The sequence below is a fragment of the Marmota marmota genome, unplaced genomic scaffold (genome assembly GCF_001458135.2).
Source record: "Marmota marmota marmota unplaced genomic scaffold, marMar, whole genome shotgun sequence".
Classification (NCBI taxonomy): domain Eukaryota; kingdom Metazoa; phylum Chordata; class Mammalia; order Rodentia; family Sciuridae; genus Marmota; species Marmota marmota.
The window spans coordinates 59943-164351 of record NW_026006604.1 but is presented as its reverse complement, the minus strand read 5'-3'; the positions used below and the strand labels follow the sequence as shown (position 1 = coordinate 164351).

The 104409-nt window shown below is 36.4% G+C and overlaps 1 protein-coding gene and 1 long non-coding RNA gene across 7 annotated transcripts; both read right to left on the bottom strand.

The window, feature by feature from the left end:
• Positions 1 to 8056: 8056 nt before the first annotated feature.
• Positions 8057 to 22628, bottom strand: LOC107133555 (testis-expressed protein 38-like). The gene is given in 5 exon segments (XM_048797653.1): positions 8057 to 8983; positions 9067 to 9136; positions 9174 to 9516; positions 20290 to 20466; positions 22568 to 22628. Coding segments are annotated over 5 exon segments (795 nt in total). The 3' UTR covers positions 8057 to 8839.
• Positions 22629 to 48087: 25459 nt separating this feature from the next.
• On the bottom strand, positions 48088 to 88149 carry LOC107133558. 6 transcript variants are annotated; one of them, XR_007345315.1, is made up of 8 exons: positions 87881 to 88149; positions 76257 to 76321; positions 63894 to 64028; positions 63400 to 63433; positions 59194 to 62430; positions 56200 to 56228; positions 51701 to 51819; positions 48088 to 48657 (listed from the first exon to the last, which is right to left on the bottom strand). It is a non-coding gene; the product is annotated as an uncharacterized LOC107133558 (long non-coding RNA). The 6 variants fall into 6 exon arrangements; XR_007345313.1 differs by lacking the exon at positions 56200 to 56228; XR_007345314.1 differs by lacking the exon at positions 48088 to 48657 and having other exon boundaries at positions 51601 to 51819.
• Between the last annotated feature and the right edge of the window lie 16260 nt (positions 88150 to 104409).

The window sequence follows — 104409 nt, the reverse complement described above, 5'->3', positions numbered from 1 at the left end:
ATATGTAAATCAATGGATGTGTAACTGATGTGATTCTGCAATCTGTATATGGGGTAAAAATGGGAGCTCATAACCCACTTGAATCAAAGTGTGAAATATGATATATCAAGAACTATGTAATGTTTTGAACAGCCAACAATAAAAAAGTAAAAAAAAATAAATAAGGGTCATTGATAAACTATGAAAAGAACCCAGCTCTATGTCTGCACAGAGTAGCTGATCAATAAATTACATCTTAGAGAGGCTTGGGGAAATAAATAAGTACATTTATGGGGTAAAACAGCATAATTTATACTGATATTACTAATATGGCAGTACTGGGTTCCTTTTGATGCTAAAATTTGTGTCAGGTTTGGGTCTCAGAAAACTCTGTAATAATTCTAATAGTGAGTGTATCAGGATAAAGTCTCTGAAAGGAAGGGGAGCTTCATATTCCTACAGATAGATTTTTGGCTTTACACTTTCCACTAGCCCTTTCTTTTTGTTCTGCCCAGGCCAAAGCAACTTATTTAACTTGAGTTTAATGTTTGTTCCAAATAGTGAACTTACTAGGTCACTGAAAACTTTTCAATCAACAGAGTGTAAACCCTTAGGAAAGTTTTACTTCAAATGTATCGTCTACTTTACAGTTCTTTGAAACAGATGATGACATATGTACATGAACTATGTCCTCAGTGATTTATGGTGATTGGTATGATCATGAATTTTTGGTGCCTCATTTCATCAGCCCCTGGTTCATTTTAGAAAATGTGATTGGTAATGTGCAAACTGGGAAGCAGATGGGCCACCTGACCAAATAGCAAATGCCCAACTGCAAGTGCCACTGTCAGCAAGATACTAGGCTCAGCTGAGTACTTGTGATGTGTTGCCTTTGTGTCTTCCATTTTACCTCAGTTAGCAGCCATCATCACAACCCACTGAGGTCATGTTAGCATCCTTTCTTTCCCTTTTGTCTAATCCAATGAACTTCTGTTCTTCCCACTCCCCATTATTGAGTGCTAGCATCAACATATCAGAGCAAACATTCAACATGTGGCTTTTAGGGACTGTCTTACTTTACTTAGAATAACAGTTTGCATATCCATCCATTTAATGACAAAAGTCATAAAATAATTCTTTTTATAACTGAGTACTATTCCCTTGTGTATCAGTACGACATTTTCTTTATCCATTCATCTGTTGAAGGGCATCTAGGTTAGCTCCATAGCGTGGCTATTGTAAATTGATCTGCTATAGACATTGATATAGCTACATCACTGTAGTATACTGATTTTAAGTCCTTTGAGTATATGCTGAGGAATGAGATAACTGGGTCAAATAGTGGTTCCATTCTAGGTTTTCTGAGGACTTTCCATACTGCTTTCCAGAGAGGTTGCACCAATTTTCAGTCCCACCAGTAATGTATGAATGTGCCTTTCCCCCCACATCCTTGCCAATTTTTAACATTGCTTCTACTCTTTATAATTGCCATTCATCTGGAGACAGACGGAATCCATTGTAATTTTAATTTGTATTTCTCTAATTGCTAGAGATGATGAATAATTTTTCATATTGTTTTTGATCATTTTTATCGCTTCTGTGAAGTGCCTGTTAAGTTCCTTTGCCCATTTAATGATTGAGGTTTTGTTGTTGTTGTTGTTGTTTATTTTTGTTTTTGGTTTTTAGTGTTTTTTACATATCTTTGAGATTAATGCTCTATCTGAGCTGCAGGTGGCAAAGTTTTCCTGTAGACTTTCTCTTGAAATTCTTGATTGTTTCCTTTGCTGTGAAGAAGTTTTGTGAATGATACCATCCCATTTATTGATTCTTGATTTTAATTCTTGTGCTTCAAAAATTTTGTTAAGTTCGTTAGTTTCTAAGCTAAAATGATGAAGGATTGGGCCTGCACTTTCTTCTGTTAGGCACATAATCTCTGGTCTAACGACTAGTTTGTGTTGAGTTGGTTTTGAAGCACACACACTTTAGGTAACTCTTAAATACTGTGTGTAAAACACCATGGTGAAATATATAAGCATGTTATATTAGTCAATATTAAAATTCTCTTTACATACTAATCACAAATTGACATTTTTCCTTTTAATCGTATAAGGGAGAAAACTCAAAATAAGTTGGCTTCATCTCTCAGATACTTTGTAGATATAAACAACTCTTCTTGAAGAGATTATGAAATTAAAGGTGGAATAAAAACATTTTTAAAATCTCCAAAAAACAACAAAAGCTATATGGGGAAAATACCAAGAAATGTGATGAAATTAAGAAGTGTTCCAGAAATAAAAAGATGAAAGTTTTAAATGTGAGAATGCTCATATTTGATGACCTTAGAAGAAATCAGCTAGTTTGGTTATGAACCCCCTGTATTCTTTTGGACCAAGGACATCAACCTCAGTTCTCCAGAACTCTTTGCTCTGCTGTAGAACTGCAGTCAGCCCTACTGTCTAACCCTCATCATTTTTCTCTTTTTCTAGGCATACTTTCCACAGAATGTTGTCCTCCAGTATCTTGGACGTCATGCCAGTGCCTGGCAGCCTTCACATCTAGACCAGCTCAACACGCAAAGAGCCTCCAGCTTCTGATGGGGATGATAAAAGCAGTCATGAAATCTCTCAGGAGAGGTAAATATGATGAAAGAACTTGGTCTGACCTTAATTTAAAGTCAAATATTTGTAGCCTTCTAAGATTATCTACTCAGGGACAGGAAATTGATAAAGATATAAAATTTGATGGGCTGGGAAAGTAGCTCAGTGGTAGAGCCATTGCCTAGCCTGTGCCAGGGCCTAGGTTCAATTCCTGCTATGGAAGGATGAGAGGGGTGGTCTCAGATTGGCTAAGATCTGACATCTTACACAAAGGAAGATCCAGACACACTGCCAGTCATTGATGTAATGAGGCATAAGAGTAAGGAAGACCACTGGCCTGGACATAGAATATATTCTTCAATTTTTCATTAACTAAAAATATGATCATAAGTTGACAGATCAACTTCTCCAGATTTTAGGATTGTTTAAATAATTTCTTCTATTTTTTGTAGTTCTGAGATTCTGTAATTCTAAACCACAATACCTTTAATAGTAAATTAATTGCTTCCGATGAACCAATATACCTTCTAAAAATAAATAAGGGAAGATATTAGGCATTCTTTTATTTCCTAAAGCAAAATGTGTACCTAACTAGAGTCAGTATCTAACATTTTGGGGAGGAGAATTAAGAGATTATTTTAAAATAAAAGGAGAGAGAGCACAACAAAATGAATATACACTAGTTTACATTTATTTTTCCCTGTTACTTTTTTTCTAAGTTTTTGTAACAAGTATGTTGGAAAAACGAGAGAATGGATTGGAAATAGTGCTGTGAAGGTTAGAGTAGCTCTATGGCCCCAACCAGATGGCTTCATTTTGTGGAACATTATTTATTTATTTTTCCCTTTTGTGGTCCTGGGATGGAACCCAAGGTCTTGCTCATGCTAGGCACATGCTCAAACCCCCTGGCTTGGAAACATTCAATTTTGAGGAATGAGCTGTTGGGAATATATGACCCAAAGCATGTACTATTTGTTGTCTTTGAGTGTCAATGGAGTCACCAACTGGAAACCCATATTGAGGGCATACAGAAGGCAGCTAATAATTATCTGACCTTAATTAGGTTATGTCTAGCAGAAATCTGTTTTGGACTCAAAAATTATACATTTTGAATTTTTCTTTGTTTTAATGTATTTTTTATGAGTTTTAATCAGTTATACTGTCAGTATTAAGCTTTTGGATTCATGGTATTCAAATGGAGCAAAACTTTTAATTTTTCTGGTTTTACATGATGTGAGTTGCACCACATGTGCAGTCATACATGTACCTAGGGCAATGATGTTCATCTCATCCCACCATCTTTCCTACCCTCATGTAACTCTCCTTCCCCTTGGCTCAAATTTCCTCCATTCTCCCCATACCACCTCATTATGGTTCACCATCCACTTATCAGTGAGAACATTCTGCCTTTGGTTTTTTGGGATTGGCTTACTTCATGTAGAATGATATTCTCCAATTCCATCCATTTATCTGTCAATGCCATAATTTTTTTTCTTCTAATGCTGAGTAATATTCCATTGTGTATATATACCATAGTGTCTTTATCCATTTATCTATTGAAGGGTATCTAGGTTGGATCCACAATTTAAGTCTTGTGAATTGAGCTGCTATAACCATTGATGTGGTTGCATTCCTATAGTATATTCATTTTAAGTCCTTTGGGATGAGATAGCTGGGTCAAATGGTGGTTCTATTCCAATTTTTCTAAGTAATCTCCATATGGCTTTCAAGATTTGTTGTACCAATTTTCTGTCCTACCAGCAATGTATGACTGTGTCTTTCCACCCACATCCTTCCCAACACTTATTGTTCTTTCTATTCTTGAGAACTGCTATTCTGACTGGTATGAGATGAAATCTTAGAGTAGTTTTGATTTGCATTTCTCTAATTACTGGAGAGGTTGGACATTTTTTTCATATATTTGTTGATGGAATGTATAGAACAATGATACAGAATAGAAGACACAGAAACAAACCCACATAGATAAAGTTATCCCGTACTAGAAAAAGTCACCAAAAACATACAGTGGAGAAAAGATAGCCTCTTAAACAAATGGTGCTTAGAGAACTGGAAATCCATATGCAGCAAAAGGAAAATCAATCCCTGTCTCTCACTGTGCACAAAACTCAACTCAAAGTGGATCAAGGACCTAGGAATTTGTCCAGAGACCCTGTGCAAAATGGAGGAAAAAGTAAGCCCAAATCTTGATCATGTTGTATTAGGTTCCACTCTCCATAACAAGACTCCCAAAGTACAAGAAATAAAAATCAAGAATTAATAAATTGGATAAACTCAAGCTGGAAAAGATTGTTTCTCAGCCAAAGAAACAATCAGTGAAGTGGAGAGAGAGGTTTCATTTTGGGAGCAAACTTTTGCCACACACACATCAGATACAGCACTAATCTCCAAGATACATAAATAACTCAAAAAACTGAACACCAAAGAAATAAACAACCTGATCAAAAAATGGGCTAGAAAGATTTTTAAGGAAACATATTCTAAGTTCGCCTTCCTCAGTGTTGGTGATTAATTCATCTATTCGATTGAGGACAAAATTAAGTCCTTTTAAGTGTTTGACTTTTGATAGAACTTTTCCAATCTTTTTGGCTGAAATAGTTCCTTAAGAATAATAAAGATACAGATCTTCTGCTGGCATTTCTCTGTTTCTTAATTACCAGAAAGAATATCAGAGTGGGTGGGGTGTGGGGTAGCGCAGAAAGAGATAGGGAAAGAGAATGCTTTGAAAAGATAGTCTTTGGGGCTGGGGCAGTAGCTCAGTGGAAGAGCATTGGACTAGCATTTGTGAGCCCCTGGGTTTGATCCTCAACATAAATATGAAACAAATAAAGGAATGCTGTTCATCTACAACCTCAAAAAATTAAAAAGATTCAATCTTTGAAGACTATAGTTTTCTGATTCTCTTTAAAATTGGAATAAAGTTCACATTATTATAACAGAAGCTATGTTAAAATGTAAAGTTGAGTGCTTTTTGGTATATTCACAGATAATGCAACCATTACAACTCTTTATTCCACAAAATTCCTATTTCCTCGGAAGGAAACTCTGTACCCATTGAACAATCATTCATTCCCCGGCTTCTTTATCTGGTTTGGAATGTTTCATATGAATGGAATCATAATATGTGGCATTGTGTATGCTTCTTTTAGTGTATTATTGTCCTGGTCTGTTCATGTTGTAGCATATAGCAGTAATTCACATCTTGTTTGGCTGAGTAATATTCCATTGTATAGCACATTTTATTTATCCATTCATGAGTTGATTAGTGTTAGAATTGTTTCCACATTGGTACTATTAGGAATAATACTGCTATGAATATTAGCATGCATAGTTTTGTAGATGTGTTTTCATCCCCCAGAATATATGCTGAGGAATGAAATGGCTGAGTCATTGCCAGAGGTACCCATTCTGCACTCAGGATAGTGATCCCTTGTCATCATCCTGCCTGAGAAACTACCATGTCTCACAGACAGAGGTCAGTATCTCAACTTTCTATGTTCCAGTCCAGAAAACTCACCAGCTTACAAACCCCACCAACCTATCACTTAGTGCTAATTTGGAATTTATATCAGTATGGTGTCCTCACTTACCTAGCCTGTGCCTTGTGTTGAGCTAAAGTCAAGTCTCACCTGTGACATCCTCAGCTCTGTGACAAAGATTCGGCCATGATCTGAGTTTGGCTTTCATTTGCAATCCTTTTACCTATTCAGTCCGACAGCTCCTACTGCTACTCTCATTAGGTTCGCAAAACAATACATCTTGATACGTTTATTCATATATATATATATATATATATATATATATATATATATATGGCATAATGTTTACTTAAAGAGTCAGACAGGCAACACTTTTAGAAAGAGAAGACCCGAAGTAATAGAGTGCCTGGCTTCAAGATGACTGCAGCATACCTGGCACTGAGGAATGGGTCTAAGGCAACAAAGCTGAGGAGTGGACACACTTCCCTTGCTGCTGGATGTTTTGCATTCTCCTGCAGTTTCCTTTCTTTGCATTGCTGGACATGACCCCTCCAGCCCACCCTGGCTGGCCCTACTGGTCAAATTTGAGGATTTTGTCTCCTTGTGGGCTCATAACCCTAATGTTTATTTTTATTGACAGATTTTGTTTTATGCACACCTCATTGGTTGTTTACCAATAACATGTAGATGCGGGTTCTTTCATATCCAAACCAGAACACATTTGTGTATCCGGATAGTTTATACTGTGTGTATTGTTTGCTATATGAACCTGACCTTCATGTTTTTCCTCATATTTTTCTCAAAGAAGTACCAACCTATTTTGTTCTAGGGGAGCTCTTTTGGTAAAATGTAAGCAGTTTGGGTTCTTTTTAGGTAGTGAATTCAAGGGTTTGATGACTCAGTTTTAGCTTTATTTCACATCAGTAATAGAGCCATTATCATTTATCTGAATAAAATATTTCCTTTTCCTCTCACTGTATCTTTAGCCACCCCCCACTCCTTGTTGCTGAAGAGAAAAAAGAGATCTCCTTTGATCTTTTTTTATGGATTTTTTTTTCCTTTGAAAGCAATGGTGAACCAAAAATGGGTGCAAAGCAGTGTTCCAGAATCTACCTTCAGAATCAGTGTATGGGGCCTGAAGAAAGTAAGACTGTAGGTCTTGGGCTTTAGGCATCTTCAGGGTTGAAGGGGAAAAAATCAAGAGGGAGCAAGATGAGGGAAGAGTGAACCTCTGCACCTGTACTAATGAGGAAGGTCCACTTAGCCCAGAATTATATTTTGACATACAATATAAGATCTTGTTTACAAATTATAAAAAAATTTTAAAGAAAATGAAAGAAAAAGGCTTAAACTCCAGTGCTAGTTCTTTCTTTGTAGTTGCTAGATGGACTCCTTTCAAGCCATACACATGAATAAAAAGAAAAAAATTTACTAAGTTCTGAGAATCACACCAAACAGACGCATGCAAACACACACACACACACACACACACACACACACCACACTCCACAAAATAGGCAAAAACTGCCCTACCCCTGTGGGCAATCTGCATTTAAAGTCGAGATCAAATATGATGACTGGATTTGCTGATTTCCAAATAAATGGAGAAAATTTCTGTGACATAATCAGACTTTCTTATCTTTAAACTGGGGCCAAATAGCTTATAACTAACTTAGGACCTTTTCCATATAGTACACATGTTATTAATATTCCCACATAGTAGAGTGACAGGGGACTCAACTTTAGGGCAGCCATGGATATCTTAAAAGCACTCTATGGATGTATTTCTTTGTATAATTTTAAGATGTACTCACAAGCCCTTCCTCTAAACAAATCTATAGTCCAAGCTGATGACACTCTACACACACTAAAGCAGTCACCAAGTATGTTTTAACAAGACATGATTAGGGAAGGGGTCCCAAGAGGTATGGTGGAAAGACCCGGAACTTTAATGCCAGGCAGATATAAATGGGAGAAGTGGCTCAGCAGCAATAATACCAACAAAGGAGATAATGACATATGCCCTTGGAACCTGTCTATTTTATCAATAAAAGAAAAATTAGAATAGCCATTTTCCATTGTGCTTATAATAGAAACAATGTTCAGACACTACCACTTAGCACTACCACCTAAGATTAATATATCAGGCAGAGGATATACCTCAGTAGTTGAGCGCTTGCATGGCCTATGTGAGGCACTGGGTTTGATCCTCCACACCACATTAAAAAAATAAAGATATTGTATCCATCTTATAAAAAAATCTTTTAAATCCATATATAATAGATACCAGCCATTCAGCCCATAGTGTGATGTGGTTCATTGACTTCATACTGACTTGTTTGGCCAGTGGCATAGGCACTGTGGGACTGTCATAGCCATGTGCCCTCTGCAACTGTCACTCTTGTGGCAATTGTACTTCCCATCCTATAGAACAGCAGTGCCTTTGGGGACCTAGCCAAGGGTCTTGCACACATTTAACACTTGATGGAGGGAATTGAGCTCATCCACAAGTACTGGTTCAATGTGTTTCTTCTAAGTTAGCCTCCAGTTCTCATTGTATTTTTGAGACTTGTTCCCCATCAAACAGGGGAAGGACATTGCCCTCCTACCGGCAAATGAGGCACAAAAGACTCTCACTTTTCAAAAATCTTTAATAATGTAACAAATCTATGGGCTCTGACCTCTATGTTATTATCTTATGCTCTAGGTTAGTTCCCTTTACTACCACCTCTGGTAACTGAAGCGCCCTCCTTCAGTGAGCGGTGGTTACAACTGAGAAGCCAGAGGAGATACATTGAAATAGTTCACCCCATGGGACAGTGTCTGAAGGGATTAGAAGTGGATATGCCTTTCAGGACACTTGAGAAAGAGGTAGGTGGCAGAGTAGTCCAGCATGTGAGGTTGGTTTGACTTGCAGAGGGGTGGGGCAGAGGGTATCTCCAGAAAGACAATTGGAATGGGGATGTGGTCTGGTGATTTAGCATTGGGTTAACTAAGGGATGCTGTGATGCCACCAAAGCAAGTTGCAGGAGAAAAGGGTCCTCTGCTTTGGGGCTGCTAACTCTGAAGGCATAACATCTGTCTTTATGGGAGTTCCTGCTCCCACATAATATCTGAAATGTGGACTTTAATCTCAGCATTGGCAACAGCCCTGGGAGGGCTTGTCTTGATGGCTGCGGTCATGCCATATCTGCGTTGTTTGTTGACCCAGTACAAGAATGGGCTGTAAGTGAATGTTGCAGATTTCATCACCTCCACCCACTGCTGGGCATGCTCCTCCCACTGCAGCTTCTTCCTCCAGTGTAGAAACATCATGCATCCACCAATTATCAGAGCACACATCCCCAGCCATACAAAGTACCATGGGACCCACACTGAGGCAGTAAAAAAAAAAGAAAAGAGAAAAGTTGGCTGACAGCTGTAGCTTGAGACCTGAACTGTTTCTCATTCCTCTCCTTGATTTGGCTCAGTCATCCATTCATTCCTTCCCTTCCTCTTGCAAGACTTGCCACATAGTCTTCTGATAGAGTCCAAGCTATTTTGGCAGGAAGTTTGAGAGGTCACTTTGGCCTTTGACAGATGAGGAACACTAGGTCTACAGGGGCCATTACTTACCCGGACTCTGTCAGAACTTCTGGCTCCCAGTCCAGGACCCATGCCATTCTTCAGACTGAGAAGCCTCACTAAGGGCAAGGTCCTTGAGGAAGTCAAAGCTCCCCACTTGACAAGGACTCCCATGTATCTTTTCTGTTTGGGCAGAACATTGTCTGTGTCTTCAAGGAGTCCTCCCTTTTCTGGTGGAGTCTATCTCTTAACTGCTTATCACTTTATGGAGACAGCCACCACCCCATGCCTACAAAGGGTATTCCCCTACTCTCTAAGGATGAGAGGGGCACTTACAACCAGGAAGGCCCAGGTCCTCCTTTGAGGAATCCATCATTTTGAGGCTTGAGGAATCCATCTGTACGAGGCTTGTTACCAGGCCTGTGGCTCTGGAAAGAATGAACTCACCCACTCCTCGCTCCACCAATGGGAGTCCTCAGAAGGCCCCAGCCCCATTATTTCCTCAAGATGAGGTCACCGGGTTCTGAGCACTGGGAATTCCAGGAGTGGCAGTTGTGGAGTGGGTGACAGTGGATGGAAGGAAGGGACTCCATCTTGTGACATGACATGAGCATAGTTTTCTTCCCTCAAAGAATGGTCCCAACACAGAAACGTCTGTTTCCAGCTTCATAAGGGGAACTCACAGAACAGCCCCCATTCAAGGGCCCTTACACCCTCAGGAGCTTATAGTTATATTGTGAAGCATGAACACAGAAAACTAATGGATAATCCTAATGAATAGATATATAAAAGACTCTTTTAGGTGAGGAATCTATGTCTCTGAGCATACAGATTTCCTTTTAAATTATTTAATTAATTATTAATTTATTTTTTAATTTATTTTACTTACACATGACAGTACAATGATCTTGATATATCATACATTTTTATCTGATGGGACATATTTTCACATTTTTCTGAGTATACAGGTTGCAGAATCACATTGATCATGCATGGGCTGGAGATATAGCTCAATTGGTAGAGTACTTGCCTCCCTTGTACAAGGCCCTGGGTTCAGTCCCCTGCACCACCAAAAAAAATCTTAATTATTAATTTATACTTGGTGCTGATCATCAAACCCAGGGCCTCACACATGCCAGCCATCATTCTACCACTGAGCCACAACTCCAGTTCCCCATATAGCATTTCTTATACTGTTCCTCTGCTTATTGAAGATCTGTTTCAATGTGCAAAAAAAAAAATATATTGTTTCCTACAAGGATTAGAGGCACAATAAAGCTGTGGGGATGGGGTTTGTTTTTTTTTATTGTAGGTGTTAATTGCTTTTTATTTTCTATTTAAGACTCTCAGTTCAATCTTTCAACATTGAGATGATGTAAGACCCAACTGCAGGTGAAGTAAAACAAGTAATGAATGAAAATGAATTGGCATATTCCATGAAAACATGTTCTGCTCTGGAAAGAGCAAACATTTTCTGGAAATATGAGGAAAACGTGATAAATTATATGAACATGAGCAAACTTTTCTTTCTTGGTCTTACTCTTAGGCTGTGTATAGAATCAACTTTTTTTGTGCTGGAGGAATATATGGGCTCCAAGCTTCCATATATGGGAAAGGAAATGGCATGTTTCTTTTGCTAATCACTTGATGGGAAGGGAGAATATGAATTGTGTATTGCATATAGATGTTTTTAACAGGATTTTAACAAAGCAGTGACTAGATTACAAATCAAGAACATAGTTTCTTTTCCTCAGTCAATGGCTGGGTAAGCTTTGGAATAACATTCAATCCCTCTTTAATTCAATACCTCCTGATTATTTTAATGAAAATAATATGTATATATCCTTTTTTACACACATATACATGTACACATATGTGTGTGTGTGTGTGTGTGTGTGTATGTGTATATATATATAGAGAGAGAGAGAGATAAAATGAAAGTGAGAGAGAGAGGGATCATTCTTCCTTCTTTGTCATTTATTGTTGAAGACATGAAGTTAAAATAAGTAGATGACATGAAAAGCAAGCACATTATGATTTGTAGCCAGACTGGAATTGTTCACAGGAGACAGAAAGAAAAATCTCCTGACATAAGATTTTAAATTAATATTGATGTTCTTGAATGAGCAGGATGAGTTCCTTCCCATTTTCTTTCAAACTTGAAATACCATCAGTATTGTGGTTCAAAAAATCTGTTTGATTTGACATGCTTATACTTTATAAACAATTTCTCTTTGGTAGTTGTTTTCAAGTTATTCTGAAGCTATTTATGGTCAAAGGAATAAATTCTGGAACTCAAATTTGCACTGTTTGATATTGAAACTAGCATACAATTTTAAAATCATAACACAAGCTTATAGATTTTTTTAAAAAAAAATAGTGGCAACAGTTTCAATACACTTGTTTTGTTGTCTTTTTTATTTTATTAAATTTTCATTCATATCTAGGATACATAGAACTGATACACATTAACAAAAAGTCATTTTCCAGGGCTGGTGCTGTAGCTCAGGGGCAGAGTTCTTGCCTAGCATGCATGAGGCACTGGGTTCAATCCTGAACACCACATTAATATAATCAAATAAAGCAAAGGCATCTGTCCATCTACAAGTACAAAAAAAGTCATTTTCCAGAAGAATAAATACTTTATTTTGATTTCATGAGTTTTCTTTTAATTTTTTTTTTATTTTTAAACATTTATTTTTTAGTTTTAGATCGATAAAATATCTTTATTTTACATTTATGTGGTACTGAGGATCGAACCCAGTGCCTCTTGCATGTTAGGTGAGCACTATACTACTGAGCCACAACCACAGCCCTCTTTTAAATTTTCTAAATGATTTTGTCATGAACTTTAATAAAAACAGATTAGGTGCAGTGATGCATGCCTATAATCCCAGCAGCTCAGGAGGCTGAGGCAAGAGGATTGAGAGTTCAAAGCCAGCCTCAGCAAAAGCAAGGCACTAAGCACTTCAGTGAGATCTTGTCTTTAAATACAATACAAAGTAGGGCTGGGGATGTGGCTCAATGGTTCAGTGCTCCTGAGTTAAATCCCAGGTACCCAAACAAAACAACAAACAAACAAAGATTAACCCTCTTGAGGAGAGTTTAAAATAAATAAAATAAATGCAAATACAAAAATGGAAAACAATAGCAGGAAAAGTATTTGGACATTGTTACAAAAAATCATGTTTCTTGAACTGTAAATCCCATGAGCTTTCTAAAACTTTAAGCTAAAAAGAAGCATATGATTCCAATGTTAGGGTGAAGGAAGCATATGTTCACGATCTAAATTCTTTGCACTGCTTTATTTAAAGTTTGCCTTTTGGAAACTGCATTTAAACTTTATTGAATAATAAATACAGTAGAGAATAAGTTCCAATAGAAACTTCTGAAGATGAACATATACTCAGGATTACCACACAGCTGTATGGGGACCCAAAAAATTTCTTTTTCTTTTCTTTTTAAATGTTTAATTGTAGATGGATAGAATATCTTTTTTTTTTAAATTTATTTATGTTGTTCTGAGGATGGAACCCAGTCCCCCATGCATGCCAGGCAAGTGCTCTACCACTGAGCTTCAACCCCAAGACTCTTGTTTTTTTGTTTGTTTGTTTGTTTTTGTTTTGTTTTGTTTTGTTTCAGCAGGGCATTTATCTATATAATTCCCCTACTTACCATGTGAGTTCCATTCTGGGTGTTGAGTTTCAAATAGTCTTACAAAAAAACCATAGTAACAAGAGATACAGTGGCATTAAATAGAAGCTATCTTCTTGACAGCTGCCTACTAGGATTCAGAGTCTAGTTTTGTAGCCCTGGAATGACCCTCTAAATGCAATAGCTGGAGTTGAACCCATAGGTTGAGTAGAAGGTCATGAGGTGAGCCCAAAGGGTTAGAATGACAATGAGGCCTAAAGCTCCAAATCAGATCAGAATGTCCTTCTCAGATTAGAGCTGCCTGCAATGGCCATAAGCACAAGAAGGGTCTTAGGAAATTTTGAGGAAGGTGCTGCAAAGTACAGGAGTCTCTGAAGTTATTGCTCAAAACCTCTGCTGATAGGATTCTGCAGTAGGACTAATTATGAGACATAAAACCCATTAACATGTGTTTAGAGTAAGATAATTTCACATAGTTCTTGTGCACTTGCTTCTTTTTATTTAGTTTAATATAAGTATGGAGTTTTAAAATCCAATAAAAATGTAAGGATAACATTGCTCTAAACTGTTTCAAAAATTTTAATTATCTCACCTCTGCTTATGATCAATGGTATACATCACAATGAATTTCCTGGAAAATACCTGTACAGAAGATGCTCACTGTTTTTAATTAAATCAGAGACATAGACTTTAGTTGCAAGAACTAGAGAGTATAAAGCCAACATTTTGTTAACAAATTAATGACACTTTCATTTCCCAATTAACTTAAAATGTAAAAAGATCTCTGAGGTTAACTATGAAAGTTCTTATTTGGTATTTTGGAATTCCACCATTGTAACTGATTGTGTAGTGTGGAGATTATTTGGTTCACTTAGAAGTCAAGTTAACATTTGTAAATTGTGTTAAAAGAAGTAGGTCTAGGGCTGGGGATGTGGCTCAAGCAGTAGCCTGCTCACCTGGCATGCATGTGGCCCGGGTTTGATCCTCAGCACCATATACAAACAAAGATGTTGTGTCCGCCAAAAACTAAAAAATAAATATTAAAAAAGGAGTAGGTCTAACATCTAACCTATTTTTACCCTTATAGAGTATTATTCTCCAGGTACATGGTTTTACATTGGTATTGTGCAATAAAAACCCCTTTTTCTCCAGCAAGATATATTTCTAATTTAAATGAAATGTCAGTCACCAAGATCTCCTTTCCTTTCCATAAGGAACCTAATGTTTAATTAACTCTGTGTAGATGTGCCTATATTTTGGAATAAAATTATGATATTATGGAGGCCAATTTAACATATTTAATATATGTGTGCCCACCACAATGGTCTACTGACTACTATCATTGAGCCTCCAATTTAACTTTATTTTTCTTTTTAGAAAGAGAGCATAGTTCCTACTAATGGAGACTTCATTCGTTTAGAGAAAATTGACGTCCATGTATCAAAATCTGAAAGAATGTTCCTATGTATAAAATTATAACAGAGCAAAAACTCACCTAAATGCCTATCAGCTGATGAATGAATAAAGAAATTTTGGTATACATGCACATGGAGGTCTTACTCAGTCATGAAGAATGAAATGAAGAAATTATATTATTTGCTAGTAATTGGATAGAACTAGAGAACATCATTTTAAGTGACATAAACAGACTAATAAGGTCAAGGGTCAAATGTTTTCTTTCATATATGGATGTGTCCATGCATGCGAGAGAGAGAAAAAGAAAGAGGGAGAGAAAGAGAAGTGGAATAAAAAGGGAATCTCACAAAAATACAAGGGAGACTGATAGAGGAGGGTAACTAAATGGAAAGATGGTGGGTGATCATGAAAAATTACTTGAAACAATACGTTCCAAATTATTCTCTGTCCATGTATGATCAGACCACAATTAATTTTACTTCTCTATATTAATTATGATACACTAATTAAAATAATAATAATAGAAGGGAGATTAGTAGAGTAAAGCAAATGGGACAAGAGGAGGGGGGAAGAGAGGAGAGAAAAGGAAAATAAATGGGAATGTTATTATTACATTATATATATGTATAAATATGGCATAATGAATCCCACTATTATGTATAATATAATGCAACAACAAAAATAAAAAATGAATTAATAAGTAAAATATCCGTTGATAATAGAGAAACTGGGATAAAGATAGGGGACATTCATAGAAAGGAGAAGGGCACAGTGAATTTGAGTAGGAAGTCATGGAAGAAATTTGATATTAGATTTGAAGATCTGAGACATGACAGAAAATGAAAAATGTCAACTTCTATTCACCATGACATGGAAAGGATGGGGGAAATTGGAGGAATACCATAGAGGCAAAATCTTCTGAAATTGGTGGATAATTGCATGGAGAGTATAAAAGAGAAGTAAAATGTGACAGATATCTGACTTCTTTTTTATTAGTATCATGTAAAGATTTGGGATAATATGAAAAAAAAACAGTGTTAGACATTGTATTTCTTCATTACATGAAAGTAACCAGGTGAAGTGTATTACAGATACTTGAATTAATTAACCTAGAACTCACTAAAGTGTATTTTGTGTACATATGGGAAAAAAATCACACAAGCATGTAATATAGTCTAGGAAAAATGACAGAGGAAAGAGAATAATGAATTTTGATTTTAAGCAGATGAAGGTTTTGATCTCATCAAAAGGAGTGAAAAGACAGGGATTAAATAGTACCATGGAAGACAAAACAAGAAAAAAGTTTTAGGAATAAGAAATGACCAAAACAAAACAAAAAAAACTATTGAACATCACAGGTCAAGCAAAATAGTTACTGAAATATTTTCTTTTATCTGGTGATTAGTGAACCAGAGGTGACCATTTTCCAAATGATTTTGTAATTTTCTCAAAGGTTCAAGAGAGGCCAGGTAAAATAAGAGGTGCTCTAAGGAACCCCCTGTGTTCTTCCTACTCTTTCTTCTATTGCAGAGTAATAATTCAGACTGATCATCCCAGCTGGCACAGTAATTTTCTTCTTTACATTTTGTTTGAAATACCGGAAGATCCCCTAAATGGCTGGGGGTAGTGTTAATTGTGGTTCAATGTAATCGCTGTTTTTCCCTAGGGCAGGCATTCTTCTCTTTGAAATAAAGATCTTTAGGCCAGCAGAACAGGAGGTTATTGGGACAGGAATCAACAGTTTTTCCAGTGGATCACAGGTGTTGCATAATAATGAGAATATCATGCTAAGTGACATAAACAGACTAATATAAATTCAAGGAATAAATGTTTTCTTTCATATATGGATGTGTCCATGCATTCTAGAGAGAAAAAAAGAAAGGGGGAGAGAGCGAGCAAAGTGGATTAAAAGGGAATCTCATAAAAATACAAGGGAGACTGATAGAGAGGGTAAGTACCTGTAATTCAAAACAAGTGAACCCTGGCTGAATACTGAATCCTGACTGGGGGAATAGTAGTGCCTTGTATTTAAGTGGGCACAGAGCACATACAGCCTTCTGGAGACTTTGACCAGACCATACAAATTATTGCTATCTGGTTGGAATGATAATCAGCTGTATCAGGCTGATGAAGAACATAAGAAATCAGTGAATTTCATGAGTTTGTGCCTAATTCTAAACTTTATTTGCTATGAAACGATTTACATGGTCAAAATCAATGCAATAAGGAAAACCTTTTTGGTGAGTAAGGTATTATATAAGTCTGCAGATAGTAGATTTGGCAGAAACATTAATGCTGGGAATTAAAACAATCTATATATTCTCTAAGTGCCTATTCCAGTAAGAATAAAGTGTCAACACTCCCAAGATGTTAGTGGTCAAGTGTAATCAACCTGCCACAGGATTGGGCCTTCAACAAGTGGTTATATCCAGTTCAAACTTGCTGAGTAAAAATCCATATTGTTGATTTCATGCATGGCCTCCATCAAGTTTGTAATCACATCCTTCTCAGTACCTGACCACTGGCTACAGTCTGCAAATCTATGAATTATTTCTTGTCTGGCATATTCTAATTCCAAGCAAAATTAAATACCAGGTGCATTGAATTAAGTCTGATTGCTGGAAGGATTGAACTTTACCACTCTCCTTTAGTGATGCCCCAGAAAGGCTGTAATGTTATAGGAGTTCAGTTTCAGGTGAAACCTGTATATCATGGAGAATCATCTATAAACCAGGCCCAAGTCTTTACTTCTTCTGCCAACTGAACACAGGAAACACCCCATGAGGTCATGGGCACAGTCTGGGAAAACAATGATAATTTACCAAGAGTGGAGCCCCTGAGCATTTCAGCCACTTCTTCATGTAACTTATTTGTGTCTTTAGGGCCTGCTTAGGCCGGATCTGTACATGCCACTTTCATTTGATTATAGAGAAGTGCTATACATAACAATTGAATGGCTTTCTGCATCAAGTAGTGCAATGTTCAAAACTGCACAGGGCACATGATAACTTAGTGTCCCATGCTTATGAATTTAGCCTTATTAAGGCTCAGTAGAAAGCTATTATTTTTTTCTTAACAAGAGAGTAGGTATCCAGAGAGAGGTAGAATATTTTTCCAAATTAATAAGCTTCTGTGGTGCAATTCACCAACAGAGAGTTGCCAAATAGCATCCCAATCTGCCACTAACAGTTCTACCACCATTGCATCTGCTGAATCATGTAGCTTGGATGGCAGAATAAATTATATGGTAGACTGGACACATTGCAGAGCCTTCGTTTGTTCTGGGTTTCACCCTAAACAAGCAGGTTTTGGGGTCACTGAGTGGTAAATAGACCAAAATAGCCAAGGACTGTGTTGCCTCCAAAATCCAATCAGGCCCAGTAGGAATTGTGCCTCTTTTGGGTTATAGGAGAGACCATGAGACCACACATGAGAATTTATCTTTCACATTAACAGGAATGTCTCAACATGCCTTACATGATTTGGCAACTGGAAACTTCACTGCAGTGAAAGCTGTTGATATGCATCTATCTATATCTAAATATAACATATGTGTGTATGTATATATTATATATAATGCATTCCCTTGTTAAATAAGTATTTCATCAATAAATCTAAAGCAGTTTCTACTTCTATCTCACTAGATATAAACAACAAAATTTTATCAGCATAAGGGACCAGTGTTACATGTAATGAAGGAAAAGGGAGTCAAGTTTCTTGAGCACATAATTATGACCGAAAAATAGGGATTGTTATATCCTGAAGGACAACAGAGAATTTGTATTGCTGGCCTTGAAAACCAGAAGCAAACTTCTAATGGAGTTATTTACTTGGTAGATAGAGGAGGAAATTAATTTGCTATATAAGTAACTTCATAGCAGGTACCAGGGGATGCACCAATTTGTTCAAGCAATGAAACCACATCTGGTGCAGCAGCTACAATTGGAGTCAACACCTGTTTATATTCTATAAGACCCATATGTCTTCTTTATAGGCAAGAAGACACATGTATCAAGTCCTTGGTGGTGCTGCTATTCTCTGCATTCCTTCTAGGAATTTAGTATTGTTTTTGGCTTCACAATTTTTTCTAGGTAGAAGCTATTTTATTGGCTTTCTCTGGCCATTCCCACCAGAATAGCTTTTACTCTGCAGTTCAGAGAATCCATTTGAGAATTTACCAGATACTGAATCAATCTATTTTCTGTTATATATTCTGCAACTGGGTAAATAACCACAAGGTGATTTGGGGATCCACTGAAACAACTGTGAAATAGACTTGAGTAAAAATTCATTGTTTTTCTTAAAATTATAAGCTCCTATGGTAATGAGTGACATTAGTGACAAGATAGTTCAGTTCAGAGCCAGAAGACAGAAATCACCAAAAGGTTTCATTATTTCCTTCTCCCCAATGTAGAGTCAATCTGTTGAAAGAGTGTGGGTCCCTTTAGAGAAAGATGGGAGAAAGATTAACAGGATGAACTTTTTGGAAGTGTGTGACCCTTCCTCAAGGGATCCTGCCATCTCTTTATTCAAGAGGTTCTGAATCTCTAAACTTGCTCTAGTCAGGGAATCGAGAAAGGGGCAATGACTGCTTTGGGATTTGGGCTCGGTTTTTATTCACTTGACCTAGAACTTTTCTGATTATAGAGATAAGAAGCCTACTAAGTTATTACTTGATCTATTTCATTTATAGGAACAGGATGATTTTCTTGCCAATGTCTACAAATGACATGATTCATAATAATCGGGTCTCTCTTTTGCCTCCTGCCTTATGGTATCCAGGTACACTTTGCTTTTTGGCCATTGAGTGGCCCAATCATTCAAAGATCTGATTATTCTCCTTGCCTTCAGCTTTCCTAGTTTAGTGCCATCAGTTCTCATGACTCCAAGTTCCATCCTACAGAAAAGATTGATCACTGAGATGCTGGGACTACCTTCACAAACTTATTTCTTACAATGATAGCAAAAGGTTTGTCCTCTGGACCTCCCAGGGTGAGTGAGTAGGTCTTAAAAAAATTCCTCTAATATTCCAAATTCCCTAAACCTTTGTGTCCTATTACAGTAAACCAAGGCATTTGAAATTCATTTACTATGGGGAATCTTTTACTTCATGTTTCCATCAACAAAGAAACAAAGTAAAAGTCTTTTTTACCCCCTAACTACATCATTAAATTCAGAATTTCTGCTTAGTGAGCCTTTATCTATAAATTCATCTTAATCGAACTTTATGCTCTTTCTGTATCTTCCCACAGTCATACTATCTATTTCCACATTTATTCCCCAAATGTCTGTCTGTATGAATTAGAAAAAATAAGTAGTTCCTTTGCTTTTAGCTCTCTGAGATCTCATGGTCCCACTCTATACTATATTTTTAGGAAATTTTCAGGCCTTGAGTCTAGTTACAGAACCAGAAAAGTAAAAAGTGATAGTGAAAGTGAGTTCTGAGGACTCTCAGTGGTCTCTCAAGGCAAGCTCCTCAGGGAAGGTCATCATAATTTCCTTGGGAAATGAAGTTTAATTTCCTCAGTTGAGGTGGAGAGGTTGGTTGTACTGGCAAAGATAACTCATCAGTAGAGAGTTACTGTCCCCAGGTACATCAGGGTCTTCCCGCACATTTCCAGTCCAACATACTATACCCCACTCCTTCACAATCATTGCATCGACTTTAATGGTCAATACTCTGAGGTTGGGAATTCTATTTGCATTGTAATCCAACCACTCAAAATGGAAGTCCAGTTTGTTTTTCAGTAAACTCAGTTCTGTGGATACAGGAAATAAGGGTGTTTCACAGACAGTGGAAGACACTCTCACATCATATCAGAGTGGCGCTTGAGTTCTGGATTAAATCTTTGAGCATACCCTTTTCTTTCCTTGCTTTGTTCAGTGACAACTTTAGTAATAAAAATTAATGTAATAAAAATGTTGAAAGTATTATACATATAGTGACCTAGATCTTTACTCCTTATATGGGTTTGATTAGAAGTATCAAAAAATGACATTATCACAACATACAATGGACTGTCATTGCAATATTTACTATACAACACAAAATCAATGTTTTCTTTAAATAAAAAATATCAGAAGGGCTGGGGTTATGGCTCAGCGGTAGAGTGCTCACCTAGCATGTGCGAGACCCTGGGTTCAATTCTCAGCCCCACATAAAAATAAATAAATAAAATAAAGTATTGTGTCCAACTACAGCTAAAATAAATACTAAAAAAATAAATTATTTCTTTAAAAAATGATTAGAAAGCTTATTCCAGGAACTCCAGAACCAGTTCAGAATGTTAGACTTAAAAGTATGTTTCTTTTAGAACCACTGCTGGTAACAAAATCTACATTATTCAGGGTACTACAGATTAACAGAGTGACCAGAAAGTTGTGTGTGTGTGTGTGTGCGTGTGTGTGTGTGTGTGTGTGTGTAACTGCAGAAACAGAACCAAACAAATTCTCTGGCAGAATACTTTCTTGATTGACAGAGATCATCTGTTTAATAAAAAACTTTCAGGGGCTAAGGTGTGGCTCAGTGGTAGAGCACTTGCCTAGCACGGATGAGGCACTGGTTCAATGCTCAGCACCACATAAAAGACTAATAAGTAAAATAAAATTATAAAAAATGTTAAGAAAATTTTCACCTGGTTCAATAAGGTCCACCAACATTAATTAGGAAGGATATTTTACTCAAAGTCTATAAATTTAAATCTCAACAGTGAAACACTATCACAAAACAACTGGAATAATATTTGAGGAAATATTTGGGCACCTTAAATAAACAGAATTGACACAAAAATTAACCATTACAGTAATAATAGATTCAATGAAATGCAAATGAATATATAATTGAGTGATCTGATAGAAGAAAAAAAAAGTGCTGCTTTATGCAGAAACTTAAAGGAAGTAACTTTGGTTACAATCAGCAGTGTATGATTGTTCTCCAGCAAGAAGCCCAATAAAAAGTGGGGAAGGAACAGATTATTAGATTGATTCATTATTGTGGATTGCTATGGATTGCTAGGGCTTGTGTGATTTAAAAAAAGGTTAATATTAATAACGGAGATGGCGAAGAGGAAATGAGGATATACAAAAAGCAAATATTCCAAAGAATGCTTCTTAAAAATAAGTCTTTGTACATATGCAAATTCCAGGTAGTGATAGAATTTCACTTAGGATGTAATAATATGTGTAATTTGGCTTTGCATTATTTAAAAAAAATAAGGAAAAACAGAAATACAGTAGTTTACTATAATAGAAATTATTGCACTGCAAAAATAATTTATTCATGTGGAATTTCTTCCAATTTAACACTTAATCTTAGAATGGACTCATGTGTAGAAACTTTGGATTAAACAGAATGAAAATTATATCAGAAATTATGCTAACATATTTAAAATACAGTTTTCATAGCTCAGTAATTAGCTTACCATCTATCTTTGTCATATTGCTTGAGTCATGTAGCTTTTTGAGAATTCCATAATATAGCCTTCTTAATGCAATTTACTACTAAAGTATGAGCTTTTAAAAAATATTTTTAGTTGTAGATGGACACAGTACCTTTATTTATTTAATTTTATGTGGTGCTGAGAATCAAACTCAGTGTCTCACATGTGCTAGATAAGTGCTCTAATACTGAGGTACAACCACAGCCCATGTGTGAACTTATAATCAGAATTAATCCTAATAATTTATGTTTCAGGGCTCAGAACACCAACTCAATCATCAAACTCTATCTATTGTTTTATACCTTTGCCACTCAGGTAATAGAGCCTCCTGAATTTAGGGTAATGGAAATGTTGGATGCTCTTTTTGAAATGCAGTGAAAGGAATCTTCTGCATTGCTTGTTTTTTCCCTGCCTTACTTACCTGTCTGAGAACTTTGCTGTGCATTCAAGTGTCCTAAATCAAAATTTTGTTTCAAATACATTTTTCTGCCAAATAGGTTGACATTGCTGCTCATCAAATCATATTTACCTACCAGTTATTTCTTCATCAAAATAGCAGAAGTAACAATTTTATCTTTTTTGTTAAAAGCATTTTTAGATAAGCTTGAAACCAAAGGATACAATTTGATTCTTAAGTACATTTTTTATTTGAATAATCTCTCCCAATTTGAAGCAAATTTGAAATAATTAAATTTAAATATGAACGGATAATAATACATTTAAGAGGAAAATTGTTTGAAATTATATTTGAGCAAAATAATATCAATACAGAGTATACTAAAGTTCTCAAATTGTTAATACCCATTTTATGCTAATTCTTTTGTCTTTTACAACTTGTGTCTTGCTTCTGGCATTGTAGTTGTTTCCTAACAGCTATACCACAAATAGTCAGTGAATTTTCTTTAACTGAATTGGCAGGAGTTTGAATAAAACTTGCCTATATTTAAATCAGTATATGAATCACTAAAACCACCATTTCAAAATAACAAGGAAAACATTAAGATTTGAGCCCTGTTTTTTCTTTTTTCTCCTTTTTCTTCTTTCTTCTCCTCTCTTCCTGCTATTCTTTCATCCTACATTTAATTATCTTTCAATCTTGTCTTTCCTTTCAGTCATTTATCTATATTATAAATGTCTTCCTGTTTATAGTTACTTAAAAGTTGAGATAAATTTGATTCTAATTATAGTCCTATAATAAATAGCTGCATAAAAGCACTTAAGCACAAGTGTGTCTACCATATGACTAAGTGGTACACATTCACAAATTATATTGGCATAAAATATCATAAGTGTCACAACATTCACAGTAATATTTTTTATTTGTGTTTGTGCCCATGTGGTATATTTGTGTGCATGTTCAGAAATAATTTCTGTAAAATGTTAGTTGAATTCTTTTAAAAACAGTACTCTTTGGGGGGCTAACATTAATGAAACTATGTGTATTATACCATGTGAGAAGAGACATGACACAACGGAATGCTTTGATTAAAATCCTAGGAAAGGTGAAAAGTCTGAAACGTTAATGAAAAATATGAAGTTCTTGAGTTAGCTGAACCCTCATTAAGAGAATTATAATGGACCCTGTAAGAACACTATAAAACTTTAGGCCTTTTTGCTTGTGGACAAATCAAATTCCCCTCTTCATCCTGCCTCTGTCTTAAACTAGTTTTAAAGGGCAGGGCTAATTGTCAGAATAGGTCTCCTGAGGAAGTGATGGCAGATGCAGTGAACAAATTGCAGGCCCTTGTGTAGTTTTGATTAACCTTACTACTCCAAAATCCTCATCTGTAAACCAGGCTGATATTGAAAGAAAACTGTAATTTATTGTGGAGATTACTTCATCCACACGTGGAAAAAAGATGTAGGTTCCCAGTCAAGTCTCACCACTCTTACTACACTAACTGCACATTTCTTTTGGGCCAGAAATTATAATATTTCTAGATGGCATGTGAAGATTTGGGCTTCACGGAAAGATGTCTGGATTCATTAGAAAGTATAATTCATTCACTGGAATGAAAGAATAATAAATAAGGAATCTGTCACATTCTATCAAATAAGAGAGTTTTACTACTAATTTTAGTTGATCAATAATCTTCCAGCACTGCAAGCATGCCTATGTTCCAGACTCTCCTGTCTTATCAAAATATATCCACTTAATTGAAGCAATATAATATATTATCAAACATATAATAAGTGGGAAATTTATTACCAGAACTCATTAAGCTGACTTTGCAGAGAGTACAATGATTTCTGACAAAAGCAGAGGTGAAATAGTGTTTTCTGAATTCACAATGTATTGGAGAGGTCAGGTGTAAACCAATGACATTCACTTAAACAATTATTACAAATAAAATCAGGAGTACGGATATCTATAGCACAATAATAATAAAATAAAAGTTAATATTCATAGTGAAAATGAAATAGTTATTTTACAAAACTTCTGGTTTTGGTTGATTGTTGATAACATTAATTTACTTTTCTGGTGAAGGCACTCCTCCTCTCCCTGTCTTGACAAGGTCACAGTGAAGATAAGTGCTGGCAAAGCCACTCTCTCACTGTCTTGACAAGGTAACAGTGAGGATGAATGCTGGCAAAGCCGCGCTGGTTGGAGGGAAACCAAAACCATGAGGCCCGTTTTTATGTAATTGGGACTTTTCATTTTCATGCGCATGTTCCTGACAGGAGGCATGAGTATGTTAAATGCCAAACCAAATTAAATTTCAGATGGCTAGAACATAACAGGTAGTTCATGCATTGAAGGGTGTTCTACTAACCCTCAGCATATTGAGGACAATAGAAGGCTGCTCCTCTATCTCAATACATTAAGGATAAAACTGATAATGGACAACAATCATTCTCTGAAAAGTCATGAGAATTTTAGGCACCACATTGATTATATCCACTAAGATCCCAGGCCCATAACTCCAGCCTCTTAAAAAGCTTATTGTACAAAAACCACCATATGTAGTTATTTTTGATTAAGGAAAGTTATGTTATATACTTAGGAAAGTTAAGACATATAAATACACATTGTCCTCTTTTCTATAAGCCCTCCTTTACTTCACATAGGGATTTATGATGAGCATAGTTAATATTGGCAGTAAGCGAACTCTTATTTAGAACTTGCTTTTTACTGAGAGAGATTACAAAGATATAAGAGATAGTGTGCCTTGACTAAGAAACAAAATCTTTGAGAAAGCCGTTCAACCAGTTTTATGAAAATAAATGTAGGAATTAATTAAAGTAGCTTTATAAGACATATTTTTAGAATAATCTTAGAAATATTATTTTATTTAGATTCTTGGGTTTATAATTCTTAAGTTTTTAGTTGTATGAGTTTCTGATATGCTTTAAGAATGGTTTATAGACTTTAAGAATTATTTATAAACTTTAGAATATTTTAAGTATACGATTTAAGGGGACTTTTTTAGATGGGAATTTTAGATTAGAAATAAAGTTCAGGTGTACTTTAAACTTAAAGGTTAATGATAGGTTAGGAGACTTCGAGTCTGGTTACATAGTTTGTCATTAGTTAAAAAGAAAATAGCATATCTTGGGAAAAATAGTACATACTGGGAAAATCTGAAAAATGTAAATTAGTGACTCATTTTATCAATGATTGCATACCCTTAATAATTAATAACTAAAGGTCACATACTGGAAAAATGTAAACTGATGTTACACTTTTCTATACCCCTAATGATGGTTAAGAAAATGTCACATCTTGGCAAAGTTTTGAACTTCTATAATCAATGACATATTCTGAACCTATAATGATGAGAAAAATTGCAATAAAAGATGACCCAGAAAAAGCTGCATTAGAGCTCTCTCTCTTTCTCTCTGGAGATTGCTCCAATGGAATGACTCCTGTCTCATCCTTTTCGCAGATCCCACTCATTCTTCAGGACTCCCTGGACCCTGTTAGGGCAGGACCCCTTCACTTTTCATAACATCTTTCATATTTATTATAAAAATTGATGCATAAATAAATTTTGCAACAATATTCCAATTTCAAAATATTATATATTATGAAAAATCTCAATATTTCAGAAAACCAATGTTTAAATTTAAAAATTAGAAGTATCTACACTTGTCACTCACTTTTTACTCATATATACAAATATGCACTTATTATTCTGTCAAGTGTTTTTTTTAGTTTTGGTCCCCACAGATTATATCATTCAGTAACATAATATTTAATTAATACCAGACTTTAGTTTTTATATGAGGCATTGAAGGTATTTAAGAGATATCTATTTTATGATTTGATTTTTTTAAAGTGTAATCATTTTCATATTTTAAAAGTGATGCTTTTACTTATTACTAAATTTTAAACTAAATTATTTGATTAATGAATTTATTAGTGAATGGATAGTACTAAGTGAAAGTTTTGGGATCAAATAATGATCAATAACAGTTACTAAGTTAAGAATTAGATAATTGAGTAGGGGAATACTTCAATCTAATTAAGAAAGATAATTACCGGGAAATATTACATACACCTCAATACACTAAACTGCCTGTGGGAAAGTTCAGAAGAAAAAAAAAAGATTTAGATAAATGGAAAAAAGCAGGAACTGAGAATTTTAGGAAAAAGATAAAATAAAATCTTAGGAGAATAGATTTTAATACTGTCAGGAATGAGATTATAGGGTTCAATATGTTCTTGTTAAGTCTTATATTTAAGGAGTAAAGATCTACAAAACCGGGTCACTATTACTTTCTATTTTGAGATCGTTAGAAAAGAAGTCCCTGTGACCAATTGAGCATAACATCTGGTCTTCTCCAAGGTGATTTGCACCTGTCATGAATACGTGTTCCTGGCAGCTGCCTCAGCAAGGTATGAGACACTGACTGCAAAAAGCCTTCATCATCCAAGAATTACCTGGTTCTGCTACCCATCCAAGGCCACAATTGTTTCCCAAGATGCAAAAGAAGAGGTGCTGTCTGCTCAGCAATAATTCAGTGGGGTATGGGGTCACACTCTTTGTGGCAGGGTAAAATTATAAATAGTACCTGTTTTACTTTCAAAGTGTTCCTATAATATGACATATTGCATTGCCCCTACAGTGTGTACATCATTCAGAAAACTGCCAGTGACTCAAAGGCTCAGAAGACATTATGAGAAAACTATTAAATCACATGCAGACATGTAGTTATTTTGCCCAGGTTATATCTGTACAAACAAGTGGAAATCTAAGCATAAAAATCACCATTCTCCTATAATGTAGTCTTGGTCTAAACAGGATTTTCTGTTCATTAAGATTCCTTTTTTTCCCAGGATCCCTGTTATCCATTGATCATTTGACTTCTATCAAAGACTACATAATTGAGGCATACTTGGTTGTGTAATAATCTCCATATTACTTCCAGAAAAATTATTCTTCTCATTGGTAAACTTTCAGATAAATACATACATAAAAGGAAATATCAATCTGATTTTAGCAATTATGATAAGCTAAAACATGGGCAGATCTTTGCCATAATGTCCTGTTACAAATTTTTTCCCCTCCCATCCATGTGAAGGCTCTTCAAACTGCATCCTCATAGCTAAATAACAATTTCTATTACTTCTTTACAAAAAAATGAAAAAGTTTGACCCAAAGGTAAACCAGTTTTGACAGTTACTACAAAATATAGTGTAACAATAGAAGTGTCTTATGAAAATACAAGACCATATATTTTCAGTTTGATAATGAAAAGAGGGAAGAAAAAAAACAGGTTGGCTTTATTGGAAGAATGGAGAGGAAATAGACTGGGGATTTGATGTAGTTCTGTTTTCATTGATTAAAAAAATACATTGAGTTGGTATCAAAAAATTTGAGTATGTTTCAGCCTCATACATTTTATTCCTTCTTAGTCAAATATTAAAAATATTTCTTGGAGAAACATTCCATCTAAGCAACACAAAACCTTGAGAGCTTCTCTCCATTTAATTTTATGTTGTAGTATGTTTTGCCTTATATCACTACATAAAAATTACCCACTTTTCAAGCCAATCAATGCAGTACTGGAATTATTCAATGGAATTATTATTTCCAATATTATTGAGAAAAACTGTCCACCATCAGTGTAATTGAGTCCCTTTCAACATTTAATTCCTGTTATTGATATTCATTCTGAACTTGTCATCTTGGTTTTCCCCATTCATTGTATAAACCTATGATGTGATAAAATTGTTAAAGCCTAGATTACTGGACCTACAAGCATGGTCTTTGAGCATTAATGAGTGTAATGTTTGACATTTTAATATGGTTTAACTTGTTTTGACTATGGGAACATAAAAATCGATAGTGAGGACTAACTGGATTAACTTGTTGTAGTTAAATGAACTTCAAATTTTCTCCCCATCTCACATAAATACTTGGAGAAAATACGTTGATGGTATCCTTTTTATACATGTGTAATATACATACATCATACAGAAAATTATGTATACACCTACATATATATATATATATATATATATATATATATATATATAATTTGAGGAAAGATTATTCATAAACTTATATAAGCAAATTACTTGTTCTTAAAGTAATATTCCCTTAACACCCACATATAGTTCCTGCACAGATAACATTTTTTAAAATGTACTTTTTTAGTCATATATATGCTAAATCAAAAATTTATTGTTGTTTAAACATTTGTCCTCAACTACATTATATCATTTTGGGAAGCAATTGATAATGCTCAGAAAAAGACCAGACACTTGTGAGTTGTGAATGTGCTCTGAATGTTTTCTTCCAATGCTCAATAAGAAAATTCTTATGTTTGTACCCATTTTGAATCAATCTTCAGAGAATCATAGCGTCATCAGGAAATCTGAGCATATGAATATATTTGGTATATTATTTTTTATCCATGTTGTCCTGCACACTGAATCTTAGCAGCCTAGTTAAATACTTTATTTCATAAAGTGTTTCCAGGATAGTGGAGATATGTGACATGTTATGACCCAATATCATATAATATTCTAGAGTAAAAGAATTGCCCACATGTCCCAAATATTCACTGTCTTTACATTTTCATGGATAATAACATTCTACTCAAACATACTACTTTCAGATTCTCAGACAACTTAAAACTACATAGTTTGTAATTTGTTTAATTTTGATTACATTTTAGTAGGATTATGGAGAAGAAATCCAATGAGAAATTGATTATTTAAGAAAATTATTTCAAATTTTAATTATGCTAGAGGCTGATGGCAAGGGATGGGTGATACTTAGCAAATCAGTTCTTTGTGGTATATTGTTTAATTGATTCTGTGTGGTACATTCCTGAAGTCTCAGATGTGATTGTTGAGGGCTGGTGACTCATAGCAAAATGGATTCAGTTAGAGCCCTGTTAATCTTGATAATTCCATTTTTTTCCATTATATTTTATTTACTTACCAAACTTGATCCCAGATATGATGCAACATATGCCACAAAAACAAAACATCCCCCACAGAGGTCATAGACAACATACATAAAATTCTGTTATATCCCATATATTACCCCTTCATGTCCTAAAGAAGACGTTTTCTCTTAGAACTTTTCATTTTAGTACATCTTTAAAAAATGTTTGTGTTAACTTGCCTTCATCTTTTTCTTGGTTAAAGACAACCCATGAATTGACCCTTCTGTGTCTATGAAGTTGCTATTCACAGCTTTTCTTGATAGGTCTCATACAGTCTTGGAAACAGGGTTGCTCTATGCTGATGGTCTGACAGTAGCTCTTAGCCTTGCCTAGCTTAGGTAGTTATGCTGTGCATTTTTTATTGGTTTACCATGTTTGATTTGATTCTAATACCTTAAATTTGGAGTTTTCTGAGAAATGGAGCAGTAATGCAGCATCAATTTATTGAAATACATTTTAAGCCTTTAAAAAAAAGAAAAAAGAGAAACATCATGTGTCAATTCTTGCTCCATTCTAAAGAGCACTGTAATCAGGCCTAGTGCTACCCAGGACACAGCCCACTGACAATGCGTACTGTAATATGTAAGATTCTTTAAATAAGGAGGGGAAATGGAAATTGGGTGAGCCCCCAAAATATCTCATTTTCAAGTTTGCAATCAGATCCTATAGGACTATGCTATTGTTAAAGGGACTGCCCAAAATAGAAGTTCACCATGCAATAGAATGTAGCATACCTCACTATCTTTTATGATTTCATGAACGGGAGACATATTTTACTTAAAGCTGTAAGAATTAATGGTGGAAAACAGTGTGGAATTAAATCTGCATTTTTATTCCTCATCTTCTAAATATGTTAGATTGAGCATGTAATTTAGCATCTTCTTGGTGTTTAAATTCTAATTTATAAAATTGGAGAAATTATAGAATAAGAATATCCATTTCCATTGAGTAGATGCAAATGATCAGATGACTTCAATTTTTTCTGAAAATACATAAAATCAATTATATTTGCAATTAGTAAGTAAAATATTGGATAAAGGAAAAACTGAGGAGCAATAAAATTTTCTTGATTTCTTATTTATTCTAATGATTAAGTAAACAAAACCTAAGTAAAAATTCCTCTGATTTTCAGAACTGGGGTAGGCTTTATTTTAATCTGAGTAGACATTCAAGGTAGTGTAACTACTCTTTTGTAGCTGAATAGAATCACAAGATGAATGGCATTTGTTCATTTTTAGGCCATCATTTATAGGTTGAATGTAATAATAAATTATACACAGAGAGAGATGAAAGTCCTACCAGTTGATGAATATTTTCAGCCAGTAAAAACTCATACGCTCATTTATAACTGAAGCCTGAATCAGCAATCATTATTTCATTTTATACCAGTAAACCATTTGGTTATAGGATGATTCTGGGTGGCTATAGCAAGAATCAAGCATTGTAGTCTAGCCCTTGCTTTTCTATCTAGGTTAATCACATAGAATGCCCAAACAGCATAATGTTTCTGATCTCTATGAGACTTACACATACCCATTGATCTAATTTCTTTTGCAGATATCAAGATATAATTTTTCTCAATATTCTCCATATTCCATAAGTCACTTTCATATTAGACATAGACACTGATTCAGATCATCAAATATGGCAAGAAATGAAGAGGAGAAAATTAAACAAAATTAAAAAAAAAACAGATGGCAGAAGATAAAGCATGGCTGGACCTCAGTAAAAGTAGCAAAAGAGGAGATGATCTCCAACTGAAATTGGGGAGAAGAAAGTAGGCACAATTACAGGGAAACTGTGGCTAACATCTGGTGCTTACTATTTGCATGGTAGAAAACCTTTAACTTTTGTTATATGTTTTAGTACTCACATTTGTCACAGTTATTCTGATTTTTATACACAAGACATTTACTGTTTTTTCCAAGGTCACAGTGAAAAACCTAAGCAGTTTTGTTCCAAAGTCTGTGCATTTAAATTATAATCTATTTGTCATTTCTATGTACATTTAAAGCTACATAGAAATGACAAATAGATTAAAATATTATGCCTTCATTTACTGATGAGATTACTTCTTTGAGAAACACCTTGATAAATTGACCTCTGCATATTTCTGAGAATTCCATAGCTCTTGAGCTATGGACTAGATCAGCAGTTCCAAAGAAATATGTCTTTAACTGTCCACAATATCTTTGTTTTGTTTATTTATTTTTATGTGGTGCTGAGGATCGAACCCAGGGTCTCTCAAGTGCCAGGCGGGCACTCTACCGCTGAGCCACAACCTCAGCCCAGAAGCCAGCTTTTTACAAATCTTTTTACAAATTGCTCCTCAATCTCATCAGAAGAGACTGACATTTATTCACCACTTATTAACTTGTTTTTATGATGAAAAATAAAATATTTCTAATGATAAACACAACAGAGTGAGGAAATGCAGTGCCAAGGAGCAGCTCTATTGGTCATCACCTCTGGGCTTTCCAGCTCACATTGAAGTTGTCTTCTATCCTTGCCCAAGTGTACCAGGCCACTTAATTTCATACAACCAGGGTGCCTGCTCCAGAAGACTACTAATTCCCAAAGACTAGTGCAGGTGTGCCTTTGTATTTCATGATGCTAATACCTTGTGAACATCCTTTCTTCTTAAAAAACAGGTTGATGAACCCCTTGAATTAGCTCTTGCACGTGAATGGTGATACCTATCATTTAGGGATAGCTATCCCATTCCCAGAGTAGCCCACCATAAAAAAGTCAAGATCACTGGGAAAGCACTGAGGACTTCATCTTCCTGCTTAAAAAACTTAATTGTAATTGTGCTTCTATTTCTAAGCCTGCTACTTCCCCAGCCACAAAAATTCTATTGCTGTGATTCTACAAAGAGGAGGAAATAATTAAAAGTACTGATGAGCTAAAATACCCAATGAGATTAATATGGCAGGTGACTGGGATCTTTTCCAGTGATTTCTTTGGGCAGTTTTAAAAGAAAAACATCCTTAGACAAAAGAAATCATTTGCTAACAAACGTTGTAGTTGCATGACTGAAAGCACTCCTGTCAAAAGCTTAATTTTATTTATGCACACCTAGGTGCCATTGTAGAAAGTTTTAGCCCAGTCTCAGTAAGCAAGAAAAGGGTTATGACTGAACTCTGACCAAGAAAACACTCAGTGATCCATGGTGGCATGGGACAGGAGGAGAGGCGGGTACAACTTGAATAAATTAAATGCTTGGGTCATTATTATTTGAGAAGACTGTTGGGTTAATTCAAACCACAGTCCCCAGCCATTTTCAATAACAAACAAAAAAAAAATCTATTTATGGCCCACTTTTCTCCACCTGGCCATTCCCTAAGAAAAATACTAACCCATAGATTCCTGACTAAAATAAAAGACCAAACTACCATGAGTATAATCCCATCAGCTGGGGAGGTTGTGTCAGAAGAATGGAAGGCTCAAAGGCAGCCTCAGCACCTTAGCAAGGCCCAAAGCAACTTAGCCAGACCCTGTCTCTAAATAAAAACATAAAAAAGGACTCAGGATGTGGCTCAGGACTTATGCACACCTGGGTTCAATATGTGGTACTGACAAAGAGAAAAGAAAGAAAAGTCTAGAGCCATTCATCCAGATAGTTCTGTGATTTCAGAAAATCCCCATCAGAACCATGACACTGAGTTTAGCTTCTAGAAAGTCACTCCCATTGACCATCCCAACATTCCCTCCTGCTCAAACACCTCCTACCTTGGTTTTGATTCTTCTCAATGAAATGCTTAACTGTTCCTGGAATTCTCATGTGAAATGATGGCAAACACTTGAAAACTAGGACATTCAAAGTGAAAAGGCTGATGTCCAGCAAATTTGGATTGAAAGGCCTGGCAATTCCAGGCCCTGGTAGGAGACTACACTTGCATCTTCTCCCTTGTGGTTCTTTCTGGACCTTGGATGTCAAGTGTCCCACTTAGGGGCTGCTATGACATCAGCTGCTTTCCTGGTAACTCCTGATTTCACAGACAGCCTGACCAATAGCACTGTGACTTCAATCCACCCAGTCAAGCAGAGGAGATTCTCATCCTGGCCACTCCAGAGGAAAGTTTGAGAAGTGCCAGCTCAGCTGTGCTGACACACAGGAACAACTCAACACTGAGCCCCAGGAGACTGTTCTTGAGAACTGGACTCCAATTTTTTCACCTACAGAAAATAGAGCATGGGTCTGTGGCAGCCTGTGGTTCTTCTGGGACATGGCATGATCCTGTTCCATCCAGGGCCCTGGTACCCATTGCAGCCTGTGGGCTAGCATCACCCTCACCCCCAAGGGTCCAGAAATGCATGGTCTGGGGATAACTGCACCAGGCCCACTGAGTGCTGTGACATCCTACCCCACAGCAGGATGACAATCAGCCTGGAAAGTCCAATGGACCTGGGAGTGCCAGTGGGCAAAAGAGGGCATGAGAAGCAGCCATCTTGAACACTGGCCCCAGTCGAGGCACCCTCCTGGGCTTCTATAGGCCTGGGCTCACTGATACTTTACCCAGTCTTGAAACTGGCCCAGCACACCACCAGTAAGCAGGAGTGGCAGCTCTTGACAGCAGAGGATACTGGAGTATGCAAGACATCTTGATGGGTTATGGGAAGCTTGAGCTGGAAAAATCACACAATCTCTGGCAGGATGCCCTTCTGTCTAGAGAAAGACATTACCAGTGACAACTTGAACCTCCCAAAAGTGAACAATAAGGGGATGTCTAGGTCTCTAAGTTTCTGTGTTGTATTCAATCAGTCAAAATTGAACACTTATTACACTGTGGAATGAATAGGAGACCTACCATTGTTCCCAGAACAGCTAAGCAATGAAGACTCAAAAAATTAGAGAATCTAGATACCAAAATTCAAAAAAGCAGCCCCAAAATGAATAACATCACGTTTGTGAGCATACGGGCTTGTTTTTTTCTAGTTTCCATACCATTCTGGATACCAGATCTTCCCAGCCTGCATTGCTAAACCCCTCAGCCAGAGGGCTGTGGTGCCCCTGCTGGGTTCTCAGCAGCTGTTCCCTGCCCTAGAGTTCCCAGAGGAGGTACAGAAAGACACACAGGCCCTGATCCAAACTGCCACCCCTGCAGATGCACCTCAGTCAGGAACCTTGCTCCCCAGCAATTCCCTTCTATGGAACAAGGCCCAACCAGGGCAGCAGACACCTGTCTGACAGCTCTGGGTCCAGGATATGGGCAGCAGGATTCCTGCCATTGCAAGAGCTCCTAAATATCAAACCCAACACCTCCTGCCCTCAACAGAGCAAAACCAGACACAAACAGTAGCTCAGACTTTCACTGGAATGGAGAAGGACAGAGTGCCTGTCCCAGGAACAGCAAGTGAGATCCTTGTGAGGCCATCCCACTTGCTCACTGGCTGCACACCTGCAGAATCAGTCCTGTGCTGATGTACTACCTTCCCTCGGTCCTTCCTTCCCCGTTCAGAGGCCCCAGGAGTGGCTCCCCTCCGCTGCCTGCACCATCCTTGGGGTGCTCAGGTCCACCTTGCCCAAGATAGAGCACCCAGAGGAAGCACTGGCAGCATGACCCTATACTGGAGGTGCAGGTACCTTCAGTCCAACACCTACGAGTATCATCCTAGTCCCCACCTGCTCAGCGCCTAGCGCTTGTACATGGACCTTGCATGCCCGCGTTCCTCCCTGGCTGGACCTTGTCACGTACCCGGGTAGATGGTTTTCTGCATGTGCCTGTGAGTTCTCTATTCATACTGGCCAAAGCTGGGCCCTGGCTACATGTCTGACATTGCCATTTAGCCTGAAGCCGCTTTTGCAGCAGAAGAATGAACTTTTGTGCCTTTCTCTGGAATTCTTGAATCCCACCTTCTCTAAAAGCTTCCATAGGTAGTTTCCAGGGCAAGCTTTGTCCCTCATTCCTGTCCCCAGCCTGGCAGGCAGAGACCTGCCAGAAGGGTCCCAAATGAGGCCTGCTGCTCACAGCTCTTGCCAACTTGGACTTCCCTCCACTGTTGATCCTCTGGGTTGCCGGAGCCTGGGATCTCTCAGAAGTCATCTTGCAGGCATCCTGCAAGTGCTCATCAGCTGTTGAAAAAGGTGCTTCCTGGTGCTTGTCCCGGGTCCTACAGACACTTTCATCCTTTCTGGGAGATCTGGACATGACCTGCATCTTCCACATGCTTGGTCTCCTGAAGAAGATGTTGCTGTCTGCTGCATCTTTGAATGTTTCTTTCAGTTCACCCCTCTGATTCAGCAACCTGATGCCTTCTATAGCACAGGAGCAGGAAATTGCTCCTTGCTAGCTTGCAGAACCATGGTGTACCCAAGGCCCCTGCCCAGGGAAGACTGTGAGCAGAGTCCCTGAAGACAGTGGCCAAGAGGTGGCTGAGCAAGTGGAAGACCCCACAGATAGAGAACGTCATAGGGGGAGTCCCCATGTTATTGCAGGAGCACAATCTGCTTTTAGGCCTTTTGTAACACGCAGCTGCCTGCTTTCCTTTGTGCTCAGGTCTGAGGATCTGCATGGAAACCTCCACACCCAGAGATACCAAGACAGAGCTGAGATCTCCCAGGCCTCATGTATGAGCTCCTGCCCTAAGAGAAATGTCATCAGCAGCTCCTACAACTCCGCTCAAGGTCTTCTAGTCCTGAAGAGGAGGGTTTCAGGCTCATCCAAACTCAAGCTGCCCCTGGGATCCTCTTTAGCTGCAGAGATTCCCCTGAAGAAGACCCAGTGTGAGAAGGTGGCAGAAGACAGTCAGGGACAGCCATTGCTGAGGAATAAGTCCTCATCCAAGGGGACATCAGTAAGCCACAGAAATGAAAATTTCCTTTGCTACCAGAGGGACGCTCTGAGGCTGCCACCACCTCCAGACATGGCCTTTCCAGTGACTGCTGAGAAGAAGAAAGCTCTGCAGCCCATCAACTGTTGCTGATGGGTGAGACACAGGCCATCAGGGACCGCTGTACCATGTACCCTTCAAGCCCATGTGCATGAGGAAGAGCCAGTCCTCTGGCATCAATTGGGACTCAGCCAGACATTTCCCTAATGCCCCAGAACCTCCACCAGGGAAGCCTCCACCCCCATGAGGGTAGGCTCTACTGTTTCCTCCCAGAGACACCCTCCACTCCCAACCTCAGTGTCCCCCTCTTCCCCAGCCTGCCAATTGCTGCTTTGGCCCTTCCTCCAAGCCTTCCTTCAGCACATTGGCAAGTTTAGCTCCAGAGCCACTGGCTCCCTTTGGGGCCACCCTCATGAACACCATTTTGCCTTCATGCTGTGTTCTAGCAGGGGGTAATATTTTGGGGGGGGGGCTCACAGCTTCAGAGCTACAGGCAGAACAGTCAGTGAAAATTCTCCCCAGGGAGCTTCCTGATAGTGTGGGATCAGCCTTGACCACAGTTAGTAAGGAAAACAGACACTCCCCCAAAGCCTGCTTCCTCTGTGTACCTTCCATTCCTCTCACTCTGTGGTACCCGAAATCTGCCAAAATTCACTTTCCCTCATCAAGCAAATGGCCAAAGGCCAAAGGCTACAAAGGGCTTAGAGCCACAAGGAAACCAGAGAGAGCCAAGCCAAGGGCCTGTGTCTGTACTAGTGAGGACCCCAATCAATGAGCCCAAATAAGACCCCAGCCTCCTCCTAGTCAGCTTTAAGGGCAAAGCTGCCTAGGAAGTGGGTGGGGATTGGAGGCTGTGTCTCTGTGCCTCCTGTTTTCTCCAGGATCACAGAGGTCAGGGCAAGCCCTGTGGTATGTGTCTAACAGGGCTAACACCAGGTCCTGCAAGGGAGAAAGGTGGATGCTAAGAGCCAAGTATATGATGCATGGCATTTTTGGTCGAAAGGTGACGCCAGCTAGCCATTGAGATGATATGATTATGTTAAGATTTGCATTCATATGGATATTGGACTCCTGCTGTTCACCTAGGCCGGCTATGGGACTCCTGGAGAGTTCCCATTGGTTGGGGAAGTACAGTAGGAGGGAGTTCCGGGGGAGGAGCTCTCTCTGCGGGTCCGGGAGGAGGCCGCGTGGGTGGATCGAAAATCTTCCCGGGCGCGTACCGGACATTGGCGGCAGTTTTAAAAAATAAAGTTTGTTCCTGCTTGAGTGGCTCGTGATTTTGTGCCCAGCCAGACTGCGACAGGTGGATGTTGGCTTAGGGCAGCATTTTCCTCCTGGACCCCACAGGAATGAGTCCTGACCTTGAGGAAGAGGATCTGGTGGCTGCCCCAGTGCTCCTGGTTCCGAGAGTGGCCTGGCTAGATGAGGTTGGCATCCTAAAGGCTAGGTACCTCTTCCCTGTGCACCCATGGCATGCAGAGCTGCCAGGGTGAGAGACCAGGACAGATGTGTGAACCTAGATGCAGATTTGCTCCTGGTGGTGTTGGTGCTCCCAGGTGGACTTGGGGGCTTCTGCTAGGGGAGGGCACCTTTTGACACTTAACATAGTGGCCGCAGTGTCTCCAGGAACAGAGTTGTTCTTTCTCCTGTGTGAGGTGTTCACTATGGGGATGGTCTGGTTAGTGTGGCTGAAGGTGTTAAAGCCCATGTTTGCTGTTAGCGCTTTCTCATGCTTCTTGTTCCATCAGCTTTGGGAGATGAACATGGCCCCAAAGCTAGATCTTGGAGCCAGATCTTGGTCCCCAGGTCCCTTTGACGGAATATGGACAGACTTCAAAGAAGAGGTGGCCTTTTTAGGGGTAGTGCTTATTCCCTGAGGTGAGATTAAGAGATTCTGCATATGCAGGCTTTAAGGATTAGCAATAATTTTAGGAACACCAGTGTTTGCTTGCCCTGGTTTGTGCTTTGTCTTATGTCCCTTGGTACCCATTGTGGTGCTCTGCCTAGGGGTACTATGGTTGTTCTGTCCCAAGCTTGCACCATGGTGCTGTCTGTTTCTTTGTGTCCCTCCTCTTGGGGAGGAGATGCACATGGCCCTATAGGCAGATATGGGATCTAAGAACAAGTCTGGGCTCTCATATCTCATTGAGGCACACAAGAGCAACTAGAGAAAGCCTTGCTGGGGGTGGTGTTGGTTCCCTGAGTTGAGCTTAGGCGTTGGGGCAGGCTTTGGGGGATGGCATTCAGGGTAGGAACACCAGTGGTTTTTTTTGCCCTGTTTGCTCTTTGTCTTGTGTTTCTTCATCCCCATGGTGGGTCTCTGGTTAGGGGCTTCTATTGGTGTTTCTGTCCCAAGCTTGCCCCAAGGTGCTGACTGGTTTTGGGTGTTCCTTTACTTTTTGTGCAGATGCTCATTACTGCCATGAAAGATGTCACAACTGGGAAAAAGTCTGTCCTCCCAGTTGCCTTTAAGGTCACTGACACTGCAAGGCTTGAGGGAGATGAACCTTGGTTGTCCCATGTTGACTGGGGCTGCTTGTTCTTCAGACAAAAACTGACCACAGACTCTGGCCTCTGGCTAGCATCTATGGAGGCTGAGTCAAATGTATTAGATGCACCAGATGACCTTGCTCCCAGCAGAATGTGTCTTGATGCTGGCATAGGTACCCACCTGTGGGATTTCTGAGCATAAGCCCCAGGGCTGAGGGGGTTGGGCTGCCAAGGCTGGGGGGCCTGCCATCAAGGGTAAAATTGGGGATGCACCTGGACCTGAAGCTCCCAGGTGCCCAAACTGCTGACAGCTAGCAAAGGTGTGGGCTCTGAGCTTCTTCCCATCAGGAACCCTAAGGTTTGGTGCAATGGTGGCTAAACCATAGGTATGTGTTAAACCAGTAGGCATGGGTCAATGAATGACTATTTTGTAGCACAAATTTTGGTCAACATTCAGGAAAATGGGATGAAATGCCATGTTTCTATTTTTCCCACTTTTGCACAATCAAGACACTTCTCATGGTGCAAAAGCATCAGGTACCAAGAGATGTCCAAGGGAAAGACAGGATGATGTTAACTGCTTTAAAGCCTGAAGTTTCCTAGATCCCAACTGTCCTCCACTCCCCTCAGCTGGGCCTCAGCCAGGCCTGCCTCTACTTCACAGGGCTACTGGGCATCCTATCTCTTCCAACACAGGATGATGGTGAATCTGGCATGGTTATGCCCTTCAAGGTTTCTCAGGGGACTCAATTTGGCCAGAGTACCCACCTCAGTGGGGCAGGCTCATTCCCACTAAGACAACAGCTCATGAGAGCAATCTCAAGATCAGCCACTGGCTCTCTGTCAACCTATATCCCACTCTATTTTCTGGCATACTAAACACAGAGAATCTTAATTTTCCTGACCATGACTGTGAAGGGTGATGACAGAGAATGGGAGAGCAGTGTCTGAGATTGGGGTCTCTGATGACCTCAGCTGTGGCAAGCCTGGTGCCTGGGAATGTTCCTGTGCAAGGATGCAGAATGCCTAGCTGCTGTGATAATGCCCTGCATGAGGAGGCTCTTCAGAAGAATTTTTTCTGCCTTGACCTTGATCTCAGGTACATAGCTCCTGGGAATAGAGGAACTCTCCTGCTAGACAACCACAATGTTTCACCAGCTCTGTTATTTCTGAAGCTGCCTGCTTAACAGTAACATTAAACAATGGACTTTCTTGAGAGCTACTAACATTGAGAGCTCTTCACATTGCACATTGCAATTGTAAATTGCAACTGCAGAAAAGCTGCATAAGTGTGGCTAGCCCTGTAACTTTTTGAGTACAAAGAATAATGCTTGTATAGTCTTTAATCTGATAATGAGACATTATCTAAATAAAGATTTCTGGTGTTACTCTTTAAATCTTCTTCTCCATCAGAGAGCAGTACTCCAACCCATCTCAGCTATTCATCTTCAAAATATGTGTCTGTGAGTCTTTATTTTCTAATCCCCCATTGCTCTTTACTGGAACCCTCAAGTTTGGTAGTGCTGGTTGTGGAACATGATGACCCTGAGAAATAATGGGAAACCTTTTTAAGCAATTTTGTTTCCTACCTTCCCATTTATCTTGCAAACTGCTTACCAGTGTCATCTCCTCTTCAATAAGCCCAACGGAGACTCTCAGATTCTTCACCACACTGACTCCCCAAACACACACAAGTTCAGCAGGAGCTTCCCTCAAGACACAAGTCTAATTGGACTCTGCCTATTACAAGAGTAGCAGGAAAGCCTTAGGAGCAGGCTTTCCTGCAGCCCCCAAATGCCCTTAGGAGACCTACACTGCACTCATTGCTGTCTCCATCCACTACAACACCTAGTTTCACCTCACATTGCACATATCTAAAGAAAGACATATTTTTATTCATTCTTACATTTCTATACCCTAAAATAATAGATCCCCAATTTTTGGAAGTCAAAATTATTCTTTGCCTTAAAATGGCACATGACAAAGACAAATATGATGATAAAACATATGAGAGTACTCCATCTGCAAGTAAACAGAAGACTAATGGCACATCCTAATTTGTCCTATAGTGGTCCTGACAGAAATTCTACCAGTAAATTACTTATGTCTTTAAAGATGAACTTTAAACAATAAACAATACAGTAAGGTTATGGCCAATATCTTTGGAAATAGATCTTTCAGACCACAGAATCATTACAAAATCAGCAATGTGGTGATCCAGCACTGTTAGCGGCTTCTGACTGACTTCAGGATACATGTCCATCTTAATAGGTGTAACACCAGAAGGAAAGTGGGGCCCAATTTGTTGCTGGGGGAAATTGTTCTTAATTTGGGGTGAACTACCTACATCCTAGGATGGTCTAAGTCTAGGCCCACTTTTCCACAGTGTTGAATCTACTCAGTCCTGGGGCCAGTCCAGACTCAGCCTTGAGCCCCCATATAAAAACTGTGTCAATTCCCCTGTACAGCAATCACATCTAATTGCTCTGGTCATAGGAGTCTCTTTAATAAATATCCTTAGAATTTTTAAAAAAGAATAGTTAGTAGAGGCCATAATTGTTGTCCTGCCAATCCAAGGGTAGAAGTTTATCCTGATCAACACTGTACATAACTTGATAACACAGTTTTACATTCTACACAAGAAACTGCTTTGTGGAGGTGTTGGGCTGCACAGTCCAGGATTTGCCTTTCCTTTCTCTTTTTCTCCAGGCTCAGGACAATGGACAGAGAAGCTGCTGGAGAATGTCCTGGCTGCCTGCTCAATGTTCCCATGCATGCTCCTGGCCCTTCCAGCTAGCCAGATGCTCTCTGCTGGTGTCTGGTGCCCCACCAGGCTTGCCTCAGGCCCTGTAGCACTCAAGCACAGTGGCCACAGCAGGTGCCTGTCCTGAGCACCAGGATCTCAGCCTCACAGCAGACCCTGGAGGGAAGCAAGCAAAGCCTAGGGGAGGCTGGGCCAGGCTGATTCTACAGAGATCCTTGTCAATCTGCAGATCCAGAGGTGCAAAGTCCAAGATCCAGAGGTCCAAGAAGATGCACAGCAAGAAAGTCATACAGTGTGGCTATGTTCCCAAGACCTTGCAAAATGCCCCTGAAGAGAAAACTTGGGTGCTATGAACACCTTCTTATTTCCTTCTTTCTTTTTTCCTTCTTCCCTTTCTTCTTTCCTTCCTTCTTTTCCTCCCTCCCTCCTTCCTCCCCTCCCCCTCCTTCCTTTCCTCCCTCCCTCCTTCCTTTCCTCCCTCCCTCCTTCCTTCCTTCTCCCCCTTTATCTCCCCCTCCCTTCCTTCTCCCTCTCCCTCCCTACCCCCCCTCCCTCTCCCCTCTCTCTTTCCTGGCTGTGACTCTGCAATTCTCTGGATTATTTAGAGCATCAGGAAGGACATATGAAGTCACTCACCTTAAGGAGTTTTCATTCTGTGAGTTTTAACTAGAACTCATTCCTGATGTTCTATACTCTGGTTAAAAACAATTCACTGAGGCATCCTGCCTCAGAATGACTTTCCTAGCATCCTTCATGTGAAATAGCAAGGTTTATTCACAAGTCATTCCCAGGTTTTGTAATTCATACCACAGTGCCTTGCAAAAAGCACATAAATGAAGCAACAAAATTCAATTGTTGTGCTTAGATAGTGGACCCTACTTAATAAAAAAAAGTTTTTAATGTGGTTATTGAAACAATATGCAGTATAAATAATTAGATTACATCTGTATAGACAGGGCCTAGATTTTGTTAATTCTAATAAATAAATGTAGTTAGCTTAATTTAAAATTTAGAATTTTAAGCTTTTTATTTAGCTAGGCACTTTATTACTCTCTTTTGAATTGAAAGCACACTGCAATATAGGGTCATGTAATTGTCTGTAATAAAGTACTTATAAATGGAATATGGCCTAGTTTTACCATAACCCTTAGCACCTTTAAATTTTGAAAAACTTCTGAATGAATAATATGAGCAGAGATGCTTATATATAAATCACATCTATTTTAAGGATATTATTTCTAATTCACTTCTTTGTATTTTGCATAAATGAGCATAAACTAAAGGTCCATTCTTAGGGAAAAAAAGAAAAAAAAAACTTGGTTGAGCATTTTGTCACTTAATCAGCCACTGAGGTTTCACTAAAAGCTACCATAGTGAAATGAAGTCAGGGAGGGTTTATATCACATTGATTTCACTAGGATTATTTTAATATATCAAAGGGGTTTGCTATGCTAGACAAAATTTTAGGGAAAAAATACTACTAGAAATGCATGCATCATCAGGACATACCATCATATCTTGAGTCCAGTATGCCATAAGACATTTTAGCACACACATAACACTTTTTAATACCAAAAAAAGAGACACTTCAACTAAAAATTTACACTTAATTTGTTTTTTTCTAGTTTTATAATTAAAATGCCCTTAGGATAGGTACGGGATTTATCAGTTTAGTACTGTATTTATCATTTAATTTGAAATTAAATGGATTTACTCATAAGGATCATTCTTTAGTCCTCCCTTGTATTTTTCTTTTTTTAAAATATTTTGTTTTAGTTGCAGTTGGACACAATACCTTTATTTTATTTTTATGAGGTGCTGAGAATTGAACCCAGTGCCCTACATGTGCTAGGCTAGCACTCTACCACTGAGCCACAACCCCAGTTTCCCCTTGTATGTTTTTACAGGTTAGAATTGATCAGATTTTCTTCTTACTAGGTTGAGGGCGGTAAAGCAGATTTTGAGTTTTCTGGTACTGTTGAAAATTGCAAGTCTTAAATACACTTACCCATAATTGGTGCAAAAAAGACTGAGCACTGTGTTTGTATTAATGATTTGGTAAAATCTGCTTATGTTTGCTTTGTGAATTGCCTCAGGATACCTCTTTTAAAATAAGTTGTTTTAACAGGAACAGAAGGGAAATCTGCTACCTAACACATACACAGTGCAAACCTCATAGGGGACTTCTAACATATCCTCATGTAAGGAGGAGAGTAAAGAGAGGAGTGGTTAAGGGCATCTAAGAACTCAACTGATACAAAAGGAAAGGAATTGGCCAACCTTGGACCAGCAGATTCAAGCTGAACTGTTTGTTACCCACCTTTCTCATCCAGTAAATAAATCAATCTCTGCACCTGTTTTCCTCTAAAACAAGTTTTGGTTTCCTACTTTATTGTAACTTTAAAAATGAAAGTTATTGCTCTAAATTCATGCCAAATGCCTTACCCTTTGCTTGAATCTAATCATTCCATATCAGTCTTGCCCTTGGTTTATCTTAGCTTTAAGGTGTTTTTTGTTTTGTTTTGTTTTGTTTTGTTTTGGGGGGTTTAATGTACAATATTTTAAACTTGACTGTTAAATTGCTACAGCTGACAATCATTTCACATACATATAATGCCTTCCCTTTGTATTTCATATGTAATTTGCCAATTGATTGCATTTTATATTCAGATTGGGTTATGGATGTTTAGGTATATAAGAGCTGTGCTCATTTGATTTATTGTTTGAAAATAATGTTCCCTGAATATTAAAAATAGAAGCAATGTTTCTCATAAAATTATAAATATATACTTGATGTAGACATGAAACAGAGAGGAATTCTCCACATCTTTTAACTGACCATGATGGGAATTTTAAAGTAAACCCAGATCCATTTTATCTATTTTTCTAGAATATCAGGTGTCTTCTTTCTCCTGCCACTTCACTAATTTTTATCACATTATTAAATAAACTTAATCTCTACTTTGCCTATTTTAGCTACACAGACTTTGAAAGCCTTTCTAAATGTAGTCATTGAATCTTTCAAAATGCCATTCAAAGTAAAATTGAAAAATATGTCTAATTACAATTTCTGTGGTTCACAGTTCACATCCTCAGATATTGTGGACTGTAGATATCATCCAATCCCCCAGAAATTTCTGAAGTGATTTATCATAATTGGCTTATATTTCACAATTATACATAATTATTTAATGTTTTGCTTATTTAAGAAAATGTTCCATTTACCTTAATGTTCCACATTGAAAAAGAGGTTATTGCCTATAAATCAGTTTTTGGCCCTCAAATGAGAATCTCATCAAAGAATTATGCTATTTACATCTATTATGACAGGCTATAATCTGTGTTAGCTCTATCTAATATTATCAAGTCTCCTCCTTCTTCCAATTTCTAATTCATGCTCCTCTTCCACTAACCCCTCACTGAAAGCCTATGCAATGTATAAGATTCTACACAAAGTCTAAGCAAGGCCAGTTAGATTTTTACTGTTGTTCTTAATTCCAAGTTTTTCTAGCTACTGCCCACTGTCCATTTCCAAACTTACTCCCATATTTTAATATTTTTATGATCACATCCTAATTCTGGTACCCAAAACATAAATCATTGCCCAACACTGCTTAAGGAATTCCCCCAAAACCTAGTGGTTTAAAACAAATTTTTGTATTAGGGATTGAAACCAGGAGTGGTCTATTAGTGATCTAGCAACACCCCCAGCCCCACGCCCAGCCTCTTTTTTTAAATTTTGAAGCATTATGTCTCTAAGGTACTGAGACTTGGCTTCAACTCACCATCCTTCTGCTTCCGCCTCCTGAGGCCCTGGGATTATAGGTGTTCACCACCACTCCTGACAACAACAGGTATTTATTATCTCAAGCATGAAAAGATCTGTAGTCTCCAGCTAACAGATATGTAAGCAAACATTTGTGGAAGCAGATCCTCTGTTCCGAGCTAAATGTTGGATGACATCAACCTAACTGACACTGTGAATGCATAATGGAAGAGATGCTAAACTAAAACCACTCACCTAGCCACAATTGGGCTTGTGATCCTGATCCTTAGAACCAGTGTGAGATAATGTTTGTGGTTTTGCAATTTGTTTGTTATACAGTAATAGGTAACTAATATAGAAGGTAAAGACCAGTTTGTTCTGATTATTGAGGAGGGCAAGTTTTATTCATGGAATTTGAGAATTAAAAGATCTCAGTCTCATTTCTTCTTTCAGGGATCAAACTTTTCTCCATCTTTGCCTTGTACCTAGAATAGGTAAGATGAGATTTGACATTTAATTAATCCTGTGATATTTAAAAGGTAAGGGCTAGATCCCATTTGAGCTTGGTCTTTGGTGATATTTGCCAGGTAACATTTGAAGAGGAATGGGGCTGTAGCTCAGTGGCAGAGCGCTTGCCTAGCACAGGTGAGGCACTGAGCTTGATCCTTAGCACTGCATAAAAATAAAAATAAAAGCATGCTGACCTTCTGCAACTACAAATTTTTAAAAAAATTGAAGATAGAAACTCTATTCATAGGTGAATATTAAAAGATAACCCCATATATTCTGATGCAAACATTCAAAATTCTTTTTTTCATTGTATGCTTTCTAGAGCCATAACCTGCAATAAAAAATACAAAAACTTTTAGTTACTATGATAATTGTAACTAAGTGAAACAATCTTTCAAAACTAGCTTTGCCACTGTACTTCGTCCCATGCCAACCTGGTGATAACTTAATATTAATTATCCATCATGTGTCATGGATATTATAATACCATTTTTCCTAGGAAAGTGCATCTGCTATGCAAGCATCAAGGTGAGACGCCAAGTTTATCACATACAAATTAGGAATCTAATATAGATATAAGCTGAAGAAATTTAGAATACATTCCATTTGACAAGGTATTTATAACAGAACTCCATTAACACCTTTCGTCTAAGGGCAGGCACAGACAAGTTGAAGAGATGTTATTAAAGAAGGATGTGAGATAGTTCATAAAATTTTGACAGAAAGACAACAAAAATGGGGAAAGAAAAATGAGAGATAATCACCTTGACTTCACTTTGACCCTTTCCTCTCATTTCTTGACTAAATAGAAATTAGAGGACTAATGAGTTTTTATGCACACACTATCTGCCTCCTAGAGCACAGCAGAATTGAGATGGTGGAAAGTGAATGTTAAGACCAAATGGAAAGAAACCAACAAATGTGGCTCTCTTTCACTCTGGTCAAGTTGATACATAAATAACCCTACAGTAATTTTTCATGGAAACACTTTATTTCAAATCTGGTAATTATTTTTCCGTTAAACCTTTTCAATTTTTTTAATTTCAAACTTTGCATGTTCATAAATTCATTTTTTCTATAGATTGTATACCTGCTTTGCATGTGGGTCTGAATGTGCTACATGTACATGTTCATTTTTTAATTTCACTCAGTTTTGGAGACTCACATTGAGCTCATCAAGTGTCCTTTAATTTCTCTTTCTTATTCATTCAGTGTTAAATTTTAAGTATTATCGAACTATAGAGGATAATCTATGTGGCTAATCTAAATTGGGTAATTTCTGTGTGTTTATAGGCACACACACGCAAACACACACACACACAGGAAAGAGTATAAGGACATGAAGTCCAAATTCTTGAGTGAACTAACCAGTGGATTGTCTAGTCTAGGTGACAAAATATCTTTTAATCAAAATTTTAGATGTATAGCAACACAGAGTAAGATGATTAAAATTTATATCACTTAAACTTTACTGTATAACCAAGCCAACATTAATGTATCTTGCACATTGGAAATATAAGGTTAATAAAATCAAAATTCATATAAACAGATGTTTTGATTCCAATGCAAAATATAGAAAATAAATATGGTATTATTGATACCATTACTTTGTGTAATCAAATTTTTTATGAGATTGCCATAGGAAATAGCTTGTACACTTTGTTATTCTGCTCTTTTACTTAATAGATTAATTAATTAAAAAATTTTAGTCTACATAGAACCCATAGTATTTTACTATTTGATGTATTTTGGTATTTTTTCATTCATAAAAAGCAGTTGTATGTTACAAGGAAATACACATTTTGAATCTAATTAAAATGTTGAACATTATCATAAGAGCTCAAAAAATAACACAACTATTTAAATAATAAAAGCTCTATTATATTGCTGCATGTGTATGTTATTACATATTTTGGATGCAGGCTATATTGTTAATTATAGTTAAAAATTACTTGAAAAAAATAATGTAAACTTCTGTTTTATTCCTATTACATCCATTCTATTTTCAAAAGTCTTAATTTTAAAACGTCCCTTGGAATTAATCTTTAAAATCTAAACTCTGTGTCCTCTGCAGTAGTTTAAAAGAAAGTTTAGGCTCCTTGACTAGATATGTATGAATGAATACCAGCAATGTACCTAAACACTTGGAACTCTGAAGTAGGGGCTTTTTGAGGAACTCAATATTTTTTGATCATTACAAGAGCATTATGAAGCAGTCATAAACCAGTGTGTTGAATATAATATAATCCACACATTTCTTCTTAAATGAACATTTCTTTACTTTATAAAATTTATTTTCTTCATATAATATTTTTATTGGTTCTCATTAGTTATATAAGACATCATGCATAAATGAAGTATAACTTCTCCTTTTTCTGGTTGTATATGATGTAGATTAACATCAGTCATATAGTTCTATAAAAAACATAAGGTAATAATGTCCTATTCATTCTACTGCCTTCCAAACCTCATGTCCCCTCACCTCCATTCATTCCTCTCTGCCTAATCTAAAGTACCTTTATTCTTCCCTACCTGCCATCCACCCATTGTAAATTGGTATCCTCGTATCAGAGAAAATACTTAGCCTTTGGTTTTTGTGGGACTGGCTTTTTTCACTTAGCATGATATTCTCCAGCTCCATCCATTTATCAGCAAATGTCATCCTTTCATTTTTCTTTAAGGCTGAGTATTATGATCTGTTAATAAATATTCTGCAGCATTCTATGTATTTCAAAGATGCATACTGCATAAAGGAAAACAGGATTTTAGCGTGTACATATGCAATTATGATATTTCATACATAGCACAGTGTTAATGGTTTAGATATGAGGCATCCTTCAACAATGAAAAAAGGGAGAGAAAATAAAGATTTCCAGTCACACACATAATGCTTTGAATACATTAACTGTTTTATTAGCTTTGTGTTCAGATCAGTTTTTCACTGCTACATTTTTTTTTGTACTAGATACCAACCTAAGGTTTGATGAAAAAAAAAGTGACATTGGAAGAATAAAAAATAGCTTTTAATAACCCTTGAGCACAGTTATGTACTGCTTTCAGATACTTATTTAGGAAATCTGAAACCTCTTGTGTTTGGAATGCAATGTAAACATGTATCTTGACTGTAATGAAAACCCATCATTTCTCCTTTTTTTATTTCTCACCCAGTTAACTCCTTTGGCAGAAAATGCATGTAGATCCTGAGAGAATTCAAAGTCTTATCTTTGAAGGTTTCAGATAAATTGAACTGAAAAACTGGGAATGACATCAATTTCACTTGAAACTAAGTATTTTTCAAAATTAAAAATTCTCACAGGTGTCTAGAGAATCTTCATTTAAAATCTAAAAGAATTTATCTGACCAATTTTGCTTTCTACTTTGAATTAAAAGGTACATAATCAGAAAATAATTTTGTGATAGATCAATTTGTCATAATCAAATTAGATAATTTGAAATGAGGTTGTAATGAACTGCATCCTGCATTATATTAGTACAATAATGAAAATATTAAATTAACTAAATAAGAAGACCACAGTTTTCACATGAGATACTTGGATCTGCTTCATTGAACTTGCAATAGGCAACATGAAATACAGATTACCACCTTTTTATTTTCTATTTGTTCTCTTTACATATACATGAGAGTAAAGTGTATTTTGACATATATACATGAAATATAACTTCCCATTCTTGTGGTTGTACATGTTGTGGAATTATACTGGTTGTGTATTCATATGTGAATATAGGAAAGTTATGTCCAATTCATTTACTGTCATTCCTATTCCTATCTCTCCTCCCTTTCCTTCAATCCCCTTTGTCTAATCCAATAAACTTCTATTGCCCCACCATTGCCCTTGTTGTGTGTTAGCAGCTGCATATCAGAACAATCAACCTTTTGTTTTTGGGGATTTGCTTATTTCAATTATTTCTGTGAAATGAAAAGTATTGGCCAGGTCTTCTGTAGAATAGGCAATGCTAAATGAAGACTCTAAACTATTTCTTTAAGTTTGGGACATGAAGGTGTTCCAGTTTTCTTTTTGCTTCCATCTATCTATCTATCTATCTATTTTGGTTCCTAGTTATTTCATGTTCCTGTGTTTAAAATGTTTATAAAATGCTTGTTCATAAAACAATAAAATTTTAATACAATTTATCTTTAAAAGTGAACACACCTAGCAATTATTGATTTAATTACAGAAGATTATTGTTGGTATTTTACAATTAACATTTCTAAAACATCTGACATCTCTCAAAATCTGCAAAAACCTCTTTTATACCTCAATAAAATCAGTGAATTATAACTTTACAAGGATACCTATATTGTTTCAACTCTTCAAATCTAAGTGACCTTCTAAGTTAGTGGCCACATAATATGTGGCATGTTTTGACCTATATTAATATTTGATTTATACTAACAGTTTTCACATGAATAAGCACCTAAGAGCTAACTGTTATCATGACCAAAACAAAAATATGAATCTAAGCTCCTTAATGCCTTTGCATCAAAAATCCTCTCTACCTTGTTAAAGGACACCCTCTTTATCCAGGTGCTCAAGACAAAAATGTGGGGTTTATATTTATTTATCTCCATGTTGATTAATTTTAGTAATGGTTTTGCAAATTTAAATTAACATTCTATTCTCATCCGTCCATTTTTCCTTAGTACCACTGTAAACTTGTACTTGCATTACTGCAACAATTTTAAATTTTGTCTTGTACAAATTCTTGCCTTGTATCACCCAGAAGACCAAATCTTTAAAAACTTTAAAATAAAAATTACATGAATAAAAATTACATGATGTATTTTCTCTGCTTCAAGTCCACTCATGGCCTTTACACAATTTCAAATGAAATTTAATCCTGCCCTGACTAAATTCCTGATTTACCAATCTTGGAATTTGAAGGCCCACTTATCTCTTGAGGACCTTATGCCTTTTCCAGTTTACTAGAGCCATACAAGTGCATTTCTCCCTTAGAGACTATAAAGTGTACTATTTTTTTTGGTCAAATTAGATATTCTTTGCCTAAGATTAGCATGCTTGTTTTCTTTTTGTCTTTAACATCCTAGATCCATCCCATATCCTCAGAAAGTCCATCTCTCATTATCCATTGAGTTTTTAACCTAGTAATTCTCCACTCTGTTGTTCTAATCTTATTTTATGCATTGCACTAGCACTATAAAGTGTTTTCTTATTAAATATGCACTTGTGCTTTCTAAGAACAGCGATATTAATTTTCATGTTCAATCCTTCATCCTGATTAGAGTAAAACTTGCCGTATAGTAGATGTCCAACACACACTGATAGAGTAAAATAATCAATGACAAATTATTTTTAAAAACTTGATTTTTAAATCTTATCAAATTAAAATAAGCACATTAAATTTAGTTTACATCAATAAAAGAAAGTGTATTTATTTTAAATATTTCCAGTGTACTCTATATCTACCATAAATTAGGTATAGTAATGACAAGGAGTCTAATGTTCTATCTCCTACATAGGACAGTTTTGTAAGAATGTATAATATTTAGTAATTCTCAGATACTTATATGAACAGTAGACATTTCTGTATATGAGATGATAATAGCACCATATTTTTTGAGGTATTACAGAAATGATATATCCATAAAAAACATACAATTCAAATTCTTTCTCCAGAAATAAGTCATTCTTTTTTTGTGTAATTCTCATGGCTGTCTAGTAGGTCATCATTGTTATCCTCACATCAGGTAAAATAATCTAGATCTTGTTGTGATGATAAATATTCCTGAATGCTTAGTAGCTTACCAATGCAAAGCCTGATCTCCCACTTCTTTCTACCACATGTCAGTCAAGGGCTGCACTCATAATCCTCTTCTACGGGGTCAGACTGTTCAAGTAGCCATGATTTCTACCATCGCCAATTTCTTTGGGCAGAAAGAAAAGAGTTTTCCTTTTTTCTTTACCATCCAACATCAACAGAGTTTACATACTTAATATAGCTATTCTGAAAACTGTATTTGTGAAAACAATGGGTAAAATCATTTATAAATGCTACACTTTTTGAATATTACAAATTTTAAATGGATGTTTCATACTGAGCAGTTCTTTTAGCTTTCAGATTATGGTTTTCCAAATCTGTTTTTCCTGCTATGTTTTATACCCTTCATAATTTTGTATAGAAATTATTTCTGGGTAATGCATTTAATATATATATATGCATTTATATATATATATATATTTATAACGCATTTAAGTTTTCTAAAATGTGAAACTACTCTATTTTTAACTTTTGGTTAATATTTTGCTTATATAATTATATCTCATTCAAAATAATAAATGTCTTTCATGTTTTGTTTAACAACAAATTAAATATAAAATATTTGTGGATTAATTAAAACTTGAATAACAAATTTGTATAAATTATAGAAATTAAAATGCAACATTACCCAGAAATAATTTCTATACAAAATTATGAAGGGTATAAAACATAGCAGGAAAAACAGATTTGGAAAACCATAATCTGAAAGCTAAAAGAATTGCTCAGTATGAAACATCTAAACATCCTAAATTCCTATGAAACATCTAAACATCCTAAATTCTCCTACTCACAATTCTTTTGATTTCTTAGGAAAATAAATTTCTTTTTTAATTTTAACCACTAGGATTCAGAAGTTTCTTTAACTTTCCAGCTCAATGTGCTATTTAAAAGAAACATGGTTTCCATAAAAATGTTATTTCATATATCAAAGTAAAATATGACTTAAATTCCATTAACATAAAATGTGTTTCTTTTAATTCAGTCCTTTAATGTCAATCAATATGACTGAGTAGCTATCTATGAAAGAAATATCCTTTGTGAAGCACATCTGGGGCTGCTATAAAACACTATTGTGTGGGTGGCTTAAGTAGCAGAGTTTCTCAGATTTCTGAAGGAAGGGATGCACAAGATCAGGTTGCCACCAGATTCAGTCTGTTGAGGGCTCTCCACTTGGCTTGCATACAATTGCCTTTTCACTGTGTGGTCATTCCTAGGTTGCTGCAAAATCCCTCTCTCCCTTTCATTCTTTCTCTCTCCCTCCCTCCCTTCCTCCATCAATGACTCTTCCTTTTCTTATGAAGACACTTATTTCATCAAGAGGGACACATCCTCATGATTTAATCTAAACTTCCTGAGGACCCCCTGCAAATACCACCATACTGAGAGACAGGACTTCAAATTATCAATTGGTGGGGAACATTCACATTTAGACCATCAAAGAGGGTAAATATTCTTCACTCAAGAAGAATGAGGGTGTAGAAGAAAATAGAGTTTAAGAAGTTAGCAAGTGTAAAGATATGGAGTCTGAGCCCACTTTGAGGAACTGCAAGATTAACACATGGTTGCATTGCCCCAGAGAAAAATCCTAGCCAATACTGTATCCTTCTCCACTCAGCCTCCTGCTTAAAAGTGCCATCTTGACACTATCCATCCTAGGTCTTAGAGGTCGCCAGGCAGGTGCCTCTAACAGCTCAGTCAACCTAGACTTATGAACTAGCCAGGGAGCCCTGCCCAACCTCCCATGCCCTCAAGATATAACAAGGAAGCCCTCCTAAGTAGCTCAGCCTGCACACATCCCCAGAAAACAAATAGATGCCATCCTCTTGATAACCTGGAAGAGGACAGTGGTCTCAGCCAACCTCTCACTGCTAAAAGCTGGGAGGATCTGCCTCTCCACCCTCAGCTCAGGGAAATAGCCAGGCAGTCAGGTCTGAGTGGCTGAGCCTTCCAAAGCTCTTACAAAACAGATGGATTTATCCAAGAACCCACAACCACAGGAAGTGTCTGAGCAGCCTACCTGAGTGACCTGTTCTGCTCATGTCCCTGGAAATTAACCATACAGCCATATCTATCTTCCTGTAGCCCCATGACCATTTTCAACCCCATTCTCAGAAGTTTTAAATGGTGAGAGCCTAAGAAAAAGATGGGAATCCCTCACCACTTAACACCAGATCATGAAGGGGACAGGCAGTTACTGTGATCAGTCTCTGGAGGTCCCATGAAGTCATCTGTGTACTCCTGTGCCCTGTCTGGGTACAGTAGTAAAGCCTACTGTGTAGCTCTCAGACATGAATAGACACTATATTATTCTGTTGGGAACTCTGAACTGTCCCTACCCTGGCCTAACAAGAAAATGTCACCATCAAGCAACTCATAATAACTGACATGTACTCCACACCCAGAGCTGAGTGCACTATGCCCACAGCTGCCAGGTAATGTGTCATGTCAATCAAGAGTAACATCCAAACTGGAGGTGCAATTTCATAATTCCTGCAACCTAGGACACTTGGATATCCACAATTATTGATGACATTGATTACAACTGAATAAACTACACAGATACTACACTAAATTACCCACCTGGAACCCTAACCAATGTATCACATTCAAGTGACAGCCTGGGGCACATTGCCAGGAACAAGGTCTTATTTTAAAAGCTACCCTACATAAGTAGCAGAGACAACTGAGATATCAGATGCACAAATACCAACATAGGGACATAGGAAGCATGAGAAAACAAGGTAACGTTATACCTTAAAAGGAGCATAGCAACAGATCACAAAGAAAGGAAAAATGATAAACTCATGGAAATATGATTTAGGAGGATTTTAAGAAAACAGTCAGATGTAAGATAATATAGACAGACAATTCAATGTAATTCCTGATGTGAATAAGAAATCCAGGAAAGGGATTGAAATCATAAAAAAGAACCAAATATTGGAACTAAAAAGGAAACTCAATAAATAAAATAATAGACAAAATTGAGAGCTTCTACCACAGAATAGTTATAAGGCATTTGTAAGCTGAAAGACACTCTTCTGAAATAATCTTGTCAGAAAAACAATAATAATAATAATAATAATAATAATAATAATAACAAAAGAATAAAGAAAGCCTTCAAGAACTATGGGCCATCAATAAGTGAGCAAATATTTGCATTACATATGTTCCAGAAGAAGAAGAGAAGGAAAAAAAATCATTCAAAATGAAACTATGTACAAAAAAATGCAAATTATGGAAAGAAGATGACTCATAGGTCTAGAAAGTTCAGAGAACCTATAGTAGATTCACCCCCCAAAAAAATCCTCTCAGAGGCATAATATTGTCAAACTGTCAAAAGTACAAGATGAAAAGAATTATTTAAAAACATCAAGCAAAACCTAGGAAATCTTCATGAGACTAGTAGCTCACATTTTAGCAGAAATTTTTATAGGCCAGAAGACAATGGGGTGATGCATTCAAAGTCCTAAATGAAGCACAAAATCAAAAACAAAAAACAGATACCCAAGATTACCATTTCTAGCAAAGCTTTCCTCCAGAAATGAAAAAGATATAATGGGTTTTCAAGACAAGCAAAAACAAAGGGAATTCCTTACCATAAAAGCTCAAGGGAGTACTACATTAGAAGGGAAAGATGATAACTGCAGTTAAGGATATGCATAAAAATACCAACCTCACTGCTAGAGCAGAAACACAAAAGAAAAAAAGAAGAGAATCAATCATCAATGTTGAAAACCATCCAACCACAAACATGAACAAGACGACAGGAAGACAGGGGAAAAGGAAACATTGAACAATAAGAAAATAATCCCTCCAAAGGACAGGACTATGTCTGTAGGTATTGGTAGTAATCTTGAACTGAAAAATATTAAGTTCCCAATTTAAGTCAAAAACTTGCTGAATGGATAAAAAACAATATCCAATGATATTCAGGTTTCAAGAAAGTTACTTCATTAGAAAATATAAATACACACTGAAAGTGAAGATATAAAAAGTTACAAGACAAACAGAAACCAAAAGTATATAGATGTACCAATACTTATATCAGGTGTAATGGATATTAAATCAAAACAAAATATGAAGGAATAACTTTAATCAAGGGAGAGAATAATATCTACACAGGAAACTACAAAACACTGAGGAAAGAAACAAGAGGTCAAAAATAGGATGAAAGTAAATATTTCATACATTAGATTCAAGTGGGTTATTAAATATGATATGTCAAGAGCTTTGTAATGTTTTGAAAAACCAATAAAAAAATTAAAAAAAATACAATAAAAATCTTTAAAAAAAGTAAATATATGCCAGTTTATGGATAAGAAGAATTCATGTTTGTTAAAATGCATACCACCCAATGTGTCTATAGATTTAATGCATTTTTATCAAAATACCAATGACCTTCTTCACATAACTAGGGGAAAAAGACAATCCTTAAATATTTACAGAGTCAGGGGCTTGGGTTTTGGCTCAGCAGTAGAGTGCTTACCTCGAAAGTGCAAGGTCCTGGGTTCGATCCTCAGCACCACATGAAAACAAACAAACAAAACAAACAAACAAATAAATAAAGTAAAGGTATTGTATGAAACTACAACTACAAAAAATAAAAAAAAATATTTAGAGGATCAAAAAATAATACCCTGAAATGTCAAACCAATCTTGAGCAAAACATACAAAACTGGAGGTATTTATGACACCTGACTTCAAAATATACTACAAAGCTATAGTAATCAAAGAGCATGGAATTAGCATAAAATAAACACAGACCTATATGACATATTAGAAAACCAAAAAATAAATCCATGTTCTTAATCAGTCCACTTATTTTAACAAATGCATCAAGAATATACATTAGAGAAAGGAAAGTTTCTTCAATAAATGATGCTGGGAAAACTGGACATCTACATGTATCAGAAAGAAACTAGACTCTATCTTTGGTCATATATAAAAATCAACTAAAAAAATGAGTCACAGACTTAAATGGAATTACATCAAACCAAAAGCTTCAGTATATCAAAATAAAAGGATCAGCAGAGCGAACAGATGGCACAGAGAAAAGAAGAAAATATTCTCCAAATATGTATCTTAAAATGGATTAATTTCCAAATACTTAAAGAGCACAAATAGCTCAAGAAAACAAAAATATATAAACTATCTGATTGAAAATGACCTGAACTGACATTTTTAAGACATTCATGCAAATGGCCAAAGAGTATATAAAAACTACTCTATATCACAAGCACCAGGAAAAGAAAATAAAGGCCACAATAATCTCACTCTATTTAGAATAGTGATTATCAAAAAGAAAGAAAAAAAAAACAACAGAAAGTGACAATGAGGATGCAAAGAAAGGTAACTATCACATACTCCTGGTGGGAATGCTTTCAATTTTGGAAACAGAATTTCTTTTCTCCAAAGTCTAGAAATGGAACAGCCATAGGGTCCAGCATATGCACTACTAGGTATATTACCAAAGGAACTAAAATCAGTATTTTGAAGAGAGATCTGCACTTAGAATTTACTGCAGGGCTTTTCATATTGCCAAGATAGAGAATTAGTCCAGGTTACCATCAATGAATGAATGAATGGATAAAGAAACTGTAAGATAAAAATACAATGAAATATGATTCATTCATAAAAGGACTGAAATTCTGAATTTTTCAGCAACATGGATGGAACTAAACAACATTATTGGAAGTAAAATAATTGGGGCACAAAAGACCAAATACTACTCTCACATTCAGAGGCTAAAAGTTAGACTTTAAAGAAGTAGAGAATAGAAACAGAGTTACCAGATCCTGGGCAGGGGTGGGAGGAGAGAGGAAGGAGAATGCTTGGTTACTAAGTACAAGGAGTACAATTGAATAGAATGGATAATGTCTGATGTACAGTAGGGTAATTATGCCAACAACAACTAACTGATTATTTTAAGACAGCTAGTAGATGTATTTGGAATGTTCCCAACACAAACAAATGATAAATGTATGAAATAATAGAAAGGCCAAGAAACCAGAGGACATCATTACACATTGTACACATATAAGGAAACATCACCCTATAAACCATAATTATGTGAAATTATTATGCATCTATTGCAAGTAAAATACATTTTGGAAAAGACAAAAAATAATTTTTTCTCCAGGTATTAGAAATTGATGTTATGCTTTCATATTAATATACAAGGTGGTCTTCTAAATATTTTCATATTTTTTTATTAGTTTACAGTCATATTTCAATAACACACTATATACTCAAAATTAATATATATTAAATGTGAGGCACAAAATTGTTTCTATTTTAGCTCTTTTTATTTCCATTTTAATTAATAATGCTTCCTGTTCATTTCAATTTAATATAAAAACCCTATGAGAAAAAAAATTTCTTTTTTTCTTACTTATTAAAACTTGCTGTCTTTCATGAACCTTGAATAAGTATATTCACTTAATGGCACTATAAAATTATTGGTGTGGTTATAATTAGATCATTAACTTATTGCTATAATCATTATACACGGTTAAACTATTCTCTCAGCAACACAATTAGTGTCCAGTTGGTACAGGTGGTCTCTAAGAATTTTCTGAGTGTAACGTACACCCTTGTAAGTGAAAAATTAATTATATACAATTCATATTTATTTTAATCTAGTAAAATGATAGCATACCATATTAGGTCATACAAGATATTTTCTGATTTACCAAATATTCATTTGCTTGCTTTCTTATATTTATATAATAAAATTTACATATATATTTAAATCACTATTTTCAGTCAATTTATTCTCATTTACATGAACAAAATATGATTTCAACAATGTATCAGAAATTTTATACAATCACTTGAAATTATTATATTTCAACATTAAAAAGTTATCTTTCTTTACTCAAATAGCAAATAAAGAGCTCAATATTACATCAGCCAACCTACTCAATTATTGTGAAACAAAATAGAATAAAATAAGTATAAATACTAAGGAGCCTTTAATGCAGTTGGTTCATACTTTTTGAGACTCATACAACTGTAAATACTTATAGAAATAGTAAATTACTTTGCTGTAAAATAGCAATACAGAGGGTAGAACAGTTAAATCCAGGAATTGACACACACAGTGAAAGCCACAGAAGTGGTCTGTGAGGTCTGGGATTGTGGCTCAGTGGTAGAGCACTTGCCTAGCACACATGAGGCACTGGGTTGGATCCTCAGCACCACATAAAAATGAATATATATGTGTATGTGTGTGTGTGTCACACACACACACTATCTATCTATCTATCTATCTATCTATCTATCTATCTATCTATCATCTATCTATCTATATTCAATGGAAGTGGGCTTTCTGCACAAAGCCTGAGGGAAGAAGAGAATTTCCATCTCTTAATCCAGAAGTAGAGATACCCTTTGTCCTAGGAATGTGTCATGGACACAGGACCCCTACTTGGGCTGTGAGTAGAGAAAACAGTAACTGAAGAAATACCAGACTACTTACTACTGCAAAAATCTGAATTTCAGGAAACAGCTCTGTGAAAATTGAACCAGAGCAAATATAATGCACCATCCCCTTGACAAACTGAAAAACAAAATCCAAACATAGGAATGTTTCTAAATTCACATGTACAAATCTCTTAAAGATGACAAAAATTTGTAACAACAAATCCCACCATTAGATACAACTACAATAAGCCAGTGTAATTGGAGCAGTAAATAAGAAGACAACATACACTAAACATAAACACTCAAAATACAAAAAAGAACATGAAAAGACCTACTGATAGGATATCCACCAAAGTGGAAAAAACAACTCATTCTATGTAAATAGAATTAATTTAGTTAACTGGAAAGTTAAGGTAGAGTTTTAAAAATCATTGGTAAAATCCATGATTAAAAATTTTTGTCATGAAAAATGTCAAGAGAACAACATATCATCAAATAAAGAAACAATATAAAGAAGAAAACAACTGTGATTCCATTAAATGGACAGGTAAGGTTCATAAATGTATAATTAACAAAAAGATAATGTATAATTATGAATTAGTTATCAAAAAATATTCAAACTAAAAGTAATAAAATAAACATGAGCTAAAATAATGACTAATACTTTTCACACAAATCTAATTAAAATATGTTAACTGATGCTGGCAACTATGAATGTTAACTGAATATTTTTCTAATTGTGTGTGTGTGTATGTAAAATTATACAATGAATCTGAATAATATTCTGATAATGTTCATACAGAACACTAAAGAGTCTGTAATCAACTTAACTTTTTTTTAAGCCTAAATATTGAAAGGCAAAATGTAAAATGTATGGTAAATTCAAACACTTCACTGTGCATACACATCATATAATACAGAGCTAAGGTATATAAACAACCTGCATGCACATATTATTGTCTAGATTTTTAAAAAGTATATGAGGAAAATATAAAATACCATAATAGCCAAATTCTAGTGAGCAGTTGTTCATTTGTTGAATACATAAACAAATGAAGGAGTTACTAAATCAATTAAAAGAATAAAGATACAAAAGTAGTTGGGAATGTAAGAAGGTATAAATAAAATATTCAGAATATTTGGATAAAATTGTTCCAAAGCAAAGTGTTCCAGATTATAAACCATTAAATTGAACTATTTACTGTTAAGTTAATACATTAATTTATTGAATGTATAAGGTGTTATGTATTGCTTTCACTGTAGGTTTAAAAAGTAGGTAATATTTTATAATAAAGGGAATTTAAAAAACTATTTAGAATTCATTCTGTTTCATTCTTACAGTACTTACATACAGATGACAACAGAAACCATTTCCTTCCAAAAATTTGAAATTAAAAAACTTAATTTAAAAAATGTCTCTCTAGCTCTAAGACTCTGAAATCTTTTGGATTTCTAAATTCAGTACTGATTTATATTCAGATTACCTATTATATATATTTTCTAAATAACTGGTGGAACTTCATATATTATTCATATATGCTAGAAAACTATTATCTCTACTGCATCAGATTATACTTTGTATGAAGTGAAAAGCAAACAAATGTTTGTCAACTAAAAACTAAATATTTCCTTTGCCAGTTTGCTAAGGCTAATATGACAAATTACCACAGTCATCTTAAGCAACAGAAATGTATTGTCTAACAATTCAGGATGCTAAAAGTCTAAAATAAAGGTACTGAGTGCTGTGGAGAAATGTACTCTAGTCTCCTTGACTCACAGAGGGCAGTCTTTTCTCTGCTTTCAATCATCTTCTCTGTATTCATTAATGCATATAAATTGCCTCTTTTTATAAGTACATATAAGTACACAATGCATTTGTACCTACCCCAAAGAACTCACTGAACTTGATTATTTCAGTAGATGAAGATTCTACTCCCAGTAAGGTCACATTCTAAAGTACTAGCAATGAAAGACCTCAGTATAGGAGTTTGGGTGGTAGAGTATACTTTAACCTATAAAGGGTCAAGAAGAAATATTTTTCCAGTACTATCTATATTTAATTTCATTAATTTTTATTAGGTAAATATTCACAGTTTTTTTCCCTAAAGTTTATTCCTTCTATTCTCATAAAAGAATCATGTTTCAAAGCTGAATTTGGAATCAAGGACCACATACTTTCATGCACTGGAGGCAAAGAAATCCTCCCTATGCAATCTCACAGAGAAATTTCTCATTTATTTCTGCCAGAAATTCAGAATCTGGATAATTCTACAAAGTGATTCCATCTTTGTCTTTTTCCCATTTGATATCAATTAGTGATTCTGTGTATCTTTATTTTTTTTCCTTTTGGGGAAAAAGCAGGAACCCTTAAGACAGGAGAATGAAAACTGCTGGGTTAAGCCAGCCACAGGTGGAAAGATCAAAGAGAGCTAGCATCTACCAGTATTGGAATCTCTTCTCCTGGTGAATAATGGATGAACAATGGAGAAACAATCTGTTTCTAAGAATTCTGACTGGATAAAATGTGGCATAATGAATCTCAAGTTGCAATAGGATTCTTATTTTTTAAGCAAACACCTTGAAGATTGGAGTATTTGATTCTGAAGTTTTTATCACATGGAACTGAAGTGAATCATGAAGGCAGATTATGGGAAGCTATCGTCTTTTTAATTTGTTTGTGCTCCTACTATAGGATTTTACATTTTTTTCATTTTATCTTCTTTAACTTTTTCAATTTTATAAGTGATAGTTTAAAAGCCTTTCATTTTAAGATAGGTAATGATCATATCATTTGATAGATATGAAGCCATAGTATTTCCATATTTGATAGGCATAGTGTTTTTTCAGTCTTCAGCTCCCTGCTTCTTTTTCCCCCTAGCCTTTACTTTATTCAACAATATACACATTCTCCCAACAAAAAATTCCCAAGCTCCTCTCTGGTATACACGTATAAATTTGCCTGACAAATTTACAATTAAAACCCAAGAATTTTTCCTGCTCTTTTGTAATTTCAATATGTCTCTGCCCCTGTGCGTGGGATCCTATAGTCTCTTCCCTTCTTAAGCTCTCTTACAATAGTGTTGCACATGCCTTACCATTATTTCACTTATGCTACTGAATCACAAGTATAAAAATTTTCTTCAATACTTTATTTTGTCATAAATCAAACAAAATATTCCTTTAATTTCATGTGCTTCTCCACATACAAGGGTATCTGCTCCAACTTTAGATAAATCTCCCTTAGTGAAGAAATTCTCTTTCTTCAGTCTCCAATTCATCTGGATAATTTTCTCTGAATCAAATTCAAAACAATATTTTATACCCAATAAGTTCAGGGTCTGTTCAAAGTTACAAATGACTTTAGATGGTCACTAGTCCTTAATGATGATCTTGCCCCAACAGTAGCATAATGACACAAATCAATCACTCCTTATTTTCTGCAATGTTTACTTTGTTTAGATTACAAGATTTAATTCTCCCAAAACTTACTTTCTATATTTTTTTCAACTTTATGGATTGCTTCATATTGAGTTGCAGAATCATTAAAGATAAAAATAATGTGGAACTTTTGAAAAGGTTTAAGATTTGTTCAAGACAATAAGAGTAGATCATGCCAAATCCCTAATTCAGCAAACATATCTGGGAATCATTAATTAAGGAGCAGACTGGGGGTGTCACTTGATGGAAAATCCCTAAGAGGAAAGATCAAGAGTTGGAATATTCTTGCTACATTAACTCAACAAAGTTCTTTGGGAAAACAGATCAAAGGCTTACACATCAAATATAATATACAAGGAGATTTAGTAACTTGTTCAGATATAAAAGGAATTCAGATGTCAAGGGTGGGGGGATACTTGTTGAAATGGCTTGGGATGATTTTTGTGAAAACTGACCAAGAGAGGCCAAACATTGGACAAGGAGAGCAAGGTCAAGGCAAATTCAAAAAGAAAGCCCCAAGGAGCCTGAATAATGTTGGATCAAGGTAAGAGTCTTCATCAGATATCCCATACTTTTATCAAACTCTGAATTTTGGAATTCTCCAGAATTTAATCTTTGGGATCTTCCTCTTCTGTCTATAGTTAACTCCCTAGGTGATCTAATCTAATAGGATGGCTGTCAACACCCTGTATAGTCTTCTAATTCCATTTTAAAATTTCTATCCTAAATGTTTTCCAAAATTCAGATGTGGATATACAACTAGTTGCAGGGCACATATATTCAAATTACTTATAATAATTTGTCAGAAATCCTAAAATCTTACCTCTGATTGTTGCCTCTGCCTTTAGTGTTGTAATCTCAAAATAAAAACACATTACATTCCAGGGTTATCTTTATGTTATCCCCCTGGTATTACATCAAGCCCATGTAACCTTCTCTCGAAAATTGACACAAAGTTTTATAAAACCCTGTGGTTTGATATAAGTTCATATTACCTTTAACTCTTCATGGATTATTACATTAGTTACCAACAAATCCTGTTTCCTCTTTTGTCTTCATAACATGTATACTTCATTTGGCAACCAGACCAATTCATTTAAAATGCAAGTCATGTAATATTAATCCCTTGTACAATGTTCTCAAATACTTTTCCAGTTTATAAAGATCTGTGGAATAAAAACTTCTTACTATGACAGTTGAAGTTTTACCCTATCTGTTCTTGACATTCTCCTCTATCCTAACCATGTCAGTCAGCATTTGTTACTACAATAAAATATCTGAGGTAGAAAAAAAGGAGAGGAAATTTATTTAACTCACAGTTTTGGAGGATTAAAGTCCAAGATCAGGAAGTCTTATTGATTTGCACTTGGTGAGGATGGTGGATAGTGGCGCATTTTGCCAGGCATATTTTGACAGGACTTCATATGTGGGGAAAATTGTACATTTCCCTTGCTATACAGGAAGAGAGAGAGAGAGAGAGAGAGAGAGAGAGAGAGAGAGAGAAAGAGAATGGCACACTCATGTGCTATGCACTGGGAACCTATAATCCCTTTCAATAACATAGCCACAATAGTACCTGTAATGGGGTCCTTCCTCCCAAAGGTAGCATCAAATCCCAACAGTGCCAACCTGGTGCCACAAATTTAATCACAATAGACCCTTGGTGAACACATCCACCAGACCACACATAAACCAAAGTACTCAGCTAATTTGGATTCTTCTCCCTTTCTTTACATGTGACTAGTGAGCTTTGAACAATTAATGCATACTCCTTCATCTGTGCTTTTGCACTGGTTAATATTTAAAAATTTGTCCCTCAATTTTTAGTATGACTCAGTTTCTAATTTATATTACATCTTGCCTCAAATATCAATTTTTTCAAGAAGGAGTCTCCAAATTCCTTGAATAAATAGCTCTATAAAGTGCTGCATAAGTACATTGGTACTTACTCTGACTTACATTATTCATAGCCCTTATTTCCCTACTAGAATATACAGTAAGTTATACAATGAATTTTGACTTCATTGTATTTCAACAATGTTAAACTTTCATGATAAGTATTTAATATATGGTTATTGAATTAATACATGTTACATGCTTCATATGCTTAAAATATACTTTCCAATGAAGGAATAAAAAATTATAAGTCATATAAAAGTAATGTTTTTGAAATTGGAAAAGAAGCCAGGGTATAATTAGTTCTAATTTTACTGACTACAAAATTTTGCATAAATTTCTCAAATTTTGGAGGTGTATCTTCAGTTTTAAAAAGGAATTAATGTATTTTGTATAATGATGACGATGTGAATTTGGTGTCAACATACCTTATATACAAACAGAGATATGATAAATTGTGATATAAAAGTGTATTAAAATTGTAATGCAAAAAATAATAATAATAAGAGAGCTCATGTATAATGGCTTAATTTGGCATGAACATACTTTATATACAGAGTTACGAAAAATTGTGCTGTGAATAGATATTTATTATTGTAATGAATTCCACTATTGTCATGTATGTAAGAAATTTAAAAAGAAAAAAGAAATAGAAAATAATAAAATAGCACACACACAAAAAAAGAAACTAAGGTTTTTATTCATACCCAGATTGAACCTAGGGGCACTTAAACACTGAGTCATGTCTCCAGGCCTTTTTTTATATTTTATTGAAGACAGGATCTCACTGAGCTGCTTATGGCCTCCAAGATTTATTAGTGGTAAGTATGGCAGAAAGTAAATTAATGTAACCATACTATAAACTGGAAAATTGACTGACAATTTTCTGTCTGTGCATCTCCTTCTAAATTGCATGCCCTTAAAAAAGTCAGATTGGAGTTCAGTCCTAACATAGGTTAAAGTTTATAGGTTTGAAGAAAAGAAAATAAATGATATGAAATACAGAGAATTTTAACAATTTTCCCAATGTGACACAACAATTAAATAAAGTTAAAAAAGTATTAGAAATCATCTTAACTTATGTATTAAAAGTATTTAATTGATTATGTACTTAAAGTATTATAATTGATCTTAGTTTAAGTATTATTAATCATCTTAATTTATTATGAAATAATGAAGTTATGCTCCAAAGCTCATCTCCGTATATTACACAGATTATTAACTCATAGTTGTGCCAGTTAATCAAAGACTTAGTAAGAAAGAATCCCAAGTTATGGCAGATATTGCAGAGAATTATTTAATTTCTTTTGTGAACATTTCCTTAGAAATAGAGTAAATGCTCGTAATGATCAGCTGGCTGGAGGATGGAGTGGTTACAGTTTGGCAAGAAATTAAGGAAATATAACTGCAGCAAGGTGCCAAGGGAAAAGCTGAGAGGTATTTTTGAAATGTCTTTGTCACATACCTGGACACAAGGACTGGTGGAGAAAGACACATGACACCACAAAGTCCAAACAAGGAAAACTGAGGAAATTAGATGGACATGGATGATTCTTATCACGGTGTGATGATACAGAATAAAAAGGTAAACCCAGTTGAGTTTTGAAGAAGATCCACAGCTTAGTGGTCACATAAAAATAGGTGATTATAGAAAATTGCCCATGAGAATTGCCACAGGTGATTGCAGACATTTCAACACACTGATAGTAAATAAAAATGTTAGGAAAGGGATTAATTTGATAGAGTTTTGATGGTGAACAATGGTTATTTCCTTTGTGATGCTTTCAACAAGTGCATACATATGACCACATTAACTGAAAACTTTGCATGATAAAATTAAGATGATTTGTAATACATCAGGCTATTAATGCTACACATAGATCAGTCTGTGGATACCCATCATCACAGAGAAAGTGTTACCAATTGTTTTTGTTATATGTATTCACTCTCATAGACACTCTGACATAAACAGGGCTCAGGCAAGACTACCAACTAATAATCATATGGCTGATGTGACAAAAGGGAAGCTGGTGGATCAGGCTCACAAATTATTCAATATAATCTATTTTCCAACCTGGGCCAATAAACCAATAAAACAGCCTACAAGTCCAACATTTGACTGAGAGAGCCCTACCTCCAAACAATAAAGAAGACCAGGACATGGGCTCTGGATAGATTGGCAGGAGGATATTTAGACATCTAATAGATACTTCATCACGAACACTGAAATTGTCACTAATTCCTTCTTGAGAAAAAGTAAAACAAGAGATGATTCTGGGCATGGACAGATACCCTCCTATATAAATCTACAAGTCAACCTCTCCAAATGTTGCCTTTAAATTTTTATTGCATTTTCACTTGTACAATATGGTCTATAATGAAGCTAACTTTCCAACACTATTTTATATTGTAGGATTTTCTTTGAGAAAATACATTAACTCTCTTGTACAAATGAAAACACATGTAGTCTTATTTTATCATCCAATGAAGGAAAAATAATTCACCTATTAATAGGAAACAATTTAATATATTCTCTGTGGAATTATAATTTAATTTTAGGTTTATATGTTTAAGTATAAATGAAAGTGTTTAAAAGAATGAATAGAGATGAAAATATTGACCACCATTAATAAAAAGCATATTTCCCAGTAGAAGTGATGTATAATGATACTACACTAAATATCAAAGATAGAGTTTATATTTCATAATAGATTCACTATAATTCATATTGAAATGTGGGTCAGGTGAAACTTATTTTATGCATTAAAAAAGATAACTATAATAAAACATCAATAGAATTCTTTTTTAAAGCTTTTGAATTTAGCTTTCCATAAATCCTATTATTCCAAAACTAACAAATTGCACTTTAATCTTTAAAAACATGTATGAGAGTTGAAAATCTATCCAGACACTGTAATATTTGCCAAGAATCAAAATATTCTAAATGTAACTTCCAAATCACTTTTAACTACTAGAAGTTATATCAGCTGTAATTTACCTGGTTTTCCAAAAAGATTTCATAATCATTCAAAGGTTTTTAGCAAATATATTTTCTTCTGAGCCATCAAGATATTAATAAAAAAGTAATGCAAAAATGACTTGCATCTAAACATAAAATCCTTAGCTAGAATATTTTCTGGAAAAAAATTTAAGCATTGACCTATATAACTGCTTTTCAAATTATGCCTCCCCTCACATAACTATTTTATTTACCCTCATAGAAATTTGGACTAAAATGAGGTTGACGTTATGTATTTAGCAGTGTGACTATTCGCTATCTACTTAACCTGTTTGGAAATTCTAATTATTTTTCATTAACTATGATATTAATATTCATGTGATTTTAATACTTATTCAAATTGATTAGTAATATGTGCCTATCAGAGATTGAAAAAGTGTAGTCTTATGCAAATAACTTGCTTTTAATGTCTTTAAGGTTAAAACCAAGTAAGATGGTTTACTATTTATTCAGTGGTACACATTATACTTACTAAATGGTACAGTTACATTGATTTTGAGAAAATATTAATATAAATTCAATATGAAATCCACATTTTAAGAAACTTATAGGCTTCATCATTTTATAAAATAATCATTTAGGGTGCTTCTCTTCTTCCCCAAAAATATATCAGTAACAATGTTAATTTTAGTATTATCTGAGAAATATATCTCCGCTACTGCTGGAGATATATTTGCTAACACACTCAATTATCCAAGTGACACAATATTGAAATTAAATTGGCAATAAATATTAGCCATTATAAGTATAATCAAGATATTTAGTTAAACACAGTACCACACAAAAGTGAAAATATATTAATATATTAAAATACTGACAAAACCTTTTTAAATTTAAATTTGAAGATCTAGCTTCTAATATCTGTATCAAAATTATGTGTAATATTTACTTAATACTGCCCACAGTAGGCATCTAAATACTGGGTAATTAGTATTTTAGAGTGCATCATGGATAAACAATATACTGATTTCTAGTAGTCCCCAAACAAATTATTTTTAATAAAATATTTACCAATTTAGGACTGGAGAACGTGGTAGTTACATTAATGAAGTCATACTATTTAGATATTTTTATCAAAAATCAGCCCCAAGGCCTTTTTCTTTGTACCTGGAGAATTGTTAGACTTTATCTAGACCCTCATGCTTGAAAAGAAAGGGATGGGAATAGGATACCAAGGGAAAATAAAAATTACATTGGTATTTGTGGTTTTATTACTTAGGTTCAGAAATAATTTCCCATCAGTTGATTTTTGAAATTAAATAGGCTAAAAGCATCCAGGAAACAATCATTATCTGTTAAATACCTTAACAATCACTGAAAGATAAACATGTTTAAATAGAGCAGTAGAAATTTAGCTCCTTCTGTCAAAGTATTCAAATAAATAATATTAAGGGCAAACATATTATACTGATACATTAACTGACTTATTTCTTCTAAAGACTTGCTGTGTCTTTTATCTACTAACTAGACAGATTGAATTGATGGGAAGGAGAAAGTCCAAGTTTGTTGTCACAAAGTGAGTGGAATCACAAAGTGAGTCATTTACTAACATAATGAAATCCTACATATCATAAATCCTGATGTGGTTTTTGTTTACCTTTCCCTTTTCCTAAAAATGATAATGTTCAGATATCATTTAAATAATTTTGAAAGTTTTTTTTTCTATTTTCAATTGAACAATGAAAAATGTAAGAAAAGGCTTTTGATCATTCCTTATCTCAAGAGAATGAAACTTCAAATCCATTTAAATGTATTAATATTTCAAAGTATTCTAGCATATTTATGTTTTAGGTTCTTCTTATCTATCATGTGATTTAGAGACCATTATCTGTATAAATGAAAAAGAAAACTCACATACACAATAGATTCATATTCCAGTCATCAGGAACTACAGAATGATTTGTGCCCCACTACTATAAGTAGAGCTTTTATAGTCAACATTTTCTTATTTCAAATAAGAGTTCTAAAGATAATATAATTAATTTTAAACATAATCTTCACAATTGGCCTTATGATTTGTTTTTCCTTATTGTTTAAGTGACTGGTCATATTTCTCCACCAACTTTGCCAATTTTAGCACAAAAATTGTGGTAATTATTTAACATTCTTCAAAAATGTAAGGTTCTTTTCTCCTCACTCTTGAAATTTATTTACTTATATATTGTTTCCCTTCATAAAATAAAAATAAATCTTGTTCCTTTAATCTTGGTATTCTCAGTTGCAACTCTTAGCATATTATAAAAAATAATTGTCCAACATGTTCTTTTTTCATATATATTATATATATAATATATTATATATTTTTATTATATATTATATTTATTTGCATTACAATTTTTATACACATATATACCACAATTTTTCATCTCTCTGTTTGTATACTCATTAGGTACTAAGTGCAAGTTACTATGCTGATTACTTCACATAAAATAGTACTATGGTCTCTGAACAGACAGAGCTAATAATTCAGAGGAAAAAGCAGGAATTAAGATAGCCATGGCTTCTCTGAGGAAAGAACATTTGTTTATCTTGGAATCTGCAGGATGGGAGTATTTGCCATTTCTTGCCTTAAACTGATACCCAGAGCAGAGGCTTCTTGGAGTTGCCTAAAACTTTACTGGGTTAATTGTAACCATGTAATACAGCATCTAAGTAGTTATTTGTTGAAAATGAATGATGTAAGCCTCCTTTAAGAATTCAAAAGTTATATTTCAATAAAAATTAAAATGTTTCCTTATAATATGTGAATCATTGATATTTGAAATGAGTGCACAATTGTTTGTATATGCTTTTTCATTTTTGTATTTTGTGTTTTCTTCTCTCTTTGTAATTAATAAGGGATGAAAATGCATTTGTTATGAAAAATCAAAACCAACCAAACAGACTAGTAAACACTTAATCCACCATGATTTATCTTAAATATTTTCAGAAAGATTACTAAGTTTTCTATGACCTTATTTTTCAAGTAACAGAAAATCAAAATTCCAGGTTTCTCTAAAAAGTGAGTTAACAGTTTGATTGTATCAGTACAGGAAATTTTAGTATAAGTTCAGACTGAAACACTAGCAAATTTTTTATCAAGTTAATTTTTTGATATTTTTGTTTAGACTGCTATATTTTGTACATAAATTAATGCAAGCAAAAAATCTATGCTTTGGAATTATTTTGCTGTTATTTACCTTGCTAAATAACTTTAATGACAATTTTTATGAAAAAAGGTTTTTCTTTTTACCAGACTTATCCAGGAGTACTAGGTAAATTTAAAATAAAATTTTTAATTCAATTTTTTTGACTATTCTCCAAAGGGTATAACTGTAACAAAGGTGCATAAGTAGAGGATGGAGTTGTGGCTCAGTGGTAATGTATTCATCTGGCACAGGGGAGGCAGTGCCTTCTATCCTCAGCATCACACTAAAAATAGTAGATAAATAAAATAAAGGTATTGTGTATCCATCTACAATTTAAAAATACTTTAAAAAGTGTATAAGCATTTCATATAAAACACTTTTCAAAGGTACTGCTAATCATTAGGTTGAGTATTCCATTGCCAGTGCCCATGTGTCACCATAGAGTGACTGAAATATGAGCCCTGGAAATTATAGTACAGATTTTAGAACATTTTTAGTTTTTTGTCATAATTTCAACTTAGGTTATCAGTATGCAAAAATGGTTGCAAATTCTTCTGAAATGGCATGTAATACTAAAAAAAATGCAAACATATTCCAATTAGAAATCACTAATAGAATATTAACTTCTTTATATTTTTGAGCAGTAATGTAAGTGTAAAACCCACACTGGATTTGGGGATTTTTTTATTTGTACTTCTAACTTGTTTTTATCTACCATGATAAAGTTTGATATTTAGTATTTATTAGTATTTTATTATACCAAAATGAAATCCATATTATTATGACTTTTCTGCTAGTATTTTCTGCTATTATGTTCATGTTTGGTCATTGTTTTCAGTCTGTTGAAATTCACTTATTATCAAAAGTAAAATGCATATCAAAACCCCAGTAAGAGTTTACCTCATGCCCATTAGGGTTTCACTGCACTGCAAATGAAAAAAGAAGTTAACAAATGTTGGAAGGAAGAGGACAAACAGAAATACTTTTTGGTAAGTGTTGGTAAGAATGAAAAATGGCAGATACACTATGGAAAACAGTATGGATTTTTCTCAAAAAATGAAAACTGAAACTACCATAAGAACTAGTAATCTCCCTTATGGGTTATGTAGAACATCCCAAATAATCAAAATCAGGGTATGGAGAGATATGTGCACTCCCATGTTGACTGAGGCATTATACATAAAAACTGATGAATGGATTCAAAAAGCATAACACACACACACACACACACACACACACACACACACCTTTTACATGCATTCAGTAATATCATTCAGTCTATGAAAATGGAAATTTAATCACTTGCAACCACATGGATAAACTTGCAGAATACTATACAAGGCGAAATAAGCCACTTACAGAAGTGCAAATTGAATTTACATGAAGTACCTAAAATTGTTGAACTTATAAATGCAGAAATGAGGAAGATGGTGGCCAAGGCCTGATAAAGGGGAATAATGAATTGTCTTCAGTGTATACAAAGTGTGTGCTAGATGAGTAACTTCTAAAGATCTGTTGCATGGCATACTACTATTCATACTAAAGAACTTTGTTATGAGGATGTATTTCATGTTGAGTGTTTGCCACAAACAAAGGGCATGAGGACACTTTCAGAGTGATGGACATGCATAAAAATGTGCATTTTATATGTCAATTATGCATCAATAAAACTGTATTATAAATAAATATGGATCATGTGTCAAAAAATGATAAAGACAATCAATGAAGCCTATGCAAGTTTCATAAGAAATGATTACCTATAAAACCTTGATTTCTATTTCTATTTAGAAAAGAACTTACAAACACTAAAGTTAGAGAAATACTGAAAATATTAACATTAGATCTCATTTACTAGGTTTTCCTATTTCAGATGAGAAAATCAAGTTCAGAAAGTACCAGGAACATTGATTCATACACAAGAAGACCAAGAAGACTTCTTCATGGATTCTTGGTCATTTTTCTCTCCACAGAATTTGTAAAGTACCTTACAACATGCTGGATATGCTAGCTGGTTGTTTGCTGCTCTGGATCTACCTTGTCTAAATATATTATCAAAAAAATCTCTGGTCTCTTTATAGAATACTGATTTTAGGGTATTTTTTATTTGTTCTAATTAGTTATACATGATAGTAGGACATATTTTGATATATCATACATAGATGGAGTATAACTTATCTTTCTTCTGGTTGTACATTATATAGTGTTATTTTGAGGTAACTGAGGAATTATTTAAACTTAAGTCTAGATGTATTCAAGTCTGAAATATCTCACACAAGAACACTTCCTTAGGTTTTGATATGTTTGAGACACAGAAGGGTAGCAAAAGCAAAATTACTGTGTGTATAATAAACACCGAATATGGAAGGATAGATGTTAAAAATGAACTTGGACTAATATGCACTTTCTTATTTAAAACCTGAGAAAGCATTCAAAGAGTAAAAGTTAACTTGGTATTTTTTTTGTTTTTGTTTTTCATAGTATATAGACTTAATCACAAGGAAATGCCAGGGCATCCAAGGTACAGAAGATATAGAAATATAAATGTGTTATCATCTAGGTACACCTAGAACACATGCGTTTCACAAGAATTATTACAAATTCCAGCAATTGTTCATATTTCATTAATTTATTCATTTAAATTAAGTCTGAGTATGTTCCTCATTTTCACTTTACATGAAAATATAGTATTGAAAATTCATTAAAAGTCTTTGAATACATATATTTAAAAATATGAAGGATACTAGGGGAAACAAAATTTGCCTGTCTCACTATTTTAGAAAATGTACAGTTTACATTTTCATAAAGAAGTTATGAAAATATTCAGGCAAATATTTCATTCTGACATGGTTTGTTACATGAGCTTTTGAGCACAGGTTTTAGTATTGGCATAAAATCCTGGATACTAAATTTTAACTTTTAACAAAATTGTATGTTTTCTAAGAATCATAAATCCATCATATTTATTTCATATATGAGGCATATTTGATAGTATAAATGTCAATTGGCTTCTATAACTTATTTTGATACAACTTCCAGGACAGTAAATTATTAAGGGCAAAATCAAATTTATAGAATGTATTCTGGAATTGTGAATGGTGTAACTCAGAGGAAAGTTATTTGAAACAATGAAACACACAACTGTAATATTTGAATCTAACATGATTTGAAACACCTGGTACAGAAAAGTTCAGAAAGTGACAGCTAAGCAAATTTTTAAAACAAAAGCTGACAATTTTATTTGTCTGCTTTTCCTTTGTTGTTTTAAATTATGCATTAAAAATAATTTAAATACTAAATAGATGTATTTTTATGGCTAATGTAGTATAAAATTTAAAACATATGTAATCCATGGGATGCAATTTACCTTAGCACTATTAATTTGTTTTATTTTTTCAGTGTGGTGACAGTGTGTGTGTATGTGTGTGCGTGTGTGAGTGTGTGTGTATGTATATACATATACATATAAATATGTATTTGTATGAATTTAGTGTTATAATTTTTACCAAAAAAAAAAGCCAAATGAGGGCTGGGGTTGTGGCTCAGTGGTAGCTTGCCTAGCATTTATGAGGCACTGGGTTCAATTCTCAGCACCACATATAAATAGGTAAATAAAACAAAGGTTCATCAAAACTAATAAAAAAAAATTTAAAAATCCAAATAAATACAGCTGTTTTAACTATGCATTTTATTTTACATACGCTGATATTTTATTTTACAAAAGCTGATACTTTATCATCTGGGGGTCTTGCTGGCCCAGATGGACAAATTTTAACAGATACGTAAAATAGCAAATCATAACCCTGCTATCTCAGATATAGTTCTCATCTTAGACAACTCATTTTTTATCTTACTTGAACCAAGTATTCTCATGTGAAGCAAGTATTCTCATGGACATACACTAGGCACTGTAACCATGAGACAGGGGGCCTGCCTCAGGGGAGATCAATAAGGGCTGTGAAGCTAGACTGGAGTTGAATCTGCAGCTTCCAGGTTGTGGTCCTGGCCGCGTTTAACACACTGAGCCTTGGGTTCCCAAGGCATAAAGGGACCCTCGATCAGAGACAAAGTGCACAGGGATCTAAAGGTAGGTCTGATCAGGGAGGGCTTTGAGGTATGTTTAAGGGTGTGAGTTTGTGAAAGGAGAGCTATAAACATCTTTGGGACCTTTTAGAACTGCAGAAGGATTACTCTGATTACAGCCACAGAGGGTACATACACAGTGCTGGGTACTGGCCAAGTGTCAGCAGAGGGACCAATTTCTGCAGATTACAGTGTTCTGCTAAGGTTCTGGAAATGGAGAAGTTGAGGAGAATCATCATCACAATAGACTGTAGTAAACTTATGAATTGATAGGAGAAGGAGATGAGGGAGAGTGTTACATTATTCTTCTTGTTTACATACAGACAGTACAGTAGCCAGTGTGAAAACTTCAAATGCTTATTTTAACCCATATCCAAAATCAGAGAAGTGTTCTGGAAATGGTATAATAAATTAATATAGGAACATTTATATCACAGGTAAATTAGAAACACAGTAGAAGTGAGAATATAGTTCCCAACCATGGATTTGGCAAACTGTTAACCTAGCACTCTGTCTTGAAGAAAATGTTCTCTTATTAACAAAAGAAAAATAATGTATTCAGATTCACTCTTTCAGTGAAAATTGTTTTTTTCTCTTATCACACAGTCTAGTTATCTGAAATTAAATGAGAAGCAAGAGCCAGAAAGTTAATTAGCACTAGGCTCACATTTACTATAACTGGTCATTTAGCATTTTTGGCCACACACATTTTCCACTTAATTTTCACAAGAGACAAAAAAGACAGCTTACCTAATATACATTGTGTACAGCAAAATGCTAGTAATCCAAATCCTAAATTGTTTGTGGCATTCTGATTGGCTCTTTACAAGATTAATTCATAATTTTAAAATGAGCCAGTTATTCCGCCTTAAAGTACTGTTTGCTAAAACTTTCAGGAGTCAATTTTGAATATCTGGTCTTCTCTATTTCCAGCCATGACCATCATCTCTTCTCCTCACAATTACCCTAGGATTCTGTAGCTCTGCAGCCATCCAGACTTTCAATTTAAAATCCACGAGTACATAAAAACTATTGGAATATCTGCTCTCTAAAAAAAACCTGTATTGTGATTTGAAAAGTGAGTATAAAGGGTGATGTTTTTGTTCAGTAGCCTTTGGAGAGCTGTTCTTCAATCATTTCCAATTACCTAACCCATTTCCACAACCATCAGCCTCTAGTTTTTAAAGTTAGAATCGCCTGCCTTTCACCTCGTGAAAGCTTTAGTAATAGTGTTGCTTTGAAATGACTTTAATTTTATATATATGTCAAGTTGCCATACAAACTAAAAGCCAAATGAACATACAGGCTTGACAATTCCTAAATGTCCACAATTTAGTCAAAGATGTGTTTTTGGAAGAATGAGGATATTCATGACATAGGAAATGTCTACTCATGATCAGACAATGTTCCAATATACTTAAGAAAAGTAATGATGAAAGCAAACATCGATCCCAAAACAACATCAAAATTACAGAAGGGGTTATTAAACTATATTCTTAATTGTTGATGTCATCAATATGGCAAAATATTACCCTTTTTCTATAGTTTCCCACTTACCAAATTAAATGTCAATGTTTTTAAAGCTTTGGGATCATCTATGATCTTCTGCAAGTTAGCAGCCACTGTAAGATAAAAACATGGAGGAAGAGAGTTCAGATTAGTACTAATGACACTGGATTTTCACACCAGTGAATCAGAAAATTTGACTAATGATGCAAAAAATGGTAAAATTATTTCATTACAAAGTCCATTTAAATGACAAAATTACTCCCATATTGACATATCATTTCAGCAATCTTACATCTATCTGCATCTGAATTAATCACCATATATCAACTTCACATTTCATATAATAAAATTTGAAATTATCTTCTAGGGGAAAGTAGAAATGATAGTATCCCTCAGAGTCTCAATCATTTTGTTTTTTGAAACATCCATTAGTGATAAATTATCAGTTAGGAGAGGGCAGTACAATACCCAAAAGTGAAGGTACTACAGAAAGTTTTCAGCAAATGACAGGTTAGCACATTGAACTGGCCTATAAATTCGCTCAATCCTGCGCACCCGTTTTTATCACAGCAACAAAATGCAGTGGAAAACCTCTACGATTCAGGCATATGTTTTTGTGCTTTCAGTGATTCACCCAAACAAAGAAATGCCACAATAAAGTTGCTCACAAGAGATTTAGACTTCAACAGAAGAAAATTTTATTTGTTCTGTGTATTTTCTGATAAACAAAGCAACTTCCTTGTGCATTCTGTTTAAATAAAGGTATATGGTACAATGTTGATAACAGGATTATTAGGATAAAGAGAGTATATACCTACATATAGTCATTTCTCAAGCAAAGAAACATTTTTGTCCTTGAAAGAAACATAAGTAATTTTTCCTCTCTGTCCTCCATGTTAGTCCTTGTAGACACAGGATCCAAATATATCCAGCACAGATCAAACCCATGGCTCCTGTCTGGGTAGTTCCCATGGCACCAGGGAACTGTGCTTCAGTGTACCCAAGGTCTAGACTGACCTGGTTGTCCTCAATGTCAGGCTGAACTACATACACTGAGGCCATACAATATACCTATAGATCCAGGCTCCTGGTACACTCCAATAATTCTGGCTCAAGTCTTGTCATAGTGGTATAAGGCTCTGGGCAAACTGAGGTCTAAGTCAACTTCTACGGATCCAGGCTTCAGACTGAAACATGAATTTCTAGACCAACTTCTATTAACCTAGGCTCTGAGTCCATCCTCATGGACCTGGACTTCAGAACCTATGGAGATCCAGTCAACAAGTTCACCCCCTGGACCTACATTCTAGGCCTGCTCTTTGCTAACTAAATGACCAGCCAACACTGTTGAAGGACTCCAGCAACAAGGCATTTCAACCAACTACCACGACACAAGATAAAATCCTGACAGATCTTCTGCACGTGTACAGATCTTTTTCAGGCAATGTAAATCTGAGAAGATTGAAATGGGTTTCTCCTTCAAATGCACAGAAATTCTATTAACGGAATAAGAAACATGAAAAATTTAAGAACTATATCACTAAAAACACAAAAGTCTCAATGTAGTTTACTCAAAAGAAATAGAGATATGCAACCTAACAAAGAATTAAAAACAAACATTTTAAAGAAATTAAGTGAATTTACGGAAATTACTGGAAAACAATAACAATGATAAATGATTAAAATGGAATTTTAACATAAAAATTCCAATTTTTAAAAAACTAAATAAAATGAAGTTTGGAAATGAGTATAATGAATTCAATGAAAAATACAATAGAAAAAGCAATAGGAGAATTGATAAAGTAAAAAGAATTTGGGAACTCAAATATAGGTTATTTAAAAATCTATAGAGAGATAAAGAAATATGGGTAAAAAGAAAAGAATAAAGATTATAGAACCTATTGGAAAGAATTAAAAGTGAATATTTAAGTTAGAGAAGTTTGTGAAGCAGAAAAGAAAGAAAACACAGAATACTTATTTAAAAAAATAGTGTAAGAGTAATTTTCTGAATATGGATAAAATATCCAGGTATAGGAAGGTCAAAGTTGCCAATCACATTTAATTCAAATAAGACACCAAGACATCTTAAGGAAACTGTAAAAAGTCAAGCACAAAGGGAGAATGCTGAAATCAAGAGAAAAAAAGCAAATAACACACAAGGGATTATAAGACTTCTCAGCAGAGACCTCACAGGCCAGGAGAGAATAAGAAGACGAATTGAAAGAGCTGAAGGGAAAAAATGTCCCAAGCAAGAATAGAGGGCTAAATAAAGATGTTCTTCAGAAATAGAAAAATATAGACTGTCCGAGACAAGCGAAACAGAGGAAGTTCATAACTGTCAAACCTGTATTTCATAAAATTCTGAAGAGAGTTGTTCAGGAAAAAGAAAAGAACATTAATGAGTAAAACAAAAACATATAAAGGTAAAAATTCATCAGTAAAAAGAAGGATATGGTCAAATTCAGAATATTCTAGCACTGTAATAATGTTCTGCAAATTATGTATACCTTTAGCATGAATGTTAGAAAATAAAATCCTTAAAAATAGCAATAGCCCCAATAATTTGTTCACAGATTCAACAAACTATGTACATTGTGACACTGACTATTTAATATCTGAGAGGTGGTACTGGAATCCAATTAAAGAGTTATACATGTGATCAAAGATAATTTGTAATGAGCTTAGAAATAGCTGTTTAAGATGTGTTATGCAAGGGTTGGGAATTTAGCTCAGGGGAAGAACACTTGCCTAGCATTCACACGGCCCTGAATTCAGTATTTGGCCTTGAAAATAAAAAGGTGTTATGTATTATCATGGTAACCACAAAGTAAAGTTACCACATGGTAACCATAATAGTTACAAAAAGGTAAAGAAAAAAGGAATGAAAGCATACCATCAGAGAAAATTCACTTAATTACAAAGGAAGACAGGATGAAAGAAGCAAAGGATATATAAAGCAACCAGGAAAAAGTGAACAAAAATGGGAGTACTAAATATAACTTAATTAACTTAAAGGTAAATAAAGTTCTCCAAAATCAAAGGCACAGTATACCTGAATGAGTAGTTAAAATACAAAAATTTATGCTGCATACAAGAGACTTGTTTTACATGTAAAGACACATATAACCTGTAAAGGAAGGGATATAATCAAATGTTGCCTGCCAATTGAAATCAAGAGAGAGCAGGAGTATCTTGTACTTATATCAGGTAAAATACAACTTAAATTTAAAACAATTGCAAAATAAGACAAAAATGTCATTATATAATTATAAATGGGTTAATTCATTGAAAGGATATAACACTTGTAAATACATAGGCACCCAACATTATTGCATCTAAACATTTAAAACAGATATTAACAGTTTTGAAAGATGATAGGCTGCAATGCAGTAACAGTATAGGACTTTGATCTACCACTTTCTATGAAGGACAGATCACTCAGAGAGAAACACATAAGAAACTGTTGGACATAAAGTAAACATTAGAATAGAACAGTTAATTTAACAGCAGTGGAATATGCATTCATTTCAAGTGCCCCTAGTACATTCTGAACTATAGATTATATGTTAGAACACAAAACAGCACTAATCAATTTAAGAAAATGGAATTTATACTGAGTATCTTTTCTGTGTAAATGATATTGAAACTAGTGTTATAAAAGCAAGAGTCTTGGTGAGGAAGTTGATTCAGTCATAAATATTTTTCCAAAGAAAGCCCAAGGTATTAGAGCCATTGCTCACCTCTACTAAACACTCTAGGAAGAAATAATTCTAATGATTGCAAACTCGTTCTATAACTGAAGAAAAGGAAATATTTCAAAACTCATTTGATGAAGCCATTATTACAATAATGCTAAAGACTATGACAAAAAAAGAAATAAAAATTAAAGTTCAGATTCTGGGGTTGTGGTTCAGTTGTAGGGTGCTCACCTGGTACATGTGAGACACTGGGTTTAATCCTCAGCACTACATAAAAATGAAAGATATTGTGTCCATCTACAACTAAAAAATACATATAACAATTAAAGTTTAATATTCCTCCCACATAGATAAAAAATTTAACAAGATATTAGCAAACCAAATTTAACATATTAATGGAATCATTCTCCCTGATCAAGTGCGATTTTCCCCAGGGATACAAGAATGGGTCAACATATGTATATCAACAGATGTGATATATCACACTAACAGAATGAATGACAAAGTTGTACAATCACATCTTGATAAATACAGAAAAAGGAAAAAGCATTAAATAAAATTCAACATCATTTGTTTAGAAAACTTGATACGGTAAGTGTAAAAGTAAAGTATCTCCACACAATAAAAGCCATATATGACAAATCCATAGCAAACATCAAATTCTAAGTGGGGGGTGGATTTTTTCTAATTAGGAAAAGATAAAATATACCCATTCTTACCACTTGTCTTCAATTACAAAAAATGTGAGTCAAGTAACCATCCAAGAGAAAAAAATAAAGGAGACCCACATCAAAAAGGAAGGAAGAAGACAAACAGTACCTTGGCAGACAATATAATCTTATATAGACAAAACACAAAATTTTACCAACAAAACTGATGGTAATATCAAATGAACTCAGTAAAGTTTTAGGATATAGAAAATCACTAGCATTTCTATACCCTAAAAAATATCAGAAAAAAATCAAGAAAACAACCCCACTTAGAATAATACCAAAAAAATATTAATAGTAATTAGCAATAAAATTAACCAAGGTGGGGGCTGGGGTTGTGGATCAGTGATAGAGCACTCACCTAGCCCATGTGAGGCCTTGGGTTCCATCCTCAGCACCACATAAAAAAATAAATGAATAAAATAAAAGTATTATGTCCAACTACATCAAAAAACAAATACTAAAAAAACATTAACCAAGGTGGTGAAATGCCTGTGCACTGAAAAGTGTAAAATATGTTAGAGAAAGTAATTATAAGCAGATAAAAGAAGGAAAACATCCTGTGGTCATGAATTAGAAGAACTGGTAATACTTAAAGATCTATACTTCCCAAAGTGCTCTAAAGAATCAATGCAATTTCTGCCAAAAGTCAAATGACAATTTTTAGAAAAACAAAAAATTTAATCTTAAAATGTATATGAAACAAGAAAAGATCACAAGTAGCCCAAACAGTCTTGAACAAAAATAACAAAGCTGTAGGCATCATACTACCTGACTTCAAAATGAACTGCAGTGATATAGTAACCAGAACATCATGGTACTGGCATAAAAGCAGATACAAACACAAATGGAACAGAAAACCCAGAAAAAACATCCAGTTATTTCTTGTCATTGATTTTCAGTAAAAGTACCAAAAACACAATGGGGAAAGAACAGTCTCTTCAATAAATGATGTTAGGACAATTAGATAGCCACATGGAGAAGAATGGATTTAGGCCTGTCTATCACAATATACCAAAAGATTTCACAATTTCTTAGAATTTTAAATAAAATATATGAAACTACTAAAAGGAAACATAGTAGAAAATTTTCATTATGTTGGTTTTGTCAATAACTTTATGGCAAGCCCTAGAACTATAAAACTAGTAGAAGAAAATGTAGGGGAAGCACTTCAGGACACTGAAATCACTAAGATATTTACACAGAAGCAAACGTAAAAGTAGACAAATGAGATTACATCAAACTAAAAAGCTTCTGCTCTGGAAATAAAACCACTGACAAGATTAAAGAGAAACCCTATAGGATAGAAAAGACTATTTGAAGAATATACATCTGATAAGATTCTAATATATAAAGTATATAAGAAAATCTAATAATTTGATTTCATATAACAAATTATTTAAAATAGGGCAAAGAATTTGAACAGATGCTTCTCCAAAGAAAACATAAAAATGATAAGATTTTCTCTGAAAAAAATCAATATACCTAATCTAAAAGAAATGGAAATCAAAACTACAAGATATCTCCTTACCTCATTAAAAAGGCTGTTATTAAAAAAGATAAAAGGTAACTATTTTCAGAGAGAAAATCAAAAAAGTGAACTCTTATATGCTATCAATAGGAATATAAGTACACCATATGAAAAACACTGTCTAGACTTCTTGTAAAATTAAAAATAAAGAAGCCATATGATCATATATGATCCAGCAGTACTCCATGGAATGAATCAATCAATTTATCAACCTACCTACGTAGAGCATGTATTTTGAAAAGATAATATGTATTTCCATGCTCAGTGCAGCATAATTCAAAAATACTCAAAACTTGGATGAAACCAAATTATCTACCAATTGAAGAATGAATTACAGAATAGATTTCTGTTTGACTTTTTTTGTTGTTGTTTTTATACAAGTCTTTTCATTTGTGATAACATGGATGGATCGGGATGCCATTTCTTATGTGAAGCAAGGCATTTACAGAAAGACATATTCACAATCTTTTTTACATGTGATATCTAAAATACTGAATTCAGAAGTAGACAATGGAATGGTGTTCCCATGGCCTGGGGAGTCCAAGTGAGAGGATTAGTTAGCTGTTGGTCAAAGGACACAAATTTCTAATTATTCAGGGGGAATAATTTGAAGAGGTAGGTATATTCTATGACGTGATAACTAAATGAAATGTATCAATGCCTTAGAAACTGCTGTCAGGAGATTTTCCTGGAAATTGGGCTTCTTTGTTAACTCCGTGGTTCATTTGCCTCTTTTATGCAACTCATTTATTCATTGTGTTATGGTACATTTTCCTTACCAGAATATAAACCCCAGATGACAAAGAGAACTTAATTTCCCCCCACTTCTGTATGCACAAAGACTAGAACAGTATATGATATAGAACAGATACTCCTAAATGTTAGGTGTAATGAAGAATGAAGTTAGAAACCAATGAAAAATATGTCTAGAAAGAGAAAGAACCTAAAGAGGGTAGAGATTAGCACAATTCAGGATTTTGTATCCAAAGAAGATCATACAGAAAATCATTAAATTTTTTTAAAAGTTCTTTGAACATTTCATTTGAGCCTTATCTTAGTTTTTTTTTTTTAAAAAAGGAATTACACTGATTTCTAAGCTCTTTTTTAGTACTATTATATCATTTCTCAATTCTTTGTTCTACCACCTTACAGTTGTTATTCTGAATTTGGTGAAATGATTCTCTACTCAGAAAAAAAATGGCTTAAAAACACTTAAATATTTTGTAGGGCATTGCAAAAACAATTAGAAGATATTCATGTAATTAAGTGTATTCAAAACAACAGCAGTAAATACCTAGAACTTGTGGAGTCTTCCACAAATAATAGTGAATTGCAAATGTTACTGATTGAACATGAGTCAAATACACTCAAGCAGTGTTTGATGCTAATCTCATAGTGAAGATTAAATTCAGTGGTAGATCCCATCCATACAAAAATAGAATTGCAGGAAGGTTTTCCTAAAAGGGAAGAAATAAGAGGAATAAGATAAGTTTGATTCTGGTTTAATAACTCATTTCATTTCCTGAAGGAGACAGAATTAAATAGCACAAGTTAATTTCATACACTCTGATTTATTTTCACACAGACTCAATTCATGAAAGAGTAGACAGGAAGAGAAAAAAAAATGGTCAGAGTAACTTATCTTTCCATTCTGCCTGAAGAATGGAGTTTTAGGAAACATGCTAGCATTTTTTTGTCATTGTTTGCATATGAAATAGTTTGGAAAAAACCTAGGAGTAGGGAAAATGCAGAAAATATTCTGTGTCAGTTTTACTGCAACACAACATTAGCACTAACCACAAATTAAGTACTGTATTTAAGTGACACAATATCCTATTGATTTGGAAGTTGGGGGAAAGTGATATGTTAAATTAGGAGATGAATTCTATATTGAAACCATTATTCATGAATTTCACTCAGACATTTAGTTTTAAATAATGTATTTCTTTAGAGTTTTTCTTTATGAGGCAAATAAAGATTTCTATGATCAATTCAATGATTTTCATTGACCTCATTTAAATAATAATGATTTAGTCAAAAAACTCTCAAATATAAAATTGAGGTACTCTCTTATTGATGTAATATTTTTATATCTAATGAATGGAGTGGTCAATACCTTCTCTTTGGGCTCTATAAATTTGCTGATAAAAGTCAAAGTACTGGCATAAAATGAGACTATATAAAGAGTATTAAGACTGGATATGCTGTTCATATGCCAAACATAAAGGCAGGCACTTTATAAATTTATCCCGGTTTTTCAATGATATTATTGTATTGCCCATAATCACTCTCAAACATTACTGATACTTTATTTTGTTTTGTTTTAAACTATGTTACTTTTTTCCTTTGTTTTCAGTGTTAGGGATCAATTCCTGGAAACAGGCGTGTTAAGTAAGCACACCTCCACTGGGTGACATCCCCAGCCCCAATTTAAATAAAATTTTATGATCAAAGAATAGCATCAAGTATGTTGAGATTATTCCATAAACAGATAAAAATTAATGCTTATCAAATACATGATAAATAATAACTCACTGTGTATATTTTGTCCCCCATTTATTCATCTACTCAGTCTTTAACATGTTATTTTTTTTTCTTTTTTGCTCTCTTTGGTTTAGTACCCCAATTAAATGTGTACTATTCTGTTTAATTCTGTCTTCTTCATCTCTCAACCTTACTCCCCAGCCCATGTACATTAATTTATACTTCAGTGGTATTTAAATTTAAAATAATCCTTACCACTGAAATACAAAATGTTTTAATTGCCTTTTGGCTAGATGCAGCATTTCCATTTAGGATTTTTTATTATTTTAAGTTTGCAGTCATTCTCAAACTGTACTTCTTACTTTTTAAATAAATTAAACAAAACTCTAAAATGTGTCTTAGAATACAATAACTGTGGGCTTGCTTCTTTTTTTACTTTTTCTATTGATTTTCAATAATATTTTATATCTTCCACACCTTGGTTCTGTGTTTTGTGTGTGTACATGTCTGTGTGAGCATCCATGAGAATGCAGGAGCTTTTTGAGTACTAAGTATAGAAATCATTGCACACACAGCTAGTTCACATGATTTTCCTAGTTCACATGACTTGGAGTTCCAAGAATTGAAAATTGAACACTCCAATTTCAAAGGATGAAATGATTACAAGCTTAACTATAGCTTCCGTAATGGCCTATCAATTTCTGACTTCCCACTTTCTTTAGCTTATATCTATTTGGGTCTCAGCCTACAGCTTAGCAGTGATTTTTTAAATCTTAGATGGCAAAAGTGCTTCCTCTGTTTTTAAGTACCTTTCTTCAGAATCAACATGTGTCCCTAAGTGAAAAGCAACTCTACAGAAGGCTCACCTCCCTAAGAATTCCTCCAGTCTTGGTATTTTCTTAAGGGCCAGGGTTTTGAGTCAGTGGTAGAGTGATTGCCTTGCACCTGTGAGGTACTAGGTTCAACTCTCAGCACCAGATATAAATAAATAAATAAACTAATGGTCCATATACAACTAAAAACATATTTAAAAAATATTTGGTCTCTCCTTTCAAAAATAAAGCTTTCACCTTTTTATTGCTTTTAATGTTTCTTTTCTCCTCTGTAAATATTTTGCTCTGGATTCTCTATAAAGTATGTTCTAGAACTCTCCTTTCTCTTGAATGAATGAATATAAGAGAGTGTGTGAGTGTATATGTGTGTGTATATGTACACATATAAAGTTGTAAGGAAATCTTCAAAGATTTAGAGAAAAATTAAAAAGACAGAAAAAAATTCACTCCAACAGTGAGAAACTTGACTATCACCTTTCCTCTTTCATTTATTTGACTTTCCAACCCAATATACCTGCATAACCTTTTGATTTATTTTTAAATTGTGTTATCTTACCAATACAGTATTATCCTTTTTACTACTATATTCAACTTAAATAGCAGATTGTTAGCATCAACACACAAGTATAAAAATCATACATTTTTATTTACACTTAACTTTTAAAAATTCTTCATTCCTGACACATTTGCTTCAATGTATGTCAAACAGCAAAATACAGAAAGGCAAATTTAATGTCAGCATGATTGGACATCATAAGAGAAATTTTATTAGCTCAAAATTTGAAATTGTTTATATCTATAGACAACCCACATTGTATTAATAAGCATAGTCAGAAATGTTAATATTTTATTTGCAGAATTCAAAATTTAAAAGCTATAAAATAATTTTCATGATAATGTAGGACAAAATGAAACCTACTACAATAAGATTATTTCTGTACTGGTAGACATTTAATTAAAATCATTTATTATCTTTTGAGCAATGGGAAGAAAATCTGCATTATGAAATCACTAACCAAAAGAAAGCTCAAGTAAGTCTGGTAATGTAAGAGAAAATGAACCTCAAAATAAAAACTACTATATGAGATAGAAGGCACATTACCTGATGAAGAGAACCATTCCATAAATCTTAACAATCTTATATTTGCATGTTCTCCCCAAAATTTTTAAAGTATTTGAACACATAAAATGATAGACTTATAAGCAATATACTTAAGCCCAACAACAAAGTTGGAGATTTCAATAGCACTTGTTCAACACAGAAATTCAACAATTCATAGATTATGATCTTTATGATATCATCAGAGAACTTGAACTAATTTACATTTACAGAACAAAATCCCATCACCAATAAAAAGGTCACTTCTCAAATGCACAAAGAATATTAACCTAAACCACAGATAAAACAAACATCAAAATGTATCAAAATGTATTGTTGATATCATATAATATATGTATGTGTTCAATAATAATGGGGACTGGGGTAAATAGCTCAATGGTACAGCAGTCACATTGCATACTTAAAACACTGGGTCCATTCCTGGGCAACAGGTACACACACACACACACACACACACACACACACAAGAAAGGGACAGATAATGTATAACATCCCTAATACTTGGCAATCAAAGAGCATAAATCTAAATAATCCATGAATAAAAGATACAAAGAAAAGAAAATTTTTAAAAACTTACACTAGATTGAAGATGTAATAAAATCTATGGAGTGCATTTATATAGTGTTGACAGGGAACATATGTAGCATTAAATGTTTCTTTTAGAAAGAAAATAGTTCAAAAAAATTAACCTCAGCAGTCACATTGATAAAAAAAAAAAGAAAAATTTCAATTTATGGCACAATATAACAAATATGAAACTCGGAATCAATAAAGTAGGTAAAAGAAAATGAATACAGAAAATTTAATACAAACCTGAATATTAAAAGAAAACATATGATAGATAAATTCCTAATCAAACTGTTTGAAGATGGGGGCAAAAATTGTCAATTATCAGGAATTAAAGAAGAAACACCTTGAATAACTCCATATATATTAACAGTAAAAAGATATAATACTTTACAATACAATACAATACTTGATCCCCAAATTTGACAATTTATGTAAAACAGATTAACTCCTGGAAACAGATTTTCTATTAGTTATTTAAAATGAAAAGGAAACTTGAACTGTCAACCCTCCCTCCTCAGCCTCCAAATAACTGGGATTACAAGTATGTGCCATCATGTATCACCTGTATCTAATCTGTAAATCAATTACTTATGAATAAGCAATGTGTGAAATTACATATATATATATATATATATATATATATATATAGAGAGAGAGAGAGAGAGAGAGAGAGAGAGAGAGAATGTATTCTCATCTGTATTAATATATACGAAGAAGTACACATACCTTGCTAAAACGTCCCTGTAGTGAAAGTAGAGTTTTTCCGCTTGTACTGGCGAGTGTTTTCTTCCTAAGTGACAAACCTCTGCAGCCAAGCAGCTCTTGATAGCAGGTTCTGCCCACTCAGCCAAAGACCTGCCTGGAAGACACCAGGGCAGCTTGCAGCCAGTGTGTGGGTCAATGCCATTGGTTCACGGTTATGCTAATAAGTGTTTGGAAAAAGGAGCAACACTATTGGCCCAAAATTATGAACTGAGTGCCACCACGCCTCCTGAAACGAAAATGGAAGTAAAGGCGGAACACCTGAGCTAACTAATAGTGTGCTTCCTTTTCCAAGCCACCACTACCACAGAAGCCTTCATGAGTCAGAAGCGTAGGAATAGCCACAGGGGTGCCGCCGCCACCAATGCAGCAGGAGCAGTCCTAAGGGCCACTGCTTTAGCTGTCACTGGAGCTGCCAACGCTAACTTTGAAGCTACAGCCAATGCTGCCTCTGCCACCGCCTCTGTCTCCTCGGCTTGAGCTACAGCGGCTGTAGTTTCGCCGCCACCAATGCCAACGCAACAGGAGCCAATGGAGCCGCTGCAGGAGATGCCGCCAACGCCAACAGCACCGGAGCCACCAGAGCCAAAGCCCACGCCCCAGGAACCGCCGGCGGAGGCAATGCCACCGAAAACTCCAAGGCCACAAATGTTGCAGCTAACACAGCTGCCGCCGATGGCAACCAATGCTGTCGCTGCCAGAGCACAGGAACCTTTGGAGCCAGTGCAGCCACAAGAGCACGGAGCCGCCACCGCCATCTCAGCTGCTGGAGCACAGGATCCCTGGTAGCCTCTTTGGGAGTGGGAGTGTAGGAGCACAGAGCGTCGCCTCATCCCCCAGAGATCAGGAACCGCTGGAGGCAAGGATGCTCCAAGAGCACAGGTGCCAGAACAAGAGAGTGAAAGCTCATGTAGTTGCCGCCTGCAGAACACCTTGAAAAAGGAGGTAGGTGCTGGGACCTACTCGGGAGGGTTTAGCCCCCCTGGGGTGGGGAGGCAGTGGCTTCACTAGAGGTGGTCCTTGGAGGCTGGAGCCGCCACCTTAGAGATGGGCTCAATCATTGTGGGCATCTATCTATCTCCACAGGGTTGGGGGTGTGGCTTGCGAGTTTGGGGTTGTGGGGCTAGAGGCAAGGGGATGCCTCTGGTGTCTTGAAGCTGTGTGAAAGGGCAGATGCAGCGTGAAGATCAAACAGGTGCGGGGGGTGGGGTCTGGGTGGGACTCCATTTTGTGAAGGAATAGGTGTGGGTCTCAGTGAAGGGATCTTAAAGGAGAGAGAAGCTCCTGGGGACTGGCAGTACTGTTGTGGGCTTGATGTTGAAAGGAGTTGTCAGAAGGGTCCTAGCCTTGAGCTAAGGGGAGAGATTCAGTTTGGGGACATAAAGACTCCTTCTGGCACCTCCACCTTCTCAGTCCTACCAGCGACCTCCAGGAGCCAGGAGGTCACTCTCCCTGAGGGTCCCAGGTCAGAGTTTGTGGACTGCTCCCTTGGTAGGCAGGGTTTCCTCACCCCTAACTCCCTACAGAGGAGGATGACAGAGGGACATCTGCTGCTCCTCTGCCTTTTCACTCTCCCTTAGGCCCACCTGGAGCTTAGTCTGGCCTCTGGATTCATAGCCAACCTAAGTACCTGTATCTGTAGGGAGTGTATATAGTTGTGGGGGCTAAAGGTAAAATTCCCACCTCTGGACTGTGATCGAGTGCACACACATGGCTATGTGTATGTGAAGACATGTGTCTGGAGAATGTATATATTAGAATGCATGTGCCTCTGTATCTGGTGTATGTGTTTGTGTGTGAACTGTTTTTGTGACTCTGTAATTGTGTGATGCGCAAGTATGTGTGAATGAATAAGGCTATGATAGTGTGTTTGTGTGGCGTGTGTCAATAATCCTTCCCTTGTCAGCCCTCCATCACTCAGTCTGGCACCATATTTCAGGCATGTTTGGATCTTTTGAGTTGTTGGCCCAAGATTATGCGTGGCTGTAGACCTTATGGGCCAACTTACTCTTTGTGTGTGCATGGGTGTGCATGGGTGTGCATGTGTGTATTAGGGGTGGAAGCATGTAGTGGCAGCATTGAGCACATCTAAGGAGCTCTTTCCTATGTGGAGGCAGACAGGTTTCTAGAGCAGCCTGGAGACTGGGATCTGTTTCTGCCCTTTGTGCAGGGTGTGTGTGTGTGTGTGTGTGTATTTTCCCTTTTTGTTTTATAAATCAGCTGCAGGGCTGGTTGTTCATTCTAATGTTTTCCAATAAGGAAATGTGCAAGATATCTGGGCCTGGGTATTACATTCTTGAGTTTGATCATAAGATAAAGATCATAAACAGGAATCATAAAAATTGCCCATAAGCATTTCCTAGGAAAGTGCCATGCTGAAGATGGATAAGCCAACTCTCAATAAGTTCTGCATAACTGGTATTGTCTTCTCATTATAAAGAACGTTTTTTTTTCATTGGTGCACTTGTTGGAGGAACTTAGTTACATTAGGAGCCCTCATGTGTGGAAACATGGATTTTGAACCATGAGAATCACATTCAATGCAGTAAGGAGTTTATCCCAAGAGGCACCTGTGAACTGAGCAGATTTCAAACCTCATCTTTGCACGCTGATTTTTGTGCTCATTGGTAGGAGTGATAAGGGGAACTATAGCAGTTTTCTCTTCTGCCTGAGCACACTGTCTTGAATTTCCCTAAGTTAAGTTCATTAGGTTACTACCTAGCAGATGTGGGGTGTAGAACAAAAGTATAAAAAGGAGGCAGGTATACCTTATATCAAATATTGGAAGTTTATAAATCAAAATAACAAAGGATTCAGTAAAATATATTCCATGACAAAGTGTATTTCTTGCCAGATTTACCTCAGCGGACCTATGTTTTGTTCAAATGTAGTATTTTCAGATGTCTTGAACTTCCATGCTGAAATGCAAAGGAGGTTCACCTCTCCTGCCCCTCTTCCCTTCCCAAGCCTGGCTTCCTGTGTCCTCATTGCTCCCTTATAGTCATTGAAGGTTCTTGCAGGCACATATAGGGGTATCTTATCTCATGTGTCTAAGCTCTACCTATACCCCTTAGAAATACCTACCCTTTAGCCACCACCAAATACAGGGGCTATCACCAGTGGGCTTGGGCTTGATTAATCGAGGGGACCACATTTCTTATTTGTAAAATGAAGAGGTGGATTAAATATATCTATTCATTTCAACTTAAAACTTCAAGGTTTTTAGGAAATAAATAAAAAGAGATTTTTATTAAATTATTTAGGTTTATTCTTACTCCAGATGGCTATGAAATTATCCAATGTTAAATAGATAGTTTTTCTGTGCCAAAGTATCTACATAGTAGTTTAAGAACAGTGAATTGATTTTCAATTATCATATACTTTTTGTTTTGAGGGAGCTTAACTTAGGCTTATTGCAATTTCCATTGCTAGAGAAAATCAGTTTTCCTTTTTTTTTTTTGACAAATGCAAAATACATGGGATGAGTCACTTATGTTTCCATGATAGTCTCTTGGGGTACTCAATAAAAGTGTAAATAAAGTCAGGTGACTTTGAAACAAAACATGATACTATTGAGATGTGTTTTTATTCTATTTGCAGATAAGATAAAGGGGAAAAATGAAACAGAATGAAATTTTAAAAAATTAAAACACAGTGTCTATTTTAAATTAAATTCATCCAAGAAATTCTGAATTTTTTTCTGTGTCTGTTGTGGGAGGCACCCTTTATACAGCTGTGGAATTTTTTTCTGGTCCACAGCTCTTCCATCAATGGAGGATGCTCTAGCCATCATGGCATACTTAGATTGTCCACCCTATTTCCTTAGTATTTAGATTACTCCAGATCCCTTTGTATTTCCTCTGTGGATGCTTATCTATTTTTCATTTTTTAATTCTTTCTGAGGGATAGGACAAGTCTTCTGGCATCAAAATAAAAAAGCTGAAATTTTTTACCTTAAGAGCTTGTTAAGAGAGATTATTCAAACTTTAATATTGAACATATCCCACGTTTAGGATTTTTATAATAAGAGATTTGGCAATAGATACAAGCTTCTGAATGAATTAAGGAAGAATCAAGTAGTGTGGAATAGCTGGAGGTTTGTGTGTTGTCTGGCGTTCAACTCAGCTCCTCTTTCCTTGGTTTCTTGGGATAAGAAGTTGAGACTACCATCATTCTCGTATTTAAATCTCTGAGCTGCCATTAGATATCTGCCCAGCAGGTGCCTGTAAGTCCTGAACATGCTATAGCCTCTTTCAGAGGCATGTGGCCTGAGAGGTCTATGACTCCCCTGATTTTTGATGTATTTAAATCTCTGAGCTTATAATCTCTTATAAGCTGCTGATGAAAGAGGCATTTCGTTGCATATGTTTTGACACGTGAGAATAGATTAGGGTGATTTCCAAAGAGCTTTCTTCACTCAGGGAGGACCACCAGATCATGTCACTCTGTAAAGTGCAGAAGGCAACAGGTTGGTGATGGGTTTCATTTGAGTTGTTCACTGTATTCCCTAGTGTCTCTTTATTTCTGGCAAAGCTCAGCATGAGGTCAGTTACAATAATTATTTGTCACTAACATGGTAGCTGTTGCTCAGGGAGTAGGGTGAGGTCAGGTTTGGCAGATCACAGGCCACAGCTGCCAACCCCTAGCTAAATTGAAAATGGAACAGAAAATCTGTTTGAAGAGATATCTGATGGTTTTGTAATTGGAAATTATAAAAATGCAGAGCAACTAAAATACTCCAATTTTGGATGATTTTGAAATGTCAACTTTAGCTAATTACAGAATTTCATTGTAATCACCTTTTGTCCTTTTAGTGTGGAATCTTATCTGTTTTGAACATCTCATTAAAAAAATTGGTGTGGTGACTTTCTAGACCCATGTGCTTTCTTTCACCTTCCATAAGAAAAAATTGCATTTGGCTTCTTATCCTCTGAAAAGGCACAATTAGTATAAGTGTCTGGAAGAATGAAAGAGACTGAATTCCTTTTAAGTATGTGTATGTGGCTGTGGACTGGTGTTTTGTTAAGTCAGTGGAAAGGTTATGGAATCTACCATTCTTCAACCAAGGAAGTGCTTTTGGTGCCAAGCCCTGGTGAGCAGACTGTGCCTTTATATCTCTCTCCAACCTAGGACAGTGATCAAGACATTTTTATCAATGGGGTTTTTGCTCATAATAGAGCCTAAAATGGGAATCTGGTGGTCATGAAACTGCTGTCCAAGAAGTAGTGGAAGGTATGTTAATTTTTTTTTCTATAGATATTCTTAGGGCATTTCACATTCCATGGAACACCAATGCAGCATCAAAAATCAGGGGAGTCATAGACCTCTCAGGCCACATGCCTCTGAAAGAGGCTATAGCATGTTCAGGACTTACAGGCACCTGCTGGGCAGATATCTAATAATTTGGATTTTCTTCTTGCTCCCTCTCCAATCCATCTTTTCTATCACATTCCTTGTATTGGATTCTGGTATTATTTTGTATAGAAGAAAAGCTTGCATTGTTATTTCCCTACACTCTACACAGCAAGTTCTGGAAAGACAAAACCATGGAGATAGTGTATTCTTCACAAATTTGTGCTTAATGTACTGGAAAATCGGGGCAATACATATCAGTTCTGTTAGGCCTAGTTTGGCGATTCGACATCTGTTATCAGATATAAAGATTACCTTTATGCATATTTTAACAATAATTTAGTTGCAAAAGAAAACATTTTTTAAAAGTGGATTTTTTAAAAAAATTATTATATGTTTATTATAGGATCGAAACAGTGCCTCACATATACTAGGCAAGTGCTCTACTACTGAGCCACAACCCAAGCCCCAGAAAATGTTTTTAATATGAAATGATTTTCATATGGAGAATTCAGTTTTTGAGTTTCAGTCTCCCATCAGTGACTATCATTTGAAAAGTAACAGTGGTTGTAGTTTTGACTGTTGTTTTAAATCACAATAAGAAACCATGGAATTGAGGTTGTTTTTTTTTTAAATTGTGACGTGGAACTGGTGACTTATATGTATAAGATTTTAGTTTAGTTCATTGATATTTAAAAATTTGGATTCTTTTCAGAAAGGCAAGATATACTATAACAATGAGAAGTGCTTTTAGGTAAGACTTTCTGGGTTTGAATCTCATCTCAGAAGGTCCAGTGTAAGAAGGTGGCGGAAGGCAGGGCAGGACATCCATTACCGAGGAAGAAGTGCTCATCCACAGCAGACACTGGTAAGCCACGGATACAAATTTTCCTCTGCTGCCACGCCACCGAGGGAAATTTCTGAGGCTGCCACCAACTCTAGAACTGGCTTGTCCAGTCACTGCTGAGAACCTAGACTGGGAGAAGGAGAAAGTTCTATATACATCAACTGCCTTCTGATGGGTGAGTTCTAGACCATCTGGGACAGCTGTAACCATGTCCCCACAAGCCCATGCATGGGCCCCTCTACATGGCGAGGGGCAAGACCTCTGGCATCACTGGGCCTCAGCCAGACCTTTCCCCACCACACCAGCACTGCCACCATGGAAGCCTCCACACCAAGGTGGGTGGGCTGTGCTCTCTCCTCCCACAGACACCATCCCACCTCCAACCTTAGCCTCCCCTTCTTTCCCAGCCTGCCAATTGCTTCTTTGGCCCTTCCTCCCAGGCCTTCTCCCAGCATATTGGCAGGCTTGGCTCCACAGCCAGTGGTCCCCTTTGGGGTCACCCCCTTGAACACCACTATGCCTTCACAGTCCCCCCAACTGGGGCCTCCATCTAGCTTGGGTAGGAGCTTCCTTCCCACTCACCAGGGCCCAAAGCCCAACAGTATTCTCAAGGCTTCACCTGTATATAGCTCCAGCTGGCCAGCTCTAAGGGTACAACAACACACTCCACATGGGAAGCCACCTCACATCCTTAGAGCCACCATCCCACCAATCCCTGGAGTTCCTGATGGGAAGAAGCTCAGAGCCCCCATCTTTGCCAGCTGTCAGCAGTTTGGATATCTGGGAGTTCCAGGTCTAGGAGCAGTACCATTCCCATCCTTGACATCAGGCCCCACAACCTTGGGCAGCCCAAACCTCTCAGCTCTTGTGGTTGACAAACAGAAATCCCAACAAGGGTGTCCATGCCAGCTCCCAGACACAGGCTGCAAGGCCCACTGGTGCATCTAGTGCATCAGCCTCTGCCTCTGTAGCTGCCACCCAGAGGCCAGGGCCTGTGGCCAGAGTTTGTCCAAAGAACAGGGAGCTCCAGTCAACATGGAACAAAAAGGTTCATCCCCCTAAAGGCTGCCAGTGTCAGTTACCTCAAAGCCAACTGGGAGGACAGACTTGTCACCAGGTCCGATGTCTCACATAGCAGTAATGAGAATTTACTCAAAATGTAGGGGAATCCAAAACCAGAGAGCACCATGAAGCAAACTTGGGACAGAACACCTACACTGCTCCTAGCCAGAGCATCACCATGATGCCCAAGAAACACAGACCAAGAGCAAACAGGTGCAAGGAAATACTGGTGTTCCCACCCTGAGTGCTATCCCTCAAAGTCTGCCCTCCCAGAAATCCCTAAGCTCACATTGGTGGACCAGCACCAACCCAAGAAAGGCTACCTCTATTTGCTCATTTGTCCTGTGACATCAATGGGATCTGGGAGTCCAGATTTTCTCCCAGATCTCATATGAGACTTGGGGCCATGTGCATCTTCCCTCAGAGAGGAGGGAATCCAAGCAACAGACAGCAACATGGGACAAGCTTAGGAGAGAACAACTCCAGTGCCCCTAGGCAGAGCACTACAATGAGGACCAAGAGACACAAAGCAAAGCACAAAACAGAGCAAAGAACCACTGGTGTTCCTATAGTCACTGCCGCCCCCAAAGCCTGCCCAAGCAGAAACTCTTAAGCTCTCTTGGGGGAGCAAGCACCACATCCAAAAAGGTCGCCTCTACTTGCAATCTGTCTCATTGCCACCAATGGGGTTTGGGGGCCCAGACTAGCCCTAGGATCTCATATCTGCCTTTGGGGCTATGTGTGTCTTTTCTCAAAGAGGAAAAACAAGAAGCATGAGATAGCACGAAGGAGCCACCTTGAGCCTCAATACCTACAGCCCCACAAAACATACCATCCCTGTAGTGATCACCTTACATGGGACATGAAACAACTATGTTCTTGGAGCAACAGGGGTCACTCCTTTAAGTCCCAAAAGGGCCCCCCCCCTCAAAGAAACCCTCAAGTCCACCCTGAGGCAACACAATGAACAAGTATGCATATAGCTACACATGTGTCCTGGCCTCTCACTCTGGCATCCCTGCCTCTCATGGGTGCACATTAAAGAGGAAACTGGCCTTTAGGGTCCCATTCTCATCTGGATAGGGCTCTTCTGGAACCAGGAGCCCTGGAGAAGCCCCTAGATCCTCCTCTTCCAGGTCAGGATCCACTCCTGTGGGGTCCAGGAGGAAAATGCTGCCCTAAGCCAACATCCACCTTCCCCCTTGCAGGACCTGGTGTGAGCCCTGTTCAGGCGCATACCACCTGACCTCTGATCCTGGGGCAAACATGAGGCTCACAGACACAGCCTCCCATTCCAACCTACTTCCTAGGCAGCTTTGCCTCAAAACTGTCTAAGAGGAAGTGGGGTCTTATTTGACCCAGTGGTTGGGGTCCTTAACACTATACACTCAGGCCCTTAGCCTGGTCTCTCTAGTTTCTTTGCAGTTTGGAACTCTTTGGTGTTCTTTGGGCTTTGGCCATTTCCTTGATCTGGGAATGTGAAAGATGGCAGATCTGGGGTACCAGAGGGTAAGAAGAAATGGAATGTAAACAGAGAAAGTAGGCTTTTGGGGAGATCTTTGTTGTCCTTGTTAACTGTAGTATTACAATAGATTAAGGCCCTGCTATTTTCTGGGTGCTGTGCTGAGGTCTTTGGTTGCATGACCCTCCTGAACCCTCCCTCCTCCATGGTTCTTAATTTCATAGATGAAGTAAACCAAGAAAGGGTTTCTTTAAGTGCATACAGCAAGAAAGCAGCAGCTCAACCTCTGACCACAGCCCATGGTGATGGATCTTGCTTAGATGAACCCCCTTACTCAATTGGGGTTACTTTAGAAAAGTAGGGTGCCTAAGCCTTACTCTAAGAGCCACCTTACAAAATCCATGCATTTCCTTTTTGTGCCAAGTACAGAGTCTGGGAAGCCGACTGTACTGATCCTTTCTTTATATCCTAGAAATTTCTCCCCAAGATAAAAGACTCAATGGGTTCCAGCTCTACAGGCACAGGAATGTGGGCAAGGGTAGAGCCAGGGACTACCATGTCCTAAATTCAGAGCCAGGTGCCTCCCACTCAGTTGGACCATTCACCATGTCAGCACCATCACCTAAGATTAACTTGGAAAGAGTTGGGAAATTTTTCCTGGAGACAAAGCCTTCCTCAGAAACTGAGGAATCCCATCACTTGATCCATACTATCCTGGCACAGACTCATACCAGCATCACAGAGCAATGTTGCAGCAGCTTAACCATAAGAGGCCTCTTCTTCCTGCAATATCCCTTCAGCGCCCTCTAGTGAGGAAGCCCACATTATTCACAGTATAAATGGGAAATGGTTTAAAAGCTAGGCTATTATGGAGGAGCAAACAGTGAAGAAAGAAAACAATTGAGACCAGAGCCAAAATTAATGAAATTGAGAATAAAAATAACAGTACAAAGGATCAATGAAACAGAATTGTTTCTTGTAAAAGATAAACAAGATTGATAAGCCCCCATGCAAACATAACCAAGAGAAAAACAGAGAAAAAGCCAAGTTTATAAAATTAGAGAAGAAAAAGGGCCCAGGCTAGCTCTAGTATCTCATATCTGCCTTTGGGGCCATGTGTATCGCAAAGAGGAGAAACAAGATATCACCATAGATAGCACAGAAATCCAGCAGATCTTTAGGGACTATTTTGAAAACGTGTACTCCAATACAGTGAAAAAAAAAAAAGTCAGAAGAAATGGATACGTTTCTAGATATATATGATCTGTCAAAATTGAATCAAGAGGAAATAAAAATAACTTGTAATGAGATAGACACAGTAATAAAAACCCTTCTATCAACTAGGGGTAGGGAGCTCAAGAGAAGAATAAGGAGATGGTGTGGGTGGGGAATTCATACAGAGCTGGAGACAGACAGGAGTGAGGAGATCAAGTGAACGGACTGCATGAGGAAGGCCAGGCAGTGGGAACCCTGTGGGTTAGGCAGAAAGAATGATACCTGTGAGCATCTCAGGATGCAGAGAGGGAGAAGGACGGGATTCAGAAGGAAAGGAAGATTGAGTCATACCATAGAAACAGCCACAGCTAGCAGGATGGCATCATCCCTCCCCCTGCCCGCCACCCCCAAATCTATTTGCATCTGTGCCTTAAACTTCCCAAAATACTACCATCCTCACCACCATCACTGTCCCAATTCCAGCCTCTCCCAGCCTCACCTCCTCCCTGCCTTTCCCATAACAAGTTAAAAAATTCAAAGCCACCAGCTTTTAAAATATAGCTCTTTTCCCTGTACCTTTTCCTTCCATCTGTTCGTAACTTATACTCCAAGTCAGCTCTATAGGGGCAGTTGTGTTTGCCACACAGGCTCTTTCTTCTTTAGAGTTGGAGAAACTGAGGCCAAGAGAAGTAATTTCTATTTCTATTTCAGATCTTGATCTATACCACCTCCAGGAAGCCCTCCTGACCACCCCACTACCCTGTCAGGTTTGGTTTCCTGGTTATTTGTTTTTATATAACTATGTTGTGGGGGCTGTAGAGAACTGGCCTCAGGTTGTCACTGTTTTTCAATTTGTTTGGTTTAGTCAATGCCTTTCTATCTCACAGAGCATGCAGGAGATGCCAGAGAAACAGTGAATGAGTGAATGTCAGTTTGGGTTCTTGTGACAAGTGCCAGGAAGAGGTGTTAGTGGAACATGGAGGGGGCACCTCATGGTCCCCACATGGGGTATGAAGAGTTTTGGAAGCTTCTAGAAGGAGGTAATGACTTGACTGGAGCTTGAAACTTGAGTTGCAACTAGAACACACAGGATGGGTCTTGGTGGGAGGCTCTGCATAAACAAAGGCATGTAGGTGATCCCCAGCCCCCGACAACTTCAGAAACCTGGGTTCAAGGACTAATGGTGAAGCCCTCTGCCCCTAGCCCCATAACCTCAGGTGCCTTTGAGGCAGTCAAGGTGGCAACATCCATCCTCTGCTCACCCCCCTTACTCCAATGGTTACCATGGAGCATTTGATTCACCTGTCATTTGCCCCACTATCCCACAGTGAGATTTATTTTTAAGTCACCTTCAAAGTCCTCCAGGCTTCCTGATTTAGTCACCCTGTCCTCTGTGACTCTCTTGTAGAGGTAAAATTGAGGTCCCTGGAGGACTCCAGCCCATGAAACTCACTCGCTCAGCCTCATTTACCCCATTTTTGTTGCTATTCCACTCTCCCCACCAAGTGGCAGAGGCATCTGTTTTGGTGCTTGAGTTCTTTGCACCAGGAGTTTAGAATAGACTTGTTTATGTAGAAGAAATCCAACACCTAATGTTTCTTCCCATGTTCCTGGTCTTTGACAAAACAATTCTAATTGGATAATAGTGTAATATTTCAGGGACCTATTTAAAGACAGTTTTTTTTCCTTTTATTCTAGCATATACAGACTCCATGCTCTATTAAATCTTTTTTCCCCCTTGGTCACAGGTTCATTGTTACAAGAAGGGCAGTCAGTGAAAATTCTTTCTAGGGAGATATTATGGGCTTAATATTTTCCATACTTACAGATTACAACAGAGATTCCCTAAACATTTTGCGTCTTCTGTGTAAGGCATCTCATTATCTGGACTACAAATCTGCCAATTTCAAATTTCCCCATCCATGCAAATTGCCTAAGGATAGAGACCTCCAAAGAGCTCAAACAGCAAGGAAACCAAAGAGGCAGACCAGGGCCTCTGTAGGAGTGAGAAACCTCACCAGAGAGCCAAATAAAATGAGAGCCTCCTGCCTCTCAACTCTGAGGGCAAAGCTGCCAGGAAATGGGTGGGAAAGGGATGCCTCCACTTCTCCCAGGATCACAGAGGTCAGGGTGAGACTTGTGATATGAGTCTAAAAAGGGCTGACACCAGGTTGCATGAGGAAGAAGGTGGATGCTTAGTGAGAAAAACATTTTCTCTTGGACCCCTGCCCCAGGAGTGGATCTTGCCCTGGAAGAAGATGGTCTGGTGGTTGGTCCAGGAGGCCTTGGGTGGATGAGCAACAGTCCCTAAAGATGAGGTTCCTCTTCACTGTGTCCCCATGAGAAGCAGAGCTGCCAGGGTGAGAGGCTAGTACAGATGTGCTGCCCTACATGCAGCCTTGCTTGTGGTGGTACTGCTGCCCCAAAGCAAACTTGTGCATTTCTCCTTGAGTGGCCCTTTGGGGATGACACTGAAAGTAAATGCATGGGTGGTTCCAAGCACACAGTTGGTCTTTGTCCTATGTAACTTTGTCCCCATGGAAATTCTCTGACTAGTGGGACCACAGTTGTTCAGACCCAAGCTTGATTCATAGATCTGTCTTATGCTTGGGAGTCCCTCTGCTTTGAAAGGAGATGTTCATTACCCAAAGGCAGATATCAGATCTGGGGTAAAGTCTCTGCACTACCCTTTCACCGAGGTCACTGCCATGGGCACAGACATGTGGTTTTCCTTGGATGGTGCTGCACCCTGAATGGGACTTGGGGATTTCTTGAGTAAGCCTTTGTATTGAGCAGAATATGTAGGGGCACCAGTGCCTCCATTCACAGGTTTGCTGTTTGTCCTTTGTCTCTTGGTCACTGGAGGTGCTCTGGTTAGAGGTGCTGCAGCTTTCATGCTCCAGACTTGCCCCATAGCACTTTCTGGTCCTTGGGGGACCCTCTTCCTTTGAAGCAGATGATCAGTGCTCCAAAGGCCAGTATCAGTGTGGAAGCAAGTCTGTGCTACCAGATCCCAGTGATGTCATGGGCATGGACTTAAAAATGCAAGCAGCCTTTCTGGGAGAGGTGCTGGCCCCTGAGTTGAACTTAGGGGTTTATACTTGGGCACACATTGGAGATGCCACTAAAATTAGAAGCACTTATAGCTAGGGTGTCAAAGTTGGCCCTAAGCTGGACCCATGATGCTCAACAAAGACCAACAGGGGAGAGAGAAAGCAAGTGTAGTCTTCTACCAGAGCCTGGGATCAGAAGCCTTTAAATCCAAAGCTGATAGATGCCATCCTTTCCCCTTTGAATGTGATAGTTGTCAAGTGAGTCACAGTCATTTCACAGGAGCACTGCTAGCACAGCTAGGCATTTGAGAGGAATGAAAACTAGGATAGGAGGGTTTTGAGTGGGAGTGGATATTGGGATGTTTAATGCAATTGTATTTCTAGAAGGTAAACCCTGATGAGCATTGCTGAAAATATAGAACCATCTAGAGGACTGAAATTTGGATGATAGATCGATCGATCAATCGATATCTATCTATCTATCTATCTATCTATTTATTAATTTATTTTTGTACCAGATATTGAATGGAGGGGTTCTTAAACACTGAGCCTGTGCCCAGCCTTTTAAAAATGTATTTATTTAGAGATAGGGTCTAGTTAAATTGCTTAAGGCCTCAATAATTTGTGGAGGCTAGTTGTGAACTCCAGATCCTCCTGACTCAGGCTCTCCAGTGCTTGGATAACTGCTGGTTAATATTTTTGTTAGGGAATCCCCAAGATTAGGGAGAGTGGGTCATAAAAGAATTGTTTGTTATTGTAAAGGGCTGGGGGTTATAGTTTAAATTAGTCTAGTAGTGTTCTTAAATAATGACACCATGGATCACTGAGGGATTTCTATGGTCCTAGTTCAGTCACACTCTTTTCTTCGTGAAACTGAGATAAATATTTCTATAATGATACACCACAGGACTCCAGGTCTTGACTGGTAACTAAAGTTTTTGTTAGTAGTGTTTTCAAATATGAAACTATAGATGAGTTATCAAGTGACGTGTTTTGTCTAGGAATCATTTCCTTCCAAATCATTCCAAAGAGGTCATACAGGAAGAGGATATAGTCATTGCAATACTGACCAGCTCATCAATAATTTTCATAATTTCATCCTCTGTGTATAATCATGCAATAGAATGTGTTTGGGAAAGTATGAGGCTTAAAATTGAAACAACTAAGATATTTATTTGCCACCTATGAACAACCTCCAGCATCAGTGGCCCAATTTGCCTGCTTACATTCTTGGCAGCATATTACCAAATTCCCTGTGATGGAGGAAGATTGTCCCTTAAAACTGGAGGTCCAGCCCACTGGTGAAGGGCTGGGATCAGAGCCTGAGGGTTGCTGGCCTGATCTGGACCTTGACCCCGTGGAGCAAGCTGGAGAGGTATCTCTGGCTACTCTAAGAGCCTAGCCGTGGAAGCACCTTCCAGTCCTTTCTCCTTTCTTCCTACACCATCCCCATCCCCAACTTCCCCTGACTTCTCCCTAAACCTGACTCTGGGTTCTAGATACAGGGCCATCTGGGCACTGGGCCTCTGAGCTCTGGGCCTCTAGGCAACAGTGCAAGGCATGCATACATTGCAGCAGTCTGGGGAGAGCCAGACTGGCCAGACTCCACCCATCTGGACTTGGGGAAAAGCAGCATCTTTGGAAAATACCCTCCTAGATCTACCAAATTTAGCCTGACATTGGCTTCTTCCAAGAGATTATCAAGAAAGGAAAAATATAAGTTATCAAGTTTTGTCTTGCTAAAGGGTAGTGTGAGAAAAGACCAACACTTCAGAGTTGGTAGAGCTGGATTCAAATCCCTCTTTACTGCATGGCCTTGACCAGGGTACAGAACTAGGTATAACCTTGGTTTTGTATCTTGTAAAATAAATATGCTAGGATGGTAAGCTGTGGGTAAATTAAGCTCTTGAACACTACCTCAATTTGGGGGCCAGGTAGGCATTCAGCATTATTTCCATGCAGAAATATAATCTGAGATTAAAGGTGATACATTTAGAAATGCAACTTTGGAAGACAACTGACATATGAGGTGGGGAGTTAAAAATTACTGCATGTTTTTAGATGAAATAAAAATATATGGAAGATTTTAAGCCAAAGCATGAAATGTTGGGTTGGGATCATGATATCATAAACTGTTTTCAAATTTGTTTAAAATTACATTGATCAGCATCCACTTATCAGAGAAAACATTCAGCTTTTGTTTTGGGGGGGATTGGCTTATTTCACTTAGCATGATTTTCTCTAGTTCCATCCATTTACCTGCAAATTCCATAATTTTATTCTTCTTTAAGGCTGAGTAGTATTCCATTGTGTATATGTACCACATTTTTTTTATCCATTCAACTGTTGAAGGGCATCTAGGTTGGTTCCATAGTTTAGCTATTGTGAATTGAGCTGCTATAAATATTGATGTGGCTGATAATGCTGATTTTTAAGGAAGAAAGAAACAACTTTGGTTTGTGTCGAATGGTGTGAGGGGAGGGTTGGGGCGGTATGGATTGGAAGAATGGTAAATGAGACAGACATTATTACCCTATATACATGTATGATTACACTACTGGAATGACTCTGCACCATGTACAGCCAGAGGAATGAGAAATTGTGCTCCATTTGTGTAAAATATGTCAAAATGCATTCTATTATCATGTATAACTAATTAAAACAATTAAAAAATAAAAAAGAAGAAAAAAATTACAATGAGCTAAATCTATATAGTTTGAGCCTTCTAGGATATCCCCACCTCTGTCACATGCACATGGAGCACTGTCCACAAGTTTTTATGCTTCTTTACAGTGTCACCAAATATATCATTATATGTATATACACATACACAGATATACATTATGTAATATTTTGTTCCTTTGGTCTTGTTTTGGGATCTTCTGAAAATAGAATCTCATACTCTCATATACATTCTTTTGCAGCTTTGCACCCCTTCAGCTGAACATCAGGAAGAAGGAAACACCAGACAAGCTTGAGGGTCAGAGGACACTAGGCCTGCTCCAGTCACTCTGGAAGCTGACTATCCTGCACACACCCACAGCATGAGGAAACATCAGGCCTGCTTCAGTGACTTGGGGGCTGGCTGAACAACACACAGTAAACGATAAACCCATCAACAGGATAAATGGACTGTTTCATCCTCTAAGACAGCTCTTATACTGTGATGTATTGCTACCCCTTACTTCTATCATATATATAGTCATTTCCTTGGGCTTTACTAAAGGATTGATAAAGTCAGAAACATAGTTAACAATATCAGAAAGCTAGCACATGTACCAGTTCAAACCTGAAAGGCATTAAAGCTTGGCTTCCAAGCTCAGTATTTGGAGGATGGTTTTCTATTCTTGGTGGATTCAAAAACTCATTTGACATAGCAAGCATTATGCCCTTACCTTGTTTATTGTTTCCATGTGTGTCTCCCCTTTACATTAAAACTCTAGAGTCTACTACAGAAGCAGCACTTTTAAAAAAGACAACTGAAATCATAAAGTTAAGCCAA